Source organism: Phoca vitulina, unplaced genomic scaffold (genome assembly GCF_004348235.1).
Source record: "Phoca vitulina isolate PV1807 unplaced genomic scaffold, GSC_HSeal_1.0 scaffold6, whole genome shotgun sequence".
NCBI classification, from domain to species: domain Eukaryota; kingdom Metazoa; phylum Chordata; class Mammalia; order Carnivora; family Phocidae; genus Phoca; species Phoca vitulina.
The window spans coordinates 32588649-32731588 of record NW_022589709.1 but is presented as its reverse complement, the minus strand read 5'-3'; the positions used below and the strand labels follow the sequence as shown (position 1 = coordinate 32731588).

The window sequence follows — 142940 nt, the reverse complement described above, 5'->3', positions numbered from 1 at the left end:
CTGAGCTGAAGGCAGACGCTTAACGACTGAGCCACCCAGGCGCCCCACAAATAATCTTTTTTTTAAAAAAAGATTTTATTTATTTATTTGACCGAGAGAGAGAACACAAGCAGGGGGAGCAGCAGGCAGAGAGAGAGAGAGAAGCAGGCTCCCCGCTGAGCAGAGAGCCCAATGTGGGGCTCAATCCCAGGACCCCAGGATCATGACCTGAGCCAAAAGCAGCTGCCCAACCGACTGAGCCACCCAGGCGCCCCATTATAGTCTTAATAAAGGTAGAGTTACAGTTGGTTAAATTTAGCAAACATATATTTTATATATCACAGCTATTTCTAATCCCAGGTGGCCGATTCCCATAAATAGTGCCTTTTAAAACAAACCTTATATATTAGTCAGGACAGGCGAGGTTATGTACAGTAACAGAAAAACACCAGCCTTTCTGTGACTCTACACAGCAAATGTCTATCTCTCATGCACAGTACATAACCCATGTGGTCAAGCTTGGTTTATGACAGTCACTCAGAGACCCAGGTAGACGAAGTTTCGGCCTTTCTGTCAGCTGCTATTTCACAAGAGCCTTCAGGTTATAGCAGGGTAGAGAAGAGAACAAAGAGAATCATGCATAAGCTCTTCTGTGAGGTGACCCTCATCACTTTACTCCTGTTTTCTTGGTTAGAGCATGTTACATTTTTGTCTAACCTTAATGGGCAAAGACGTTCAATCCTCCCATGCTTCCAGAAGGATTGAAGGACCGGCAATATTAGTGAGTAATACCCATCATATCCTATGAAACAAATCGACTTGCCCATTTGAGAGCCATGTGCCACAGAATGCCATGTGTTTGCAGCAGACATCTGAAGTGAACTGAGCTGCAACAGTTAACGATTCTTGGATCGTTTGTCACATAGCAATTTTCTGTCAACGTCAGTACCTCAGACATTGCCATTTCATAAACAACACTAAGATAAATTCTCGAATAGCTACCAAATATGGAGAACATAGTTCTCCAGCAACTTTAAAGAGGAATGACAGCTTCGTGACACTAACCAGATTTCCCCACAATAGCCAGGGAACATCTCCTCTTCTGCTAATTTACTTCGAGAGGCTTCAACAGTTTTGGGGCAAATCCAGTGTCTGATTGTATTCCAGGAGAAATTCCATGATGTCGAATTATTTGGGCTCTCTTGAATTTTGCGCTGGTAGTGTTCCCATAAACCTGGAATATCAAAAGTACTGATTATCATTTCTAAGGAGATTGTTTTTCTGAAAGTTGGCATGCAGCTTACTTAGAGTTATAAGTAATTTTAAATGCATTGTGCATATCAGGACTGATCTATTGCTACAGCTCAAAGAGGGAAAGCCAGTAAATGGACCTAAAACGAAATGCTCCAACTCAGCAACAGTAACTTAAAACTGAAGTGTAATCATGTTCATTAAGAATCACAAATTTGGGGTGCCTGGTGCCTCAGTCGGTTGAGTGTCCAACGCTTGGTTTCAGCTCAGGTCATGATCTCAGGGTCATGGGACTGATCTCTGCCTCAGGCTCCTTGCTCAGCGGTGAATCTACTTGAGGATTCTCTCTCTCTCCCTCTCCCTCTGCCCCTCCCCCCTGCTCTCCCTCTGTCTCTCTAAAATAAATAAATAAATAAATCTTAAAAAAAAAAAAAAAAAGAAAGAAAAGTTAGGCCCGTCATACATGTTGGTGCAGAATGCAAAGATGATAAAGCCACTGTGCAAAATACTGGCAGGGCTTTTTAAAACCGAATCGTTGTGGGGCACCTGGGTAGCTCATTTCACTTAAGCATCTGACCCATGATTTCGGCTCAGGCCATGATCTCAGGGTTTTGAGACTGAGCCCTGAGTTGGCTCCACGCTCAGCAGGGAGTCTGCTTGAGATTCTCTCTCCCTTTCCCTCTCTCTGCCCCTCCCCCTGCTTGCGCGGACTCTCTCTCTATCCCTCAAATAAATAAATCTTTAAGAAAAAAAAGAATTGCAAAATTTGGGGATGCAAAAGTATGTAGACCACTTTTCCAAAAGGATCCTTCCATTTTTATTGTCCTCTTCACTCAGAGCAGGTGTATTTGCTCTGTCTTTAACTTCTGTCATTTGCATCAGTTTGGGTTATATACTTGTCAGTTTCACACACCATGATGTAAACACCTTTGCTAGTGATAATCACTGTGGTCTTTCTATAATGATTATAAAATGATAAGAATGATACTTTGCACCATGTACTTTTCTTCTAATCAGCCCAAAGCTTATGACACAATCAATATGAAAGCTTTTACGTTGCTGTCGCAAGCTTTCATTGACATTCTAACACAAGCAGCGGTCATAAACCAGCCAAAGAAGAATGAGGCCATTATGTGGGTCTTATTGATTTAAACTAAGTGAAAGTGTCCCATATGTCTCTAAGTCCTTTTAGCACAACTTCAGTTATAACTTAAAACTGTTTATTGGGAAGAAAGATATGAATGTTAATTTCCCCTTTCATGTGTTTAAAACATAACGTTCCTGCTCTTATTATAGAAAAATGCAACCACTGAACCCCTCTCAGAATGATGAGTTCTCTGAGAGGGTTTTTTCCGAGGACTTGTAATGCTCTGAATTAAGTCTTCTTATGAGAGGCTAGCTACCCTGCACATAGCTATGACGGTAACTGGTCTGACTGGAGGTTCCATTGATTGTCTCAATCTCACAGCCTCACTTACTAAGTGAAAAACCCAGATTTCCTAATCTACCCATTTCCCTTCACTCAGTTTATTTAACTGGCTTGAGAATATTAATTCACCTGGGTATTGAGATGGTATGTCTTGATATGAGTTCTCTCCATGCAAAGCTTAGACAAAGACTTGGAAGCAGGCTATTTACTTAGGGGTAACCTTGAAAACAGGAGTGAGGGAGCAAGGTGATTAAAACAGGGAAGGAAGGAAAAGAAGCAACATAAAAATGTATTCAGTGCAATTTAGCCAGATGTCTGAGAAGAATGCAGAATGTGTTTCACCATGATTCCATTAGAAGGAAGGAAGGCTGAGGACACTCACTAACTCACCTGGGGTATTAATATCCAGTAAGTTCCTGGACTGAGCAGAAACTGTGGCTTTGGAGAGGGTCTCTGTAGAAAGTGGGGAGACACAGGGGAAGGCTTGGATGCAGGATGTTGTCAGCGTGAAGCTAAGATTGCATAACAGTAGGCCTTGCTGCTGTGGCTAAAAGCAGAGACAGGCTGAAGGATGGGACATGAGGCAACAGAAGTATATGCTACGCTACAAATTTGGTAATAATATTAAATATTTAGAATTAATTTCTCATATCTTCTTATGAAGCATATAGCATACTGGCATCCCAAGCTGAAAGTTTTCTGAAAAATGTACAGTTCGGGGTGCCTGGGTGGCTCAGTCGGTTAAGCGTCTGCCTTTGGCTCAGGTCATGATCCCGGGGTCCTGGGATCGAGGCCCGCATCGGGCTCCTTGCTCACTGAGGAGCCTCCTTCTCCCTCTCCCTCTGCTGTTCCCCCTTCTTGTACTTGCTTGCTCTCTCTTTCTCTCTCTCTGACAAATAAATACAATCTTAAAAAAAAGAAAAAGAAATATGTACAATCCAAAGAAACTTTGTGACATGTTAGCCAGGAATTACGATTTAGGTCTTAGACACTTTAGATACAGTATGTTATTATAATTAAGGAAACTGTGTAAACCCTTTCTTTCCATCATGCCTTCCCTTTAAAAATGGATTTTGATACCCTTCGGGCATAAGCAAGGACCAAGATCTTTGCTGGTCTCAAGGACACCTGCACCTGTGTCCAGCCCGTGAGGCGTTCAGTGAACACAGCGTGGGTGGAGAATCCTCCCCCTGGCAACGCCCGCCAGGACGCCGGAAGCGCCACAGACACACCTGGCAGAGATCAGTTAATGCACTTGATCGTGTTACTATGTATCTTCAAAACTTTACTTTTTTGCTCTGGAAAATTCATTAGAAATTATCTCGATATTTGTAGTTCACTTTTCTATTTGTACAAACATATACAATATATAGCATTACAAATATTTGCATTTATGGGCTGTTGTGTCTGGTTCATGAATATCTTTGGAGATCCCCAGGGCAGGGACTATATTTTGTTTACTTATATATATATATATATCCCAGCCCCCAGCCAGTAGAAGCTGAATAAATAAAATTGTTATCCATCAAGTGCCAAGGAGGAGAGAAAAAGACAAAAAGGATGATTGATGACTCTCTGTGCTGGGAGAGATACTAGGTACTTCATACAGATTATCTCATGTAATTCTAACAATAACCCTGAGGTAAGTACTAGTATTAACCCTGTCTCACCAATGGGAAAACTGTGATTAAGAAAAATGTAATATGTGGACCAAAGTCATAAAGCCAGTTAGTTATGGACTGGGGGGTTAAATTGAGGCTTCCAGACGGCTGGCTTCTGCAAGATATACTATTTTCGTGCTTCGGAGAAGGCTCGAGTGGAGGCGATGGTATTTAGAAATGGTGAAACCATTCTCTGAGGCCACAGAGTGTCCTTCCTGAATCCGTACACTTCTGGCCTTTCGTGCTCTCTCTTCTACCTGTACCTTCGCCACCTTCTCATAAAACTGCACCTCACACCAGTGTTTGTCGTTCCCTGAGCCACCAGCCTCTCACTTGGCCAGTAGATCGATGCAGGCCCAGGGCCAAAACACTTTGAGGCACTAACTTTATAGTTAGTTGCACTAACTTTATAGTCCATTCAAATTCTCGGTGTTCTTTTGTCCATTTTTGGATAAATTTTTTTTTTTTTTTTTTAAAGATTTTATTTATTTATTTGAGAGAGAGAGAATGAGAGACAGACAGCACAAGAGGGAAGAGGGCAGAGGGAGAAGCAGACTCCCTGCCGAGCAGGGAGCCCGATGCGGGACTCGATCCCGGGACTCCAGGATCATGACCTGAGCCGAAGGCAGTCGCTTAACCAACTGAGCCACCCAAGCGCCCGGATAAATTTCTTTCCTTTGTCAGGTTAGCACCATTATCTCTTCTTATCCTCAGAAGGGAGCACTGCTTAGAATTACCTAACAACAGCAAAAGGCTGACACAGCAGGGCAAACACGCTCTGATCGCTGTTGTGGTGACTGGGGTTTCCCTTCTGAAGCCGCTTAAATCGGTGGTTATGAGCCTGGACTCAGTCAGGCAGCCTGAATTCAATTCCTGGCTCTGTTCTGTGACCTTGGGCAAGGTAATGAAACTTTTCTGGGCCTCAATTAACTCATCTGTATAATGGGGATCATAATAGTATCTACCCGATAGGGCTCTCTGAGGGCTGAATGAGTAATGACATGCCAAACTTAGAACACAGTGCCTAGCAGATAATGTGTCCCATATAAGGATCTGATCAAGAAGTACAGTTCCGTCCAGGAATATAAATGCTGGATCTTCCATGGATCCAAGTGATAATATCATGCATAGATTTTTCAACGAAGAGAAACTAGAACATTCGGCAATAGGTAAAAAATGCTAGTTATTAAAAAAAAAAAATTCCCAAGTCCCCTACTCAGAAAGTGGCTCCTGAAAGATAAATTGTCTTCAGCATTGCTCTGAAATGTCTCTCCTGACTCTATTTCCTCCCTCTCTCCCTCCCTCCCTCCTTCCTCCCCTCTCTTTGTAGCTGTAGACTTACTTCAAACCTTTACTACTACTTCACTTGCATAAACATCATGTCCAGAATTAATTCTTTGACAGGGTTTCCTGGGAAGTGTCCTAAGACAAAGTCCACATTAACGTCTAGGGGACAAGGCCGGAGCAGTCCATTTTAGGCAGTGTCTTGCTCCCTTGGAAACACCTTGCCGGGCAGCCCTTGTCCTCTATTCTTATCTTTTTTCCTTTAACATTGACTGCCCTTGCTGCTTGCAAAAAGAACACCTTGAAAAGATTAATTATTAATTTCAAAAAAAGTTACTTCAAACACTTCAAAAGTCAGCATGGGAGAGGAAGAGCCCCGATCACTGGTCGTATAGCCACACTGGACATTGGCTTCATCATTTTGTTTATTCTTTTTCTCTGTCTTGAAAAACAAAAGGTCAATTCTGTTTTATGGCATCTGAGACATAAATGCATGTGGGGTGAGGGTGTGCTGGTGTTAAAATATTTATTGGTTAAGTCTGACACTTATATTTATAGTCTTTATCTCCAAAGACCTGGGAAGTGTATATTATTAAATGGAATCTATATTGAGAATTTTTGCTCTCAGAATATATAATATGCCTGTTTAGTTTCTTTGCACATAGCTGTTTTAAGCTGAAGAATTTCAATGGCTTTTGGATATTCAGCTATTTTTTTAAAATGTCTGTGGAATTGAGTATGCAATAAATCACTCTGATTGACAGTGTTGGCATCTCATAGAGGTGATTCTCTAATACTAACTATGGGACTGAAGAGTTTCACCACAAGGTACCAAACCTGTCAGAAATTATGTTTTCCATTTTTTCAAACAAAATATCAGGTTACTTTGGCCCACATGCTCCTTCAAGTAGCTGTAAAAATGACTTGAAGATTTTCAGTTATCAAATATTTATAGTTTGGGTATTTGGGATCTTTTCAAGCTCCAAAGAATTTAGTACATTTGACAAATATTTTCAGTGCCTAAAATGTGCAAGATCCTGACCTAGTCTCTGTGAAGATAAAGCAAGTGACTGACAGTAGCTAACATTTACTGGGTGCTCACCTTCACCAGTACACTGTTCTAAGTGCATTCTGGGCATTAATTCATTTAATTTTCCCCACAACCCTATGAGAAGGTGGCATTGTATCTCCCAGAGGGAAATAATTTGCTAAAGGTCACACATCTAGTAAGAGGTAAAACCAGGATTTGAGCTTTATTCATATTTTACTTTGGCCCTTGAGGACTTGTCAGTAAAATGGAAGAAAGGGAGGGAATAGAATAAAATATATAAATAATCATAGAACAAGCTATAAGATATGGAAGTAAAAGTGTTATGGAGTTGAAAAAAAGAGGAATTACACCCATTTTCATCAAAACTGAAAAGTCTTATTCAAGAAAGTGGCATATTGATTGACATATGAGGGATAATTTGTACTAAAATAAGTGGAGCTAGTTCAAGGCATTCTCAGTAGAAAGAAAAGATAGGCACAAGTGGAAGGATATGAGACACATTGTGGGACGAGCAAGTAGCTCAGTTTGGTAAGGTATGGGATAAAGAAAAAGTAGTAGTGGTAGGTGACACCAGAGAGGTCAATGAGGTTTAAAAATGTTGAAGGATGACCAGGTGATGTATGGAAGTGTCGAATCACTATATTGTACACCCGAAACTAATATAACACTGTATGTTACCTCATTGGAGTTAAAACAAATGTTGAAGAATATTAAATGCTAGGTCAAAGAGTTTTAGAACTCAGCAATGTAGAAGTTTTAGAATTTTTGAATGTGTAAAATGATTAAAGCACTGGGAAATATTACCCAGCACTGGAATTTTATATTTTCCAGTGATTCCACTTCTAGCTTCAAACTATGTAAGATGAAATATCTATATTAAGAAGAGGAAATAAGGAAAGGAAAAGTGGAGGTGAGATGTACTTTTGGTAAGACCCAGGAGGAGCCAGTCACTTTAAGCGAGATCTAAGTGAGTGGTTCTTAAATATATAATCTAAGTGAGTGGTTCTCAGGATGGACTGGACAGAGTCCATTGGTCACTGGTTCCACTCCCTGCCACACTTGAGAATCAGCCGGGGCACTTCCCATATCCCACCACGTAGGGCACATCCCTGACAAACTACATCAGGGTCTCTGAGATTCCAATTCACATGTCAGTATTTTTAACCCTCCCAGAGGGATTTTATTGTGCCACCAAGACTGAAAAGTACTGCTCTAGTAAGTCAAGGAAGGAGGATTTGACCTTCAGGGCTGACAGTGAAAATGGAAAAGAAGAAAGGAATCTGAAAAATAGTTTGAAAGGAAAACCAATATTTCTTTTGAAAACACTGGGAAAATTGTTCTCCTAGTGCCATTTGTTAAATTAAAACAAACAAACAGACAAACAAATGAACCTTCCACATGTGATAAACACATTGGAAAATTTGACAAGCTTAATCAAAACATAGAGCCCCACTGGTACCAAGGCAAAAAGTTGTCCAGGGTGGGTTACTTACTAATAACCTTAGCGTGATTAGCACTTCCCCTCTCTCCTTAATGGGGAATTTCGGAGCACCAAATGCAGTAATACAGAACAGAGAACTCAAATGAAAAGCCAGCACTATATTCATGTAAGCCATTACTTTAAGCAGAATCAAACACCTTAAACTTATCATTCCCACTCCCCTGGGATAATAAACTAATTTTGTGATTCCATGGTGTAATCCTTAAGAAACACCTCTGGAAGTTGTTTCTGGAACTTCAATAAGTTGAGCCCCAAATTCTAAGTCCATTCGCTTTCTTTTCTTTTTTTTAATTTAATTTATTTTTTTTTTTCATTTGAGTATAGTTGACCCACGATGTTACCTTAGTTTCAGGCGTACAGCATAGTGATTCAACATCTCTACTTATAAAAGCTATGCTCACCACAAGTGTTGCTACCTTTTTCTACCTTGCTTTAAATAAGAGCAGCCACGAAAGCTTCATATTTTGATAATCGCTTATGGAATCAACTATCGGTTACCTTTGATTGAATGAGTAACTGGATGCCAGCAGCCAAAGGGTTTGTCTCTACTGTCTTTGTGAACCTTTCCTGTCTTTTACAGGGTAACATTCAAATTGATTACAGCAACAAGGCAAGTACAGTTACTCTACCCTTTGACTACTGACCGTTATTACTCTTAGAAGTTATTTTCAAATAAATTCCAATATGCTACCAAACTTTAATTAATCAAGTTTCTGTTATATTTTTACCAGCATATAAGGAAAAGAGATTAAAAAAGGAACAAAATGAGCTTGAGCCACTCCCTTTGAAAATGCAATGCAAAGGCAACTTGCCTCACACCGTTACCCTTTGAAATCCTCCCCAGTCTCAAAATTATGAATATCAATTATTTTATCCAGTATTTGATGCCCCCAAAATGGTTTACAACCACATTTAGTTAATCCTCATAAAATCTCATTGAGGCATGCTAGAGTTAATATTCTTATTTCACAGCTAGAGAAATCACGGTTCAGAAACACTAAAGAACTTCTAAGTGATTGACAAACCAGTTGCAAAGTGAGATTGAAGGAATACGTAGCCACTTTCCCTTCTGCAGCTCACTGCCCTCCCTAAAAAATGTTCATGTTAAAGTATTCCACAGGACAAGTTTTCTTTCCTATAAATCCAGGGCGTTATTGGGCCAAAAATCTTTATATTTGGTAATAGGTCCACTAAGTAATTAAAGACAGAATTTTTGAAAGATTACTTAAGTTCTCTGCAATTCAAGCATCTTTGTAAAAAAATACTGATCCAGAAAACTGAGAAACTAGGTCTAAGATAATTCCTGAATCACACACTGCTTCACATTGTTGAAGTGGTGAGAAGCAGAACACCAGATGACAGGTCCAGGCCAAGGAAAAATTTATAGATGTGTGTAATGAAGTCAGTTTTCCCTGTTTTGCCCTATTTTCCTGCTTCTTTCCTCCCAGCTCTATCAGTGTTTCACCAGCACAATTTATTTATTCAACATACTGTTACTGGGAGCCTATTATGGGTCAGGCACTTCATAAAATACCGGAAATATACAAGGATGAATAATAAATACACGATTCCCGCCCTGCTGTTCACAGCTTAGTAGGGGAGATAGATACATAAACAAATAGCTCAGGCTACAATGTGTTACACTGCATCAGAGTTGAAAGTAAAGCGGGGTGAGAACACAAAAGAAGCACCAATTAACTGCCTAGAAGAAGGAGGCACAGCCTGCAGGAGAAGCTCCCTCTCAGCGAGGTCTTCGGTGAGTGTGTAGGAGTTTGCCAAGGAGAGGAAACAACACATTAAGGGGGGGGGGGGGGGGGGAGGGAGAGTCTTTCTAAGGATGCTTAATTACATTCTAACAAGGTTCTAAATCACAACTAGAAAGAGGAAGTAGTGTTTTCCTGAGCTGAGGTCTTCTCTGCCACCTGCTCCAAATCAAAATCCATCTTCAGCAGCTCGTTATACATTCGCAAATTTGCACAGCTAAGTCCAAGTGTCAAGGGACTACGGAGACATCATATGATGAAAAGATGGATGGTTTCGAAGTGAGAAACCTCAAATTCAAGGTCACGAGTTGGGGGAATAAAAAGGGAGAGAAGAGAAGAGAGAAATCGAGAGAGGGCATAGAAGGAAGAAAAGAGAGACAAGGAGGAATTGGCATTCGTATTTACAAAATTGTTCTCTTGAAAACGATCACATTTGGACTGGGCCTTATGAGGTTATTGTATCGAATGGATTAATGACGGTGAAAATGCTTTGTAAAATGAAGAAGCTATACAGATAAGTGCCATTATCCCTGGGAGTGAGCTTCAGCCTGTAATGGAGATGGGGCGCATTCTCGGGTCCAAATGCAACTGTGCTCCAAGAGCTGCCATCTCTGAAGAGAAGACAGAGATGAGAAGAGTTCTGGGAAGATCTGAAAGAGCATCTGCACGCATGGGTTGGGGGGGGGAGGGGGTAAACTCCCTGGGTTCTGTTGCACTGCAAAGGGAATTTCCTGCGCCAGCTCAGCCCTAGCCTGCCTTGCCTACACGATATCAAGCTCCAAGTTTACAGTTCCTATCAGCGAGTCTCTTTGTTTGAACAAAGCCTCATTTGTTAGGAAGTGTCACAGATCAGCGTGTATCAGATGCAAGATTGAATGTCCCTCAAGCACAAAGACGTGCAAAGCTATGCCAGGATACCAGCAATGGGGCTTTTCACCATGAGAAAACAGATGGTCAGAGTGAAAAAGGCAAGCCTTTATGGAAAAGAAATTCTTCCAACCCCCCCCCCCCCCCCCGTTCCCCACTTCCCCTCCCCCCCTTCTTTCACTCCATTGCCCTGACAGGGAAACATTCGATATGCTGCAACATCATCTGATGTTTGTGTCCTTTTAATTAAACCAAGAGATCTGGAATAGGGACGCCCTTGTCTTTGCAGAGAAATGATTTCAAAAAGAAGATAATAGAACCTCTTTTTCTTTAGGCTTGCAAGAGCCTTGTGTGTAATTTGTCCTTTGCAAGAGCAATCAAAGATAACTGGTGCTCAATTGATTACGGGCTTTGTGTCCTTTTAATTACTTGTTTCTACACACTGGTTTAGTTACATGCTGAAAGCAGATCTGTCTGAGTTCTCTCTAAGCTGCAGTGCTTTCTTTTGCTTACATGGTTGAATAATAAAGCTATTAGTAAACCACTGCCACATAGAACAATCCTATCAGACTGAGATAGATCTTGAATCTTGCCTTTCTTTATTCTTCCAATAGGCTATTAGATGGTTTTATGGAAAACAAGGTTAAAGAACACTACATCATTGCGTAGCTACACAAAAATAGTTTACGATTTCAGGAGAGAAAAGTCTCCTTATTCCCAAAGTAGAGTTTATAAGGACAGAAGGGTTAGAATTTACATAGCAAGTTTTTAGTTTGGGGTTTTTTTTTTTTAATTGACAAAGATAGAAATACATTTTTTCCCCTCTCTTTTTACTGAACACTAATCTATTGACTGGTATTATAACTGAATTACTTTGAAAAACCGTAGGAAAAAATCTAACAAGTTAGCACAATACATAGATCAGAGCTTTTATTCTTGTATCCCATGTACTGAAAATGCTGTCAAATCGGTAAATGCTAGATGACAATATAGGAATAATTTTGTTCTTATTTTAAGCTCTACTTAAAAGCAGAGACAGTAAGAGAGGAGCTTGCTAATGATAGAACACTAACTAAATCTCTATGCCGCTATTTACTTACCTGCTACTGACTTATGCCCTAGAGAGAAAGAGCAGCTAATGGTTGTAACCACGTAAAAGAAACCGATCTAATTTCAATATGTAGACTCTGAGACTACAGCTGCTGACATAGGAAATGAATGGAAGGCTTAGCCAAGTGTGCGATCCCCAGTAAGCACACTAGATCTAGGGGCCCAGCCTCCTGCTTTATCAAATCTTCCATTGAGGTGAGCTCCTGCAAATGGTGAAACTACCCCGAAGTCTGGGAAAACCTCTGAGTCTAGATCCCCACCCACCGGCCATGCTCAGGTCCTTTATGCATCACTTCTGCCATGACATTAGATTCCTCCTCCTTCCCAGAAATGCTCGCTACCCTGCAAGCATGTCTCTGCCTAAGAATTGTCTGGCCTGTCCCTGGCAACATGGGAAATATAGACATTCACTTTCTTTGAATTATGGTTCCTTCTGACAAAGAGCATGTAGTCTAGGCAAGGAAATGAGCCTTGAACAAGTGAAATAGTCAATGAAAAATGAACATTTTGGGTTCTAATTTAGAGAAGAAGGGAATCAATATACAAAGAGCAGACAGATGAGACCTCATGGAGCATGTGGGATGTAAGCTGTGCTGAACCCCATAAGTGTGTATCAAGCAGACTGGGGAAGGCAAAGAAAAGAAGAGAAGGCATTCTAGCATGGCTTCAGGAGGCAGTGATGAGTATGGCAGGAGGATGAAGAGAGAGAAGTGGAAAAATAAGAACTGTGGATAAGATCAGACTGATTACAAAGAATCTTATGTCTCAGACAGACTTATTATTTTTTTTTTTACAAATATTTATCCGTCTCTGTGTGATGAATGCTTAACTAAGCACTGGAGTTTGTCAAAGGAATAAGATACAGTCTCTCCTCCCATGAAACCCATCATCAGATGGAAGAGAAAAACAGAGCATATCAACCATCAAAATTTACCATGTATCTATATGCCGTTCTAGCAGATCTGCATAGTTACCTTAACAAAAGAGTCCTGTTCATTAGATGTGTTTATCTTATACCGAATATAATGTGTTATCTCGCTGATAGCTATAACATCTGTTCCTATGTAATGTTCCTCCCTGTTTTTAGTTGATGATTATTTCATGAATCCTATTCTGTTTCTGTCTTCTTACCTTTCTGTTTTCTTTCTTCAGCATTTTGTCTTCGTTATCAGAGAATTTCACTGAGCTCTTATTGGATCTCTCCTCTGATGTTTCACATTATCAGGGTTCTTCCACAAGGTTCAGTTATTTCTTGAAACAATTAAAGATTTCTTAAAACAATTAAAGATATATGTATGTAATTAAAAGTATATTGTGTGTGTGTGTGTGTGTGTGTGTGTGTACGTACGTATTCTTAGAATGCTGGAGTGTTGATGTGAAAACTATAGTAAACTGATCATTGGGAAAACATACCTAAGCATTATAAACACACAATTTAATCAAATATTTGTCTAAGCACTGTATTGATATGCTTCCATAATAAAGTTATGAGCAAAGTACTATGGGGGTACAGAAGGAGGGGCAATTAGCAAGTATATGGAGGTGAATTTGATAGGGATCTACCCCTTGGAGTAGCAAAATGAGTATTCTATGTAGTGTAACCTAAAAACAGATATCAGGGATTCCCTATCTTCTCTCTCTCTCTTCCTTTGGTGAATCTTCTTCTAAATTATTTAGAAATGAAGTATTTCTGGTTTCCTTCTCTTACAAATGCCTGCCCAACAGAATGTGCATTGTCGGTGGGCTCTGATGCAAATCGCTTCTCAGCAGAAGCCACTCTGCCATTATACTCTAATTTGCAGCCAAGCTGGCTTTCAGCTGGTGCCTTGTCCTTGGGCTATCGTTCACTGTCAGGGCCTCTCCAGGGCACACCAGCTGTTAGCTTAACAACGGAGAAGAAGGAAGCAGTCATATGTCACTGATTCCCAAGAAAAGCCTGCCTTGGCTGCCATGATTCCTCCTTGGTTCCGGGACCAGTAATTGTGTAGCTAGGATCAGGGCTGCCCCTGGGCAAACTTGTGATGTACATAATATTTTTCTTAATTAATATCCATTTTTCTTTGGTCCCTACCTTCCCCAGGCCTCAGGCCAGACTCTGCCATTCCAGAACTTCTTCATGATGCTGTCTCTGGATAAGAATTCAATCTCCATAGCAGGGCTTTTCAGTTGACACGCTAATATTTATCTCCAAAATAAACTTCACATGTGTGCATACACACACACACACACACACACACACACACACACACACAAATGCAAACTTTTGCATACAATTGCAAGTAATTGATAAAATTCTCTCTGAGGCCAGCCTAGGATAAGAACCCCTACCTCAACCTTTTCTTTCTCTTTTCTGTCTCCATCCTTTTTCCCATTCTTTCATACCTCATTCTTTGATAAGAGATAAAGTTCTAATCTAATTCATAATTAAGTGTTCAAAATTATTTTTAATACATTTTTTTTAAGATTTTATTTATTTATTTTGACAGAGAGAGAGACAGCGAGAGAGGAAACACAAGCAGGGGGAGTGGGAGAGGGAGAAGCAGGCTTCCTGCTGAGCAGGGAGCCCGATGCGGGGCTCGATCCCAGGACCCTGGGATCATGACCTGAGCCGAAGGAAGATGCTTAATGACTGAGCCACCGAGGTGCCCCCTTAATACATATTTTTTAATTTATTTACTTTTTTAGAAAAGGGTCAATAAGACAACTGATTATGGAGCTGGTTAAAACCAAACTCCAACTAAAAGGAACCATGGATGTACTTTTCCTGCACCCTCTGCGCACACAGCTACTGTTGAGACAACTGCAATAAACATGTTTGGTGGAACTTTGGGTATGACTCCTAAGGAATTCTGAAGAGAAGTTCCTTTTCTTCTGAGGGTAATTAAATATTAAGTGGGAGAAACTAATGGTTAAAATCCCCTTCCCTTTGAATTCTGAACGATGGGGATCCAGTTTTAACAGCTGCCCACTGCCTCCCAACGCCTATGTTTTCGAGAAGCACCATCTGTTTTATCACACAGCTGCACCTAGTGCTTGGGTGTCCGTGGGCGGGATTCTCAAACAGCTTACTTGGTATCGTCACTCTTCCTGGTGGCTTTCAAAATGGCGCTGGCCTTCTCCAGGAAAGGAAAAAATAATAACTAGAAAGGTTAGTGAGAGTACACCACTAGCTAGGTAAATACAGGTGCAAAAGGAGTGAGAGCTAAAGGAAGACTTTCAAAAAATGTAATTCTACTTTGCCATCTGCTTTCAGCATACCAAAAAGTAAGAGGTATCTCATCTGAGTATTTCATAAAATGAGTTAGCTCTGACATCCTGATTAATTCTACCTACTAAAATATTTTCAATGATCTTATCACTTCTATACTAAAAAAGAATTGGAAAAAAAAGGAGCAATTGCATTGAATGACACCTTAGCCAAACTTGGCTCTTGGAAAAACATCCAGCCAGAAAAACCTTTTGAGGCATTAGAGGCAAAAAGTTTCAGTCTATGAAGGGGGATCAGGCCATGCTGGTCCTGTATGCTACAACAGAAATGACGAGAACATGACGTCTGCTGCTACGTCCCCCTCGGTGCCTGTTTTAAACACTGCCAGTTGGTTATGGCATATTTTTCTACTTAGCCGAGACACGACCTCAGAATTCTTCTGAACGCAATTGTACAAGCGTTCTCTGCCAAGGGTTTAAAGTGACAGAGGAGAGAAAGCTCATTTGCCATTTCTGTGCTGGGTCAGCGATGGAGTCACTGGACCACTGCAAATGCCGTAGAGCTTCTTGTGTTCTCCTGGGCCGAGGGCGGGAGTCCAGTGTAACTGCTTTTCCACGTCATGGGACGGCGGCTGCAGCAGGGACCCTACACAGCAGCCCCCGGGACCAAAGCTGACTTGCCAACTGATTTTGTAAACAAGGGCTTACTAGAACGATAGCCACACCCAATTGTTTGTATATTGTGTATGACTGCTTTACCTACTTTGAATCATATAAACCAATAATTCAACAAGCTAGTTTCATTTTTTCACTTCCATCCAAGAATGACACGTAGTCCAGAACTGTGGATTCCGGCTTGGACTCCATGAAGAGCTTTATCTTCTACAAAGAGATGATACAAGAGATGATACAAGAACTTTCTATAATAGGAGAAAAAAACCAGAACCTGTATCATCTCATACAAGAGATGATACAAGAACTTTCTATAATAGGAGAAAAAAACCAGAACCTCTGATTGGCTTACAGATCCCAGTGGCATTTGTGTTGAAAGCCATGAAAGCACTAGAAACAGACATGAAATATGATGCAAAACCAGGGTTCTTTTCCCTTCCTGTTTCCTTTGCCTTCCCATCACCTCTTTCCCCAGCATAGGAATTCAGGTTTGGCTTTTACATAATCCATGAGGCTTTTTCTAAAACAGAGAAAACTAATCCCTGGTGAGTTCCATGGTCAGATGTCACGTAAAACCTTAGCAGTAGTCTAGCCCTGAGGGTCACTAATGCTCTGATAAAGAGGTATGCCTGTTAACAGGGCACCACACTTGCAATTATAAATTTTTATTTGTAAGCTACTATGTATATATGCATTCATGTTTATGTCAACTCTGACAAACTCTACGTAATTCTTTTCTTAGCATTCTGTTCTCAATTTACTGTTTTTAAAGGATCAAAACAAAATAATTCCCTCAGGAGTTTTAAGACCCAGAAAAGGGAAAAGGGAAGTAGGAAATTAAACCTTTCTTGAACACGTCCTCTGTGCTAAATACTGAGCTTAATGCTTTCCCATGCACAACTTCATTTATTCCTCATATCATCCTGTGACGAAGAAAGGATTCTTTTAACAGCTGTTAAAAGGATTCTATTGAAAGTTTCCTGACACGGGTGAACTCAACGTACAACTCTGATGACTGGATAATGAAAACTCACTCTCATTCTTAAAGAACGTTTTCCACCGAGATTGATTCCTGTGTTGTTGTGCAATGCCTTAGATTTTCTTTTTTCCTGTTGTTCCAAAATTCTGATATCAGAAAAGAAGGAAATGGGAGTGGGGATGGAAAAGGAAAAGGGAAACAGTCAAGAAAATGTTGGGAAAGGAGGAAACAAAAATCTGGGAAAGAAAAAAAAGACAAGGCTGGTGCTACTTCTCATCCTTGAAACTACTGTTAAAGCGTATTCCTGAAAGATATTCCTGTCCCTAGCGAAGGAACCAGACAAAACGACATGTGTGCCAGATATGAGCAGATGTGTTTGCTGCAATCTGTGCTGGGAGATAATAAAATCCTTTGACGGAACTTCAAGGAATACAGTGTCAGCCTGGCATTATTTAATCTCACCATACCCGGCAAGCACGGGACACATTTCTGAGAGGTTTTGCTGTGGCAAGAATAAAAGGATTCCAAACAGGAAATTCCTGCGGCGGCTCTGTAGCTCGGTCTATTGTAAAGACTGCAAAATCAGTTTAGGCAACGCGGCGTTGAAGAATGGCTAACTGCTCACTTAATATGCCTGATCCCTTGCCACAGGTCCAAAGCCACGACGAACTGGCCGCAGAGGGCAATACTGCTGGGAGTGGAAGAACAGCTCGAGTTGTGCGCTTGGACAGCAGTCCCCGGGAAGGGCCAAGAGGTCAGCCAGGCTCTGCCTCTTTAAGAGGCATTTTCCAAGTGACTGGCAAACGCTCAGCAGTTTCATCCCTGTTTAGCAAGGAGGGGAGATGAACTGCAACCATATTCTGCTGAGTTTTAACAGCAGACAGACTTGGTGGATATCTTTCAGGTCTATTCAGCTTTATTCAGCACATTCTTCTGCCAGATGAGTTTTAAAGCAACACTGTTTGACAAAACCAGCACAGAGCTCATGCAAATAATTTGCCCCGTTTCTGCTTCTTCCCACCCCCACATCTTCTAGCATAGGGCAGATTGGACCATATGATGGTATAATGCAGAGCTTTTCTTTTCTTTTTTTTTCTTTCTTTTCTTTTCTTTTTTTAATGCCAATCCAGATTTGGCCAGTCCTGATTAGTAATTAAACGCTTTTTCTTTGGGATGTTTCCAAGTCCTCTTTATTTAGCAGAATTCACTAACCCCTAGCAACTAGTACTTCTCCCTGCTGCATTTTCCAGCAGTTACAAGGGAGTGGTGAAGAGTGTCAAGGCTATAAAGTCTGAGGCTAGACTACTTGAACTCACGTTCTGGCTCTGCCACTGGGTAATCTTGGATGAGATAACTAACCTATATAAGCCTCAGTTTACTCATCTATAAAATAGGAGGAGTCCTGCCTTGCAGGGATTTTATGTAGTTCAGTGTGCTGATGCAGTCAAAACACTTAGCAGAATGCCTTGAATAGTATAAGAAAAGCTCTAAACTGTATCTTTATCTCTCTATGTATATGCTGCCCTTGTCATCATTTGTTCTAATTGTCAGAAAGTTTTATCATGGTCTTTTTAAGAAACCTTGTGGAAACTTCTTCCCCCCACCCCCATATTAAAACAGTAGGCAGCTTTTTCTTTAGAGCTAAACAACATACCCCCAGTTCCCTTCCCTCTACCCATGAGTTATGACTTCTGACCCATCTCTAATGGACTGTTTCTTGGCTCCCTGTGACTCCAGCAACAGACTGTTATTCTTTTCTTCTATCTTGTAATGCAACATTCTTTCCTCTAGATCTAGCAGGAAAAAGAATATAAGAGGGGAAACTACAGGGAAAGAAAGAAAAGAAAGAAAGAAAGAAAGAAAGAAAAAGAAAGAAAGAAAGAAAGAAAGGAAGGAAGGAAGGAAGGAAGGAAGGAAGGAAGAAAGAAAGAAAGAAAAGGAAGGAAGGAAGGAAGAGAAAGAAAGAAGAAAGAAAGAAAGAAAGAAAGAAAGAAAGAAAGAAAGAAAGAAAGAAAGAAAGAAGAAAGAAAAGAAAAGAAGGAAGGAAGAGAAAGAAAGAAAGAAAGAAGAAAGAAAGAAAGAAAGAGAAAGGAAGGAAGGAAGAAAGAAAGAAAGAAAGAGAGAAAGGAAGGAAGAAGAAAGAAAGAAAGAAAGAAAGAAAGAAAGAAAGAAAGAAAGAAAGAAAAAGAAAAAGAAAGAAAAGAGAGCTAGATGTATCTCACACTTGCCTAGCTGAAAGGTTATATGAACTTTTCCTGGTATCTCATTTTGGTAGATGAGATTAACCATCTATCTGATATGTAGGTCACTTGCATAGGAAAAAAAAAAGAAAAAATTTGTAATTCTTTTGTCTTCAGATCCTATTTTAGTGTAGCTATTTTTTTTTTTTACACTTTTACACTCAGTAATTGATAAACCTTAAATTGTTAGGTGGCTTTAATAGAAAACTGGATCCATTAAAAATAAATAAATAAAAAGTCTACCCCTGCCAATAGCACCACCACCTTCTTGAGTCTTTCTGAATAAAGTGACTTATACTCACACAGCAATGCCTTTCGCTAGATGAGTTATTTACTTATTGGTATTCAATATCCCTGCAATTCTTGTTCATGAAAAAAAAAATGACTGCAAATCAAGATAAGTAGGAAAGAAAAAAGAAAAGAACAAAAAAGAAAGGAAAATGACTGATGTGCTGAAGACGTCAGTGTGCAATCCTCATCTTCCTTTCAATTCACTCCAAAGCAAGCGAGTGGTACGTGACATGTGCCGAAGTTGGGTCAGTAGTACCAGCTGTACGGATGTGCCCATCTGGTGTGCAGGTGTTTGTACCGATACTCCCCAGCCAAACTTCCAGGGGGTAGCATTTTTGTGGAGTTAGCTCCACACTAGTATAGGGGAAGAAAAAAAGAGGGACTGCCCACTGATAATAAATGGTGCCACTTCTAGGTTGACCACGTACCCTCAAAGAGGGCTTCTTAAATTTCATATGCATCCAGATCACTTGAGCAGTTTTATTATTTTTTTAAAGATGTATTTATTTTAGAGAGAGAGAGAGAGACCACACCCATGTGAGTCAGGGGAGGGGCAGAGGGAGAGGGAGAGAGAATCTCAAGCCGACTCCTCGATGAGGGCGGAGGCTGACCCAGGGCTCCATCTCACGACCCTGAGATCATGACCTGAGTAAATCAAGAGTTGGACACTTAACTGACTGAGCTACCCAGGTGGCTGATGCTTAACTGACTGAGCCTCTGAGCAGCTTTATAATAAGGCAGAACCTTGTGCCCTTCCCCAAGAGATTTACATTCAGCACGTACCTATGGTATGTTCCAGAAATCTGTTTTCAACAGTCTGGGTTATTCTAATGTAAGTGTTCCTTAGTCTGCAGTTTCAGAAACATGACTCTAAACATAGAATAAAATGGGTAAAAGAACATCTAGAAATAAAAAAACACTTTTAGAAAGTGCTCATTATGTGAATATTGCCTGCAACATTCACAAACATAATAGAATATTTAACCAGAAAAACCAGGAAAAAAAGTGTTTGATAAAGCAAGCTCTGGATATTAACAAACCATTTAAAATTCTTTTGTGCCTATCTATTAGGTCCTATACCTACAAAGGGCAACTAAGCACAACTCAAGGTTGAAATGCCAATGATACAGAGGTACCAAGGATGGTAGCCTTGAACCCAGTCACGGGTTCTTGGCCAATTTTCACATGATTCTTTGGCAACTGGTAACATACCCTATGCCCTGGTGTTCAGTGTGTCTCCGCGACCACTATAAAATATGAACAGTGTCCCCTGATAATTCTTCTCAGAACCGAAAGTCCCCTAATGATTCTTCTCAGCAACCAAAAGCCACTTTCCTACTCACTTATCCCAAGATTGGAAGATAGAAAGAAAAGATAGAACTAAGGAAACATTTAAGATCCAGATCATGGAAGTAATTTTGAATCATGTTGAGTTTAGACTTTATTCAGTAGGTGACAGGGATCATTGAAGCATTTTGATTAGAGGAATGTAATGATCACAATTATTTTAGAGATTCCACATAGGTTATAAACTCTGAGGATTTTGTAATAATGTATATGAAAAGATTCTGCTGAAAATAAAAATGATATATTTACTAACATATCGATGTGATAAAATTACAAGTCATTAATATAATTATTCTCATCAATATACTCCTCCTCTAAAGTAAAGAAAAAAAAAAAAAAACAGAATCTAGGCCTTCTCATTAGCCTTAAGGATAAATTTCTAAGAATAATGTCCATTCAATAAATATTTATTTTCATGCCCATGTTATGTTAGGCACTCTTCTAGGTGTCAGGGAGCAAAACAGGGAGGGTCTCCACTCTCGAGGTGTTTATAGTCTGCTGAGACAGACATTGAACAAATAATCAAATAAGCTGGGGACTTTCCAAATGGCTCTTTGCTATTCCTGCTATTCCTAGCAATGCCATGCTTTGATTTCTTTTCACGGGTAAGTCCTTCCCTATTCCACCTTTCTTTAAGGGCTCCTAAGCAATCATCAGAGGTCTCAAACTCGCTGCCTCCAGACCTATTTTATTTGGCCCACACAATGCTGAGGTCTACTTTCTTAAAAAATTTGAATCCCTTGCCAACATAAAATAGGGGCTTCTAGTTTCTCTTGAATATTTGGTCAGATTGAACCTCGGTTTCTACAAGGCTGCAAGTGTCCAGAGTTGCCTAGCAGCTGTCATCTTCAGAAGTAATGTGTTCCATCGCCTTAGCCACGTTTCAGCCCAGTCCCAATCACCAGCTGACGCGCAGGCCAGGGATGTATTGACCTCGAGCATCTCCCTTCAGTTGCTATTTTTCCTACACCGGGCTCAGTTCACTCATCTACCTTACTTGCTAGCCTCTCTTATCAGTTGAGTTTGCAACTGCCACTCTACACAGAAAAACTCAGCAATCTTTTTACAAAATCCTCTTCAGCAAATTCTCTCCTCTGGTTGTACAGCTGGTCAAGTTTTTAGACTAAGTAAATAATCGAATACTGTTCATCAGTCAATTTATTTATTCAAATGTTTCTTCAGCTTCTCTCTCCAACTGTGCCTTTCCTTAGAGCCATTTGTCTCAAGCAAACCAGATTACTCATTGCTCAGCCCCAATTATAACTTGTTATTTTCTGTTTCATTGTCTTCAATCCTACTAGAATTTCTGTACCTAGAGATCATACCACCCCTCCAAACTCTGTCCAATTCTGTCTATCCTCAGGTCCAGTTCAAAGCCTCCACCTCTTCCACGAAGCCTCCCTGACTTCCAGCTGGATGTGGTACAGCCTCTCTATGAACCCGCATACCACCCACCTTACCAGAACCTCTGTAAAGCCCTTCAAGCTTCCTACCTCACACCATAGCTTTCTACATTTGAGCTCCCTGAAGGCAGGAATCCCATTTAATTTATCCTCCTTTTCTCACTAGCACAGTGCATAGCAGAGAACAGTGATCATTTGCACAATAAATGAAGAGAGATTTTACTTAAAACTCTCTGTGAAAGGAAGAAGTAGGTGCTGAACGTATCAGCTTCCTATAGGATACAGCTAACTGTTTTCAGTGCTCAAGCCACACAGAGGGGCGCTTGTTTGGGGGGAGTTTTGTAATTGACCTATTACTCCCTACTTTTGCCATTCCCATACATGTGTCCAGTAGAAACATGGTCATTCATTCCATGTGTTTGTCAGTTCCTTACTTAGTAATCCAGTCCAAGACATTTTCCCTTTCCTCTCATTAAAATGTTACATAAAATAACTTTAAGTCTTGGTTCTGGACTCTAGAGCCATAACGAAGTTTGGGATTTATCTTGTTTTTCCTTGACTGCAAGCCCTTGAGGGCACGAACTCTTAGCCATCATATCTTACAGGACTAAATAAACGTTTTTGTTACATGTGCCTTTCATTTATATTTAGCATCTATTTAAGACATTGAATTCTAGAGCTAGAATGTATTCTTGTGATTTTGGTATGGATGTTAGTTTCTATCCTTGGAAAGGCTATATGCTTTCCTATAAAATGAGAAAAACAAAATTATATGCCGAGAAGTTAAATTTCTTACACAATTTCACACAGTTAGTTACTGGAATCATCTGGACTATTTCAGTTGTGAGTGGAATGAGCAGAAAATGTAAGTTTTATCATTTTGAAAAATGATCTTGTCTACCCACCCACTGCTCTAAGCAAGAGTGTCCCGAGGTCACCAGTTACCAGTTCAGCTGTTCAATTAGCACCTTTTGAGAGCCGAGAGCTGTGTGCTCAAGTACCTGAGACACACACACAAAATTTCCCTGTTCACTACTTATCAGTTTCACTTCCAAGGTCGAAGGAGATTAATTTTTTTTTTCTTTTTATAAGGCAGCCTTTCAATCACAATCTTGGATTCCAACAATCTTGCTCCCACACTTCTGGTCTGTACTTTATTCTATGTCAGCAAGCCATTTTAAAATAAAAATAAATAAATAAATAAAAATAAAATAAAAACACTTCTCTTCTGGAGGGTGAAAGGTTTCAGAGCCCAATGCACCCACAGGCGGATCACTTAGAACTACCCAGCCTAGTCATAGAGTCCATCCAACTTGGCAAATTACGATGTGAGAGCCTGTTTTTTAGTTCCAACCTGTTTCATACTCAGGCTAGCCCAGCCATTTCCCTTATTTCCAATTCCTTGGGGATGCCAGATCCTTTCTGGCTGAATCCCATCCACACGCCCTGAACTCAAGGCACAGCTTCACTTCTCTGCCTCAACCTGAAGCCTGTAAGCTGATGGCTTCTCCTCTTGTTGTTTTTGTCACGAGACCCTCCTGAACGTGTCTTAGCACACAGTCCAGGTCTTTCTCCACCAATTCCTGTCCCCGTCTGCTCTTAATTCAAATCTCATTTCCTCTCTCTTTGCTGTTTCAAAGCAGACTCACTAGTTCTCTTTCTCTCCCAAACCTGGCCAGTCACACTGTGTCCTGGTCTCATTTCCTGATGTCAGTCAGCCCCAACTCGTCTTAAGCTCCTGTCGATAAATGGCAGGCTCTTTTTACGATTGTTGGCCAAACCCTTGCGTTTCTAATATAGGGAATAAAGAGGTGAAAAAAACTTAAAAGTCCTTCCATCAATGTTAGCAGAGAATGGGGAGAGAAACAAAGTCACTAAGCTTCGAATACTTGTTATTCAGTACATAGAAATAAAAAGCAGATAATAAGGTAATGTTTCTCAAAGTGTGGTTCAACAGACTACCTGTCTCGGAATGATTTGTGGGAAGAGGAGGGGGGCAGGTTGTTGCTTGATAAAATCCTGGGCTCTACCCCAGATAGACAGAACCAAAATCTCTGAGGACTTACTAAGAATCTGAGTTTTTGACAAACTCCCAGTTCTTCTAACCCACATTCAAACTTAAGAACAACACACAAGTGTCTCTACTGTCCTTTAAAAGCAGTTATTCTTTATGCCGTGTTTGTTCCATGCCAGTCTTTAGGTTTCTTCTGTCCTCAATATGGTATTTAATATATGCTTTTATAGAGACAGGAGATATACTAGAGAATGATCGAACTAGTTCCTTCCTCATGAATCTTACATTCTGGTCAGAAAAACAGAGATCCATGGTCATGATAGCAAGAAAATAAAATGAAAATTGATGAAGGAGTCTCAGCCACTTCTTGAGGAACAAAGATTATGTACAAATACACACAAATGCATTTGTATATATATATGTCTTTTATATGTAAATATATGTGTATTTTATATGTATTTCTATAGTCACATAAAATAAGAAAACATAAAATGACAAATTTGCAATAGCTAGAACATTCGGGCCTTGTTCTTTTAATTCCAAGGAATTGCTTTAGATTCTTCTAGAATGTTTTCATAGTATTACTTTAGAGACTTTTGTATAGGCTATAAAAAATGTATCCATTCTTACTGAGATTAAAAATTTTAGGGGGTGCCTGGCTGGCTCAGTCAGTAGAGCATGTGACTCTTGATTTGCGGGTCTTGAGTTTGAGCCCCACATTGGGCATAGAGATTACTTTAAAAAAATTAAATACCAAGCAGTAGGAGAGAAATTCTTAGTGAAGAACATAGATCTCAATGTACGCATCAGAAATGCAGCACCAACAGAAAACGTGATTTGGCAAACAGGCACCAGAGGATGTATCCAGAGCTGGATGTGTGCACATGCCTACTCCCCAGCCTTTGAGACAAACAATTACTACAAACCCACACACAGACTCAGGTGAAATTGCTGGGTCCACCAGAGAGAGAGAGAGAGTCATGATGTAGAAATGAAGGGAGGGAAAGGATGAAAAGCATAAAAGCATCTCTGAGCCAAGGTACCAGCTTACCTCAAACTCTTTGCTCTTGCACAAAGATATATTTCATTTGGCAGTGTGAATATATGTGTGACCAACACGAATGCTGAGGATTTAAAAATCAGCCAGCCATCCTTGGGCCATTTCAGCTGTGTTTCTACTTCACAGGGCCTCTTGGGGACTGCTGGGAGCAGGTGTGAAGTTCCAGTTTATTAACAAGTTGAAGTCAATGCGGCTGTGCATTTTGAGAGGCCTAATAGACTGGCCAATCTCAATGAATATAGAGTAGCACTGCACTGGAAAGACACAAAAAAATTAAAATACTGTCGCTGTTACTATTACAAAATGTACCTGTTAGATGTGTACTATATTTCAGGCATTGTGCTAAGCGATTTAGAAGCATTGTCAAGTTTATTAAATTGTTTAGATAAATTAGTAAAGATTTTTTTTCTGGATAAAGAACATTGAAATTATAGTTGACTGTGAGGATCCAGGCTGTATCAAAGAGAATCTCTAGTTTGTCTTCTCTACATATTGGTCTACTTAATTTCTTGCTTTGCTTTGCCAACGGAGCTTAAAATTTGGGCCATGCCTATCTGCTGAGTGCAGTGTAACCTATGAGGCTGGATTATCCGTGAAAAGGTTTCAGAAGGCTATAATCTCCACCATGGCAGATAGAACGTTAACATTTATTTTACTGTATTTGAGAGGGCACCAGAAGGGAGAAAGTAGAACATAAAGTATTAGCATTAGACACAACTTTAAGAACTACTTAATCCAGCCCCCTAATTTTTAATTAAAAAAGAATGAGGACCAAAGACACAGTCTGATTTTGTACGGTCTTCCATATTCCCTTATGTGTTCAGGCTTTTGCTCCAACTGTCTGGCTTTCAACACAGTTCTCAGCCAAATAGAAGTCATCTGCTGTTTTCGTCCTTTCTAGAAACTTTTGCCTATGTAGCCAGCTCACAGGACTAAGAGGCTAGAAAAGCCACCAGTTTCTTCATAACTGACAGCTATTCTAGCATACTCAGAACCATAAGTAATTATAATTGTGGCTGGCTGGAATGGATTTTATAACTTGGAAGTGTTAAAGTTTAGTTGGGCTAAAACTGATGCATTATGGCACTAGCCACATTAAAAATAATCATAAAAAGTAACAGGTGGAATTAATTTTAACAATATATTTTAGTTAACCCAATATATAAAAAAAATTATCATTTGAGCATATAATCAATATAAAAACTATCGATGAGGTATTTTACATTCTTTTTTCATACTAAGTTTTCAATATCTGCGTGTATGTATTTTACACAGACAGATTTTATACTTACAACACTTAACCTCAGTTAAGACCAGCCACATTTCAGGTGCTCAATAGACACATGCGGCTAGTGGCTACTGTATTGGACAGTGCAATTCTAGAAGCTTCCAGCTTTATTAACTTGATGCCTCTGATGTATGGGCTCTGAATATAGTGGGGATAGAATTACGGATAAAAGAAGATACATGTAAATAATGACTCCCATTATCCTGACTTATATTTGTGTCGAGTGCATCCATAATAAAACCTCTCTATTCACAATTGTTATTGGAGGGTGGAGGATGGGAAACGTGGTCTGCTACCACGTGGATTTCTGATCATTTAGCTCACTATTGAAAGCTGTGTAAAGTTTCTTCTAATGCTTTCCCATTCCTTTTATAAACCAGGAGAGTAGTTCAAGCCTACGTGTATCAAGGAGAGTCATAGAAACCAGCCAGCCCCCACGAAGAGGGAATTCATTCTGAGAAGCCTCGGAGGAAACATGTGAGTTATCTCCAACTATCTGAAGGCCCGTCATGCAGGGAAACCAAGACTTGTTCTTTTGTTCCTAGGGGACAGCAATGCTGCGAGTGCCAGTTATTCTTGAGTTCCCGCCAGTACCAAGCACTGTGTGCGGGCTTTTAATACATTATCTCTAGTTCTTGTCTCTACCTCAAAGTAGATAAGGTTATCCCGTTTTATAAGTGAAAACAAGGGGGAGGGCACAGCGTGGTTAAGCTGTGCTCCCAAAGTCACAATCTGAGTAACTGACAGACAGGGACTCTAATCCAGGTCTCTCGCCACATAAATAAGCCACAATTTCACCCTTCCAGTTGCTCAGGCCAAAAAACTCGAAGCTACCTTTGACTCCTCTTTTTCTCTCACACCCTGTATCTAAACCTTCAGCAGACTGCATCTGCTCTACTTTCAAAATATATTCGGGGTTTGAGTAGTTCTCGCCACCCCTGCTATTGTCAGCCTGCTCTAAACCCCCAGCACATCCCATCCATATTATTAGTCTCCTCCTAACTGTCCTCCCAGCTTCTGCTCATGGCCCCTGCTGGTCTCCATGTGACACAATTACTAGAGTCATCCTAGAAAAGAAAAGTTCAAGTGTATCACTCCTCTGTTCAAAGGTATGACATCCTGGCTCAATGTGGGTAAAAGCCAAGGTCTTACTGCAGTTGACTATAGAAGACCCTACCCAACGCCACTGCTGCTACGTCCCACCTCCTCGTCCGTCCTCAGTGACCCTGCTTGGGGCCTTCGAACTTGCTGCTCATCTACCTGAAATGCTCTTCTCGGAAATATCTGATGAGATGTCCTCACCTCTACCTCCTTCAGGTTATTATTCAAAGTCACCATCTCAGTGAGGCTTTCCTGACCACTCAATTTTAAATTGCAACCTGCCTACTGATCTTTATTTTTTTTCTCAGTGCCTAACAGACCATACTTTTTAAGTTCTTCCTTTCATCTGTCTTCTCTTCTCCTAGAACAATATGAGTTCCGTGAGAGCAGAGATTTTTTTTTTTTCTTTCTGTTACTTCTGTCTGTCTAGCACCTAAAACAGTGTCTGGCATCTACTAGGCGTTCCATAAATGTCTGTTGAATAAATTACTATGTCCCACAACCATGGGGTCCCACTGAACAAATCTTGCTTGAAGAGAGGTATCATTAAGCTAAGGCCCACAGCATTATGGGAACACGGACTATCAAAGCTGAAAGAATTATCTGATTTTCCAAGTAGGACCCATAGGGAGACACTAAAGGGAAATGCAGAGATTTTGTGAGCCGTGGCTTTAAAAACGTAGTGGAGCTAAATGAAGTCAAAATTGACTGCACAACCACACGTGGGAAATTGATGTAGAGGAGGGGAGGGATAAATTCTTAAACTTAAAAGACCTTCCAAAGCCTGGAATTCTGTGATTCTCAGGTTTGTTTCACTAGGATGGGCTCATGTTCTGAGGCCATAATGTCTTCTCCAGCTGGATGCCTGGGCTGTATACTCCAGCAGATATAGGGTACAGTGCCATCTGTTTATAAGGGACACTGAACATCTTCCCCTAGCATCAGACTAAAGGCTAGAGAATGAAGGAATAAATATCCTCTCCCGCTGTGCCTCAGGTCCTAGGGAATGGGGAAAGTCAGGAGCCAGAGTGAGTCTTTAGGGAGCGTCATAAGCAAGGTGTCCAGGACAGTGAGATTGCTTTTTGTGGTACATATCACGGCATTTCATTATTTGTGCAGTAGAGTGTGCAGGCCTTCCCGAGAGACACCTAAAGAGCCTATGGAATCTCTGGAAGTACCTGGAAGATTTCCTGACTGATAATTCCTCTCCATATCTAGTACCTTGCAAGTGATCTCAAATTTTCTGAACAGATATAATAAAATAAGGCAAAATTATGCTTTCACTTATAATACAGTAGACACTTGAACAACATAGGGGTTAGGAGCATCAACTACCCACACAGTTGAAAATCTGTGTATAATTCATGACTCCCCAAAAACTTAACTACCAATAGCATACTGTTGATGGGAAGCCTTACCAGTAAACAGTTGATTAACATATATGTTGTCCTTAAATGTTATATATACTGTATTCTTACAATAAAGTAAACTAGAGAAAAAAAAATGTTAAGAAAATCACTAGGAAGAGAAAATACATTTACAGTTCTGTACTGTATTTATTAAAAAAAAAAAAACAACTGTGTATAAGTGGGCCCACACAGTTCAAACCCTTCTTGTTCAACTGTATATTGTTTTTTACCCAAGGTTTAGAAAATGTTGAAGCTTTCCCCCTTTTTAATTCAGGAAGATCATAACTTTTGTGCAAGAAACCCTATACAATTCCAACTCTCATTTAAACTTTCTTATTTTTAAGTCATGGCTATCTAAATCCAAAGATTTTGCTAATGCAGAGAATATTAAGTATGATTGCCTCTGGTTCTGAACTGAAACAGAATTAAAATTCTCAAAATGATATTTTATCCCACATCACAGAAGTTTCCTTTTGAAGTCAATATAACTCACACATCAAAACCTCCAACGAACATGTTCATTGGCTGTAAGATACAACTAATTGATTTCAAAATCCTTACCAGGGATGGCAGTTTTATTTCTTATTTTTATAGACCTGGGAAAAATTGTTCTTAAAACAACTACAGGGTCCTTGGAGTTATCAATTTAATTACAATGTTTATTGTATTCAAAGAATTCTTTGCACAAAGGTACAAAGTGTCTCCTATTTACTTTTTCTCTTGTCTTTTTAAACCAAAGGTAATAGTCTCAAAGGCAAATTTGAACCTTGCATGAAAGATAAAGTATACACAAGGAAGTGAAGTTAGCAAGGAGCTACATGAAACACTGGATTGTTGTTATCAAATTATGTGATATCATGAGCTCTTTGCTATAAATAAAGAAGATAAGAATGTGAATGATACAAACATTCAAAAGGCCCATATAACTGGCAATAAGCTGAGACTTGGAATTATTTTAGATCTTACTCTTTAAATGTGATAAAAGTTAAATGGAAGACCCTACCTACAAGACCAAAAACATTTTTCTATCTTAATAGACTTAATTGCCTTGAATAGTCATGATCTGTGACTAAGACAGTTGGTAGAGAACAGGTGACATATTCAACTGTTTCAGAGCTATTCCTTCATGCTACATAGTAAGTCTTGATTCTGGAATAAGAAATAATGTTATCTTTACTATTCTTCTGCAAGATACCATCTTCTGTCCATTCTCCACACTGACAAATCTTGTGTGTTCAGAAAGTTCAACCTGGAAAATTCTCAGGATATTACTTTTGCCCATATTTCTGGAAAACTGGTAACTCATTCTAAAACTAGAGAACAGACATGAGAGTATTAGAAGAAATGAAAGGTATCAGCATGGCTTGGGTTTAAGGTCAATATTAGCAGAAGGAGTTCAAGGCCAAAGGTCTAAGAATGCATAGGGTCCAAGCTAATGGTGTTTGCTATTGAAAGCTCATCCAGACCAGAGTTCTGCGTTACTTTCTGGGGAATGCCTGGCTCTCCAGCAAAGGGGGGAAGGGAGAGGGAGGACCCTATTTACATCAAATCCCATGGTCACTTTCTTCAGACAATCAGGGCACAAAAATCAAAAAGATGTAAGACTTGTCCAAAAGGAAGCAGTGACAACATCCAAGAGAGATGATTCTAAAACATCTGCTAGATGTTCAACTCCTTGGACCTACATTGTTAAAACCTGTGACTATGACTATCACCTGCCGCCTTACCAAAATAACTTGGCACTTCTTTTTGCCTTAACATGAGGTAACAGGAGATGGTTTCTAATTCTGCAATCCTGGGTTTTTGGGGTTTTGGATTTTTTTGTTTTGTTTTGTTTTTTGTTTTTTAAAGAAATTCTAGGAGATAGAAAAAAAGCTGAAGACCTCCATATAAATCATTCTCCTTGTGTTTACATTTGAGTGCCTTGCTATATTCATCTAATGACTTTAGTCTGTTTTCCTTTTGCAAACTCAGCGTGGTTATAAATACAATAAAGAACAGTATTTCTTCCACCATCCCCATGCCCAAAATAGGCTCAAGCAGTGCAAAGATTACATCCTCTTTAAAGCTTTGTTATTACCCCGACATTTTTTTCCTACTATTTCCTCTAGTAAGAATTGGTGGCCACTCTTCCCTAATCTGGATTGGCTTTATTAAGCCATGTAGAAATGAATGCCTCTCAAAGCAAATGGTATGTATTTTCTCGCTTGTCAGTACTTTACTGGTTGGGTGCATCTTCTTTGAATGGTTTACCCAGAAATGGCTAACAAGAAAATCTGAGGCCTTGAGTTTTCTTGGCAGAGTAGTCACTTGTTTCCTGTCATAATAAATTGTCCTTTTGGTCTTCAGCTCACTGCTTCTTGACAGCTTACTCCTGTCATAGGAATACATTTTCAGAATAATGGTAGACAACTGAGCCACAGTTCATCTATGAAAATCAACGTGTTTTTAATGATGCTTTCTAGAGAAGGCTTGACTATCTGACTTCTCAACATTTAAGACATGCAATTAAACCAGTGACTTACTTTGAAAATTGATGAATTATGGGCAAGATTAAGCTTTCTAGTGGAGAATACATCTTAAGTGATCAAATAGCCTTGGTTGTAAGCAAAAGCTCTAATCTGAAAAGAATACCAGCTAATATATGTAGTAGGAGTGATAGAATTAATAAATTACCACTTTGTAAACTTTAATGAAATTATTGATTTTGGCAAGAATTATCACGTGGTATTAAAACTGTAAAGAAAAATGTAGAGGGATCAGATGTCCGTATAGTACTAAAGTAACAGCATACAGATTACTTTCTGGCAATGAGGAGAAAATACAATATTATAGTGGATGATTAGGAAGTCATTAACATACGCAGTCAAAGCAATGCAAATGGTGGGAAACCCAAATCTGTGTTCCCTGATGTAATGCAGTATGGAGTACATGACTTAAGCTTGTATCTACTCCTACCAAAATATTTACTGTGATTTAATTAAGCCTTTCCACACAGATGCAAGACAAATCCAGAAAAATGAGATGTTCTATAGGATAAATGATCCTCTCTTCTTGACAAGTCAGTGTCATGAAACAAAGAACTCTTCTAAACTAAAACAACTGTATTTTATTTATTTATCTATATTTGATGATTTTTTTTTTCCTTTTAGAGAGGGATAGAGGGAGAGAGAGGGCAGGGGAGGGGCAGAGGAAGATGGAGAGAGAGATTCTTAAGCAGTCTTCACGCCCAGCATGGAGCCCAACACAGGGCTCCATCTCACAGCCCTGAGATCATGACCTGAGCCAAAATCAAGAGTTGGATGCTTAACCAACTGAGCCACCCAGGTGCTCCCATTTTTTTTTAACCAAAAAAATTTTAAATGACACAACCCCCAAATAAAATGTTTATCTTGGATTAGATACTAGTATGAACAAATCAGCTGAAAAGCACATTTTAGGGATAATATTAAAAAATTTGAATATGAAATAAGTATTAGATGATACTAAGTAATTGTCAATTTTCTCAAGTGTAATAATTTTGGTTATATAGGCAATTGTTGTTATACTCTTATACATACACAATGTACTTTAGTATTTAGGAGGTAGAATGTGATAATGTCTATCATTTTCCTTAAAATACATCAGTATAGGAAAAATAAGTGGAAAAGAAGGAAAAAAGTGAAACATTTTCTTCTGCATAAGTAAATACAAGCACTAGAGGATATCTTCAAATGAAATAGTTCTAGACTTTGACTTCCCATCAAAACTTCTAAGTCTCCTCTGCATTGTTAATATTGCTTTAAAAGAAGGAACTTTTTATAAATGGTACATTTGGTCCTTCCTCTTTATTCCGTTTTTTTTTTTTCTTTTTTTTTTCAGAAAGAAGGCAGGAAAACATTCCAACATGAAAAGCATTTTTCCCTCATTTAAGCCCTTCCTGTGTTTAAAGGCAGTAGTTCTACTCTAAGGGTAGTCCCCAGAAAAGCAACACCACCTTCTCTGGGGAAGTTGGTAGAATTGGAGACTGTGGGCTTTGACCCTGGGCCGTGGGAGCAGAAACTCTAGTGATGGAGCATAGAGAGCTATGTGTGTGAAGCTGTCGAAGTGGCACTGATGCCCACCGAGGTGTGACCGCCCTTCTTCTAGAGCTCCCATTTCTCCCCATGCAATTCACTTTGTCACTGCCAAGTTAGCCTACACACTGGGGATAAAATAAAGGAAGACCCGGAGTTATAGAAATGATGTGTAGTTTCTATTCTTCTATTCTTCTCTACTGAAGCCTCTAGCCTCAAGTGAGAAAACAATACTTGATTTTGTTTATTTTATTTTATTTTATTTTATTTTATTTTATTTTATTTTATTTATTTGAGAGAGAGAGAGAGAGAGTGAAAGGGAGAGAGATCATGAGCAGGGGGGAAGGGCAGAGGGAGAAGCAAGCTCCCCACCGAGCAGGGAGCCCAATGCGGGACTCAATCCCAAGAGCTCTGGGATCATGACATTAGCCAAAGGCAGACGTTTCACCGACTGAGCTACCCAGGTGCCCGAGAAAACAATACTTGTGATATTGGCTGTTCCATTATGTTTACAACACAACATTTTGGAGCATTACTGAAAACAACAAACATGTTCTATGTCATCATTGTATACTTTCCAGACTCCAGGAGAGCCCTCTACTACAAGGTAAAAGAGGCTCCATTTTATGGAATAAATTTTGTGACAACGGTGTAAATCATCCCTGCCCTCAAGCATTTCACAAGATTAAAATGAACAGGAACTTCTCACATACCTATTTACAGTGTTCTGACTCTCCAGTGGTCTGCTTGTCTCCCCACTACACAGTATATTTGGAAGACTAGTGACCATGTCTAAATGCTGTGAAACCTATTGCATCCCATATATGACTTCTGGGTACCCAGCAAATGTGGGATGCCATGATGCTGATGCTTTTCTATTGTTAGTGGGAAGTCAAAACCCTAAGCAATTCCACAACACCATCATTTGAACACTGAGCTGGAAACCTAAACCAATGTGCCTGATTTCCCATCTTTGGCCCCTGGACATACCTCCAACTGAAGAGAATGTATAATATAGAATTATAGTCCCATCCTCATGTCAGCAGTTAGGGACACATTTAGCTATTTGATGTTCATATAAGAGGCGTCCGAGACTAATGAAAATCAGGCACTACTCATAGTACCAAATGGTGTTAGACAAGGTTTGTGTTAAAGCATGACCATCCTAGTTCCCTATTCTATTCTTTCAGGAATGAGGGTCTCTTAGTGCTCAGTGCCTGGGAATTTTGTGATATTCTGCACAGACCCTCCTACGAGACCACCTATAAAACAGTGTTCACTTCCCTGCACATATCCTTCTGTTTTATCACCATCCACTGATGGATAGACACAGCAGTTAATGAGGACACTCAACACTGAAGGCAGATGCCAAGAGGGAAAAAAGAAGAACTCAGGTATGAATCAGTGAAAAAGAATATAATACACTCAACAGGAAAGAAGCAGCTGAAACTGTGAGAGAAAGCCTCAGGGAAAGGATAGCAAAGAGAGTGATGAACTGCTACACATGACAGAATCCACTGTGAAGGTGTCCTCCCTTTACTTTGTAATCCTCCAGCCCCCAAACACACTTAGGTGACAAGTTGCACTATGACCATCTATCCAATCCCCTCGCAGAAAGCTGTCCTCACCTCCTAAATATCTTCTCCCTATCTGAAATTACAAACTGCCTATGGGGGCAATTGCTATGTGTATTTGTATATACATAAATATGTATACATATATTACACACACAAACACACAGGCATTCACACACACACACACTGGCCATAAAGGTTAAAGCTCAACGATAGCTTAGGTAGAGATGAGTTTGAATCCCAGCTCTGCAATTTACACACTGTTTGATAGATAATAGGCAGTTAATCCATATAAACCTCAGATCCTCCCTCTATAAATGGGATAACAATACCTCTATCAGTATTGATCTAAGGGTTAAATTAGATAATGTATGTTTAAAACTTTTCCCAATTTCCAGCAGAAAGTCAGTACTCAATAAATGGTAGCTATTCTAGTTAATATTAATATTAATATTTTATAACCTTCTTTGTCCATCAAAATTTCTCCACTTGCTTTTCTTGTTTCCCACTTCAAATATTAAATCTTTACTAGTGCCAAACTTTTGTTTACCATAAGAGTATAGAAACCAAATTCTTGATTTATGGCACATCTTTTTTTTCAAACCATCACTAAATATTAAACTATAAAAAATGCATCATTATAAATCCCATGTTTGACCTTCTTGTCATATCTCTGTTATATGTGGTAATTTGACAGTATTCTTCAGACAATAACATTCCTACAAATGAAAGATTAGAACTGGTTGAGAGATCATTTGCCTGTGAGCAACTTTGCAAAATAAGTTGGGTACATTAGCTTCAAATGTAAACCAGAAGAGAACTGGGTTTACATATGTGTCCGTGTGTCTCTGTGTCTCTGTATATAAAGCTGTGTGTCTGTGTGTCTGTGTGTCTGTGAGAGAAAGTGGAAGGAGAGAGAGACAGAGAAATAAACGAGAGGGAAGGGGAGACAGACAGAGAAAGAGAGACTAAGAAAAAGGATCAGTGTCATAAAAAGCTTATACTTGGGTAGATTAGTAGGGTGGGTAAATATAAATTGCACTTACCTCATTTCTGCAATGATGCTTGAAATAATTTTGCCTTATATGTGCCTCCAAAGTGTTTCAAGTATAACAGCACAAAAAAGGAAAAGGAAAGGAAACAAAGAATTAGTATTTGAATGTTCCTGACCTTTCTTCCCTCCCCTTCTCCAAGAAGGTCCTCATTTTGCCGGCACAGTTTCTCACCTCCTTCTGTACCCTGGGGACTGGATATAACAGAGATTCCCGAGTGTGATGCATAATCTAGAGGTTGGAGGGTTGAGAAAAGAATAGTGGCTGCAGAAAAGAGGGAGGAGGAGATTTGAAGGGCCAGGGAGAAGGTTGGCAGGGGAATTTTTATCCAGAGCAAGGAAGTCCTGTTGTTGTGAAGGAGAGAGAAGCAACGGAAACATCTAGAAGATGTTACTAGTGGAGATAAGAAGAAATGATTCTTCAAGAAGTATCACTAAGGATCAAATGTCTTCCTCACTGTATTTTGATAAACTCAAGTTTTTTTTTTTTTTAAAGATCGTTTTATTTTCCAATCTGCCTGCTTTTGCAGTGTGTTTATTTGACTGAAACATCTCTCTAAAACTAGGTTTCGATGTGTTTCAACTTGTTTGCGCAGTTTCATTTACTTCCTTTATTTTTTCATTTGACTGATAGGCAACTCCCCTAGCTATCTCTGTTCGCTGAATTCTCCCAAATGTTTTTTTTGTATTCATCATCACTTCACCATCCAACATGTGAACGTATAATTCTCTTTCACTGTTTTCTTGAAATCTGCATCATCAGATAATTTGTAAGCAGTTTCTTACTAAGTTGAACAATAAGTTTAACACATACATGCGTATGCACATTTACATTCATGCATGTGAATGTGAACCCATGGATGAAAAGGTAAATTGGCATATAGCCAAAAGAAGCCCCAGTCAAATGTCAAAAACCATTAGGGATTGTTCATAATCAAGAGAAGTCTTAGCACTTGCCAAGTAACACAGTTGCAAATGTGATTACTTGATAAAGACAACAAGCAAAAGCAAAAGCCTGGGAAAAAGGTGGGTTGCAGGATCTTAGGATTTCCTAAATCTTGCCTTGACGAAAGGAGGAAAAAGGCAGCAGAATTTGTGAACACTATAACCTATTAAGTGGAATTCATTATGTAGATTTAGTTAGGTCACAAGTGGAACATGCCCAGCAAAAAGCCCCTCACATCCTGGGAGAAAATGTGTGTGTGTGTATGTGTGTGTGCGCATGTGCGTGTGATCAACATGCTCCAGGATAACATGCTGATTAAAAGCTTGAGTCCTGTCTCTATTAGCTACGCAAATTACATAACATTATCAATATATTAATAAAATTAACTTCAGATGATTGTTCTGAGGATTAAATTTGGTAATATGTATAAAAACCTTGACATATTAACTGCACATAGACAGCAAACAAAGAAATATCAACAACAAACACTTACATAGCATCAACTGTGTATTGCACACAGGTCTATGAGCATGCGTATACATTCCCATGTTAAATCCTGTGAGATAGTTACCTATGAAGTGGGTACCATTTTTACCTTCATTTAACAGGTGGGAACAGAGCCATAGAGAGGTTAAGCAACTCCTCCGAAGCTATGCGGTTAAAATGCGTTAGAGCTGGGATTAAAACCCAGATCCTTTGGTTCCAGAATCTGTGTACTAGATTATCTTCTTAACAACAACAACAGCTGTTCCTTGATCATTTTTAATCTTTGTTGTTAATGTATGAAAGAAAAAGCACGTTAACATAGGAGCTGATTTCATAAACCAAGCAGCTGTATACATACACATATATTGAAGAAATGGATCTTGCACCAGATTGCCTATCAGCAGGCTTGTCTATTTTTCTTTATGATGGCCCCATAAACCACCAGTGTGGGGTGCCGGAAAAAATGTAGATTTGAAGCAGTAAAGTGCAAGACAAACAAAATGAAAGACCTTACCAAAGTTTTAAAGTTTCTCTTGAGACACATAAATAACTGCAGCTTTTTGTGTGTCTCAAAAGCAAACTAAATCGGTCTTATCACACACACATATGAAACCTCATTTTGAATCTGTAGTTAATAATATTTGAGCCATTGACACCCAACCTATCTTTTGTTAAAAACAGCATCACAGAGTAGGGTTGACAGATTTCACAGATAAAAATATAATCTTTGGGAATACAGATACTAAAAAATATTTATTATTTATCTGAAATTCAAATTTAACTGGATGCTCTGTATTTCATCTAACAACTCTAGAGTCAGAATACATGTAATTTAAACTTTAGAGATTGGTATATATGCTGTTTATGAATTCTACCAGTTATTAGAAGCTTGAGAAAAAAGGCTACAAGTCTGTTCTAAGAAAAAACAGAAACAAACAAAACCTTATATCATATGTATTTCAATAAACGACATTCTCTCCATATTTTTAAAATAGAAATCAGAAATTATGAACAGAATTAGTCTTATACTCCTTTAATGCTTCTTCAGAAATGAGCTCAATGTACTAGATTAAAAGATAGATTTTGAAACTCCTATCCATGAAGTTGTCTCAACTTGACTAGACCTTTCTGGACATTAAATTAAATCTTCTCAGTTCCATGAGAGTCAATTTATCATCTGGAGACAGTGAAAAAAAAAAACTTTGCATATATAAAAATATCTCTGTAAAACAGTCCTGGAGACCATGGAGCAATATAAATCACTGAGAAATTTTGTTTAAATTTATCCTTGGGAGGAAAAAGGGAGGAGAAAGAGGATAGCAGGATGGAAAATCTCAGTTTGGTCAATAAAAACAGAACGGCCTTGAGTGTCCTGTTTTCCACGGAAACAAATAAAAACTAAACAGAATGTCAACCTCTGCTTCTCAAACACAGTTTTCGGAGTTTGTGAGACAGAACAGGTTGTGTATGTTCGCTTTTCACCAGTGAAGATCTGTCGCTCGGCCAGAGCAACTACAAGCCAAAACTCCCATTATTGTGCGCCTGTCCATTCAGTGCAGACATCATCTTTTTCAAAACACAAGGGAGGCACACAGTTTGGGCTGCTTGTCAGGCAGCTGGTCTGGGAAGAGAGGCTCTCCCGCTGATCGACAACACAAAGCCTTTGCTGTGCCTTTGCAGGTGCTTATGTGCCGGCAAGAAGAACTTTCTTATCTTTAATGTGTGCAGTAATGGGCTTCATGTTAATCCCGTGCCGCACCACAAAGTTTCACATGTTGACCATAAAAGGAAAGAACTGTGTCTTCACAACTCAGTTTGTTTTGCATTCTTACCACTATTAATGACATTCATAATATATAGTCTATTCTGAAATTGTTTCCAGGCTTCTTCCTTCTTAGAATCTTAGTGGAACATGTCTGGCAGCATAACTCATCATAAATTATGATAACCATTTTGAGCAATGATTGGCTTTGCATTATCAGTAGTCAGATATATAGAGTGCTGTATTGGAAAAACTGATTTATTCAAGTTTGTCCAAATAATTGACAAATGAAGTTTTCTTCCACATAGGCAAATGTAATGAAAGAAGCATTTGAAATTCAGGTTTTTACTTATTTTCGCATGGTTAATGACACCAAAAGCAAAGGCAACAAAAGCAAAAATAAACAAGTGGGATTCATCAAACCAAGAAGTTCCTGCATAGCAAAGGAAACTATCAATAAATAAAAAGGCAAACTACAGAATGGGAGAAAACATTTGCAAATCATGTATCTGGTAAGAGGTTAATATCCAATGTATATAAAGAACCCAATACAACTCAATAGCAACAAAAAATGGGCAGAGGAACTCAATAAACATTTTTCCAAAGAAGACATACAGGTGTCCATAGATACACGAAAGGGTGTTCAACGTCACTACTCATCAGTGAAATGCAAATTGAAACCAAATCACCTCACAGCTGTTAGAATGGCTAACATCTAAGAGTCAAGAGATAATACACACTGACAAGGATGTGGAAAAAGGGAACCCTTGTGCGCTGTTGGTGGGAATGCAAATTGATGTGGCCACTATGGAAATCAGTATAGAATTTCTTCAAAAAATTAAGAATAGAACTACCATATGTCCAGTGATCCCACTTCTGATTATATATCCAAAAGAAATGAAAACAGGGTCTCAGAGAGTTATCTGTACCGCCACACTCATTGCAGCATTCACGAGAGCCTAGCTAGCTATGGAAACAACCTGGGTCCATCAGTGGATGAACCAGTAAAGAAGATACGGCATATATATTATTCAAACACGAGAAAGAAGGACCTCCTACCATTTGCATCAACATGGGTGAACCCTGAGGGCTTTACACTAAGGGAAATTAGCCAAACTGAAAAAGACAGATACTGTGTGATATCACTTGTAAGTGGAATCTAAAAAGCCAAACTCACAGCAATAGAGAGTAGAGTGGTGGTTATCAGGGGCTGGTGGGGGGGGGGGGGGGGGAGAGGGGGGGGGGGTGGGGGGGGGGGGTGGGGAACAGGTGGGAGAAATGTGGAAGATGTTGGCCAAAGGGCACAAACTTCCAGGTATAAGATACCTTCTGGGGATCTATTGTACAACATGGTGATTACAGCTAAAATACTGTATTATATACTTGCAAGTTGCCAAGTGAGTAAATGTTAAATGTTTTCACCACAAAAAGGAAATGGCAATTATGTGACATGATAGAAGTGTTAGGTAAGGCTATGGTGGTAATTCATTTTGCAATATTTAAGTCTCTCAAGTCAACACATTGTACACCTTAAACTTACATGATGTGACATGTCAATTGTACCTAGATAAAGCTGAAAATTCTATAATAGGCAATATTACAGCATTGCAATGTTACAACAAATCATATTACACTCTTGTAAAACCATAGTATATATTCTTTATGGGATGTATAGACATAGAGCAAAATCATAAAAATTTGCAATAGAACAATCCATACAAAACACATGCTGGTGGTTGACTCTGGGGAGGGAGAGAGAAGAATGGGTTTGGAAAGGAATATACTGGAGCTTCAAATGTATCTGCAATTTTGAACCCTATAAATAAAGATATAAAATATAATAGTAATAACTAAATAAGAAAAAAACAATAAACAGCTTAATAATTTAAAATGGTTGCCCAAGGACAGCAGGAATGATGGAAGGGGACAGGAGAAAGTAGGTAGGGGAATTTTTCTTATAAAAAGCTGTACAGAACTATTCACCTTGAAACTGTGCTTATATAAAACTACGATAAAATAAAAATACAGTTTTTAAAAAGCAATTAACCACTTAAAAGCTGCTTACTAGCCAATGGCCCATGTCCACTATTTACTAGGAGTCTCTCCAGAAATCCTATCACTCTTTTCATAGTAAAGGACTTCATAATTTTGATTATGAACTCACAAATTATATTTGACAGCAGAGAGCCCAATACTTCTCACCTACAAGAGAGGACACAGTGCTGAGGGTTTGAGTATAACATCTGTTCCATAAACAAAATTTCCTATTCTCAATGTATATTATAAATATCTTGTGTCTCTGTCAGGCTGGATTATAACTTTTTATGAGAATTAGTGCTGTGTCTTTCCTATTCTTTATTATATCTCCAGCACCAAACACGGCAAGGCACATAATAGGTGTCAGAATGGATGAATGAATAAATGAATGAATGAACTTGTATTTGTTTAACACAGTATAGAGAATAACAAGTAAAATAGCCATCTTTAGTAGAGAAAGAATGATAACTTGATCCCATCTATATTAGTGACCCAGGTCACTACTTGGTATCTCCAAATCATGTGGGCATGATTATTCAGCCTAAGCAGCCCTGCTTAAAAACATAGTGTTAGTCTCAAGTAAGAGTTGATTCTTAAATTTTGGTAGAAGTATAACTACATAATCTACTTTATGGTCAGTTTTACGTAATCAGTAATTCTTATTTTAGATATGATAACACTTTCTCCCATCAATTGTTTAGACCTCCCCCTCGTGTAAGGGGAAACATTTTTAAATATTTGTATAAGGAAAAAGAGTTCTCAACCTTCGTGTCTCAGTTAAAATCGTGGTAGTCCAATATGTATACTTGCATCTGTTCTCACATTTGACAATGCAGGACTATTTTAGAGATTATCTGTAAAAAATATAGGTAGTTACTAAGGCAAAATAACTGTTTTCAGGGGGAGACTTACAGTTATATGTCTCTATTTAGGCAAAGAATTGAAAAATTACCTTTTACATTCAAGGCCTCAGCTTCTGCTGGCTGTGGCATTTTTTAAAAAAGCTCCTTTACTTCACACTTAACCCAAAGCATTGATGACTCTTAAATAAAAGGATGACCTCAATGAGACTACATTCACCTTGAAGTTGAATGTGCTTTAAAAAAAAAAAAAAAGCAAAAAACAAAAAAAGCTTTTAATTGAAGTAAAATATGCATTTTAAAAGTACACAAATTCTAAATGTATAACTTGAATTTTCACAAAGTGAATACATCCAGTGCCTAAATCAAAAAATAGAACATGGCCAGCCTTCTAGCAGCCTCCCTAGTAATGACTCCAATACCTTACTCCCCTACCCCAGGAGAGAGTCATTCTGAATTCTAACATCAGTGATGAGTTTAGCCTGTTTATGAACTTTTATCTTTATGTAAATGAAATCACGCAGTGTTCTTTTGTGTGTCTGGCTTCTTTTGCTCAACATAATGCTTGTGAGAATCATTCGTGTTCTTTCATGAAATTATCATTTGTTATGAAATGTTGCATCTTCATTATCATTTACTTTGAAATATTTCCTATTTTTCATCATTACTTTTTTGACTTGTGCTTTATTTATAAGTATATGGCTTAAATTTCAAGCACTTAGTGATTTTCTAGTTTATTTTTTGTTACTGATATCTAGGTTAATTCCACTGAGGTAAAAATACATACTCCTAATTATTTCAGTCTTTAAAAATTTGCTTTATGACTCATCACATGGTCAAATTTGTAAATACTATATTTTCACTAAAGGTATTTTTATTCTGGTCTTATTAGGTATAGTCTTCCATGTATGTCAAAAAGATCCACTGTGTTCATTGGCTTTTCAGATCTAAATCTTTATGGATTTTATTTTGGTGTATTTTATTACATATTTAGAGAGTTTCTTCAGTCCCCAAGGCTGATTGTGGATTTTTCTATTTCTCTCTTTAGATCTATAAATGTGTGTTTTATGTATGTTGAAGCTATAATACTGAGTATGTAAAGATTTAAGGCCTTATACCTTTCTGTATTTTTTACCCTTGTGCCATTTATAAATGTCCCACTTTATCTCTACAAATGCATTTTTATTAATGCTTACTTTGTCTTATGTTAGTATAGGTACACTGTTTTTTTGTTACTGATTACAAAGTACATCTCTTTCCTTTGTTCTATTTTTAAACAATTCTGTCTTATACTTATGGTTTATTATAAAAAGCATATAGTTAAATTCCATTGTTTCTTTAACTAGTCTGATAATATTCTACTTGGAGCATTGAGTCCATTTACATGTAATGACATTACCACATGGTGATGTTTAGATCTACCATCTTATTCTTTGTCCTTTTAATCCAACTCTTTTACATACCTCCTTCCTCTCTTTTCTTGCCCCTTTTCGGATTAATCAAATATTTAAATTTTTACATTTTCTCTATATTAAGTCAATTATGCTCTATTAAATTCTTTGGGTGATTACAGGCCAAAGTATGTCATGCTTCATTGACTGATTTGAAGTTATTACAAATTTTTTTCTTCACTTTCCTGATAATCCTAGTATCTTAACCGCTTTATTTACTCCTCCCGTCTTTTGTGTTATAACTCTCATGCATTTTAATTGTACATATTTTTCAAATACCAAAGACATATTATGACCATTTTGAGCAATCAATATTCAATTCTATTTATCCATCTATTCATTCTTTCCTGTGCTCCTTCCATTTCCATGTTTCTGTCCAAAATCATTTTCTTTCTGCATAAAGAACGTCTGTTAATATTTCTTTTAAGACACACCTGCTAATGACTAATTTTCTCAAGCTTATATTCTAAAAAAGTATTTTTAAAGATATTTTCTCTGGGATAGAATTCTAGGTTGGAGATTTTGTTTGTTTGGTGGTGTTTTTCTCTAAGCATTTTAAAGCTATTGCTCCTGCAGCTCCTGTTTGTCCTGTTATTGTTGCTCTTTTGAAGATCTGATGTCTTTTTCTTAGGCTGCTTTTTTTTCTTCTCCTTGGTTTTCAGCACTTTTATCACTGTGTGTCTAGTTTCTTTTCACTCTTTTATTTGTTTTATTTTTTTTATCCTGTTTGGGCTTCACGAACCTTGAATCTATGGATTTTTCTTTTCATCAACTTTGGAAAATTATTTGCCATCATTTCTTTTAATATTGCTGCTATCTCTTTCCTCCTTCTCCTTGTGGTACTCCAGATATATGTCTTCTAGAACTTTCCTCTGTGGTCCAGGTGGATCTATTGCTCATTTTTAATGTACTTTAGTCCTTTTATCTGTTAGATGTGGTTTATCTATTTTCTAATAACCTGTTTTCTATTTCCCTAATCTTGTCTTCTACTCTTCAAATCTGCTAACAAATCCATCTATTAAGTTCCTTTTTTTTAATTTTAATTCCACTATAGTTAATATACAGTGTTATATTAGTTTCAGATGTACAATAGAGTGATTCCGCAATTCAATACATTACTTGGTGCTCATCATGGTAAGTGTACTCTTAATCCCCTTGACCTATTTCACCCATCCCCCCACTCACCTCCCCTCTGGTAACCACTGCTTGTTCTCTGTAGCTAACAGCCTGTTTTTTTTGTTTGTCTCTTTTTTTCTTTGTTCATCTGTTTTGTTTCTTAAATTCTACATATGAGTGAAACCATATGGTATTTGTCTTTCTCTGACTGACTTATTACACTTAGCATTATACTCTCTAGATCCATCCATGTTGTTGCAAATGGCAAAATTTCATTCTGTCTTTTTTGTTTTTTAACGGCCAAGTAATATTCCATTGTATATATATATATACCACTCTTCTTATCCATTCATCTATTGATAGGCACTTGGGCTGCTTCCATAATTTGGCTATTATAAATAATATTGCTATAAACATAGGAGTGCATGTATCTCTTTAAATTAGTGCTTTCATATTCTTTGGGTGAATAGTAGTGTGATTCCTGGATCATAGAGTAGTTCTATTTTTAATTTTTGAGAAACCTCCATACTGTTTTCCAGAGTGACTGCACCAGTTTGCATTCCCACCAACAGTGCATGAGAGTTCCATTTTCTCCACATTGTTGCCAACACCTATTGTTTCTTGTGTTTTTGATTTTAGCCATTCTGACAGGTGTGAGGTAATATTTCATTGTAGTTTTAATTTGCATTTCCCTATTGATGAGTGATGTTGAGCATCTTTTCATGTGTCCATTGGCTATCTGGATGTCTTCTTTGGAGAAATGTCTGTTGATGTCTTCTGCCTCTTTTTTAATTGGATTATTTGTTTTGTGGGTGTTGAGTTTTATAAGTTCCTTATGTATTTTGGGTATTAACCCTTTATCAGATATGTCATTTGCAAATATCTTCTCCCATTCCATAGGTTGACTGTTAGTTTTATGATTATTTATTTTAAATTAGCTTTTTATTTTGATGTAGTCCCAATAGTTTGCTTTGTTTCCCTTACCTCAAGAAACATATCTAGAAAAAAGTTGCTACAGCCAATGTCAAAGAAGTTACTTCCTATATTCTCTTCTATGATTTTTATGGTTTCAGGTCTCACATTTAGATCCTTCATCCATTTTGAGCTCATTTTTGTGTATGGTGTAAGAAAGTGGTCAAGTTTCTTTCTTTTGCATATTGCTGTTCAGTTTTCCCAACACCATTTGTTGAAGAGACTGTCTTTTTCCCATTAGATATTCTTGGTTTGTTGAAGATTAATTAACCATACAAACATGGGTTTATTTCTGGGCTCTGTATCTATTCCATTGATCTATGTGTCTATTTTTGTGCCAGTGCCATACTGTTTTGATCACTACAGCTTTGTAGTATAGCTTGAAATTTGGGATTGTGATACCTTCAGTTATGTTCTTCTTTTTCAGGATTGCTTTGGCTATTTGGGGTCTTTTGTGGTTCCATACAAATTATAGGATTATTTGCTCTAATTCTGTGAAAAATGCTGTTGGTGTTTTGATAGGGATTGCATTAACTCTGTAGACAGCTTTAGGTAGTATGGGCATTTTAATAATATTTGTTCTTCCAATCCATGAGCATGGAATTTCTTTCCATTTGTTTGTGATCTTCCTTTTCTTTCATCAGTGTTTTATAGTTTTCAGAGTAGAGGTCTTTCACCTCCTTGGTTAAAGTTATTCCTAGGTATTTTTTTTTTTTTTTTTTTTTGGTGTAATTGTAACCAGGATTATTTTCTTAATTTCTCTTTCTGCTACTTTATTATTAGTGTATAGAAATGCAACAGATTTCTGTATATTGATTTTGTATCTGTGACCTTACTGAATCCATTTATCAGTGCTAGTGGTTTTTTGGAGGAATCTTTAGGGTTTTCTGTATGTCATATCATAACATCTGCAAATAGTGAAAGTTTTATTTCTTCCCCACCAATTTGGATGCTTTTTATTTATTTTTTTAAGGTTTATTTATTTATTTTAAAGGTGGGAGCACAGCGGGGAGAGGCAAAGGGAGAGGGATAGAGAGAATCTCAAGCAGACTCCCCTCTGAGCGTAGAGCTCAATTCAAGTCTTGATCTCACCACCCTGGGATCATGACCTGAGCTGAAATCAAGAGTGGGACACTTAACCAACTGAGCCACCCAGGCATCCTGGGTGCCTTTTATTTGTTTTTCTTTTCTGCTTGCTGCGGCGAGGACTTCCAGTACTATGTGGAATAAAAGTGATGACAGTGGACACCCTTGTCTTGTTCCTAATCTTAGAAAAAAATCTCTTAGTTTTTCCCTATTGAGTATGATATTTGCTGTGGGTTTTTCATTTAAGGCCTTTATTATATTGAGGTATAGTCCTGCTAAACCTACTTTGTTGAGGGTTTTTATCATGAATGGATGTTGTACTTCGTCAAATATTTTTTCTGCACTATTGAAATGATCATATGGTTTTTACCCTTTCTCTTATTGATGTGATGTGTTACATTGGTTTATTTGCAAATATGGAACCACACTTGCATCCTGGGAATAAGTCCAGGATTTATTTCCTAATATTATTGAGGATTTTTGCATCTATGTTCATCAGAGGTGTTGCCCTGTAGTTCCCTTTTTGTGGCATCTTTATCTGGTTTTGGTAACAGGGTAGTGCTGGCCCCATAAAATGAATTTGGAAGTTTTCCTTCCTCTTCTATTTTTTGGAATAGTTTGAGAGGAATAAGTATTAACTCTTCTCTAAATGTTTGGTAGAATTTATCCATGAAGCTATCTGGTCCTGGACTTTTGTTTTTTGGGAGCTTTTTGATTACTGATTCAATTTCACTGCTGGTAATTGGTCTATTCAAATTTTCTATTTCTTCCTGATTCAGTTTTGAGAAGTTATGCATTTCTTGGAATTTATCCATTTCTTCTAGGTTGTCCAATTTGTTGGGCATATATTTTTTTCATAATATTTTCTTATAATCCTTTGTATTTCTGTGGTGTCAGTTGTTATTTCTGTGCTTTCATTTCTGATTTTGTTTACTCTCTCTCTCTCTCTCTCTCTTTATGAGTCTGGCTAGAGGTTTATCAATTTTTTTTTTTTTTATCTTTTCAAAGAACCAGCTCCTGGTTTCACTGATCTGTTCTACTGTTTTTTGTTTTTGTTTTTGTTTTTTTTAAGTTTCTGTTTCATTTATTTCTGTTCTAGTATTATTATTTCCTTCTTTCTACTGGTTTTGGGTTTTGTTTGTTCTTCTTTTTCTTGCTCCTTTAGGTATAAGGTTAGATCGTTTATTTGAGATTTTTCTTGCTTCTTGACATAGGCCTGTATTGCTATAAACTCCCTCTTAGAACCACTTTTGCTGCATCCCAAAGATTTTGGACCCTTGTGTTTTCATTTTCATTTGTCTCCATGTGTTTTTTGATTTCTTCTTTGATTTCTTGGTTGACCCATTCATTTATTTAGTAGCATGTTATTTAACCTCTGTGTATTTATGCTCTCTCCAGACTTTTTCTTGTGGTTCTTTCTAATTTTATAGCATGTGGTCAGAAAAGATGCATGGTATGACTTCGATCTTTTTGAATTTGTTGAGACTTGTTTTGCGGCCTAGTATGTGATCTATTCTGGAAAATGTTCCATATGCATTTGAAAAAAAAGTGTATTCTGCTGTTTTAGGATAGAATGCTCTTATCTGTTAGATCCATCTGGTCCAATGTGCCATTCAAAGCCACTATTTTCTTGTTGATTTTCTGTTTGGATGATCTATCCATTGATGTAAATGGGGTATCAAAGTCCCCTACTACTATTGTATCACTAACAATTACTTCCTTTATGTTTGTTATTCGCTGCTTTATGTATTGGGGTGCTCCCATGTTGAGTTCATAAATATTTATAATTGTTATATCTATATCAAAAGTTGGATTGTACCCTTTATGATTATGAAATGTCCTTCTTCTCTCTTATTATAGTCTTTGTTTTAAAATGTATTTTGTCCAATCTAAGTATTACTACCCCAGCTTTCTTTTCACTTCCATTTGCATGATAAATGATTTCCATCTCTCACTTTTCAATCTGTATGTGTCTTTATGTCTGAAGGAGTCTCTTGTAGGCAACATATAGATGGCTCTTGCTTTTTTTATCCATTCTGTCATCCTACATCTTTAGATTGGAGCATTTAGTCCATTTATATTGGAAGTAATTATTGATAGGTATGTACTTATTGCCACTTTGTTACTTGTTTTATGGTTGTTTTTGTGGTTCTCTGTTCCTTTCTTCTCTTGCTCTCTTCTCTCATGGTTTGCCAGGTTTCTTTAGTGATATACTTAGATTCCTTTCTCTTTATTTTTTGTCTATCTATTACTGGTTTTTGATTTGTGGTTATCGTTAGGTTTGTATATAACATCTAATGCATAGAGCAGTCTATATTAAAGTTGATGTTTGCTTACTTTTGAACCTTCCTTACTCCTCTCCCTACTCCCCCATGTTTTACGTATATGGTGTCATACTTTATAGTCTTTTATTCTGCGAATCCCTTGACTGATTTTAATAGATATACTTAAATGTACTGCTTTTGCACTTCCTACTTTTCTTACTCCTGTTTATGGTCTTTCCTTTCCTGTCAAAGAGTCCCATTTAAATTTCTGTAGGGCTGGTTTACTGTATGACCACTAAATTCATGAGAATTCCTTTAACTTTTGTTTTTCTGGGAAACTCTTCATCTCTCTTCTATTCTGAATGATAGTCTTGCTGGATAGAGTATTCTTGGCTGCAGGTTTTTCTTTCAGCACTTTGAATACATCATGCCACTCCCTTTAGGCCTGCAAAGTCAGCTGATAGCTTTATGGAGTTTTCCTTGTGTGTAACTGTTTTCTTTTCTTTTGCTACTTTTAATATTCTCTCTTTATCACTACTCTTTGCCATTTTAATTACTATGTGTCTTGGTGTAGACCTCCTTGGGTTGATTTTGTTGGGGGCTCTGTGTGCCTCTTGTGTCTGGATTTCTGTTTCCTTCCCCATATTCAGGAAGTTTTCAGCTATTATTTCTTTAAGTCAATTTTCTGCCCCCTTTTCTCTCTCTTCTGTTTCTGGGATCTCTATAATGTGAATTTATATAATGTGAATGTTAGTATGCTTGATGGTGTCACTAAGTTCCCTAAGTCTGTTTTCACTTTGTATTTTTCTTTTTCTCTCTGCTGCTCAGCTTGATTGCTTTCTATTACTCTGTCCTCCAGGTCAATCATCTGTTCTTCTGCTTCCTCTAGTCTACTATTTATTTCATCTAGTATTATTTTTTTTTAAGATTGTATTTATTTATTTGACAGAGAGAGACACAGTGAGAGAGGGAACACAAGCAGGGGGAGTGGGAGAGGGAGAAGGGAGAAGAGGGAGAGGGAGAAGCAGGCTTCCTGTGGAGCAGGGAGCCTGACGCGGGGCTCGATCCCAGGACCCTGGGACCACGACCGGAGCCAAAGGCAGATGCTCAACGACTGAGCCACCCAGGCGCCCCTCTAGTATTATTTTTAATTTCAGTTATTGAGTTCTTCATCTCTGATTGGTCGTGTTTCGCTTTCTGTCTCTTTCTTGAGGGTTTCACTGAGGTCCTCCACTCTTTTCTCAAGTTCAGTGAGTATCTTTATGAGCATTACTTTCAATTCTCTCAGACATTACTTATCTCCACTTCATTTAGTTCTCTTGCTTTGATTTTGTCCTGTTCTGTCATTTGGGACTAATTCCTTTTCCTCCTCATTTTGTCTAACTCTCTGTCTGTTTCTATGCATTAGGAAAGTCACCTACATCTCCTGCTCTTAAAAGTAGTGACCTTATGAAGAAAAGGTCCTGCTGTGCCCTGTAGCACATTGTCCCCTGTTCACCAGAAACTGATGCTTCAGGGGTGTCTCCTACTGTTGTGGCTGAGTCACTTTTGCCTTCAGTCCAGTTGTCTGCAGAGGCTCTCTCTGCCTGCTGTGGGCAGGGTTTGCTGCCTCTGTTGTTAGTGGGCCTGTCTGGAGCCTCCTTGGACTTAATTCAAATTGAGTCAGACCAGGTGTTTGCCAGAAATGCAGTAGCATGGAACTGAAGGGCAGTTTCCCTGGATTGTCCCCTGAGAAGTTTTATTGATGGGTGGGGCCCGCAGTCAGACCAGATGTCTGCCCCAGCCCACTGCTGGGGCTATAGTGGGACTGTGTGTGTGGTTATCTTCCCCTCTCCCCAGAAGGACTCACTTTGGAGTGGTGCTGCTGCCTGTTTGGGCTGCTTTGCCCCATGCCAGGCTTGTGGCACTGCTTTGGATGGGCTCTGGCCAAAGGCATATTGGAGGGAACAGGTCCACAAGAGAACATGGGGGTGAGGCATGCTGTTATCAAGTTAGGTGGAGAGTGTTGGCACAGTGCTGGTTCTCACAGGTGTCTGCGTGTCTAGGTTGGGGGGAGGGGAATGCAATGGTGCCTGCCAGCTCTCTTATTCTTGGAGAAGTTTCCCAATGATCCCTGCCCCTCCAGCACACACTCTGAAATTAGTATACAAATCTTTCTCCTATATACCCCAGGCATTTTTCAAACTGCTCTTTCTATGCTAGATCTCTGTGGAGCTGCTGTTTCTTTAAGGGCAGAGACTTAGTTTCCTCTTGCTCCCAGGGCTCTCTCAGAGCCAAGCCTGCTGATTTTTAAGCCCTGTGGATTGTAAGAACTTGTGAAATTCAGCTCCTCTGGTTTTCAAAGCCAAATGTTGTGGGGATTTGTCTTCCTTGGGTGGGTTCCCCCACACCTGGGGTGCCTGGTGTGAGGGTCTGGTCCTCTCCCCTCATCACACTCACAGCATCCCTTCTTCTTGGGGACAGTCCCCTGGGTCCATTTAGCTCCCAGCCATGTCTGGCCCTTCTACCCTCTTAAATGTGGTCTCTTCTCTACATTTAGCTGTGGAGAGTCTGTTCTTCCAGTCTTCCGGTCATTTTCTGGGCTATTTATACTGTTGTGGATGTTACCTAGTTGTATCCATGGGACAAGGTGAGCTTAGGGTCCTCCTTCTCCACCATCTTTCTCAGAAGTCCAGTCCATCTACTGAGTTCTTGTTTGCCCATATGTGCTTCTCAGTTTGACAATTACCAGTTGATTCTTTTTGTAGATTTTCATTCTCTAATGAAGTTTTTTTTTTAACCTTTCCTTCTATTTTATCTTCTATTTCTTAAGCCTATGAATCATAGTTACTATAAAGTTCTTGTCTACTACTTACAATATCTGGGTCATTTTAAGTCTGTTTCTATTTTCCATTTTTTCTCTTGATTTTAGTTCATAACATTCAAGTTTTCACTGACTGAACAGAGAGAGTTGAGGCTGGGTTTCAGCTTTGGAAAGGCTTAGTATAACCCTGTTCTTAGGACACAGTCCTGCAGGGCTTTCACCTGAGAGCATGGTGCATTTGCTGTGACCTTTGTCCCTGGAAAGTCTAAAATTCTAATCATTGTCTCCTTGACAGTAGAGACCAACATAAATTTTGTTCTACTTTTCAGAGTTCTTTCCTTGCGTTTTTAGCCTCTATCACTGTATAGTTTCGGAGTTTTTTAAATAACTTGAGATTGAAGCAGCTCTGTGTTCGAAGCACCTTTAATCTCTAATTTTATCACTCTATATTTCAGTCTAACAGAAGCTCTGCTTCTGCTTTTTCTGACATCAGTTTTCTGTTTGGTACATAACCAGTGTATTCATCTTCTTGCCAGTACTAAGAATTATCGTATGCACCCAGCCACAGAATACAGAATATCAGACTATCTCTTTGTGTTCCCCCCCCCCCGCTTTTTTTTTTTTTTTTTTTTTTTGGAGTATTAACTCTCCCAGTTCTTGTTCCTTCAATAGTTCTCGATGCTTTTCATAGATTAATTTTATATTTGATTTGTTCATTCTAGTTTTTATTTTATATTTTGTCCATTCACCCTGGCTTTGGTTGGCCATAGCCATTCCATTCTACCTACTAGCTTTTAATTTTATGTTTGGTTATTTAAACAGTTATTGGTCTCCACTTTCAGTGAGAGAAAATTGCCTAACATTCTTGGGGAAAAAAGTATATCTTCTGTTTATTTGTAGGCACAAGCGGATCAAAACAATGTTTCTATTTAAAATGTTTTCCTTCTCATTGACATATTTTCTTAACAGGTTCCATTTTTAATTGTGAACACATCAAAAGAATTATAAATATTTGAGAATATTGACTTTACTGTCAAAATCTTACTTGTTTTACATAGGAACCTTTTCTTTTAATGTAGCTAAAGATTGACTTGGGAGATACATTTTTTGAGAGTATTATATTTAAAAGTCTAGTGAATGAGACCATAACAAGATATAATTAATTCATAATGAAGCATGCAGATCAAAAAAATTCAGGAAAAACATTAATAAATTTATTGTCACTCAAGATAGAATTGAGACCAAATGGCAAACTGCTAATAATTCTTATTTCTGAATCAGCAGTATGAGCTATTCCTCTCAGAACAAGCAAAAGAAGTAGAATGATTCTAGACCACCTCCAAATTTTCTAGGTTAATGGATCACTGCTGCATGCATGTTTCTTCTGTCAAGAGAAAGTTAAAATCTTAGGTTACCCTTGGGCCTCATGGCTTATCGGAAATAATCATGCCTCATTCCAAAAAAGATTCAGGACAACTTACATTAATAGAACCTAGAAGTTCATTTTAAAAGAGTAGAAGCTATCAAGGCAAAGAAAAAAAGAATATAATTAGATTAAGCTAGGGGGAGGTGATGCATGCAGTTAAGGATCGTGCTTCATTCAGACAAAAAGCACACAGATTTTCTTCATTCTTCTCTTCATCCTTTAAGGTGTTACTGGGTTAATCAATGGAAGCAGATCTAATGCTTATGGCTCATTTCTTACAGTTTGAAAAAAGAAATTCTTAAATAGATTGGCAGGTGGTCTTTATGATTACTTCCAACATTACGATTCTGTGAGGCAGGCCAACTCTGAAGGCAAGTGCAATTAACACCTATCTATGTAATGTGCTGTGAAGAAGGACTTTCTGGTCCAAATAGCTTTCCTCTACTCCAAAATTTCCTTCTCCCCGACTTGGCCTACATTGTGGAAGCCATCTAATATTTAGTAATTCACAAAGCCTAAATTGAGAAGTAGGAGATTAAGAGAATTCTCTGCTAAATGCATACCTTTGATTTAGAAAGATAATGCTCATTACCAATTTAGCACTGTTCTTTATTAACTTTAACTCAAGTCACACACCATCAGAGTGCTCAGTGAGATGCTTCCTGACTCTGCCCTACCAATTTCAGTTGCTCCAGTGAGCTACTGACAAGCTCGGTGCAATGGGTCATAGAAGTATCCACTCATCACTTCCAACCAGTTGAGACATATTAATAGTGTGATTAAATATTTTGATATGAACCAATATTTTGATGAAGCTATTAAAAATGTTTAGCATGTATCCCTGTATGAATCTCCACTGAAGTTAGTTATAGACTCAATATGTTCTAATTCTTCAGATCCATGTAGTATATTATATTTGATTTGATGTGTTAAATTTTAAGGAGATCGGGGCGCCTGGGTGGCTCAGTCAGTTAAGCGGCTGCCTTTGGCTCAGGTCATGATCCTGGGGTCCTGGATCAAGCCCCACTCTGGCTCCCTGCTCAGCGGAGAGCCTGCTTCTCCCTCTCCCTCTGCCTACTTGTGCTCTCTATCTCTCTGTCAAATAAATAAATAAAATCTTTAAAAAAAAAGATTTTAAGGAGATCATAACAAACTAAAGTATAAACTGAGGAAAGTGGTGAGGAGAATAAATAAAAATGTGTCTAAAAATATTGAAAAAATTGGGGATGGCAAAAATGAAACATTTGTGAATATAATCACTATTAGCAATCGTTAAAGATAATGTTTTGGGAGAGGAAACTTATTTCTTCTCTGCTCTTCTACAGACAAATGAAAGAATAAAGATGAGTAAGTGAAAATGAAAGAAATATCCATTTTGTATCAATTTTAAAGCATTTTTTCACCGTATAGAACCTCCTAACAATGGAAAGGGTTGCTTTATGAAGCTATGACCTTCTTGTCATTGAAAGTGTTCAAGCAGAGTCTGAATTATCATCCATTCCATGATTCATTCACTTAATAAATATTTATGGAGGGCTTATTATGTTCAAGGCACTGTGCTGAGACTACGGGAAAGGCAAAGATGAATCAGACTGAATTCTTCCCCAGTAGTAGAGCTACGACTTGAACTGAATAATTAGAATACAAGGTAAGAAAGGAAAAGTGCCCTAGGAGACATTCAGATAATTTTGTATAGGAGTGCAAAAGAAGGAGGCATGATTTTCAGTTCATGGATAATGGAGGAGTGTTCTCTTCTCTACAATCCATTCTCTACAGAGCAGCAGGAAATCAGTTCATATTACACTCCTGATCAAAATACCTTTACAGTTTTTCATTGCACATATTATAAACCCAGAGCCATCACATTGACTTCTAAGGTCAGATGTGGTCTGGTTTCTGCCTATGTTCCCACCCTCATGTGCACCAGCCACAGCAGTGTTTCCGTTTCTGGAACACACCAAGCTCATTCATCCTCAAGGTTTTTTTTTTTTGTCAGTTCATCTGCTGAATGTGCCGCTCCCAGACTTTGGTTTGGTTGAGTGTCTTATTTTCCAGTTTCAGCTACCATGTCATTTCCTCCATGAGGCCATCCTTGGGCACTCCATCTAAATTAGCTGAAGGGGGTTTCTTTATCCTCCATCTCTCCATACCCATCATCATTTTATTTTCTTCCTAGTACTATCAAAATCTGAAACTGTCCTTTCTCTTGCCCATTTATTTATAAATTGCCTATTACCTGTCTTTCTCAACTAGAATGTAGCAAGAGTGAGGATTTGTCCATCTTATTTGCTGTTGTATCTCCAGCATGCAGATTAGAACAATACCTAACACGCCATAGGCATACAATAAATACTTCTTGAAGGCTTACTGAATAAAGAGTTTTTTGCACAGAGTGAGAGTTTAGACAAGAATCTTTAACTCCTTCCAACTCTGATATCTTATAATATCAATGTTCTATGCTAATTCCTCTCGGCTTCATTAGCAATTTCATCACACCTAGGATTTGGGTCATTGTTTTTCTTTTGCTCTACAGACACTCTTTCCAACTTTCCAACTCAAATGAATGCACGTGTTTTGGTGATTCTTTTCTAACTCTTTTGAATCATGATTAAATTTTTAAAAATAAATTCCTAAAATCTCTACTAACCAGTCATACTTTTTACATGTTATTTCCATATTATTTTGTAATTGCTTGTTTCATAGATGTTGGATTGCCTATGCCAATTGAAATAAAATGCACACTACATATGTCACTTCTCAGTAGCCCCATTAAAAAACGGTAAAAAGATGGGGCACCTGGGTGGCTCAGTCGTTAAGCATCTGCCTTTGGCTCAGGTCATGATCCCAGGGTCCTGGGATCGAGCCCCGCATCGGGCTCCCTGCTCTGCCGGGAGCCTGCTTCTCCCTCTCCCACTCCCCCTGCTTGTGTTCCCTCTCTCTCTGTGTCTCTCTCTGTCAAATAAATAAATAAAATCTTTAAAAATAAAAATAAAAAAATAAAAAAAAACGGTAAAAAGAAATAAGTGAATTTAATTTTAATAATATAATTTAATCTAATATATCTAAAATATTCTTTCAACATGTAGCAATATAAAAATTATTCATGAGGGGTACCTGGGTGGCTCAGTCAGTTAAATGTCTGGCTCTTGGGACGCCTGGGTGGCTCAGTCGTTAAGCGTCTGCCTTCGGCTCAGGTCATGATCCCAGGGTCCTGGGATCGAGCCCCACATCGGGCTCCCTGCTCTGCGGGAAGCCTGCTTCTCTCTCTCCCACTCCCCCTGCTTGTGTTCCCTCTCTCGCTGTGTCTCTCTCTGTCAAATAAATAAATAAAATCTTTAAAAAAATAAATAAATAAATAAATGTCTGGCTCTTGATTTTGGCTCAGGTTGTGATCTCAGGGTCATGAGATCGAGCCCCACCTTAGCCTCTGCACTCAGCATGGAGTCTGGTTGTTCCTCTCCCTCTGCCCCTCCTCCCTGCTCTCTCTATCTCTCTCTCTAAAATAATAAATATATAAAATCTTTAAAAAAATTCTTCATGAGATATTGTACATACAATAAAGTTGTGTTTAATGGCAAATTATTTTATACTGCTTAAGTATTAAAATTTAAAGTTATTAAAATTAAATAAAGTTCAAAATTCAGTTCCTCTGTCACAGTAGCCACATTTCAAAGGATCAATTAACCACATATTTCTAGTGGCTACATATAGGTCAGCGTACAACTACACAGCTAAATAGTAAATGCCCTGGTACCGGAACTGTCTCTTCAACAATGTACTTCATTTGTTGGATGCGTAAATTAATGAATAAGAGATTATGTAGTTTTTAATAAACACATGAGAAAACATACATGAAAACCATAAATGAATCATTTGTAATGTTTCTCCAAATAAGTCTTTAATTACTGGTTTTGCCAGGAAATGGCATTAATAATAGCAAAAACAGCACTGGAAAATAAAAATACTAGTGCAATTAATGAATGTCATGAGACTGTGCAGTTGTGGTCAAAATAAGTGTTCTCTATGCCTTAAGCAAATTTGATCATAGGGAGAGTTAACTCAGGGCTATCCTGAGCTTCTCAAGACTTTGCTTCCTCACACATGCTAAGAGCTCTGTTAAACATAGTCAGAGGAGCACTTGGAGAAAAGCCTGCCTCTAACCCTTTATAATAAGAGCAAGCTATTACCACTCATGCAGCCTTGCATTTCATGTGAGCCTCTATTATAAAAACCAAATCATAAAATAAATCAGTAAATTCATATATACATACATGTATACATCAGTAGAAGAGGAAATGAAGAAAAAGGAAATGAAAGTAGAATAATAAATGGAAAATGAAATTTAAAGGAAATTAATGAAATATTTTAAAACCAAATTAAATAACCATAATAATTTAAACACAAAAAAAGCTTCAATACGGTTGATTTTTTTTAAGTCACGAAGAACTTGAATCATCAATATAAAAACGTTAAAATTTTCTAAAAACCTGAGAGTAATATAGAATAAAACCTAAGATTATGGAAAAAGCTAAAAAAACTAACAATGAAAATAGAATTATTTCTATCATCATACCAGTAGTTACTATTTATCAAGCACAGACCATGTGACTGACACTTTGCTGGATGTATTAGGCTTTTAGCTTCTCCTTTCACAGCAAACTCTGGATAATGTCCTCATTTTTTTAAAAGATTTTATTTATTTATTTCAGAGACAGAGAGAGAGCAAGAGTTGGGGGGGGGCGGGTTGTGTGCAGAGGGAGAGGCAGACTCCCCGCTTAGCAGGGAGCCCAAGACATGGGGCAAGTCCAGGACCATGAGATTATGACCTGAGCCAAAGGCAGACACATAACTGACTGAGCCACCCAGGCACCCCAAATAATGTCCTCATTTTAGAGATTTAGAAATTACTGCAATTCACACTGCTAATAAGTGGAAGAGCTAAAATTGGAAGGTGAGAATATTCAGAGTGATTTCTATTTTAAATGTTTTGTTAAAGGGTGGCTAGACACTGAAAGAAGTAGAAATAAGAACTTCTTTGATAAGAAAAGAAATCCCACCTCATAGCCCCTTCCACATGCAGGAACTCTGCTGAGCTCATAGCATCCATGGTGAAGAGGTAAGCCCTGGTCAGAAAGAGATTCTTACTCTCCTCTGAGGCTCCCCTGGAACATAAAGATGTGTGAGTGCAGAATTCATGTGAGATTATTCATGGAGGAAAGAGGAGGTGGAGAGTGATCTGCTGAATGCCACCACACTCAGGAACCCCAATCCGATTGAGTGGCAATACCATGTTCCTGCCAATGTCATTGGGACAGAATTTACTCAGTACCAATATGCAACCAAACTGAACTCTTTTTGATGGATTTTTTTTTTTTTTGCTATTTCAAATTAAAATTTTTTTAAAAATGAAGAGGAAGGCAGATTAATCAAGATATATAACCTTGGGATTTCTCACACTTGCCTGATCATAACAATTACATTGGCTTCTTTGGGGCTTCTGCTTTGGTGGCTCTTGGCTGAGACATAGAGTTCTGTATTTTTGAAAAACACTCCTGAAAAATACTTAGGATCAGGCTAGTTTGAGCAACCCTGCCTTACAGTACAAGAACCAGTAACTTTCTAATGTTCATTTGGTTCCTGAGACTCTTTATATTACTAAAAAGAATAGACTGAGCTGTCACGAGGATTCTGATCTGTTTAAAAAATCATATTTCTTGGGACGCCTGGGTGGCTCAGTGGTTAAGCATCTGCCTTCAGCTCAGGTCATGATCCCAGGGTCCTGGGATCAAGCCCCACATCGGGCTCCCTGGTCGGCGGGCGGGAAACCTGCTTCTCCCTCTCCCTCTGCCTGCCCTCTCCCTCTACTTGGGCTCACTCTCTCTGTCAAATAAATGAATAAAATCTTAAAAAAAAAAAAAAAAAAAGAAAATCATATTTATCAATGGAAAAAAAATCTTGGTAAATCCTTTTTAGCTTTGTATAAATGAGCACCACCATCCACCCACTTACCCCTGACCCCCACAGCTCATTTCCCCCTTTGTAAAATGAGAAAGCTGGTTCCCTCAGACTACACTGCATCACACTAGAAGTGATTCGGCCAAGATAATCACTTTGAAGGCTTACCTGAAATCATCTACTGACTTCTACCTCTGATTTTAAACAGCTCAAAATTTTGATATAAAAAGTAAACAGCAATTTATGAGTACTTGGATATAAATACATCTTCTATGTGCATAGTCTCCATGGACAAGAGGAGAAAAAAGGGGGCAGGTGGTATGGGAGGTCTCCCTGGGGTTCCTTCTCATCCCGCTGCCCCATCTTCAAACACAGCAAGACAGTTTTACCCTCTTCAGCACCATCCCTTACCCTGCCATGTAGTTTTCTACTAAAGAGTCTGTGGTTATTCTTCAACTTCCTATTCTCTCTAAGCTTCCTCCACCTACTTACAAGGCCCTTTTCCAGGGCCATGTGACCTCCAAACATATTGTCCTTCAACAATGTTGTTCTGTTCCTCCCTGACACAGGCCCTTACTCTAGGTCCTGCCATATAAAGTGACTTCTAAGCAGTAGATAAGCGCTAAATATTATCAGAGGGAGTATTATCATACTTTGTGTTTGAAATCGTAAAATCCTATCTTTGTTTTCTCACAAGAGTACCACTATCTCCATTTTCACAAGGGGAAACAGACCCAGAAAGATCGAGTGACTGCCTCCTTCAAGTCAGTAGCCAGCTTGGGACTGGTGCTTCCACGCTTCGACTTCATTATGGTCTCCAGTTAAGGCCATGTGCTGGTCATTAAAATATCCGTTCATTCAAGAATTATTTACTCTTTCTTCCAGATCGTTAATAAAGACATTAAACAAAACCAGACCTTCCGCTGACCCTATAGTCAACACGTTGCCCTGAGTCATTAGGACTTGTCTTCTAGCCAGTTCTCAGTTCATGTGACAGAGCACACAGCAAAGCTAATGCTAATGAGGTTGGCAAATAAGATTTATTGAGAAACTCTATCAATGCATTACAAAAATATAAATATATGTGTGTTAAGGTACATTCATTGTGCTCACGGTTTTTAATTCTATTGAGAATGCCATCGGGATTGTCTGGCACTATTTGGGTAAAATCTATTCTTTTATAGCAGAGCTCTTTTAGCTCTTTTGATTCCATTATCCTCTCCGTGTTTCAAGCTTAACAGTGGTGCTGTTATTTTTTTTTTAAAGGATTGATTTCACAATGGGAATGCCAGTACAGATTCTTTATTCCAAGATGATTATTAGGAAAATTCGTAATAATTAATCCCAGGGAAGAACACTGGGCCAAAGAGAACTGTGGACATCTTAGTAAGTGCCTCTGGCCCCGGAGGAGGATTTCTGATTTCCAGAAAGCATTAAAACAATGTAGTTTCAGGGCCAGAATGGTGACACCTGAGAAAGAACTCAAAAGAACTGTGCTTGTAAGCGTGTCCTCCAAGTGGAGCACCTCCCATTCACACGTCTGATTTTTACACTGGATTTTCTATGGCTCAACTCCATTACGTTCCTTTTCTTGTCCTACAATTCCTTGTACTTAACTGCTGCATATGGACCTTGGCTGATATACTATAAAACTTTCCCTACATATTTTCTACCTGTTTAAGCAACTTGTTTCATAGAATTCTTCTGTCTTAGTGAAAATTGAAATGTCATGAAAGGCAAGGAAATTCCACTGAAACCAAAGTAGTCTCCCAACGACTACCCCAAAGCATATTTTATAGGAATAGAAATTGGGTCAGCTAGGAATTAAATTAACAACCACCATATTTCCCCAACCACAATGGCATAACCTTATGTCCGGGATGTTCACAGCTGAGGACTTTGCCAGTGACTCGCCAGAAAACAGTATGCACACACAGTTTTTGGCCTGCCTTAAAAAAGGACCCTTCTGGGCCAGCTTTCTGTTTCCACTATTGGCTTGAGCCATTTCACTGGGACCATACACCGTACATATGTTCCAAGTAACACGAGTTTTAAAATTACAATATCCATGTACTAAAAGGTTATATTGGAAAATAATAGCTAATTTAAAAATGTAGATATCACATATAAAGCTCTCTGCTAATTGATGGCACTACTCATTGGAGTGAGAGTAAGGATGTTTCTAGTATTTTAATTATTTTATTACAAGTGTATGATATTTAAAAGGGTTTGAGATTTGCATGGGAGGGAAATGAATTACACTTTAGCACACTGGGTAAAGAGATTTCCCAACTTTTACTATATTTTTGGAAATATATACAGAAGGGCCATTTTATATGTAAAATACTATGAATTCATTTCTGTATGATAATTGCAAGAATTGCTACAATTATAAGTGCTGTTTAGTAATATCAATTAATGTGAAATGATATTTACACACAAGAAAAATGCATGATTCAGATTGGAAGAGTTGCTTGTGGGGTCCTGTTCCATCTGTTGAGCTTGCTTTTATGCCTGAGGGACATTCTGCACAGACAAGTTTACAGTTGTCCTGGACTGAAAGACCAGGGTGGTTTATTATTAGCAACAAACGTATGCGTGTTTTCTTTTACAGATATCAGCTGCTACAAGAACAAACTTGCAAAGCTTTTTCTGAGTTTACTCCTATGTGGCAGTGCAATAGCTTTCTCCAAACGGATTCTTTTGAGTGATATTATGTCATCATTTTTATCAACTGTTGAAATACAGAAAATGAATATTCATATAACTATTCTAAATTCAAACATGAAAGTAATTTCATAGCAATTGATAATATCAAGACCCGATTCAGGATGTAATTTACATTCTTAAGTAACATGGTTTCACTACTGATTAATATTTGTTTACAAGTTTCATAAGAATATGATTTGGAAAGAAAAGTGGCTCACATTTCACGTGTTGTGAGTAGAACTATCTTATGAAAGAATAAATGCTAATATTTTTTAGCATTTCCTAGGTTTTGCTCTGTGCTAAGTACATTACGTACATGCCTTGTACCTTTTCATCGCCAACAAAAAAATCTCTGAGGCACAGTCTATATTATCTCCATTTCATAGATGAGGGGTATGAGGCACAGAGGGTATAAGTCATTTCTCCAGAGTACACAGCCAGAAAGCAAAATCTGAACACCAGCAGTGCTACGCAGAGTTCCTGCTTTTGAACTCCTGCCACCAGAAAGTAAGGTAGGTTAGTGGTTCTCAGACTTGGGTAGAAGTCAGAGTCATGTGGAGGGCTCATTAAAACACAGATTGTTGGGCCTCACCACCAGAGTTTCTGGGAGAGTAGGTCTGGTCTGAAGCCCGAGAATTTGCATTTCTATCAAGCTCCTAGGTAATGGGATGCTGCTGGCTTGACCACACTTTGCAAACCACAAAGTGGTTGACTCAAAGTCAGAACAGCTGAGATGTGCTGTGGAGATTTCAGTAGCTAGAGATGCTCCCAGGTGACCAGAGAGAGAAAAGGGAGCAATCGGACCCTAAGGTAGAGAGCAAAGCAGGATGTTCAGGAAGATGGAGCCTGAGGAAGAGGAGGGCAGGAGCTAGGGGGCTGTGTCCGTGTGCGAGTCTGTGGGCAGGAAGAGAGGGCAGGTGGAAAATCCCGCCGTGAAAATAGATGTCAAATCCAAGGAGGGAACTTTAAAAAGAAACACTGAAAGTGCCACAGTAATTTTTACTTCAAAAATTCAACCTTGGGAAAATATTTGACTTTTCTAAAGCAGAAGGATATAGCAAATAGCAGACAGTAGTGACAAAAGCATCAACCTGGGAGACAGAAAATGACACTCAGCCTTAAACTTCTGGTGATCCTGTGGCAGCCACTTTGCCTCTCTGGGCCTCAGTCCCCTAGATCTTCATCTTACTTATTCCGGTCCATCTCTGGGGTCCTTTCTTGTTTTAATGGCCTGAGTTTCAATTGGTGGGGATATCAGGTTATGACTTTCCAGTATATTTGCTTTACAAATCTGCTTCTTTCCTTCATCTACGTTGCTTATAAATTGATCATGCTCTTACCCAGCCTGAGTTAGAATGGAGAAGTATGAACTTATTAATGACTGTTTATTAAAAGGGGTGACATTTACATTTGTCTCTGGCTTTGGTTTGAGGCTTTAGATAGCACTGCAGTTAAACTGATTTATTTTTAGCAGCCTGAAAAGAGAGGATTGCCTAATGTTTGTTGCCTTTTGGGCCTGCCTTCTATGTAGAAGTCTGGGAAAGCCATCGATAAGAGTCAGCGAGAGAAGTGAGGTGCTCCAAGTGTGTTTTCTTGGTTATAATTAATGGAGGCCACTCAGGGACATGTAACATTTACTCTCAAGTTAAGATGACATGCAATGTCTCCTGCCCACCCAATTCTTTCTATTAAAGAGTCAAGGCACTTTTTAAAAGCAGTAGGCAAGGTATATGGGTTTATTTCCATGTCCAGGTCTCAGAAGGATTTAAGAGGGAGATGTTCCAGGCCAGGAGAAGAGTCAAGAACACCAGCGTGCTTGTGTTCCTCTTACCATCGCCCTGTAGATGTCCTCTTCTCACCCAGCGTGAGAAGGGCCGGTAATCTTTCAGTCTCTATTCCTCTACTATTTTAACCAGAACCCAAAAAGTGTGTGACAAGGTGGCTTGAGCCTGCCTTTGCACTTCTCAGCCAGAGCCTCTTTTTTCCAGCTGTATAGTCACCTTCTAATGTGTAGTAGGGCTCATTCAAGAGAATCAGGATGGCAATGTGGGGGCACTTTTTGGGGCACAGGGAATTTACAGTACTTTTCATATGCTCATTTTTCAAGTATAAAACTGTGATCCACAAGACAGAAAGTGGCTTCTCTGGATCACCCAGTGGGGGGTAACAGAAGCTGAACTAGAGTCTGGGTCAGTTTGCACGAAGAGATCCTGTGGCATAACACGTGTCTCAGACACATGTTAATTTCCCACTTGAACACACACACACACACACTCACACACGCTTTCTCACTTTCACATACTCATAGTCATTCACTAACGTCTTTGCTCTCACACTCAAACACACTCATAGTCAACACATACACTCCCGCCTGCATACTCCCTCACTGTCACACCCCCATACCCTGAGACTCCTGTAACTTCAAGAGCACCTGAACGCCCGCGTCCCCATGCGGCCTGCTGTTGGACGCCCAACTCGTTCTCATAGATTCTTTTTGTTGGATCAAAGTAATCCATGCAGGGTTTGAGACCTCCTGTGAACACCCAGCCAGAGGCTCAAGCCAGGACTTGGCTTGCATGGGAGATCCCCATGGAGGCTCGGACTCCTGTTTTTTTGGTTTTGGGGGGTTTTTTTTTAGTGCCAGATTAGGTGGTAGTCAGTGAGAAATGGAACTTTGGAAAGAAAGCAGGCAAAAGAGGATCAAGTGACAGGATTCTAAGATGACATGGTCAGAAGGGAATTGATACCAGGGGATCAATGACTTCAAGAGTGAATTTTCAAGATGAGAATCCAGTGATTGAACAGGACCAGATTCCAGAAACAAAATCCAGGACCTAAAAGTGAGGTGACTAAGAGGAACTAGATGGTATTGAGGGTTCTGTGGCATCAGAGGATAACTGGGGTGAGGGGTGGCTGTCCCAAAGCTCTGCACTAACCATGAGGAAAGGTGGTTTGCTTGCAGCTGGGTTTTACTGGCCTCTATCTGGTGAGCCTCTTGGCTCTCTCCTGTAGCAACTTCTGACACTTAGGGCCTTCCCTTCTTCCTTGGACCAAGGAGGCAAAGGGGACTATAACTAAGTCACACAGTGGCCAAGTTTAAGGAAGACTTCAATTTTATAATTTTGGGTCAGTAACTGTAGGTTTATCCCCCTCTCTTCTGCCCTGGTTGGCAGTCTGACAAGTGTCACCCAGGTGAGACAGGCCTTCCCAAAGGTGCTTTGAATTCTGCTGGGCCAACAATAAATTTTCTCAGGAAAGCACCTGACATCTGGTGTGAGAACAATCTAGAACATGTTCTCACAACCTCCCAGAAGCTGAATATCAAGTTTATCCAGACTTGAATCTCAATGATCCTTGTACACAGCTTTTAATTAATCAAAAATTAGTCAACAATATGCAGATAAGATAATTACTTGGTACATCCATTATCACCCTCTGTCCTTCTGTGGCCTGTTTTATGTCTAGGCAAAGTGGGTGGCCACAGGCCCGGTGGGATTTGAGCAGTACAAGGTATGAAAGGTACTGCCTGAACTAGGAATTTTGTCTCTTATTGGGGCGTAGGCATAATCTGCTTGATTCAAGGGTCTAACTATTTCTTTACCAATAATGAAGCCAGAAGTTTTTCACTCTACAAAAAACGTATTTTCAATTTATCTTCTCATATGCTTTCCTAAAAAAATGTTCTTACTAAGAGACCACATAAAGACAACAACAGAACTACCAAGTTTCCATTCAGTTCCATATGCCACAGCTAGTTTGCAAGTATGGAGACCTCACATTTTGACAAGAGAAGGTAGAGATGACCTCTTAGAAGTAAAAAAAAAGGGGGTGCCTGGGTGGCTCAGTTGTTAAGCGTCTGCCTTCGGCTCAAGTCATGATCCCAGGGTCCTGGGATCGAGTCCTGCATCAGGCTCCCTGCTGGGCAGAGAACCTGCTTCTCCCTCTCCCACTCCCTGTGCTTGTGTTCCCTTTCTCGCTGCCTCTCTCTCTATCAAATAAATAAATAAAATCTTAACAAAAAAAGAAGAAGAAGTAAAAAATCAAGTATCGTTTCCTAATGGAATTTGGCTTTTATTCTACGATGGCATCTGGACTAATCGGAGAATGAAGGCTTTATATTATAAACCTTGAAAGGGAGAAATAACCTAAATAAATTTTATTTTAGGATTGACCTGCTCTCCTAATTTTTATCGCCACACAAACCTTCACTTAAGGTTAAATTATGATATGGCTCTTTGATCTTTCTACATCAGTTGAATCGTGAGTCAGTTCTGTGTTTACTTTATGGAATCATGATCATGAAAATATTGTAGCAGTTTTGTTTTACTATTTGGACTTTCTCAAAGAAGTGATCCTAATGTCAAATGAGTAATCGGAAACACCAAAGTGTTTTATCAGTTGTTAACATACCAATCACAAGAAAATCTGTCTGTAGGAAAATCACCTCTTTACAAGTGAATAAAACAACAATCAACTGTGGAATGATTTTTTTTCTTTTTTTTAGTTAGCGTGTTAAATCTGCATAACAAAAATGTAAATATCATGTTTTTATAGAATAGTCACTGGATATAATTCTTTCCTATAGTCCCTGATAAGTTATTGTTACAACTCATGTTCATTGTTTTTATTTTTTTTATTGCCAAAACATATGCTACTGACCATATAAGGCAAAATTGCCCTGTGTATAGAAAACCACATGGTGAATGCTTGCATTTCAATTAAAACCAGATCTCTTGACATCTTGATGCATCTGAGCCCTAGCCATATGAGGCTAGCTCTGTCAGCCTCCCCCACTCTTGATCAACGTAAGCACATCTATTCTTAGACTATGAAAGATGTGCCTTAGGTGCCGAGGGAAGGATTGCTGGCTTGTCATAGCTGCAGCCTGGTGGGGAGTACTTTGTGTGGTCTGTGAGCACAACTTTTCTGCCTTCCTTCCCGGCTGTGCACCTCTGAGTGGGAGAAGATGCACTCCAGGCACATCTTCCTCCTTGTGTTCTCACGCCAAATTGGGAGGTTTAGGAAGAGCATAGAAAAGAGGCCACACACTTGTTTGTCATAGGTTGCCTGCAAGAAGACAGAGGCTGCTAAATGAATGAATCATTCTTTGGGAGTGGCTGTACCAAGCTGATCGCTCTATTTGAGTCAAAACTAAATAACTTTAGGGGGGAAAGAATCTGAAAAATGTTCGATAGAAGATAGCAGGGGAAAAAACAAAATAGCATTTTATTTTTATCGACTGGTGATTAACTTAGAATAGAGTCATTTGATGACCTCCAGGGTTGTTTAAGTGGTGAAGAGACATTGTTCCAATATTTCCAAACTAACCAAAGATAGGGTTTTATATTTCTACACCAGATTGTGGTTTCTTATAAATAGTTTTAGCTAAAAAACAAAAACAAAAGCACCCTTTTTTTTTTTTTTTTTTTAATTAAAGTCCCTTGTTTCCAGAATCAGTCAGAGCTAATAAAAGAGTAGATGTGAAATGAGGAATGAGAATTTTCACTCGGGTTAAAAATAGAAGAATAAGCCGAACTCTTAGTGGTGGAAACCACTACTAACATGTTCCGTACCATCTGAAGCCTAGAACTTACACTGCCACCTACCCTAACTTGGGCTTCTAGTACCTGTTAAAGATAATCATGAAAAGTCCCAGAATCTCCTGTTTCTTGTTCCTTCCAGGGTATGACCATTATTCATTTTGTTCATTAAATAGTCTAAAATTAAAGAGTCTAACATACAAAAAAAATCAAAATCTGAAAAATAAAACAAGGTAAAAATGTCTTCCAATTTTTCTTAACCCTTTCCTATAGTTTATGCTTGGGTAACATTTCAAAAAACTGCACAACCCAGTTTACCACCACCAGTACAGAGGAATCAAACTATAACACAGATTACTCTAATAATAATAAAAGTGTCCTTAGACTTAAATAGCAATCTTTGAGGAAAAATTATTCTAACTCAATTAGTTGATTAAGTTTGCCTTGGTAGCTGAAAGGTAAGTTTATTTTTTGTTGGAATACATATAACTTTTAGAAATAGGAAGTTTTATTTGCTTTTATCATTAGATGAAATAACATCCTTTAGCTTCAAGCTGTTCATTTAAAGACCACTTTTGTCTTCCTTTCAGAGTAAAGTTTTTTCCAGCTACCCTGCACCTGTTTTCACAACCATGACATAGTCGGAAAATTTCCTTCTGCTTAATGTTAGTTGCTAAGCAGACTACATTTCAGTATGCCAGCCATCGAATTGTCAGTCAAGCAAACATTGCAAGTGTTTTGTAATCTGATAACACTTAACAGCCATCCTCGGACATCTAGCAATCAATGCGAGGTGATGTAGCTTGAGCAGTCATGCTTTTTATTGTGTGAAATCAGAAATGTGATGGAAAAAGTCTGAAATTTCAGCATTTCCCAGTGTTTCATTGGGGTTCTTGTTTGCCTCACATAAGAAGGTTCCTCTCCGGTATCAATAGGATAGAAATTGTTTTGTAATTCACTTCATTGTACAAAAGACTTACATTTGTTTCATAACTTTGGTCATTTAGTCTTGCCAAATCTGAGGTAATATGCAGAAGAGGCATGCCATTTGTAAACCCTGGTTTTGAGGGCTGCTTAGTAAGGTGTGGGGAGTAAAGATTTGTCAGAGATTATTCATCACCATAGCCAGGATGGCGTTTGATAGAAAGCTTTTGTGTGAGTGTTCCTATGAGTATTTAATTTGAATGTGCGTTAAGCAATCGCTATGCAATAAAACAGAAAGTGGACCATAGGAAGCTGTTCCCTTTACCTTGAATCCAGAGATACCAATGTAGGGATTATACCCCGGAGCAGGACTTGTTAGAATGGAGCTTGGTGCTGTGTTTGTTATTGCCTCTCTGTTTTCCAATAGATTGCATGTGACTGTGATAAAGAAACAGTCTATGATAGCTAAACAAAGAGGTAGTCATTTACTTTTATGTTTGAACTTCCACTCTTCTGTACAAATCAAACAAAGTGGTATCCAGCTGCTTACTTACTCCAACTATAAAGCCCTGTTTTATCATATACCTCTATGCGTATCTATAAATATATTATATAAACCATTGTAATAGGAGAAAGTTGAGGTTTCACTTGCATCAGAATCAGGAAATACAGGGGTAGGATTGCCAAAGCAATTAAACTTGGACCCCCCCTCCTCACTATCAGCAATATAATAGTGCCTTTCATTTCATGAACTAATAGTTTGTTAACGTTTATATTATGGTATGAGCATCTGGTTATGGGTGGCCGACAAGACAAGATGGAAAACCCGGGGAGAACCGTTCCTCCCTAGGACCGTAGCATGTTCTAGTTTGTCATTTTACACTGACCATCCGCAGGTAGTGCAAGCTTGCGATAGCCTCAAGGGTCTTTCCATGGGATGCACCTATCCCAGTACCCATAGGATAGCACGTTTAACACAACCTCTGAGTTTAAACAAATCACTGGACTCAGAGAAAACCTCTGAATATTAATGAGTCTTTTTTAGTAACAATTATGGTATGGTATCTAATCACATAAGAAAGCACTCAGAGAAAAACTTAGAAAATATTTTTTAAAATATGGAAAGAAAAATAATGTTTTACATTTTGCTGAATGACCTTCCTACCCTTCTGGATGCTTCTACATTTCTATTTTCCACAATAGACATACTATTCAAACAGCTTATAGGCCACATCTTTCCTTTTTTTTTTTTTTAAAGATTTTTATTTATTTATTTGAGAGAGAGAGAGAGCACAAGAGGGGGGAGTGGGAGAGGGAGAAGCAGACTCCCTGCTGAGCAGGTAGCCCGATGCAGGACTCGATCCCGGGACTCCAGGATCATGACCTGAGCCAAAGGCAGTCGCTCAACCAACTGAGCCACCCAGGTGCCCTCACATCTTTCAATTGTTAATATTTTATGACCATATTTCCCCCAGAATAAATATTTTTTTACAACATGGTTGTTTAAAGCTACATATTTCATTGTATGGATGTAAAAATATTCGTTTAACTACTCCCCTATTTTTGGACTTTTTTAAAAAATGTGCTATTATAAATACATCTACATTGTACCAACTTTCATTTTTTTTTTATTTTATTTTTTTTAAAGATTTTATTTATGGGGCGCCTGGGTGGCTCAGTTGGCTAAGCGACTGCCTTCGGCTCAGGTCATGATCCTGGAGTCCCGGGATCGAGTCCCGCATCAGGCTCCCTGCTTGGCAGGGAGTCTGCTTCTCCCTCTGACCCTCCTCCCTCTCATGCTCTCTGTCTCTCATGCTCTCTCAAATAAATAAATAAAATCTTTAAAAAAAAAAATAAATAAATAAAGATTTTATTTATTTATTTGAGAGAGAGAGAGCTCATGAGAGGGGGGAGGGTCAGAGGGAGAAGCAGACTCCCTGTTGAGCAGGGAGCCCGATGTGGGACTCGATCCCGGGACTCCAGGATCATGACCTGAGCCGAAGGCAGTCGCTTAGCCAACTGAGCCACCCAGGCGCCCCCAACTTTCATTTTTTTTAGAATAATTTTTTAGAAACAGATTTTTGGTTCTGTGGCAAGCTATTTTTATATTGAAGTAGAGTTGACATATAATGTTATATTAGTTTCAGGTGTACAACATAGGGATTCAACAATTCTATACATCACACAGTGCTCACCACAATGAGTGTAGTCACCATCTGTCACAACACAAAAGTTTTTACAATATTATTGACTATATTCCCTATGCTGTACTTTTCATCCCTGTGACTTATTTATTTTATAACTAGAAGTTTGTACCTCTTAATCCCCTTCACCTCTCTTGCCCATCCCCCCAATTTCCCTCCCCTCTGGCAACCACCTGTTTGTTCTCTGTAAATAGGAATCTGTTTTTGTTTTTTGTTTTCATTTTTTAGATTTCACATATAAATGAAATCATACAGTATTTGTTTTTCTCTAACTTATTTCACTTTGCATAAAACCCTCTAGGTCCATCCATGTTGTCACAAATGGCAAGATTTCATTCTTTTTTATGGCTGAGTAATATTCTATGTGTGTGTGTGTGTGTGTGTGTGTGTGTACAAAACATTGTGTGTGTGTGTGTGTGTGTGTGTATTATATATATATGTGTGTGTGTGTATATATACCACGTCTTCCCTATCCATTTATCTATCAGTGGACACTTAGATTGCTTCCCTACCCTGGCTACTATGAATAATGCTGCAATAAACATGGCGGGGGGGTGCATATACCTTTTCATTTAGGGTTTTCCTTTTCTTTGGGTAAATACCCAGAAGTGAAATTGCTAGATCATATGATAATTCTATTTTTAATTTTTTGAGGAACCTCCATGCTATTTTCCACAGTGGCTGTCCCAGTTTCCATTCCCACCAACAGTGCACAACAATTCCTTTTCCTCACTCCTCATCAACACTTGTTATTTCTTGTGTTTTGAATACTAGCCATCTGACTGATTTGAGGTGGTATCTCACTGTGGCTTTGATTTGCATTTCCCTAAAGATGAGTGATGTTGAGCATATTTTCATGTGTCTCTTGGCCATCCATATGTCTTTTTTGGAAAAATGTCTATCCAGGTCTTCTGCTCATTTTTAATCAAATTACTTGGGATTTTTCTGGTGTTGAGTTGTAGGAGCTCTTTATATATTTTCGATATTAACCTCTTATCAAATATATCATTGGCTAATATCTTCTCCCATTCAATAGGTTACCTTTATCTTTTGTTGATGGCTTCCTTCACTGTGCAAAAGCTTCTTGGTTTGATGTAGTTCCGATAGTTTATTTTTGCCTTTGTTTCTCTTGCCTGAGGAGATAGATCCAGAAAAATGTTGGTAAGGCTAATGTCCAAGTGATTGCTTTGGAGCAAGACAATTTTAAAGGTGAAAGCTATTGTCATATTGTCTTTCAGATAACCTATCCTATACCAATTTATATATCTAGCTCAGTATTTCTCTAAGCATAACTGTTTATGAAACCTTCTATGCTTGTATTTTACTAAGAAATTCTTTCAATAAATTGAACAGGTATGTCTAGTCCTACATTATAAACAAAAATGATGAAAACAACATCTAGACCTAGGCTCTTAGTCTTCTACTGAATGAGGGCAAACTGGAAGTTACGGTTTAAGAAGGTACCTGTTTCAGCCACGCTGGCGTGATTTTGCTCTCTGCCTTAATATCCTGACTTCTACACACTCACAGAAGTCCCCTTGAATTTGTGAAGGTTTCACTGCTGCTGTGTCACTTCTCACTTCCTACACTGAAGGCTGCAGATGACGGAGATTCTCTCTTCTTTAAGTTACCGAAACTAGTAGAATTGCGCCTTAAGTATACAGTTGGACAAGACTACCAGTGCTCAGTCGGCATTGGTTGTACACACGCAGGAAGCAGACAGGTGCGTTCTGGCTTTGGTCATGGGCTGTGCCTTCTCCGCCCTGCAGGATGCACAGGAGTCCATCAGTGGTGGGAGGGGGCTCGGATCTTAATGACGGCCTCCTCCCTCCCTGCTTCCCTCCCCCACTCCCTCTCCCCCGCCCTCCTTCCCTCCTTCTCTCTCTCCCTTTCTTTCTTCTTCTGTCTCTTTTATGATGAAAGAGTCAAAAGAAGGAATGCAATCAATGAGAAAACACTCCAGTGAAGGTAGATGACAAGCAGCTGTTGCCCAGTGCTCAAAAATGAACAGATCAGGCCCAGCCTTGTTTTGCATGTGAGTTTGGATGGATCACAGCCTTTGGCATAATCATTTGAGGATAATGTTTCTTTTCTTAAACTTTTGAATCTCTCAGTAAGCGAACAGTAGAAGGGAAACTTTCCTTGATGCAGAAAGACTGAGTGTGTAAGGTCACCAACACATGCATGCCTTGATGCATATTTGTGGGGTTATCTGAAACTTATCCAACATGCAGTTAACTGATAGGTAGCTAAATGGTCAAAAATATAGAATATAGAAAATATAGTGCAATATTTGAGGTATTTTATGACCATGATCTTATTATCCCTTTGGCAGAGGGTAACTGAGACACACAGATTTATAAAAACTAAATCTTCTGATTTTTAAGTGAATGATCCATATTTCTAGTTGAGTGCCTCCATCGGCATCCCTATACATTTCTTTTTGAAAAATAGTATTTTATTTCCCCTTGTCTTACATTTCAGCCACGTTTCCACATCCTTTCCTTTTTATTAACTGTGGATTGATTCCAACCCATTCACCATGGTAAAGGAGGCAGATTTTTCAAGCTTGTAGCAACTGTTTATCTAATTGCCTTTTAATGGGCTGCACATTGTTGTTGGGTACTTTTGCTGCAACACCATTTTAACCCTTACAGTGAGTGAGTATTGAATTGGTGTGCCATTGTCCTTTATAAACTCCAAAGGTCTGTACACACGCACGCACACATACACACACACACACATGCACACATACACACACACACGCACGCACGCATTCTACATACAAAACTACAGGAAAGTTAAGGAGAGCTCCTATTGAAAGGAAAGGCTATGTTTGGGCAGGGAATATCCTGACTCACGAAAGCCAAAATATTCAAAAGCCAGCAGTTTTCTCGGGCTCCATCTCTCTTCATGAAAATTCAGTCTCAGGAAAGCACGCACGCACACACGCACACACACACACACACACTCATACCTGCACCTGGGAATCCTAGGCACTCCATAGCCTGAAGCATCATTCCCCAGTATAGGAAATGAAAGGGGCTCCCCTGAGAACCCTACATACTCACACCGTGTTTCAGTTTCGTTATTTTGGTGGTGGTGATTGGTTTCTGTTGGACCCCAGGTGCAGTCGATTTAATCACCAGTGGTCTGGGCGAGGCCCCTCAATGTATTATTTATTCCCGTTTGGCCCCATTTTCTCTCCCCCACATAGATAGCCATCCTGGTGTACTTAGTATATATCTTTCATTTGGAAGGGTGCTCTGAAAGACATTTGGTAAGTGTGTGCTATTGCTCTGTTAAATTTTCAAAGAGACAAAACATCTACTGTTTTTTTCAGCTTTTAAATGTTTCAAAGTGCATCTTATGCTCTCATCTTTGTAAAAAAAAAAAAAAAAAAGAAAAGGAAAGAAAAGAAAAGCCTCTTCATCCAACACTAGCACTGTTAGAAATGAATTAATCCCCCTGGGTGATTTTTCTATCTAGTCCTGGTCTGCCTGCTACTCTCCTAGGACAAGTCCCACACATCTTTGCTCCTTTCCTCCTGTTTCTCTTCCAGCATTTTACCAAAATGCAATGAAAATTAAACACATTATTTGCAGGAATATTAATGCATGGATAGAACCAGGAAGTTTCAAACAGATTTTTCTTAATAAGCTTTATTTGTCTTGACTTTTTTGTGTTCTTCCATATCCATCCCCTACACACTGTGGTTTGTAGAAAGAACACAGACTCAGGCTTAGTGTAATCTGTGCTAAGTGCTTGGGAAAACAAAGAAAAGTGTTTTTTCTTAAATCACTTCATTCTTGTTATCATATTAAGATTTAGGAAAACACATATTAGCGTATGATCAAAGCAGTTTTTAATCAAGAACCAAATTTTCTATATCTTATTTTTTTTACTTTAGCAAAATCATTGGTGTTGATGTGGTCAAACAAATCTTCACTCTAGACCTCTTCTCTTTTTGCCACAAATCCATTATTTACAGATTTAACCCTAATACACAGAAGAGGGAATTGAGATTTCAAGGCTGCTTACCCATGGCCATACAAGTTTTCAGAAGTGAAATCTATCTTTTTAACCCTAAAGTCCATGCACTAAAATGAGTTTCCCAGTGGTCAAAATGTGGTTTGACATTATAGGTATGTCTACATTACTCTGTAGTCTTCCTTATTTGGTTATTATTGTCCCAAACTATGTGCCACGTGTTGTGCTGGGCATTGGAGATGGAGAAATTGTCTGGCATCGAGTCTTCTCTAGTGAACTCAAGGCCTAAGCAAAGCCAGCAAGGTGCTTACCTGTCTAAGCCCAGACATTCTTACTCAGGCCAAGTTCAGTAAGGTGTACACCAAGGGCTTCCTCAAAGGGGTAGAATGTAATAAGGAAGCCTAAAGAACAATGAACACAGAACTGAACCCTCTTGTGATTTCTTGCAGTACCAACTGCTTTTTCTGCAAAATGAGTCTCCCACTCCTGACTGCAGACTCACCCCCGATTGGTTTCTCATATATTGGATCAATATTGGACTCAGTATATGAGATACTAGTACACATTTATTATCCTGATTACTCAAAACGATGATTTGGATGTTAGCATCCGGTTCCTAATTTTATAGACATAAAAACAGGATATGAGAATCTGCTTCTGATTAAAAGAGGAAGACTTCCTAAGATCCATGTAATGATCTACTTGTTCTAGTCTTCGAAAAACTGTTCATTGAAGTCCATAAAGCAGCCACAGACTAAAATCAGGGAAGTGCCATTGTAAAAGTTATTTCCTAGAATTTTGTGTGGCTAACTTAGAATTGACTGCTTGTGAAGCCTTACTTTGGATTCCTTGCCCGTCTGATGCTACCAATCAGATCATCAAATGCCATAAGCAGCATCCTAGCAAAACAGACACAATATGGAAACAAATACTGGTCGAGAGGCTTGCTCAGGTCACCTCCAGGTCACTCGTCCACATGAGCAGCATTTTATGATTTGGTTCAGTGCTGCCCTGAGGTACACATTAACTTTAACTGAAGCGAATTGCTGAAAATTTCCTCAGAAATGAGTCCAAGCAATTTCCCTTCTTTCTTCATTTATAATGTGTTGACATTAATTAGTACCTAATTCCTGGAGTGTGTTCAGGCTTCAGTGACAGACAGAAAGGAACGATTTCTGAGCAGATTAGGCACACAGCCTCCTGGCACAGTTCCAGGGGTTGGGGGTACAGCTGGGCTGCTCTCAGGACAGGTCCTCATCAGGCTGGCCCACATTCTTCCTTAGGACCCAAAGAGCTTAAAAAGACTACAGGAAGTGGTTCTACTTAATAGTAATAATCCACTTTTCCTTAAGAAACTCAAGATATTCTGAGTTATTGGCTAAGATCTACAAAGAGAAAAAAGGTAGAGTCACTTAATGACCATGCATGGTGACTGAGCAAGCCAATGTTATAAGCAGGTCTGATTCCAGCACCTTCTGGCTTTATGTTATTTTAAATTTATGTATTTCTTCATGCATCTCTGATCCCACATCTGCACAGGGAGCTTGTATGTTTCAATGAAAATGAGCGCTCTAAAGGATAGCTTTATAATGTCAATCGGCTATATTTAGATTAAAGCATGGGGAGACTGGAAGAGTGATAGAGGGTATTTCATGTATATTATGTCTTCATTGAATAAGGGAAGCCCTCTCTTTGGTCAGAGAGATGTGATGTTCCTGTGCCATTATAGAACTTCACTGGAAAATGTTAGTAAAGCCTGCTGTTTGCCCTCCTTCTGGTATGTTAAGATCTTCATTTACAAACCATATTTGATTATTAGAAAGATGGAGGTAGAGAATGAACACATCAATAAATAGTGAACATCAGGGAAGACTAGTGAACACCTGGGAAGATGACCCAAATTGTGCTTTTGAAAAGCGAGTGTGGGTACTACAGAGATCCTAATAAATGATACAACAGTGGACAGGCTGGAGGAGTAGAAAAACAGCCAGCAACATAAATAGAACCTGAGTGAAACAGAGAAAAACTGATTGAGATTTATAACCTAGGCCCACTTATGAAAACTAAAAAAACAAGGTCACAAAACCACACACATTTGACCAGAGCACATACAAAGATGCATAACAAACATGTTAGGTTATTTTTTAGAGGAAAGAAGGAAGTAGGCATGGAAAATGGGATAAGATAAGGAAATGGAGGGGTTTCCCCGAAATAGTAATTATAATGAGCTATGAAATATGGGATGTGATTAGCTCGACTCTACACCTGAATTTTATTTTTTTATTTTTTTTATTTTTTAAAGATTTTATTTATTTATTCATGAGAGACACAGAGAGAGAGAGAGGCAGAGGGAGAACCAGGCTCCCAAGGAGCAGGGAGCCCAATGTGGGACTCGATCCCAGGACCCTGGGATCATGACCTGAGCCGAAGGCAGACGCTTAACCATCTGAGCCACCCAGGCGCCCCTACACCTGAATTTTAGAAATACATATGTGTGTGTGTCTCACTAATGTCCTAAGCAATATAGACATTATAATTTTTAGCTCCCAGTTTTAATCCTGTGCTGTGCTTTATGAAGATAGGAGGCCTGTGAACCAACACATCACAATCTCCTTGCCATGTATGTTCATGACTATCATTGTTCATGACATATTTTAAATACACAAAGCCGTTAAATTGCGACACTACAGAGACATTTGTAGGAGAGAAGACTATGCCCCTTCTGTGCATGCTGCCTTCTCAGATGTGATCCAGGAAAAGCACAACTTTCATGCAGTAACAGAAAGAAGCAAGTTTCTGAATACATGTGATTTTCTTGCATTTTTTTGAGCTCTTTTAGTTTGTTACCATCTATTAGAGAAGTACCAACAGGGGCGCCTGGGTGGCTCAGTCGGTTAAGCATCTGTCTTCGGCTCGGGTCATGATCCCAAGGTCCTGGGATCAAGCCCCACATGGGGCTCCCTGCTCAGTGGGGAGCCTGCTTCTCCCTCTCCATCTGCCTGCCACTCCCCCTGTTTGTGCTCTCTCTGTCTCTGTTTCTCTGTCAAATAAATAAATAAAATCTTAAAAAAAAAAAAAAAAAAGTATCAGCAAAACTTGATCAACATTCAGGCAAAAGTAAATTACCTAATACGATCCATTCGTTTCCCAGCCAAGAAACTTAGATTCACTAGTCAGAACCTATATATCTAACACATTGTCATTTGCAGTAACTGAACAAATATTCTCTTCTTATCTTACATTTAGCCCACACTCCAAGGTGTGAGTGCCCATATTCATCCACAGCCTTTAAGAATAGCCTAACATTGTGAATAACTTGTCCAGAAAAGGAGGAAGTAGTGACATTATTAAAGTTATATTAATAACTAAAAAGTTACAGCAATTGTAAAAATAGAATCCTCCTGCAAATTAATTTTTAAAACAATTAATGGATATTTTAAGTACCAGCTTTTTTTTTTTTTTTAAAGATTTTATTTATTTATTTGACAGCGAGAGACACAGTGAGAGAGGGAACACAGCAGGGGGGAGTGGGAGAGGGAGAAGCAGGCCTCCTGCCGAGCAGGGAGCCCGATGCGGGGCTCGATCCCAGGACCCCGGGATCATGACCTGAGCCGAAGGCAGACGCTTGACGACTGAGCCACCCAGGCGCCCCAAGTACCAGCTTTTTGTTGTCTCTTTTTTCTTCCATGATTTACATGAAAGTTTTAATACTTTAGAAGCTTTCAGATTTTATGTACCAAAACATAATGCACATGAATACACACCCATGAAGACCTCCAGCCTGAAACTTCATTTCAGAGAAAAGTCTGAGTATTGAAAATGCAGCAGATCTGGTTTTTAAATAGTTGAGCTTTTCAAGGGGATGGGTAATCTATCATAATAGAACATTTAGCTTCACTTAAAAAGTATACATTTATGGTTCTCTGTTTATGACATCATTATGATCTTTACTCCTAGTATTGTTATTCTGTGATCAGAATGTGAAAATAACACAGAAATAAGTGACAAGAGAGTTCAGTCTCAGTTAGTTAAGGTCATAAAGTTATTGGCCATTAGATTTTTAATACAACATAAAAAGGAGGTTATTATCTATCATTGTCAAAGAAATGTAGGCTGTACTTCACGTAATTAAAGTAACTTCTAATTACATGAGATTGGATTTGCTTTTTCCATAGTTCATTTCAAATGGAATGAGTCAAAGAATTCATCCACTCCTTTTTATTTTTTAGTATCATTAGACTTGTGCCTTTTTCCTGAACAAGATATATGACATAGCTGGGATGCTGTGTGGATCAACCTAATGACATGCCCATTGTGAAAGAAAGTCCCGGTATTACCTCCTCCTGAAGTCGGAAGTTATTTAAGGGTGGATGAATAGAATTCTGGGCCTTTCTCTTTCTCCTAATGTAACTTGGTATTCACAGATTCTTTTCATTTAAATCACTGATTCATTCCTTTAAGTCTTTATTTATAAAGGAACCCTAAGTGTATAGTCAAAAAAATATTTATTAAGCACTTACAATAGACCAACCATTGTTCTAGCCTCTAGACGTGTGTTTCTCCAAGTGTGGTCTCCACATCACCTGCAGCTTAGTTACTGGAAGTAACTAAGTGATGACCACTCCCCATCCCACACCAACTAAATCAGATCTTAAAAGGTGGGACCCAGGAATCTAAATTGTTAAAAGTACTTCAAATTATCTTGAAAATCCCAATAAGAAAATTTAGTCCCTGTCAACAATGCCTGATAAAAAGATGAGAATTCAGATAGGAAACAGCAGATCCAGACTTACAGTCAATAAAATCTGAGCAATGATTTGTGTCACTTCTGGGATAAACCACTTAACTGACAACGCTCTACTATCTCATCTTCTTCTGATACGGCAGACCTGGAAACCTTACGTTGAGTTGGTGGTATCATAAAATGTTAGCATCTCAGCAAAGAGTAGAAACTTGTTGCCAACCACAATGGCCATGTAGCATGAGCAAAAACTACACCTTTGTTGTTTTAAGCCGCTTAGATCTGGAGGACCATTTGCTACTGACGCACAACCAATTTATCCTGACTGATGCAGATGATTCACCTTCCATCATTTTTCCTATAGGGAGTGTTGTGATCACATATCCTTTACTTCAAACACCATGTTAAAAGTTTTCTGTTTACTGCCTCGCCCCCCGCTTGTGAGCTCTCGATCTCTCTCTCTAATAAATAAATAAAATCTTAAAAAAAAAAAAAAAGTTTTCCGTGTGAAAATCTACAGATAGAACTTGCCAAACAGGGATAACTGCAAGAGCAAAGATCCTAAGATCACAATGAACTTCCCTGTTTGTGGAATAGAAAAAAAGGCTAATGTAACAAAAGAATATGAGAGCATAGGGGAAAGGGAGGAGAGAGATAAGAAGTAGGATCAGAGAATTTGTTAAGGATCAGATTACAGAGGCTTTGTGAGCCATGATAAACACTTCAGATTTTATTCTTTGTGCAAGGGATGCCATTGGAAAGTTTTAAGCAAGAGACTATGTAATATGAATTACATTTCTAAAAGATCACTCTGACTGCCTGGGGGACAGTGCAAAGGAGCAGAAACCATCAAACAGAGAGAAAAAATGAATTTCCCATTGAATACCCTTGTGCTTAACTTCCATCATTGGTCCATTCTATTATTTGTGTGCCCTGTGCAGTTAGTCAAATTTATTCTACGTTTTATTAAAATATTATTTCTCCAAAATTGACATTAAAAAAATGCTTGTCTTTGTGGTGGAATCCCAACAATAATTCCTACTTCATTTAACAAACATCTGTAAGGTCTTTTTACATGACAGACACTGTAGTGCAAAGATAATTGGGACGACATATCAAGACCCTGTGGGGAATCTCTGCAGGGTCCCCAACCCTAACTTCGTAAGACCATTTCATCTTCTTTCCAGTGAATCCTCTGTTTGTCTTCAGCTACCATCAATCTTCTTTGTTTACAGACTTGGCTGTAAATTCCTCAACTTTCTTGGTTCCTTGTCCCTCCACTGCCCCCACCCTCATGTTTAACACCATTGACCTGACCTTGACTTCAAAGATGTATCCTATTGGAACTATCACAGAGACTTGGCCCTATAACTCAAGGCTTTTTTTGTCACTATCCATGAGGTGTGTGGGGGCACTGTCGGGGAATAAGAATCATAGGAAACAATCAGCTCCCCATGTTGGGCTGAAATCTCACTGAGCTCTGCTGTGCTGTTACATGAGAGGAGGAAGAATTACAGTTTCTACATTCTGCTCATTGCAGCAAGTCACCTCATCAGCATTATTCTCCCCTTTACGTGGGATGCTATAGTTCAAAACCTAAGTGCAACATATCCTTCAGTCTCCATAAAACCAACGTTGCCCCCCAGATAGCTTGAGACAGGGAGAATGGAGTACTGCCATTCACAGCCTATCAAAACCAGTTTGGAAAGCCATCCCCCTCAATCATTATTTATAAATATATACAGGCAGTCCTCGCTTTGCACAGTCCCAATATGCACCATTCAGTTACCACGGTTTAGTTAAATTGCACTGATCCCTGACAACCTGGTCCACATTTCTATTTCCACAGTACATTAACTGTGAATAATTGTATAAAGTACAAATTTTGCTGCTAATTTTTTCGTCCATAAATCACGACATGAATAGCGGAGGCTTATCCTGATCAGTGGCCAATCATGTCATTTCTTTCAAAGTTCGTCAGTGATTGGTCACTGCCTGTGTTACTCAATCAGGTACAGGCAGCAAAACAGGTAGTTTTGCTTCTTTGTCTCTCGGTGATAAATCCCATGAAGTTTTAGAAAGATGGATAATTGAGAGAGGGAAATGGCCAACGAAGATGAAAGTACAGCAAAGAAATGAAAAGTGATAATGCTGGAAATGAAATTGGAGTCTAACATTCGTGGAGTTACAGGAGAAATGGCTGAAGGTGGTAATCTTGATACTACCACCGTGGGAGATACCCTGGACGTGCAGTTAGAGGAGTCTAGGGAAGGCCAACTTATGGACGTAAATGAGAGAAATGGTTGCGACAAAGAGGAGGCAGGTGTCCCAGAGGAAATGCCTGATGTTGGCAGAAGACTTCACGTCAAAGGCACTCTCAGAGATACTCCATGACGTTGAAAGAGCCAAGGATTAAATGTCAGAAGCTGATCAGAATTTGCCAAGGCATAGAAGAGATGCATTGAATACATCGTAATTTATTTACAAGAATATGGCAATCGCTGTTCAACTTTTGATAAGTTTTTTTTACAAAGAAATAAAACATTGAATTCTCAATATTTGTACTATTTTACATTACAATGTAAATAAGCATTAGTTTTGCTATTCTTTTTTGTTTCACTGTACCATACTTTTATAACCAATAGAGAATTTTCAATATTTGATAGAAATTTTTAAAGGTCATGGAACAATCTTACATTTTCTCACTGTATTACTTTGCATGGTTTCAGTCTGCATGGTTGTTTTCACAGCCCTGCACTCCTGTGCAAAGTGAGAATTGCCTGTACAGAGACACTCAGCATGCATCCGTATTATCTACTCTCTCTTTCCGTGGAGCTTGTAGCTCCTGTTTTTTATGCATTTTGTCTTAGAAACCTGTTTTTATTCCCCTGTGTTCTTCTCTAATGCTAGTAAGTGATTTCAAATACAATAATTTTATGGGATAACCTTGCTAGAATAGAAAGCTTTCTATGCTACTCACTCAATGCCTTCCAAAATTTTCTCTTTTGGCTAAAAATGGTTTAATAGTCATTGTTTAACAATAGCAGTAAGATTGAAAACTAACTCTCAAAACTTAGGAGATTAAGGAAGTAACATTTCATTTCTGTGGTGGATTATTTACATCTATTTAAAAGAATCATGAAGAAGAACATTCAAACGATGTGAAAGAATTTTAGGACTATCTCACGAAGTGGGAAAAGCAGGTGACAAAATACTTTCCAGTTTGATTCCATTTTTTGCAAATACGCAGGTATATTGTACATAAATAATCATAATGAAGGATGTAATCAAAATGTCAAGGGTAGTTATCTTTGAGTGGAAGGATTATGAGAAATTTTTTTCCTAGTCTCTGTGTTTTCTGATTTGTCCACACTGGGACTATAACACTTCTGTAGGTAGACTCTGTCAAAAAAATTCTGCTCTTATCTCTACATTTTCTCTCTTTTTTTTAAAGATTTTATTTATTATCCACCAGAGAGAGAGAGAGAGAGCACACAAGAGGAGTGGGGGCAGAGGCAGAGGGAGAAGCAGGCCTGAGCTGAAGGCAGAGGCTTAACCCGCTGAGCCACCCAGGCGCCCCACCTCTACATTTTCTTAATATTATAGTAATAAAAACGAGCAGTGAAGCAGACATTAAATTGTGTTTTTTAACTCTCTCAACCTTTCTCACTTGCTTCCTTCCTATCACAGACTCAGAACATTCCCTAATGAGTCAGGCAGCCATGATGATGCTGACTCTGTTAAAATATATATATTCAGAAAGATCAACTTTTCCAATATCAGAGGTGAAGCATACAGGAGCTTAAAAACATCCCAGGAGTCTCAAGATTTGAAAGCTCAAATTCCCTTGCCTCTAACTTTTAATGTGCCGGGTCTCAGCATTGCCACACCCACCCAGGCATCGCTGACGGACTGACGAAACCATCTATGTGGCGTCCATGGCATTGCCTGTGTCTGATTAATCGAAAATAGTTGACAAAATCCACATGGTTAAATAAATCAGGAGAATGGCAACCAAGGCACAGATGTTTACAATCTTCCTGCACAGTCATATGAACATAATCTGCCAGGAAAACAAAGCCTGCTGGACTGTTTCGCACATTCGCACACTCAATTTTTTTCAACTATTTATTGAGCATTTACTACGCCCCCAGTCCTATGCTTAACATTTATGTTCATTTTCTCATTTAATCCTCACAGGAACTCTGTGAACAGAATACTATTATTTTCACTTTACAGATTTTTTAAAAGATTTTATTTATTTGAGAGAGAGAGAATGAGAGAGAGAGAGCATGAGACGGGGGAGGGTCAGAGGGAGAAGCAGACTCCCTGCTGAGCAGGGAGCCCGATGCGGGACTCGATCCTCGGACTCCAGGATCATGACCCGAGCCGAAGGCAGTCGCTTAACCAACTGAGCCACCCAGGTGTCCTCACTTTACAGATTTTATAGGAAATTACAGCTCAGAATGTTGGGTAACCCATCCAGGGTCAGACACCAAACACGTAATAATAACCACGAACTCTGAAAATACAGGGTTTTACTTCAGGCTCTTATCTATTTATTTAGAACTATATTTGTTTTTTGTTTTTTTGTTTTTTTTAAAGATTTTATTTATTTATTTGACAGAGAGAGACACAGCGAAAGAGGGAACACAAGCAGGGGGCGTGGAAGAAGGAGAAGCAGGCTTCCCGCTGAGCAGGGAGCCCGATGTGGGACTCCATCCCAGGACCCTGGGATCATGACCTGAGCTGAAGGCAGATGCTTAACGACTGAGCCACCCAGGCACCCCTGTTTTGTTTTTTTTAAAACCTTTCATCTGCAAACAACCAACAAAACATGACATGAAACTAGTTGTAAAACAAACAAGCGGCTATGTGTAAAAATGTATTCTAGAAAACCTCCCATACGTATAAGCATTTCGTTAACTTCTTATATAATTGCCAATCGCTCATAAGAAGGAAACAGATTTTATTTAAAGCATAAAAATTATAGCACTGTTTTTAAAAGTGGCTCTGGATAAAATTTAACAAAAACATAATGAAAAACACTAAGGGGAAATTAAAATAACTTTTTAGTATTACTAAATAAGGAAAATTGTTTTGATGAGCCAAAAGTACTATTTTAATTAGAAATCCTATGACAACAACAAAATTAACAAAAATGTTCCTTTTAGACACTTCAGTGTATCTCCCACCTCCTCAGACAAAATTCTATCCTGTTGATGATTCTCACAGAAGACATTGCTCCTACATTTCCGTAACTGCCATTCTTGCTCCAGTTGGTGGTTCTCACTGCAGAAGCTCAAAGCCCTTTTTACTCCACCTTGGCCTTCCATCTCTGACCTTTCAAGTCTTCCTGAAATCAAATTGCCAAATCCTGTTTTCTCCTGGCAGAGCATCTCCTAATCCTCCTAATGTAATTTAGACTGACAGGACTGAGCTACAATGTTCAATAATATATCTGCAGATGAAAAGAAGGGTGGCCTGAGGGATACTCAAAGCAAGCTTCCGATTGGACAAACCAGACTAGAGAAGGCCTGTGCCTGTGCCCATCCCTGGGTGTGGGGGCCACATTTGCTACGCATTTGTAACTATGACTTGTTCCTGGCCTCCAGGGCTGGGAGCTCAGGCCTCTGACTATATGGAGACAGATTATTTTTATTAATAATAATATCCTGATTTATAGAGTGCTTATTATGTGCCAGCCTGATTATAGAGTGCTTATTATTACCTTGCCAAGTGATGTTATATGTCTTTATAGGACTTACCTAATTAAATTATATATCTTTCTGCTTTCTGCATTCAGGGAGATTAGCAGGCTTATTCAGTGGCCAAAATCGTGAGTAAGACCAAAAACAGTACTTTGTTTTCATCTCTCCCTCATTCTTTTACTGGTAAACTTTTATTGAACACCTAATATGTGCTTGGAATTGCATTGAGTGTAGGTCTCACCTTTATGGAATAAAAATTTCTTGGGAGCAGAAACATACAAATAAATACTACAATGTAAATATGTTAAAATATATATATAGTTCAAATTCTACTAAACTCACCTTTTAAAAATGTACAACTCCGTGATTTTTAAGTTTATTTACAATGTGTAACCATCTAATTCTAGAACATTTACATCATCCCCCAAAAGAAACCCTTTACCTATTAGCAGTCACTCTCCATCCCTCTGCCCTTGGAAGCCACTAATCTACTTTCTGTCTCTATGGATTTGCCTATTATGGACATTTCAAATAAATGGAATTATATCAAAAGAGAGAGAGAAAGAAAGAAAGAAATACATAGAAAGCAATCATATTTAAGAAATGGAGGTTGCCTAAGTAAATTAGTTAAAAGGGTCTTCTACCTTCTCTAGATGGCTTCATTAGCAGAGTTCTGTTAAGGCGGTGGCTTACAAAAGAATTTTTATCACCTTGAATCAGTCTCCTTGCTACAGAGCCATCTAGAAAGATCTGAATCACAAGTAGGTGCTAATGACTCTCACATTCAGAACAGTATTTAACACCCTGCTCCTAGACTCTTTTTTTGTCCAAGGTTAGCTGCTACTCACACAGATAAATTATGTTTTTGAAGAGTATTTATGAAGATGCATAAATGATCACATACATAGGAAACAACAAGGAGAAAATTGTATATGAGTTATGATCCCACATTGAAACGAACAAGAAAACTCATTAGATAAACACATATGCAAAGAAATATGAGAAAATGTGATACAGTATTAGAATAATTGGAAATTTTGTTTTTCTCCATATATCATTCCATATTGTGCACATCTATAAATATAACCACTCAGGAGTTTTATAATCAGAAAAAGTAAATATTTTATACAAATTAAAATCAAAAGAAGAATGAGTAAAAGTATATTTGGTATACTATATCTCTAATTATTGTTTTACTGAGTTTACCAATGACCCGTTTATGACTCTAAGTAGTATGTTATATTATTTTCAAATATTTTTTTTAATCCCAAAGAAAACAAACAAACAGGTTTTCTTTAGGTAGAAGTTCCTAATTCTAAACAGATCCTATTCACTATCTCGTCACCAGACTTGAGTTCATACAAAATGGCCTCTCACTAACTACCTATTAGAGAGAAAAAGAGAAGAAAAGTGACTGGCTGCTCAGATTAATAGTTTCACACACTGCTTTTTTGGAGACAATCATTTCCTTCAATATTCTTCTTCAACTTCCTTGAAGGAGAAATTTGGCATCCAGACACATGCGTGCACAAGCACACACACACACACACACACACACAGCCCCCCTAAGAATTTATATTTTTTTAAAAATTCCTTGAAAATATAAAAAGTGCAGAGATGGTGATGAAAACAGGAGGTAACTAGAAATGGGCACATGGAATCTGTTCGGAGTGCTGAAAATGTTTTAGAACTTGATTGTTGTGATGGTTGCTGGCATAACTCTGTAAATGAGTAACAATTGTTGTACTGTACACTTAAAATAAGTGAATTTTATATCCATGAAGCTTACAAAATAAAAAATATAATTGCATTGGATACAGGAAAAAATTACTATAGCAGAAGAAAATGTTTGAGGAATCCTAAAAGCAATTAAGAAATCAAGGTTGTAGTGAAAGCCATTAGACAGGCCCAGCTACATGTTTGGGGAGTCCCAGTGCAAAATGAAAATCCAGCACTATTGTTTAAAAATCATTAAGAATTTCAAGATGGTAACATTAAACCAAGCGCAGGGCCCTTCTGAGTGCCAGGCCCTGTGGGACTGCACAGGTAACATGCCCTGAGACCAGCCATGAAGATTGGAAAAAGCATAGGCTGAAAAACGGAAAGGAGAAGAATTCTATGAAATTTGAAGGGTGCTCCAAATGAAGAATAAGTGGATCCAAAGAATCGATAGGGCTTGGTGGTGATCACGAGGAGAACTGGGGAAGACACATGTAGCAACATGGTAGGTCAGCACCTTCTTCCATTTTGGCTTATGCTGAATAATAGTTGAGAAGTAAGAGTAACATACACTTCTGGACTAAAGCATTGAATGCAGGAAATGGGGTTGCAGAGGTATTTACCAAGAGCAGGATGAACTCACAAACTGAAAAGACACAAGGCCTTCACTTCCCACCCCAGGGGCACAAGCTAACCCTCTTTCACAGTAACGGGAGGGAAGTTGCTCTAATGAGAAACTTCATTCACAAATGGAAAATCAGGAAGTTTAAATGCCAGTGTGAAATGAACAAGCAATAATCATAACGTTTGCAAAACCCAAACACAGTGAAAGGAAGAAACTCTGCAAACAGAAAAATGAAAATCCATGAAAAAATAGAAACCATTTAAAAATTAACATAATTAACATTTGCAAATAAATGTAAGGGATGATCCTATCTAAAAATATAAACAGAAGAGGTGTTTATGGAAAAAAAACATTCGCAGATCTTGATTTTTTAAAACCTAGACAATGGCTTACCTGTTCAGTCTATTAAAAGGATGTTTTGATAGATGATTCTAGTTTCAATATATTTTAATTTATCAATCTTACCCTTTATGGCTAGTGATTTTTGCAACTGTGTTTAAGAAATCTTTCATCATCCTAAGGTCAAAAAGATACTCCTATATGTTATCTAGCAAATGCCATCTTTCTTAGCCTTCTACATGTATAATTACAATTCACCTGGAATTGCTTTGTGTGCTGTGTAGGCTGAGAGGAGGCGAGCTTGTCAAGTTCCTGCCCCCACCCCACTGTGCACAGATATTGAATATACCCAGCACCGTTCATTGAAAGAACTGTTCTTTCCCCACTGCTCTGCAGGGCTGGCTCTGTCACATACCATCCATATGTGAGTCTTTGTCTGGGTTTTCAACTTATTTAAATTGAGTTTTCATTTATACTTTGTACAATGTCAATGTCTTAATTGTCCTAATTTCATATTAAGCCTTGATTTTCAGTAGTTTGTATCTCTCAACTTAAGATCATCGGGTGATCTTAACTGGGGACGTGGTTCGGAGGGACGTCCGCTTCTGGTTGCTGGATTGAGAAAAGAGTCTTTGGCGGGCCCAGAGCTAGGAGAGCTGACTTGAGGCCCAGCTCTTCGGGTCCCCGTGGATATGCTGCCTGCTCATCTCTATCATGGCCTCCACCCCCGCAGAGTTCGGCTGAAGCCCCGGCTGGTGGCCCAGGTGGATAGTGGCCTGTACCCCGGGCTCATCTGGCTACACAGGGACTCCAAACGCTTCCAGATTCCCTGGAAACATGCTACCCGGCATAGCCCCCAACAAGAGGAGGAAAATACCATTTTCAAGGTCTGGGCTGTGGAGACAGGGAAGTACCAGGAAGGGGTAGATGACCCTGACCCAGCTAAATGGAAGGCCCAGCTCTGCGGTGCTCTCTACAAGAGCAGGGAATTCAACCTGATGTACGATGGCACCAAGGAAGTACCCATGAGCCCAGTGAAGATATATCAAGTGTGTGACATCCCGCAGCCTCAGGGATCAATCATTAATCCAGGATCTACTGGATCTGCTCCTTGGGATGAGAAGGATAATGATGTAGATGAAGAAGATGAGGAAGATGAGCTTGATCAGTCACAGCACCATGTTCCCATCCAGGACACCTTCTCCTTCCTGAACATCAGTGGTTCTCCCAGGGCACCAGCCAGTGTGGGCAACTGCAGCCCTGAAGCAGTGTGGCCCAAAACTGAAGCTCTGGAAATAGATGTACCCCAGGCACCTATACAGCCCTTCTATAGCTCTCCAGAGCTGTGGATCAGCTCTCTCCCATGACTGACCTGGACATCAAGTTTCAGTACCGTGGGAAGGAATAGGGGCAGACCATGACCGTGAGCAACCCCCAGGGCTGCCGGCTCTTCTATGCGGACCTGGGTCCCATGCCTGAACAAGAGGAGCTCTTTGGTCCTGTCAGCCTGGAACAGGTCAAGTTCCCAGGTCCAGAGCATATCACCAATGAGAAACAGAAGCTGTTCACCAGTAAGCTGCTAGACATCATGGACAGAGGACTGATCCTGGGGGTCAGCGGTCATGCCATTTATGCCATCAGGCTGTGCCAGTGCAAGGTGTACTGGTCTGGGCCATGTGCCCCATCACTTGTTGCCCCCAACCTGATTGAGAGACAAAAGAAGGTCAAACTGTTTTGCCTGGAAACGTTCCTTAGTGATCTCATTGCCCACCAGAAAGGACAGATAGAGAAGCAGCCACCATTTGAGATCTACTTATGCTTCGGGGAAGAATGGCCAGATGGGAAACCCCTGGAAAGGAAACTCATCTTGGTTCAGGTCATTCCAGTGGTAGCTCGGATGATCTACGAGATGTTTTCTGGTGATTTTACACAGTCCTTTGACAGTGGCAGGGTCTGCCTGCAGATCTCAACTCCAGACATCAAAGATAACATCGTTGCTCAACTGAAGCAGCTGTACCGCATCCTCCAAACCCAGGAGAGCTGGCAGCCCATGCAGCCCACCCCCAGCATGCAACTAGCCCCTGCCGTGCCAGCCCAGTAATCATGAATGCCATCTTTTTTACAGTATTGTACATATCGGTACTTTTTATTACTCAGATTTCACCAGCTTTTAAACTTCTTCTTTCTAACAATGTTAGTGGCCTCCAATTCTCCACATATGCCTGGCTTTTAAAGTTGATTTAATTTATGGAAAAATCACCCTTCTTATTCCCCCTTTCTTTTTTAAAGCTCGCAATGTTAGTGTAATGTAGTAGAGGGAGATTTGGCCTGGGACTTTGGACAACAGCGTTCTAGCTGCAGCTTTGCTTCAGTGGTATGACCTTGAACCACCAAGTCATTTAACCTCTAGGCTTCAGATTTATTACTGTAAAACGAAGGGGTTGGAATAATGCCTGAAATAATGCCAGTTAAAACTCTGACCTGAAGACTTCATTCTACTTGTACAAGGCAGAACTGCCTGGAACAGAACCCTTCTGCATTGTTCTTGCACCACATTTTTTCTTGCTTTCATTAAATTTCCCTCAAGCAAAAAAAAAAAAAAAAAAAAAAAAATCAGATCTTTTGGGCCCTCTGATTCACTATATAAATTCTAGAATCAGCTTTTTAATTTCCACCAAAAAAAAAACTGCTGAGATTTTTGAGTGGGAATGAAATGAGTCTATAGATCCATTTAGGGGAGTTGATATCTTTAAAATGTTGACTCTTTTCATCAGTGAACATCCCTTCATTTATTTAAGTCTGTGATTGTCCAATAATGTTTTCTAGTTTTCTTTTTTGAGGATTTGCCTAAGTACTTGATACTTTTGATGCTATTTATAAAGGGCATTTAAATTGTTTTTTATTTTTTAAAATATTATAGTCTTTGTTGGTTAGAAATAAAACTGATTGTTTTTACATGACCATATCTGTAGACTCTTGGGATTTTTTACATAAAGAAATGTATCATCCACTAATAATGACAATTTTATTTATTATTTTTCAATCATACTTCCTTTTTTAAACCTTATTGCTCTGGCTAGAACTATAATATAAAGTTGAATGGAAGTGGTGAGTGCAAGAATTCTTGTCTCATTTCTAATCCCAAAAGTTTTATAAGATATGACTAAGTCAACTTCAATAAATTATACTATATGACTTTCCAAAATCGTTTTATGATTTTGTACTTCCAATGACAGGGCAATAGTTCTAGTGGGAATACTAAGCATCTATGTGAATCTAGACTTCTGATAGTCTGTTTTTATATTTCTCCATTCTCCCTTCCATTTCAAAATTCAACCACTGAAAGAAAAAACAAAACCATTACAGAGATTTGCTTCTGAGCATGAAGTGAAAACGAAGAGGTTTGAGGACAGGGGTGGGGTTGGACAGAAAGCAGGATCCAGAAGGACGTATTTGGTTTACTCCATATTCTTCCATATTGTTACATTCCTCATATCACTAGTATATTCTAGTGTGTCATTTTTAATTCCTAGGAAAAGAATTGGGAAAAAAGAAGGGTAAAATAAAAATAGTATTTTAAATGAATGAACTTGAAAACATTAAAATTACTTAAGTGTACGTGAGCAAAGATGCATTTTTATTTTTACTTCACAGGATCTTGGCTAATGACACAGAAAAAGACCAAGTGCAGGTATGTACTCCACAAATCTGGATATAATTGCATCCTTCCACTGCCCTCATAGTCTGAGGCTTTCCTTCACACCCAAGAGAGGCTTGTGGCAAAATAATATATGAAGAAGACACATCTTCACAAACTTATACTTCATTTGAAGTTTTTTATTTTAGCTTTTCTACAAATTATTTGGATATTTAAGTATGGGTTTTATAACATTAAATAATTATCTGGATCTGAATGTTTGTTTTAAAAAAAAAACTGATTTTCTTCCCAATACAATTTCATAGTGATTTTCCACTGATGAAAAACCACAGTCATACTTCTTTTCCTACATATTTTGAAAAATGAAACTAATGATACTCTGGAAGCCAGACAGTATTTAATCTTCAAAAATGCACTTAAACATAATTATATTCAGATCTCCCCCACATTTTTACCTGCTTTGAAGCTCTCTTCCACGGCACAAAGATTTTATTGGACGATATTGGAGAACTTATCAGCTGGCATGCTGTTAATTCTATCTTGTCAGTATAGCTTTTGTTGGTGCAACAAAAAGAAAATTGCGTGATATTCTCCTTTTTAAGTCCAATTCTTATTACAAGTTTTGTGTACTTCTCTCTCTTCCTCGGCAAAAATTTTCTTTTAAAGAATGCCAAGTTAGGGGGCGCCTGGGTGGCTCACTTGGTTAAGCGACTGCCTTCGGCTCAGGTCATGATCCTGGAGACCTGGGATCGAGTCCCACATCGGGCTCCCTGCTCAGCAGGGAGTCTGCTTCTCTCTCTGACCCTCTTCCCTACTCATGCTCTCTCTTTTTCTCTCTCTCTCAATAAATAAATAAAAATCTTAAAAATAAATAAATAAATAAATAAAATAAAGAATGCCAAGTTCTTATGTGAACCTGAATGCAATGGTAATGAAAATAGTGTTTGAGTGGGTTCTTGGACTCCTCATCTGAACAGACTGGCTAGAAGACTAGCCTTTTGGTACAGGAGGACTTCTGAGCGTGTCCTTTTAGTGTGATCCTTTCTCTAAGCCATCCCTTTTTATGAAAGGATGCGCTATTGAACTATTGTTCTATTTGTAAATGGCTCCATATTGTATAAAAACAGAGCATGTCATTTCATGCACATATTGAAGAGAGAACTCAACTGTGCTGCAGAAGAGCTGGTTTTAAACTTGCTTAGTTTCTGCTCATCAACTAGATGATTCTTGAGGCCTGTTGGCTCATCTGGAAATGAGGTATTTGTATTTGATGATGCCTAAAAGCCATTCCAGTTCTAATAATCTATATAAAGCTTAGGAAGGGAACTATTCTATTAATTTCTTAATGATGCAGCTTTAAGTTGTAGTAGAGGGAGAAATAAGGTGGTTTTCAAATTTTTATTTACATTTAGAATGGAATCAAGCAGTTAGGTGAGAACACTAATATGTAGCGGTGATATATTTTGTGATACCTTTTGTTGAAAGAAACACTTTGGAAGGATGCCCCAAGTTTGTTTTTTCCCCCCTCACTCCTGGGCTTCCTACATAACCCTCCATTTCTAGAAATAAGGGGAAGAAATAAGGGCTTCCTACACAACCCTCCATTTCTAGAAATAAGGGGAAGTCTTGAGCAATTGGTTTCAAACTGGGCTTGTAAAACCCTAGAGTTCTACATAGCCTTTCAGAGAGTTTACAAACATTTGATATGAATTTCCCTTTTTAATATATATATAAAACATGTATATCTTTATTTTAAAGTATAGTATTTACTTATTTAACAAATATTCACAGAATGTATATTATATGTTGAGAACAGTCCTCAGGTCTCAGAATTCAGGAATATACAGAAACAGACAAAAATCCCTGCCCTCCATTAAATTTATATTCCAGTAGTGGAAGGAAGGAAGGAGAAAAGAAAAAGGAAGGAAGGAAGGAAGGAAGGGAGGAAGGAAGGAAGGAAGGAAGGAAGGAAGAAAAAAAAGAAAAAGAAAAAGAAAGAAAGAAAGAAAGAAAGAAAGAAAGAAAGAAAGAAAGAAAGAAAGAAAGAAAAATATATAACATGAAAATTTTATAAGAGTAACAGGAAAATTAAGCAGAGGCTACAAAATCTATCAGAAGATTAGAGTACATCTGTCTGAAAAGATGTGGTTTAATAAAGACGTGAAGGAAGTGGGGAGAGAGCCAGAGGAATAGCAGATGCAAAGGCCCTAAGACAGGGTGGACTATGCCTGGTGGGCTGAATCAAGAAGGCAATAGAAAGAGAAGAGGCTAGGGAAAGAATAGAGGTCTCTGGCTTTAACACTTTAGAAAGCTTTAACCCCTTCATCAGTGCTACGTGGTCCAGTACTTTTATGTGAAGCTCACCTGTATTCTCTTCATATACATTTGAATATGGTACTGAACAAGAATGTTTATTTCTATACTAATCTTGTTCAAAATCAGGCCTGTAGCAGTCCATTCGAACAAAAACTATATATTTTCGGGACACCTGGGTGGTCAGCAGGTTAAGTGTCTGCATTCGGCTCAGGTCATGATCTTAGGGTTCTGGGTTCGAGCCCCATGTCGGGCTCCCTGTTCAGCAAGGAGTCTGCTTCTCCCTCTTCCTCTGCCTCTCCTCCTGGCTTGTGGTCTCTCTCTCTCTCACTCACTCTCTCTTTCAAATAAATAAATAAAATCATAAAAAAAAACTATACATTTTTATGGCAACAAATGTGGTTTAAGTTAAATTACATGCCAAGCAAGACTTAGGTACATCTGCTTACTTTTCCCACAACAAGCAAATTCATAACATATTGAAAACATTAAATTGTAATTAGCTCTAACCATCATTTTAGGTTTAGATTACTTCTAATCTAACATATTTATTGATAAGGAATGCAAACTATTTTTTAAATATTGTTATTCCATGCAACTCAAAATAAAAATTGTCATTTGCATCCCTTTCAGGCTTACAAAGTGGTTAATTAATAACATCTTGAGACTTCACAATAAACTGCTATCTTTTACAAAATTAGTATTTTTTTCTTACTGGATAACCAAACAAAATTCAACTATAAGTTGGGTGTTGAAACCAACATGACCGAAAATAGCATCCAGAGACCCCAATATCAAGTTATTATGTTCATTAAAACAGTCTCATGGATCTCACAAATTAGATTAATAAAAAATAAATGCTATAAATTTGAAATTATAAAATAAATTTATATTAATGAAATTGCCCCTTTATCTGGTTAATCTATGTAATTTTTACAGACTTGGTGCCTAGTGAGAAATGGATGGAAGGTGATTCTTGAGAAGTCATAAGTGCAAGCAGGTAAGGGAGTGTATTCTCTTCTTTTCAGTCTTCATTTATTCATCCCCTCATGTAAGTAGAAAAATGAGTTTTTCATTAAAAATATATATATATTTCCATCCTTATCATTATCTGGGGGCCCATTCTGGAAGGAGCCACTGATGCTAAAATCATTCGGTGAAAGTTTGCTGGAAAACAGAATATTCATATTATTTATATGATGACAAAGAATTACCTCATAGGTTAGTTAATTTATAAAGGAGAAATGGTACCTTTGTGAAAGAGAGAACTTTCATAAACTACTTTAACCAAGTGATTAAGTTTTGTATCATGTGCCTCCAGAGATGATGAAATGGCAAGTATACAATGCCACCTGTGTCGTATTGTCAAAATTTCTAGAATCTAATCATGAGGAAATAATCAGTAAAATCTGAACTGTAAGCTATTCAAAGACAACTGGACTATACTCTTCAACATGTTTCTGTCATAAAAGACAAAAAGTACCCCAGGGGCGCCTGGGTGGCTCAGTTAGTTGAGCATCCGACTCTTGATCTAGGCTCAGGTCATGATCTCAAGATCCTGGGATCAAGCCCTGCATTAGGCTCCGCGTTCAGCGGGGGGTCTGCTTGAGATTCTCTCTCTCCCTCTCCCTCTGCACCTCCTCCCCCTGTTCTCTCTCTAAATAAATAAATAAAATCTTTTTTTTAAGTGGTTCCAAATGAAGGAAGGCTGAAAATATATCACAACTAAATGTAATACATGAACCTTGATTGGATTTTTTAAAAAGCTATAAAGGACATTTAAAAGACAATTAAAAATTTTTAATCTGTACTCTATATTAGATGTTATTGTATATTACACCACTTTTTAAATTCTTGGAAGTGAACATGGCATTGTGATAATGTGGGAAAATGTCTTTATCCTTAGGTGATAAATACTGAGATATTTAGAGGAGGAGTAACATGATGTTGTACTTTATTTTCAAATGGCTCCAAGAAAAAAAGGAAATTGGAAAAGATATATATTTAGATGGATAGATAGATGATAGATATAGATTAGATAGATAGATAGATGATAGATAGATAGATGATAACAAATAAAGAGAACACAAATGTTAGAAAGTTTAACCATTTGTGAATTTAAATGAAGGGTATGTGAGTGTTCATTGTGCTATTCTTTCAACACTTCTTCAGGGTTGGAAGTTTTCAAAACGAAGATTGGGGAACGCAAAAGAGAGAGACTGGTGTCACTGAACAACATAGTCTGAATAATTCTGACTTCAGAGTCACTGTTCACATCAGGGGGATGTTTGCCCACACTGGTCACCAAATGAGGCAGATTAGCTGTGTTAGTCAAAACAGCCTAAATCAGGCTGTAGAATGGCTGTAGGCTAATTAGTGAGCCTCATTAACCTCAGTCTAGTTAATTTTATTGCCTTAATTCACATACAAAAAAAAATTGCCCAGACAAAAATGTAAACCTCTCTACCGGAACTCAAGAAAGAGCTTTAGAGCACATGGAATTTAGCGCCAAAGGAATTATGAACTGATATTTGCTCAGATTTGTTATGTTTATTTACTCACCCTAAGAAAAATATTTGCCTTTTGTAACAAGATTCTTTGAATTCACGGGAGAGCATAGCTGATCCTGCACATTTGGTGGTGGGGCGTATAGGGGAGAAGAAACATACATTTTGGAATCCTACATCACGGCCTCCAGGAAGTAGAGGCCCTTTGCTTTCTGCCCTCAAGATGCTGGTCTCAAGGTTGGGGGAAAGGTACCAACTGTTGTACAAGTCCCAGCCGCCCAGATTTCAGCATAAAGGGAGCGTTTGTGTTGACAATGGGACTCTGGCTTTCAATGCGAATCTGCCCTGCAGTGCCAGATCTATGCGAAGTGTCCCGGGCTCACTGGCAGCATTCTAGCTAGCCCGCTAGAATTAAAGGGGTCATGAACTAGAGCCATACCAGAAACCAAATGGGAGAGGCAGTCACCTCAACTGTCATTTGTAAGGCTGGGAGAAACAATGAAACTATTGAATAGAAAAGGGCTTTTCTTTCTCTCACCAGTGAAACAAACCTTAAAATATGAAGATCAAGGACTACTAGAGATAAGAGACACCAAAGAACTGAAACCTCTTAGCAGCAGGTGGTAACAGTGGGGTCTGTCCTTTGAAAAATGTGTCAGATCCTTTTAGGACTATGTAAAACACTTCTGGTTCCTATGGTGACACTGGTAATACTTTGTCCATCATTGTGATACCAAGATCTACATTAAGCCATTTAAAAAGCACCTTGGAATGCTTGAAGGTTAAATTAGTTTCTCCTCTAAATTGCTTGGTGTCAACTGTAGTTGAGATAATTGGAGGAGATAGACTCGGTTTGTGAGAAATACTGACCAATGTGTCTTACCTCTTACAAAGCTCAGAAAGGGATGAAGCCATAAACTGTGAGTCCCTTTGCAAACAGCCCCAGACGCTAATCAAAATACACGTCTCCAGAGTGAAAGAGACGAAGTAATTCATTAGTCTTCATGCTGTGCCGACCCTCACTTAAGGAACGCCATTTACTGCAGTATTGCCCGTTCTCGAGGATAGCATTTTATTTGTCTGGTCTTTCCTTAATTAATTTGTTTCTCAGGAAAGGGCATTCTCTAACAAAATTGTGTGGAAACACTCCACAACTCCAAGGCGGGACTCCTGCCCCTGACCCATATCAAAAACTGTTTCTTGTGGTGTTAGATTAACCATCAACCACAAATCTTCCACAAGTCTGGAAAAGATGGGCTTTCTGGGTTTTTTTTTTCTCTTTTACTGGCTTTTGCACGTAATTCTATTAACAATAAATAGGATTTTGCCAAGTTGTGAAGTAAGAAACTGAATTTCCAGGAATACAGATTCCCAGAAGGTTTGTTAGCTGCATTCCTTCAAAAGTCTAGATTGGTCGCCATATAGTTTATGTACCACATTCTGAACCTCTGCAGATTTATCTTTTCCAGTGGGGCTAGACTGACTGGAGTGACCCTTCCTCCCCAGTCTGCCCATTTTTCTTTAACGCAACATCAATGTTCCAACACCTTTGACTAGAATACAGGTGTTCTCCACATGACTCAAGGTTCACAAACTTACTGTGTGACTTCAGTGTCACTTTCGAGAAGTTATTCAATGAGTTTGTGAATATCCTGCTATCAAAACAGGTAGTTATTCTTCAGAATAAGGAATATGTTAAGTTTTTAACACACTATAGGACCTATACTGAAAAAAAAAATTATTTTAGTATGCTATTTAAAATTTTCAGAAAAATAAAGGATTTCTACCACCAATACAATCCCAAAACAAAAAGATAAATTAGGTTTCATTTTTGCACTATTAAATCAGAACTGTACTAAATCTTTTATGAGTATAGCCTTTGTGATTTTAGTTTGTAAAAGATAATAAACACATTTGTTCATTTTCAGTACATGAAATTGACACAATGTTTTGTCTATTTTCATGCCATAATAATAGTAATAATAGCTAATATTAACTGAGCACTTAAAGCCTGCCCTGACTCTATTATGCATATGATCAATCTCATTAAGTAGAATCCATTACTGTTCCAATTATGCAAATGAAGAAACTAAAGTGTGGTGAGGTGACAAAACAAGGAAAATGGGTAAGGTGTTCTGACTGACTCTAGTTTCTGAGATCTTAATTGCCACACTGAAAATGTGCCATAGCCACCCTTGTCCCTAAATTTCATATTTTCTTACATTTCATGCAAGTTTACAGGTGTATTAGTCTGCCTGGGGCACCATAACAGAATATCATAGACTGAGAAGCTTAAACAACAGAAATTTATTTTTCACAGCTCTGGAGGCTGTGAAATCCAAAATCAAAGTGCCAGCAAGGTAGGTTTTCTTCTTGGCCTTTTCTCTTGGCCTATAGGTGGTTGCCATCTTGCTGTGTGCTCACATGACCTCTTCGTTCTGCATTTACACACACACACACACACACACACACACACAGAGGGAAAGAGAGAGAGTTCTAGTGTCTCTTCTTATAAAGACACTGATTTTATCTAAACCTATCAGATCAGGACCCCACTCCCCAGCCCCCCCACCCCCCGCTATGATCTCATTTAACTAAATTAGTTCCTTAGAGGTCCCCTCTCCAAACACAGTCACATTGGAGGTTAGAGCTTCAACATATGACTTTGTTGGGTGGGGGAGACACACAAACATTCAGCCCTTAGTAACAGTAACTTGGTGTCTTTCCAAAAGAAAACTATTCCAAGTTCATTAAAATGCTAACAAATAGGAACTTCTCAACTCCCAAATTTCACCCTTTAAAAAACTCTGCAATATCACGTGTATTGCAGACCTCATCTGGACAAATAGATTGAAGAAGTGAAATTCTTCACTGTTCTCATTGTCTTAGCTAACGGGATGACGAGAGGTGACCCCTGAGAGGGGACTGTATCAGAGAACTAAAGCAAAAATTCAAGCAAAACAATGACACCTTGCCTGAGTCATTGGGAAGATGGCTCAGATCAGACTCTAGATGATTTCATCAGCCAATAGTGTTAGTGGATAATTTTCTTCCTGGGCTATGCTCTGCTTTCACTTATTATGAGAGAAAAAATGTGTTAATCTAATCACATGTTATAATCCAGGCACATGTATATTTATGCACCTAGAGATTAGCATACAAATTCCAAATAACAAAGTAAGAAATGATCAGTCGTGGCATTTTCTAGAAACATAGTTTGTATTTCTTTTTTAATTAAGCCTAGTCATTGAGTGATTTATATGGAAAAACAAGACTAAGTATGTATGTTGTATACAGTTGTTGATTCAATAAAAAGGAAGATATCTAGAAACAAAGCTCTGCAGCCTCTGTAAAAGCATGCACTCTGTTAGAATTTCAATTGTCTGACATGGTTCAGATCCTACTCAACTCATTACGATGTTCATGGTTGATATTTTTCACCAGCACAATGAAGCATGCCACAGTATTTGAAACCATAGCCTATAAACGTTACTGTTACACAGCCTTCTGCTCCCACAATGGTGAATCAAGATAAATGCTATGGATTTTCTCAACTCTATTCTTTCCACTTTATACAGTAGCAGGCTGGTCAGGCAGAGACATCTCTAAGCATCTATGCAACAAATTTAGGACCTTCCAGACAGCCACAATATCTATTAGCAGGTGCCAAATTAGAGTATTCCACAAGAAACATTTTGTCCAGATGAATATAGTGGCAGCTTCCCGATCTCATAGAATTTCAGTGTGAGGGATAGCAAGTTGACTGAAAGCACAAGTCATTTACCAAGCATGTAATTAAATAGACAGATGAAAGGTAGTTGATACATGGGTGGATAGACAGACCTTCTTATTAGTCCACCAGACTTCCAATGCAATGACAACTGGAAAAGCTAGCATTGTGTGTGTGTGTCATTGGGAAAATGGGCTTAACTCTGATTTTATTTCCTTTTGGATTCACACATTTTTTTTCTTTCTCCCTACCTCTGTGTCCCACTTCAGTGTTCCTTATGAACCAGAGCAGAGTCAAGAAATATCATATTTAGAGGAGGAAAATCATTCACACACTTCTAAGCTGCTAATTCTTTCCCAATCAGACAGACAAAGCACATTTCTCTTTGGAATAAATATGTTGGGATCAAATGAATTGCCAGAAAAAGGTGTTGTGCTTTGTTCTGTTTTAATTTCATTGCACATGGCTTGACTTTTGTTTGTCTTTCTCTCAGCCTTCTACACTTACCTTGGCATTTCTCCTAATCAGCGAGCAGGACTACATAGGAATGTTTGTCTACAAGTTAATTTAGGTAAACCTGGCCACCTGCCTCCCTGTTAGGACTTTCTCACCAACCATCAGCTCACATTATCCAGTGCCAACCAGACAGAAATAACCACAGGATTCTAAACTTGCCCTTCCTTTGGAAGGGTCATTCTCCCTCTCCCCACCCCTTTCTATTGGCTCTTTGGGATCAGATGGCTGGCTTCTTGAGTATCTTGCTCCCTTGGCCGAGGAATATTTTCCATCATTAGACCACTGATACTGAATGAGACACTATGAACAATATTATTTTTCTATCTTCTAAAAACTACATTTCCTATAAAAATAAGATTCCCAGATTCTACCCAAATTCCACAGATACTTACTCTGCAGCATATTAGTGGATGTAAGACGTAGTTCCTGCCCATAGAAAAAACTGTGCATAAGTAATAACACTATAACACATAGCAAGTGGAATATGAAAGGTAAAAAAGTTCCAAATGTAATGGAGCACAGAACAAAAGGAGAGATTAATTATGAATGGGAGAATTACCACTAAGGGGAGAAAGATAGCATGTGAGCCAGTTCTCAGTAAGGATGCCTTGAGAATTGAGGGGAGTGGGCAATAATTAAGAAGCTTGTAATTTAGACAAAAGAGAATGGGCAAGGCATGGAAGAGGGAATTTTCAAAATGCAATTGTGAAACAATGAAGACCATATTTTGCCTACACAAACCAAAGCTTCCTATAGGATTGGGTTGCAAATATTATGCTCAGAATTCTTACTTTATTCTGTAGGCCAGTAATTTCTAAAAGCTGGCCATGGACCAGTGATGGTTTAAATCTAAGCTTTCACCAGACTGGGGAGAAATGAGAAAAATAAATACAATTTGTAAGGTTCTCTTTATGAAACGAAGTGCGCTCAAATCAAAGGTCTTTCCTTTAACATGGGATTGTATCTTTCCTATATCTGGAATCAAATACAATTGCTGTTTCAAAATAAAAATTGGCAACACTGTTTTGGGATCCCGAGTATATTTTTATTTTACTTGGTCCATGTGATCCAAAATTTGGGGGCTACTTCCAAAGGTAATGTGGATCCTAGGAAGGGAGATAATGGGATGGATATTGTTCTCTAGGAGACACAACTGTGAAAGTAATAACATGAAAAGAGAAAAATAAAGGAAAAAGGGAAAAAAGGAAGGAGGGACGACAATAAATTAGATAGTATAAGGATACAAGGAAGCTAGTTAGAAATCTAGGGTAAGAATCAATGAGGACCAGGGTGCCTGGGTGGCTCAGTTGGTTAAGCGTCTGCCTTTGGCTCAGGTCATGATCCCAGAGTCCTGGGATCCAGCCCTGAATTGGGGTCCTGCTCGGTGGGGAGTCTGCTTCTAACCTCCTCCTCTGCCCCTCCCCTGACTTGTGCTCTCTCTCTCTCACATAAATAAATAAAATTTAAAAAAAAAAAAAGGGCAGTAAGGACCTAATCCAGAACACTGACATAGAGAATTGAAAGAAAGCAATGGTTGCAAGGGATAGGATCTACAGGATTGACAATTGTGTAAAAGTACAAGTGAAGATTATATTATTGTCCAAGAGTCTGAGCCACTTGGCTTCCTGTACAGAAAGGTGGGTAAGAGCCAGCAGAGATTTGGAGGCGACTTGGAGATGTGACAGACTGGACCTAGGAATTTGGTAAAGCTTAGAGAGATACACCTGGGAATCATCTGCATAAAGTAAGAGCTGAGAAAGATGAGTCAAAGAAAAGATGGTGGAAGAGAGAACTCTGAGTAGAGAACACCTCTACCACTTGATTCTCCTTCATTAGTTGAGGTCATATGAGAACGACCAAGGTTGAAATTCACCTTTTCTGGACGTACCATGATCAGTGAACTTTGATATTTGCTATCATCATTTCCTTACTGGTCAACCTCTAATGCTATCATCTTGAAAAATCTCATGTCTCTCAAGATCTTCTCTATTAACACATTTCTCTGTTACCACAAACTTCAATTAAGTCACTATCACATATTGGAGTGAGCTGATAAGTTAGGAAGTAGCAATTATTGGGCTTAGGGAATTTAACTCTTTCCATCAAATATAAGGAGAAAGAAAGAATTAAATTTGAAATAGAATGACCCTTCAGCACTATAAGAAACTGTGTAATATTAGCAAAAGAAGGACACTCGAATTTTAAAGTTCTTTGGAGATATTTTTTTTTTTTTTTTTTGGTCCTGGATATTAGAGTTGTGGTACAATTTAATTTTTGCATGTAACAATAGTTAATATTTATTGAGCATTTCCTATAGGCAGGCACTTGACAAGCACAACCTCACTTAAACTTCAACAAAAAAAAAACCTATCAAGTGGGTAATTTTAGTGTGCTCTTTTTTCTAGTAATAGAAGTAATACTGACAGAAGATAAGTTACTTGTCCAAAGTGACCGAGTAGAAAGTGATGGAGCTGGGATTAGAATTCACCTGTATCACTTAGGCTTCATACTTTGGCAAATGACAGAAAACCCAAACACAACCAGTTTAAAGAAAAAGGGTCTTTATGAGTTTCCATAACTAAAATGTCCAAGAGCTGGACAGGGGCTAACTCCAGAAGGAACATAATAAATAACTTACACCATGACATCAGCATACAGTTTCCCTCTATTCATCCTTTCCCAGGTGCCTCTGCATTGGCTCCATTCTCAAACATCCCCTCCTGTTGTCAGAAGGTCTCCAGCAGATCTGGCCTCATAACCAGGCTTACCCAAGACCAGCAGGAAATCACTACTGTCTGTAGCCCAGCAGTCCTAGGAAGAATCTCATTAAATCCTTTCATTGTGATTGGGTCAAAGCCTGCCCCTGAAGGAATCGTGTGCATCTTAGCAATGTTACACATTACATGGCCAAGCCTGGAGCCAAGGGTGCAACAATCCAGGATGTCATTAACAGAACTCGAGTGCACAGATGCCGGGTGGCATGATCAGGAAGGAGCTCTGACAACTGAACTTTCTTGCTGAACAACCTGAGGTTTAACCACTGTATTTTTCCAGCTAAACAATGAAGATCCACAAAGAACAGAGATGAGACTTTGAACATGAAAAAGAAGAAGACACTACTCTTGGAGCATATTTTATATTAGGAGTTAAAAGCCTGTAGGAAGAACTAGATCTATTTCTGCTGTGGTAACAACATAAATGAACACATTCCTCCAAAGAGACTTCCTTTTGGGGGGTCAGGGAGGAAGGGAATGGACATGGTACATTTGTCCCAGATTGCTCTTGAGGTGAATGAGAAAGAGACGCAGGCCTCAATTTCTCCCTTCTAAGTCAGGTCCAACTCCAAACTCCTGTCCATCTAGATTTTCTTCCATTTTCTCTCTAATACACTGGATTTAGATTGAGGTAGGGCAGCATTAGTACCCAGTGCTCCGTTTATCCTTTTAAAGCCTGTTGAAGATCCCACAAAAGAACCAATCTCATTTTTGTAACAAGTTCCTCCCTATGAGAAAAGGACAAAAGAGAGAAAGCCCTGATCCTATTTATGATTGTCTCTTTCTATGTCTCTAGGAATATTAACTTGCTGGTTGCCTCTTCATCTCAAAACCCTTTTTTTTTTCCTTTTAATTTTAGCTGACTCTCTGACATATTATGGTAAGAAGAGAACAAAGCATGTGGGTGCTTGTTATTTCAAGGATATGTTGATGAAATGGTTTATAATGCAATTAAATCCTAAGTCTTTGTGCTTAAAAGAAAGAGGAAACACTCTATTGGGTCATCCTCTAGCAGTAAAAATTCAGCTGAAAGCCTATTACTTCCTTTTCTTTAAAACTCTAACTTCCTAGCCAGTATTGCCAGACAAATGAAATAGTTCTTTCCTGTCCTTTATGTTGTAGCGAATGTAGAAGAGTCTGTGCTTCAATGGGGTAGGTTTTAAATGAAAACTAAAAAGCCTGTGTTCTTTTAGTTTCAACACCTCATTTAACACTTTGCTTACCTTCAAAAATCCTATAGGAATAGTGAATATATACCTTTGCAGTAAAAGGCAAAAAATATATATATACCTATTAAAATTTAAACGTAAGACAAATGGTGAACAGAATCCAAAAAGAGAACTGGGTTATGGTTTCTCTTTTTTCCAGAAGGCTATCAGATACACTTGCAACAGTTTGGTAAAACATTTCTTTTGTGGGGCCCTCTTATTCTTCCAGTGTTCACTTTTCTCTTCCCAATTGCTTTCTTTCTTTTTTTTTTTTAATATTTTATTTTTAAGCCATCTCCACACCCAACATGGGGCTCGAACTCACAACCCCCAGATCAAGAGTCCTATGCTCTACCGACTGAGCCAGCCAGGGGCCCCCCGGAATATTGAAAATTGCTTTCTAATATTGCTTCTAATATTGAAAAATTAGATTTCTTTCTAATATTAAAAAATTAAATTTAAATTTCTCAAAGGAAAAGGCAAAAGAAATAGAGATAATAGACACCCCTATTCTTCACTTTCATTGTTTTACTCTCAGATAAAAGTGGTAAATAGGGAGCCTGAGTCCCCAGACTGGCTTCATGCAGCAACCATCCCAAACTTCACCCCAGCCGAACTGAGCAGCACCTCTCTAGGTCATACACTCTGACTTTCCCCTGCTCTGTTGCCTTCTGTGACTCTAATGCCTACACCATATTTATTTTTATTGAATGATAGGTAGAGCTTCCGAACACATGGGATGGCCAATCAGGAGAGGGCTAAGTAAGTCTCTAGGCAGAGTCAGCAGACGCTCAGGGCTCCCGCAACAATGGGGCACTGGACACAGAGACAGAAACAAAGAAAGCAAACATTTCTGCCCTGATGAATCTACTTACAATTCTAATTCTTGCAATCAGAGTATCTTTAAGAAGCTATTTTAATTGCAGCATGTATATAGTTTTTCATGACATCTGGAAAACTGAACTCTTTTATATTAAATATGAGAGGATATTGTAATCTTTTTGGAGCCTCTAAGTCAGGCTCTTCAATGAGCTCTCCAAAAGCCAATTGGCAGCTAAGGCCTTGACAATATATAGAAAGCTGCAGCCTACCTTTAAGCCTGGAGACAATTTCTGGAGAGGGAGAGTGTCTGAAACCAAGTCACACTTGGGAGCACAGAGTTCTCTGAAAGCCGCTTTTCTAACTTCCTGGGTCCAATTCCCAGGGACCCTATATTATATCATCAAAATGTTAGGATCCCTTTCCTTGCTTCCAAAAGTAACACCTACAGCACAGGATTTCTCAAAATGAAGTATGAGTCACTGGCCTCAGAATCACCCAGAGTGCTTATTTTTAGAAGCCTGACCCTCCGGCTACTCCATCTGACTCTGCAATTTGGGATTGGACATCGGCAATTTTACAAAGTACTACCACACCATACTAAATTTTGAAAACCACCATGTAGGGATGTATGTTCGTTCATATATATACATGTTTGGTATAATAATTTAAGTATAAGGAAAATATTAAAGACATGCGTGAAAGAAGTCTGTGACACAACCATTGAACCTTGCCAGAAGCATCTCTTATTTGGATAGAAGTTAAGGCAGAAATCATGACAACCTCAGAAAAGCTACTTAAACCTATCAACAACTCTCCTTCCACCCATTTATATGTCTCCTACTGTTTAGTTTCTATTGGCATAAATAAATAAGTCTTACATGATGTCAGCATTGATGTTTTAAGAGGCCACATTTTATTTAAATATATTAGTCACAAATTGTATGGCACTTAAAATATTGTTAGTAGAAGAACATAGAAAACAGAATGGTGGTTATATGCTGATGAAATAGAATTCTTCTATAGAGTGACTCAATTATAGAGTGACTCAATTATAACAGATAATTCATTTTAGTGATGAACTATCAAGTCCAAGTCTGGAAGCAAAAATATAAATTTTGAATATCTGGCTCTCTTTATACTGACCATAAAATTTTTAAAAAATCATTCCCTTCCAACACAGGACATTTTCTATTTTTCCTTCAGAATCCAACCAGCTAGAGTATCAAGCTATTTCAGAGAGCTTTGTTTCAGATGCAGTTCAAAGGGAAGGCAAAGTTAACAGCAGAATCCTTTATGGGAGCTAACCTTAAATGAGAGAATCTAATAAAGGATGCCATGTATTAGTAAGGGAAAAAGGTAACCTGAAACATTTTCAGTGACAATGCACAGGAAGAACAAAAAGCTATCATGGCATAAACAATCCGTTGTTTAGATTAGTTAGATTTCACTGTGGAAATACGGACATGTTGAGGATAAATGATACCTGACAATGATCACCCTGCCATCCTGTGGATTTCAGGTGCCGCAAATCTCCTGCAGGGAACATGCCTACTTCTGCCCCTCTGAACACATCTTTCTCTCACTGATAATTGCTACCATATTCTCCTAATATCGAATTCACTTCTTCCCACTAAAATAGAAAGACCTCAGGCCGATGAACAGATCTTCGGGTTTTTTTTTTAAACCACAGTCTAACAAAGGCTTCACATAGATAAACTCGCTCAGGTCAAAATATTGATGAGTTATCTGAAACTTGTCAAAATGTGACTTGTAAAGTTCTATCTACTATAAAATAATAGTAGATGCATTTGATTATGATCATCTAGGCTTTTATGTATATGAGATTCACTTTATGCCAAAAAGCTTACCAGCATGATAGTGCACAGTGCTTCAATTACGGAGCAGCAACCCAGCTCAGAGAGTCATTTGGCTCCTTGCATTCATTTACTTCTTACCTGTTGATTAATCGAGGTCTACATGACAAACACTGCCTGGTGAACAAGAAGGACTCTGGCTTCCCAACCTTATGTTCCACTGAACAAAAAACAAATAGTACACAGAAAAAATAGGGGCATCAGGGTGGCTCAGTTGGTTAAGCGTTGGACTCTTGGTTTAGGCTCATGATCTTAGGGGTTGTTGAGATCGAGGCCCTGGTCGGGCTTGGCCCTCAGCTGGGAGTCTGCTTGGAGACTCTCTCCCCCAACCCCTCCCCACGCTCTCGCACAGTCTTTCTTTCTAAAATAAATAAATACATCATTTTTAAAAAAGGAAAAATAAAATCATTACAAGTTATAAAGGTATCATGGAATAAAGCTACGGAAGCTATAATAGAAAGGAAGCTGTGGAGGGCAGGGAAGGCTCTACTTTGCTCAGCATGATTAGGACAGGCTCCCAGAGCATGTGCTATTTAACAGAAGTATAAAGATGCTAAGAAGACAGCCATGTGAAGAAAGGGTGGAAGAGGTTTTAGGTTGGAGACATGGCATGTGCAAATAGCCTGCAGCAGGAAAGAGCTTGGCATCCTTAGGGAAGTATACAGTGCCTAATGTTTCTTAAGTATAGGGAGGAAGAGACAGACACAAGAGGAAATTAAAGAAATAATAGTTGGGGGCCTGATTCAGAGTCTCAAAAGCCATGGTAAGAAAGTTGCAACATATTCAAGTGTCAGAGGGAACTATAGGACAGTTTTTGAACAGAAACTCTTTGGACATTTTTACATGTTCAAGTAGAGTCCAAACTTCTTCAAAAACTCTTGCACTCTTCCATCAAAATACAAAGAGGACAAAGCTTATCCTCACTGCCACATTCCCCCTCTCCTGTTTGTAACCTCTGCTCCCTTACAGTGAACCTGGTCCCACCTACCTGTCCAGAGGTCCTATCTATCTGTATGCCCAAGGAAACACTCCCTACACTCAATACCATTCCTTCACAGCCCATCCTTAAAAAGTTATTCTCTTTGCTTGTTTCTTCTGAGTTACAGCCACCTCTGTCTTTCCCCCTTTATTTCTGTCATTTTTCATAGCATGATCACAATGTATACTGGCAGTGTTGAGTAAATGAAAGAGTTTATGAATCTTCACTTCAGCTATGAGAATGTTAACAGCAATTTGAGTTATGTTGAAAACTTTGGCAACTGTCGCTACCCAGCTTTGATATAAGGTCAAATTTTTAATTTGCTATTGGACTACCAAACTCCAATAGAGACATAGAAATTATACATACAGTTTCCATAGTAGCCCAGTCTTTCTTTCCCTTATCTATGTTTCTGGACCCTTTGTCTTCGCTGATGTGGGGAGAGTAAACTCTACTAATCAACAGTCTCAAAATCTCCAACAATCCTGTGCTAATGCACCCATGGTTGGTATTTCAAAACCAATGATGGATAAGAATGTGAGAAAGGAATTAGAAAAAAAGAAACATAAATTTTCTTATCAAAACATGGAAGAAAGTGGGGAAGATATAACAAAATATATACCAATATGAATTCCCATTCTAGTCAAATAAAGCAACCATCTTCTTTTGGATCAATATTTTCTTCTCTTCCTCAACACTAAAACAACAAAAGAGGATAAATAAGAACCCACTGCTTCCCAAAGCCCCTAACTCCTCTGGCTTTTAGGACATAATAAGAAAAACAGATATGGTTAAAGCCCAACTATCACTTCACAATTTTTAATTAATCATTGATTATCACTGATCTTTGCCTATGAGAAGAATGAAAATTTCACAGATTTAATTATTTCACCCAATTGATTTATATTTTAATTAATGTTTTAATGAACAAGTAAAATGAACATGCATTTTTTTTTGCCTACAAACTGGATAAAATACTCCCGATAAGCATAAAAATACATATATCATCTGGTCAGACAAGACAGTTCTTGTACACAATCAGTATTCAATAAATATGATGTAATAAGTAAGGAAATGGTTTAACATCTTACAATGTAAAATTAAGGATGTAAATATTTTCAGGTAAGGCAGATATACATATATGTTGTTAATTATTCTGCAAATCAGTAGGACTTGTTCCACATGTGTATCATCACAAATTGGAGCATATAGGTATGCCTACTCCAGCAAATATTTGTGGAAATGTTTTGTTAATTTTAGTAATAACAATTTTGTACCATGGGGACCAAAATTCTGAAAACAATTCACCCACACAAATAAACTAAGTTTATCTACATGTGATGAAGCAGTGTTTTCCATAGTAGGTTCTAAAAAATGTGAGCCATTTCATACTCCGACAGATCTTGGTTCAGGAGTTTTAATGAGAAAAACTTACCAAAATGACTTCCAGCTATCATCTTTCTAGGGAACTACGGTGAGTTAAGTAAATTTGTCTTTGTAGTTTTCAGTGTTCTTCTTCCTTGGAACATTCACTCATGGAAGATTTTCAAATATCAGGGAGAAACAAACAGGTCAAGTGCGCAGATGTCCACAAGTGCTTGTTCAGGTTCAGCACCAAATAGATGACTGGCATTAATTAGCTGCAGTTCAAGATTCTGAGATATAAAAAGTGCCTTAAAAATTAGTTGAAGCTTGACACAGAAGGACTTCTTAAAATTTCACGAAGCATAGGGCCTGAGAGAAAGCTCTCCTTCATAACTTAATCAGCAAAAACCTGAAAGTAAGATATCTTTGCAAGCCTTTTTGAACTATTTTAGCTAGTTGGCAATAATTTGATTTGGACAATATTAACTGCTAATAAGGTATGAGGAAAAAAACCTCTTAATGACATTGTTTACCATGACAAAATGACATTTGAAAAGCTGAGTCAAAGCTCAAGGGTGAAAGAAAAGTCAACTTCAGAATACTGATGTATTTTCTCCTAAAATAGTTGGGCAAAGCCAGTAATGAACCTTGAACAATATTGTGATTTGAGTTACTTTTTTTAGGATATTTATCTTGAAATATTCTCAGGCTTACATAAAAGCTGCAAATAATTACTAAGAACTTTTTTTCCAGAACCATTGAAGAGTAAGATAAGATGTTGATTTGGTGCCCATTCACTCTCAGATACTTCAGTGGGTGGTGCCCACAAGGAAGGATGTTCTTCCACTAGATAATCGCAATATAATCAGCAGGCTCGGGAGATTACACTGATGTATTACTGCCATCTCATCCTCACATCCTATTCATGTTTTTCCCATTGTCTCAGTATCTATTATATTAAAAGAAACACACATCACATTTATTTATGTCATTTCAATGTCCTTCAGTCTGGGACCATTCCTTGGTCTCATGATCTTGACAGTTTTGAAGATACAAGCCAGTTATTTTACAAAAAGTCCCTTAGTTGGAAAATTTTGAAGTTTTCTCCTCATGATTAAGTTAGATTATGCATCTTTGGCAGGAATACCACAGAAATGAGGCTGTAACTTCTTTTCTCTTTGTAATTAGTAATTAATTTTGTGAGAAACTTCTTTTAAACTATGTAAGAATTTCATTTCTCATCATATTGTCAATGTATTCATTTATTTACATCAGAATAGACTCATGCATTCTAATTTTATTAAATGGCTTACACCCATTATTACTATTACCTATATAGATGTTCAGTTTATCCCAAATTTAGTTAGTGGCAACCTCTTTCGGTTGGATCCGACATCCTTCTGAGATGTCCCTGTCATCCGTTGAGCACTCCCTTAGTTTATGCACACGATGTTCCAGCATCATCTTGTATTCCCCCAATCCAAGCCCCGAAATTAGCCATTCCTTCCTTTAATGTCATTCCTTTAAATAAATTGTATTTAGAAATCAAGGTCTGGACATCAGATGTGCCACTGTCCGTTGGAGAGTTGCTGCTCCCAAATCCACTTTGTGGACAAATCTCGGGAAGACGTGTGTGTGTGTGTGTGTGTGTGTGTGTGCGTGCACACGCACACATTCATTTACAGTGATGTTTATTTCTATTATCTGTCTACGTGCTGAAACCCATGTACTAAATGGTTTTTTACATCAATTCCAATCTACTGCCTTAAGGTTCACTCTAGTTTCCTCCCTTTGCGTATTTGTAACTCTCTTCTCTAACAGCGAGAAACTTGGTTTGTGTTATCCTTAACATACCTATTTGTTTGATCAACTCCCCCATAATTAGCCAGTTGCTCATCACCACCACCTCATCCTCCCTTGGGAGGAGCATGGGAGCTCACCTCACCCTTTTGGGTTTCACGACCCGCTCTGGGTTGCCCTCCCGTACAGATGTCCTCCTACTTGTGGTCAGCCCCAAACCCCATGTGAAGCTGACGCCGAGCATACATGCATTCCTTGCCACTCTCAGGCTCTGACCCCTCTACACGTACAGAAGTCCTCAGACTCCCAAGCTTTGCTTGCTCCCAGCCACGGACACCCTCCCCCCCTTGTTTCCTCCTAGCACCTCTCCCTGCCCCCAGCCAGACCCCTACCTTGCTCTGCTCCTAAAGGGCTTTTAGACCAGTTGCTTAAGAGAAAAAAGAGGAGAACAGAAAAGGAAAGGGAAAAGGGAAGGGAAGAGCCACTGTCACTTTCTAAAATCACTTTCCAGCTTTCCTTGTAGGGATGAAGGTCAGTGGTGCAATGAGGATATTTGTGGCAGATCTGATGACAGAAAGGCTAGGTTCTACTTACAGAATGAATAGTTCTTTTACCCTAATTGAGAAAAGTGTATGTAGAAGTTATACAACATTATTTGATATATCTCACTTTTTAACAAATTACACATTAAACTAAATATTTCCTAAAAGGATGGTTTAATAATGCAAGGAGGACTCTTTTTATCTACTAACACTAGGATCATTAAAGTGGTATATTCACACAGATAAAATGCAGTAGAAGAGTGAAGAAACTATGTGGAGACTTTAAAACAAAAAAATTCAAATTAGCCAGATATGGACAGAAGAAAGGATTATTTTGCAGTAGAGTAGCCAGATAATTGTTTTAATCCTCATATTATAAAATGTCCTTTACCCACCAGAATGTCTTCCCTAATTTATTATAAGTAATTATCCCTTAATACAGACTCTGACAATTTTCAATACAAATATTTTCTACCAACCCAAAATTATGGATATACAAGATTTCTAAAAACTAGTATCAGAAAAAGATAAAGTAGTATTATACATGCATTGCCTGTAAGCATAGTCCATGCATTTAATTCCAGGATAGAGAATACAAATAATGTTAATGGTTTCTTTTAATTGGGAATGAAAAGTACAAGAATTATGGAATTTTGTTGGTCAGCCGTGTAAAGATGTTCCCATGGTTAGCTATAAGGACTTGCATCTGATTTTCAGCCAGAACAAATACATCTCTTTCCAAAGCGCACACACACACACACACACACACACACACACCAATATTTCATGGTATATGAAGTCTTTTTTCCAAGGAAATCTCATCACTCTATCAGGATAAGTATTCAGTCTCTACGAGAATCTTCATGATGAGGAGGAGATCTTTTGTGAACAATTCACCCCATTGTTTTCTGTCTATGAAACATTTATTAATACACCTCATCCAATTTGTCCCTATGGGCATTTGTTGTGAAGAAAAAATGGTGCAGGGAAAGAAAGTAAAAAGAGGCATAGAGGACGGAAACAGTAGTATACACTAGTGTTGTCATGAAATGAAATTATACTGTAAGGGTGAAAGATACATTAATTCATAACTTCCCAGGGATCCTTCAATAAAAGATCCAAAGAACAAATGATATTGTCTCAATGCTTTTTTTTTTCCTGACAAGAAGAAACAACTTTTTCTGGTTTTGGAAAAAAGCCTGGTTTTAAAAAGCATGAGAAAGAATTAGTTGTGTTTTGGTTTTGTTTTTGTTTCTTCACTAAGCAGAGTCAATTGTTCTGTATAATCTCTTTCAGTACATACTACAGTCCTGCCAGAGATGTAGTCTCCTTGTAATATTTCCTACCTTTGAGCTGACTCTGAGTCTATTTCTCTCTAGATAAGCCTCCCTGCAGCTCTCCTTAAGTAAAGAAATACAGGAGGGCTCATACAGAGCCCTTTGATTTGCTGAATTATGTTTCTGAAATGTGGTACTTTGTACCGCATATCACTGAGATTTTTTTCCCCCCATTTTATTTTTTTATTTTTTTTAAAGATTTTATTTATTTATTTGACAGAGAGAGAGAGAGAACAAGTAGGCAGAGAGGCAGGCAGAGGGAGAGGAAGAAGCAGGCTCCCCGCTGAGCAGGGAGCCCGATGTGGGGCTCGATCCCAGGACCCTGGGATCATGACCTGAGCCAAAGGCAGCGGCTTAACTGACTGAGCCACCCAGGTGCCCCTTCCCCCCATTTTAAAGTGTGAAGCTGAAGTACTCTACTTTGTAACTTGAACAATTAACTGCCTCTGCAGGTGAATTACCTTTTTTCAAATAATAGAAAATTACCTCCTATTTTTAATCTTGGAGTTATTTTCCCCAGAATCCATGTCTCCTCTGTCTCTCTCATCTTCCAAAGCTAATCTGGTACTAGGCCCAGGTCAATCCATGTTCTGGATATCTCTTGAATATGTCCCATCCTCGCTATCTTGTCTTAGAATATCTTAGTACTCTATATCTTAGTATATTCTATCCCCTCCTCATCTCTCACTTGACTAGGCTCTCTCCCTTCTTTATACTACAATCAGACTAATCCTCTAAAACTACAGGTATAGTATGACAATTCTCTAAAAACCATAGTGTCTCTATAACAAGATATCATCTATGTGTCTATGGGTATGAAATTGTAAATAATAATAATAATTTATTTTTTTTAATATTTTATTTATTTTTTTGACAGAGAGAGACAGCAAGAGAGGGAACACAAGCAGGGGGAGTGGGAGAGGGAGAAGCAGCTTCCCGCTGAGCAGGGAGCCCAACGCGGGGCTCGATCCCAGGACCCTGGGATCATGACCCGAGCCGAAGGTAGACGCCTAATGACTGAGCCACCCAGGTGCCCCAATAATAATTAATTTAATTAAATCACGGGCTGCTGTAGTTAGAAGTTATATATCCTTATGATACAGAGAGAATTACCGAGTTCATATTTTTCCAAATTAGTTTTACTTTTCAAATTGGACTATGTTTGGTAGTTTTCTGACTTTCCAGAAAGCGAAAATAGCTGTCAATCCCCTTTCCTCTGACTTGGTTCGTAAGAATGGAAATACTAGGGTGCTCTAACTGAATGGACAGACATATAGAACTATGTATAAAGGGAAGCTCTTTCCTGGGTAATAAGCACCTTGAGGCAGATATTTGTTAATTATGTTGGGGGCTAGTAAAACCTCCCTGGAAATATAGTCAATAAAAACGGTTCTTAGCAAAATCAGATTTATGCAACCTCAAGCTCTATAAAAGACACCAGTACAAATAAGCAATTGTTTCAGAGTATACCACCCTGGAACCTTCAGAATAGCCAAAAATCACAGTGTTTAAAACCAGTCATATAAAAATTAGAGCAGAAAAGAGACATTTTCCTTGATCAGACCTAGGTAAAGTTTTTGCCAATTCTCTAGCAAAATAAACTAAAAGTTAATTCCAGCTTCATATGTACTGTATATGTATATATGTACAACGTATGTATTATTTACATATATGTACTATATATAGTTGGATTATATAATAAACTTCATATAGTTCTCATTCCACAGTATTTTTAGGAACTCTTAATTAATCTTCTGTTGCATTCATACACTGCATATAATAAAATCATTTTAGTTACTGTTTTAGGGAGGCAATTAGACGAGGTAGACCTCACATGGAAGTTATGGGAAAAATTCTGAGGCCCAGAGTGAACAGACAAGATAAGCTGATTCTCTACTAAAGTAGGCACTATACATTCTTTGTGAACACAGAATCCATTCAAATATCTGCGCCTCTGTGCATACTACACCTTATGCCAGGAAAATTTTACCTGCTCATAAAGACCACACTCAAAAGTCACATCACCTCTGACTCCTTTCTGAACTACGCAGTCTAGTTTCATTTTTTCACTCCCCTCTCCTCCCATTGCCCCTTGTACATTTCTCTGTAGTATTGGTCACAATGTACTATAAATCCTGGTTTATTAGGTAAGATAGGGGGGATTTTGAGAAATATTCTGGGTATTATCAGTTTTAGTTCTTAGGATAAATCAGTTTGGCTCTATATTTCCTTCTGGTAAAGAAGACTTGCTCCTCAAAAAGAAATCTCTTCCATGTTAAGAGTGATTAGATTTTTAGAAGAGATGCAATCCACAGAATGTATGGAATTTGCCCTAAAAAAACTGATGGACAGAATGTAAAACTGACAGCAAAGCAGAGTAAAAACTTATTCTATGAGCATTTTTTTAAAAATATACCCCTGAACAGCTCTTTAGTTACAGAAGAAATTGTACCAGACACCTTGTGTGCTCCCCTAGTCTCCAGGCACCCTCTCTTACTCCAGCCATACCTGTGGTAAAGTGTGTCACACAAGCTTTGGGTATATTTATGCAGAAGCACCTGAGGGCACCATGACCTGGGGTCACAAACCACTCATTTCTCTTCTTGCCCTGGGACTTCTCAGATATTTTCGCATGGGATGCCCATAGGAGCCTGTTCTATACTTGGGTATGTTCAGTCTTGAAGTGCAAAGGACTTAAGACCCATAGAACTACCCTTGAGCTATTGTGAGCTGATGGATCAGCATATCCCCATTTTTTTTCCAGGTGGACAATTCTAAGACATATTTCAAAAGGCTCCTCAAAAGGTTCCATGAGATTGAACAACTTTGCCTGTCTTGATGATGTACCCTGGTCTTGGCATTTCTTTCTTCCCCGTTCATTCTCACTGTCCCACACACCTGATGCCTAGAGTCACATTCCCAAACTACCCACACACAAGCTTTTGTCTTAGGCACTGCTTTCAAGGAAACCCAGACTAAAACGTAAATCAAAACTGCAATTCGCATCTGTTTAGAAATGAACATAAATAAGAACACTATACCTCGAAAAATGGTGGGAGATGGCCAAAAAAGAACTTGGAAGAAAATCTACAGCCAAGTACATATGTGAGCTATCAAGAGAGAATGAAAATAAATTAACTAAGATTTTATTTCAAAAAGCTAGAGAAGGAACAACTAAGCAGACCCAAAGAAAGTGCCAAAAAAGAGATTACTAAAGATAAAATCAAAATTTAATTAAAAAAAAAAAAAGAGGGGCACCTGGCTGGCTCAGTCAATACAGCATGTGACTCTTGATCTTGGGGTTGTGAGTTCGAGTCCCACACTGGGTATAGAGATTACTTAAAAATAAAATATTTTTAAAAATTAATAAAAAAGAAAACAGAAATGTAGACACCACCAATGAAAGTCCTAAATTAGTAGCAAAAATCGAGACTCTAAATAAAGCTAGCCCTTTGAAAAGACCAATAACCTAAATAAAGTATAATTAAGTCTAATCAAGCTCATTTAATGATTAAAGCAAAGAACGAAATGGGTGTCCACTGTTTTTAATACATTCCTTCTTCTAGAAAAAGGGAAAAAAGATATGCATGCCCCCAATACCCTCCTAGACTCAGAAGATGTGCATGTTACTTATGTTTTTGTCACATCCTAAGCCTGAAAAAGTAAAAATATCTGAACATTTATTTGGATGCATATCTTTCATCTTTATGTTAAATATGTCTTTGAAAATTGCTTCCTGGAAAAAATCCACTTTTTAAGTTTAAGTGATAAATTATTTTTCTCTTTTTACTTAGTGAAGTGAAATGCTTTTCTCTATTTCAGCAAATGGCACTGAGTAAGAGTGAGGCAAAGACATGATTACTATCTCTTGACCATGTCCTTACCAGGTGAAGGACAAAATGAACAAAAACAAACAAATAAAACAAAACAAAAACAAATGGCATTCAATCAGATAGTACTTTCCCATTCTCCCTGAAACATCAGAATTCGGTAATCAATAGTAAACAGGAAAACGTCATTTTGAATTTATTGACTAAAATTTAGTGGGCACTCATTTGGCACTGTGACAAATTTTATAGATGCATATATATTAAAAGCTCTGAATTAAGACAGACCTGGAATTAAAATATGGTTCCCACTTGCTACTGTGCAACATTGGGCAAGTTTATTAATTTCCCTTGGTCTCAATTTCCTCATTATAAAATTGGAATGATATTAAAGAATTCCAGTTTCTGTACTGATAATACCTATAAACACTGGAAAAAATACAAAGGACAGCTACTTGAAGGCTTTAGAGATGTTGGAGAAAAGTGAAATTTTAAATAAATGACTAGCATATGGTAAGTTTCTGATTTTTATTGCTTTCCATAGAAAACCCAAAGGAATCTACAAAACTACTAACAGAACTAGTAAGTGAATTTGTCAAAGTCACAAGATAAAAGGTTTTTTCTTCTAAAGAAAGACGTTTTATTTTATTTTATTTTTAGATTTTATTTATTTATTTGACAGAGAGAAAGAGGGAGAGAGAGAGCACAAGCAGGGGGAGCGGCAGACAGAGGGAGAAGCAGACTCCCCGCTGAGCAGAGAGCCTGAGGCAGGGCTTGAACTCAGGACCCCGGGATCATGACCTGAGCCAAAGGCAGACGCTTAGCCAACTGAGACACCCAGGAGCCCCAAGATATAAGGTTAATATACAAAAATCAATTATATTTTTACATAGCATCAGCAACTAGGATATAAGATAAAAAATATTTCTATGTACCAACCTCAAAAAATGTAACATATTTAAGGAATAAATATTACAAAAATTTGTAAAAAAATTAACAAATTTTTTTAATAAATCTAACACAAGACCTCTACACTAAAAAATAGAAAACATCTCTAAGAGAAATTAAAACCTAAATAAATGTAAAATTATTTTAGTTCATGGATTAAAAGACTCAATATTGTTAAGGTATCAATTCTCCCTTAAAGGGATCCATAAATTCTATGCCATCCCAATCAAAAATCCCAGCAGGCTTTTTGTAGAAATTGTCAAGTTGTTTCTAAAATTTCTATGGAAATGCAAAGGATCTGAAATAGCCAGTCATTTTTTAAAAAGAATAATGTTGGAAGACTCCTTCTACCTGATTTCAATGCTTTCTATAAAACTATAATAATCAAGACACAGTGGTATCACTGAAAGAGTAGACCTATAAATCAGTGGAACAGAAGAGAATTCAGAAATAGACTCACATGATCAATTGATTTTGACGAGGGTACCAGGGCAATTCAGTGACAAAGAGAAACTCTTTTCAACAAACTGGTACTGGAACAACTGGGTATCTATCAGGGAAAAAATAGACATCACACCCTACCAAAAATTAACCAGAAATGAATCATAGACTTAAATGTCAAACCAAAAACTATAAAACTTCTAAAAGAAACTGTAACAGAAAATCTTTGTAACTTTAAAATAGGCAAAGATATGTTAAATACTACACACAAAAAATTGATAGAAAATTGATAAATTGGACCTCAGCAAAATTAAAAATGTTTGTTCTCTGAAAAATACTGTTAAAAGAATCAAAATTCAAGAGAGATTGAAAGAAAATATTTGCAATACATCTGTATGACAAAGGATTTTTATCCAGAACATATAAAGAACACGTACAACTCTATAAGAAGACAAATGGCCCAGTAAAAACTGAGCAAAAGCCAAACACTGGGGGAAAAAAAATGACCATCAGCAAGTGAATGAATAAACAAAATATGACATTTGTAACCATCAATAACTAATTGATTGATTAACTCCTGATACAGACAACTGTATGTATAAATCTCAAAATCATAATGTTGAGTGAAAGAAGCCAGACCCATACAGTATGATTCCACCTATATAAAAATTTATATAAAATTCTAGAAAATGCAAACCAGTCTATAGTAACAGTGGTTGCCTTGGGCTAGGGACAAAAGGAAGAATGAACAGTGAAGGGGACAAAGATACTTTTACAAGTGACAGAATTGTTCTCTATCTAGATTATGATTGTGGCTTCACAAGAATATATACCTCTCAAAACTCATTGAATTTATTACACTTAAGTTATACCTCACTAAAATTGATTTTTAGAAATAAATAAATAATAAAAAGTTGGGATAAATGGTATCACTTCATAGAGTTTTTGTGAGTAATATATGAGATGATGCACTTAATGCGTTTATTATGACTAGCACATAATAAATATTTAATGTTTGCTATCTTTATCATTATTGTTGATATGACTAAGATTAATCAATAGTCCTGTTGTATGTAATGAGAAGCTGAGTAGGTTCCCATCTCTCCTTGATGATGGTACTGATTTGCATATTAATTGAGCCTCCTTACAATTTTCTCTTTTTTAAAAAAGTATTTATTTATTTGAGAGAGAGAGAGAAAGAGAGAGCAGAGGGAGAGAGAGAATCTCAAGTCGACTCCACACTGAGCATGGATTGCCCCTGAGATCATGACCTGAGCAGAAACCTGCTCAACCAGGCACCCCTGAGCCTCCTTACAATTTTCTGTTTAGTTTCAAAAATGAGATCTTGAGCTAAAATGACATCAGAAAGTTGATTCTTTCGTTTTAGCTGCATTCATGGAGCATATGTCCTGGTCAGTTGCAGAAAAGTGAATGAGTAGAAGCCCCATTTTGCCCACCCCACCCCTGTGTTTTTTGTTTTTTGTTTCCTTTTTTCATTTCAGAGGCAGGTAACTTCTGGGTGCTAGTGTCTTTACCTTCAAAGAAAAGTACATGTAGATCTTTTTATGGCATATTTAGATTCTCGTTGCTTGCTGAAAAAGGCAAAATAATGCCAGGGATTCTCATACCAGATTTTTTTTTTTTTTTCTCCCACTAAGTCTTAATTAAGAACAAGAGTAAAAAGTGCTCCATATTTTACTTTGTATCATCTCTAAACCTTCTTGATAATCTGCTAATAGACCAAGAACAGAGATATTGCAGTCAGAGTGATCTTGAAACACTTCTTTGACTCCAAAGATTAAATAATCAGGAGATATGATAGAGAGGCTAACAGAACCATACAACCATACCTGGATTTTAAAACTCTTGAACATTACAACCAGGCCCTGAAAAACTAAAGATTAAACATCTTAGAAAGTAGTTAGGGGTGCCTGGGTGGCTCAGTTGGTTAAGCATCTGCCTTCAGCTCAGGTCATGATCTCAGGGTCCTGGGATCGAGCCCCACATTGGGCTCCCTGTTCAGCAGGGAGTCTGCTTCTCTCTCTCCCTCTCCCTCTGCCTTACCAACCACCCCCCTCATGCTCTCTCTCTCTCACTCTTCTCTCAGATAAATAAATAAAATCTCTTAAAAATATATATTAGGAAGTAGTTAATTAACCTAATTAAGAAGAATACATTTTGTAGGTTTTTATTCAAGATGGAAGGGTTATTTGTTGTTTGTTTCTTCTTCTTGATGTTATAAAGATTTTTTTTTAAAGATTTTATTTATTTATTTGACAGAGAGAGACAAAGTGAGAGAAGGAACACAAGCAGGGGGAGTGGGAGAGGGAGAAGCAGGCTTCCCGCTGAGCAGGGAGCCCGATGCGGGGCTCGATCCCAGCACCTGGGATCATGACCTGAGCTGAAGGCAGACGCTTAACGACTGAGCCACCCAGGCGCCCCTTGGTGTTATAAAGATTTTTTAAGTTCTGTTTATTTGCTAATCTGTTTTGATTAATTCAAATTTTATAGGTGTTAGGAGTTATGACACCTTGAGTATTCCTGGAAGAAAAATTTTTTTAATGGAGACGCAAAAGGAGCTCTAAAAATCCACAAGAATACTCAAGACACTTTCTGGACGTTTTTCTTAGCCCAGTTTGCATAGCATCAAAAATAAACTATAGGACCAGAAATGCTTTGAATATAGACAAAAGCCTTGAGCACAGGACTCATGGGAATATTTAAGAACTGAGTGCAGAAGTACAGTGTGTAGGAATGAACGTATGCTTAAAGTATACATGTGTGTAGGTGAACAAGATTATCGGTGGTTGATTGAATTGGGGAAGGAAGACTGGAGAGGGGGAAAGAGGAACATCTAGAATCTGGCGAAAACAGAAACTTTTGGACTGCCCTGCAAGCTTCACTTATTTTTCTCCTGCTTGGGCATTTCTTTCAGAATAAGATGTTGTTCGGGGATGGCCTGTTTATCCAATAAGAGTACAAGTGGGTCCTGTGCCTTGTTTTAGTGTATGATTAATCTGTGTGCTTTTTGAAGACTTTCAGTCTGGAATCCATCCAAGGTATTTACATAATTATCAAGCACTTCATCTGATGGATGAGAACCCATAAACATGAAGAAATATTGCGGTCCTGAGTTAGCATTACCAGAGCCATGAGTGTTTTCCAGAGAGATGTCTGTGCTAAAAGTCAGGAAAACATTCCTGGATGTGATAGTCATTAGGCTCTGGGCTCTCCTGAAAGGAAAGCCTAAGAAATTTTGCCGATTGACTCATTTAAAACCAGACTGCACCTGGCTCTGGGGGACACTGGCACCATCAGAAAAGGGGCTGAACACCACCAACCAAATGGGCCTTTTCTTCTCCAATTCCTGGATTCTTTCTGGACATGTGTTCTTTATATTATTAAACTGAAGGCTACGAGTAGCTACAGAAAAACCTATATGATTTGCAATCTAGAAGCCTGATTTTCTTGTTGATCTAATGAAATTCAGTAATGTTTCTCTTCTCTGGAAGTCCCTTATTTGTATAGGAACAGAAGCTTTTGGCCAAAACTGAAACATATGGACTGATATTATTTCTAACTATGAGGCCAACTGCTTGAAATCCAGGCATTATGATCACCTTAGATAGCTGCTAAATCAGGCTACCCACAACAAAGTCAAAGAAAAACAGCACAATAAATCAGGATACCACCAAGTCCATGTAAGAAAACTCTAGTACTTACAGAATATTCCTCAGGCTCCTTTCATGATCATTTCAATGATTTTAGACCTAATTCTAACAGCCTAATGGGATTTAGTGATATAAGAAATAAATATTTGGTCTTTGTCCCCTTTTCCTGGCCTAGAGCTTCTAGAACCCTTGTTAATTTCCTGAGTAATAGGGGAAACTTTTGTTAAAATGAATAGTGTATAATATAATTAATATATTATAGGCAGTTGGTCAGAAGTACTGGTGGCCCACACTTGCACCCAGTGTCTGACGTGGAGGCGGTCTTCGGTGACTGTGCTTTGCACTGACCCCTGAAAAGTTAGTGTCAGAAGTGAACTGGATCGTAGGACACAGTTAGTGTCTGGAGAGTTGGAGAATTGGTCGGTGTGGGGAAAAAAAGAAAAAAACAAACCCACGCAGTTGGTGTCAGAAGTGTTTTGTGTAAGAAACAGAGCTGAGGATCTACTTAAACTGAGCCTCAGGCCCCTCAGTAATTATTAGAAGCCCACAAAAATGGGCATAGAAAGAAAGATTCATAGAAGCAGGCAGATGGACAGAGAGAAGTGACCCATCACAGAGCGATATGGGAAGGGTATTAGAATTATCAAGAACTCCAAAAGCTTATGGTCTCTTCATTGTATTTAGGTGTCTGATATAGATAGAGAGAAAAAATCTACAGGACACAAAAATCCTGACAAGTGTCCCAGAATGCAGGATAGCATTGTGATTGAGTGTATAGACTCTGCGACATACAGCCTGGGTTTGTCCTCTGGTGCTTCAGGTCTCAGTTTTCTCAGACATAAACGAGGGATCATAGTAGGATCAACCTCAGAAGATTGTTGTAGTAGTTCTATGACTTAATACACGTAATACGCTCTGAACGGTGCCTAGCGTGTCGTACGCTGTATGGAAAGGTTAGCTGTGATAATTATGTATGTGCATTTAAACTGAAGAGTCTGGATCGTAATAACAATTATATCATAACATTGCAGAGTGCTTCAGAAGATCCCTGAGAGGTAAGCGGGACAGACATCATTATCACAAACTCCCCCTCATTTTGCAGATTAAAGAAAGCAAAGCTCATACCTTAATTAGTAGCATCTTCTCCAAGTCATGAAAACAAAGAAATGTGGTGAGATTTTAAAATGGTGAAGTTAGATGGTTCTTAATCCATTTTTTAAAAGTAATTGAACTAAGAGATTTTTTATTGCTATTGTTTAAAGGAATAAGATGGGGGAGCCTGGGTGGCTCAGTCAGTTAAGCCTCTGCCTTCGGCTCAGGTCATGATCTCAGGGTCCTGGGATTGAGCCCCAAGTCCAGCTCCCTGCTCCTACGGGGTGGGGGTGGGTCGGCTAATCCTTCGCCCTCTGCTGCTCCCCCTACTTTGGCTCTCTCTCTCAAATAAATAAGTAAAATCTTAAAAAAAAATAAAATAAAGGAATAAGATGGACATATCTGGAAAAAGTCATGTATGTAGATTTTATTTCCTTTTTTTTTTTTTTAAGATTTTATTTATTTATTTGAGAGAGAGAGAATGAGACAAAGAGAGCACATGAGAGGGGGGAGGGTCAGAGGGAGAAGCAGACTCCCTGCTGAGCAGGGAGCCCGATGCGGGACTCGATCCCGGGACTCCAGGATCATGACCTGAGCCGAAGGCAGTCGCTTAACCAACTGAGCCACCCAGGCGCCCTAGATTTTATTTCCTAATGCTACCAGATAAAAGAGGTGGCTCATATAGAATCCTTATATACTATATACTTTATTCTTGATTGTATTGTTTTGTTTTCTGAAGTATAAAAACAAAATAACAACAACAAAATCTTCCTACTTTTCTATCACCTCTCTTACACAAAGATCATTCCCCCAAAAACTCAAAGAAAATTTTGAACTCAAAGATACCCCACTGTGGGAACCATTAATAGGCGATCTTTGGCTTGATTATTTAAATAAAACACTCAAAGGAAATTGAGAAACACCAAGAATCTGTACTAGAACTTACCTTCTACTCTTCATTCAACTTAGGCATTCTCAGTGATGTGATATGCATAGATTCATAACAGATTTGTTGGAACTGAAATAGAATGTCTAGTAGATGGCAATATCTCTAACATTCTAAGCAACTCTCATTAACTGACACACAGGAAGACTAAACCAAACCTAATGGTTAAATGCACATACTAGGAGCTGAGTTCAAGGCCTAAATATATCATTTCCTATCTGTGTGACTTTCGGTTAAGTCTTTAAAGTCCCTAAGCCCCAGTTGCTCCATTTTATTAATAAGGAGGCTTTGAAGCCCACACAGGCTAAGTGACATAGTCAAGGTTAAATAGCTAGAAAGTGGTGGATGTAATGAGAGGCCAACAATAATTGCTAACATTTATTGAGAGCTATCCATATTCTAGGCATTGTGCTAAGCACTTTCTCTGCATGACATCCTTATCCTTCAGAATAGCCTACGAGGTAGATCATTATTATTCTCCCCATTTTGTAAGTAAGGAACTTAAAACTTGGAGAGGTTGAATTTTCCAAGGCATCTTGTTAGCAATGGCAAACACTGTAATAATAGAGCGGTGCCTGGCAATTTAGTAAGCTTCCAAATAATGTTCACTGTCATTACAGTTGTATCATTGGGCCACCACATGCCATCCAGGTTCCTCTGGACAAGGAACATAGTATTTTCTGGGCCTTACCTATAAAACTTGAACAATAATAATGTCTGGCCTCCTATCTTCCAGGCTTACTGTCATGATTTAATCGGAAACATGTGTGGAAGCGCTTTGTAAATTCAAGAACGTGTAGTTGCCAACTTACGTTAATGGCTTTAGAAGCGATTATTAATGTTTTCAGTTCAAAAGCATTCAGTACTCAAAACGGAGGTAAAGAAAGGAAGGAAAAGATACAGATCTCTTGTCCCAAGGAAACCAACATGGAATGGGTGTAATAAAGTCACAGACCTAAAGAAGGAATTGAGCTGCTCAGATGGAAGCAGGGAATCAGGTCAGGATTTATAGAATGCCCAGGATTGATTCTCTGTTTTGATGACTTTACCAGTATGATTACATTTGCTTTCTCTCTTCCCACAGTTTTATGTCTGTCACCTTCTGGATTTTTAAGGATATTCTAGACGAGAGAGAGATTGAGAGAAATATCTTTTCTATCATCTAAATTGGAAATTTCTAGGAGTAACAGATGGGTTCAATCTATAGTTTTGTATCAAGTATTTACAATATTAATTTCCATATTTCTGTAATAAAGAGTCGATAGACATGCAATGTAACTGAAATATCAAGACTTAATTAAGTATATATGCCTCAAATTATAAAGGCAACCACCCCCAAAAAAGAAAAAAAAAAAAAAAAACATCTAACACAATTCATATGGTAGAAGGAAAAGAGAAAGTAGTGTAGTTATGCTAGATTCTTCATCTTTTTTAATAAGAAATTAAATGACCTTGTCCAAAGTGGAAAATCACGAACTAGAATGTATTGTGCACATTTGTACCAAAACAGACCCCGATAGTAGCTAGAGCTTCTAAGAAATAAAAGCTTGGGTTGAGGGGTAAGTAGTAGCATTGGAAAAAATAATTCCCTTTCTTATACTCATTCTTCTATACCATTTGAATTTTTCAAACTTCCTGAGTAAAAGAAAATTGGTTTATTTAAGCCATGAATCATTTTAGTGACTCCTTTTATCTTCAGGATAAAGTCCAAACTTCTTGGAATGCCTCTTAGTGCCTCCATAATCTGGTCTCTATTTCTCCAGGCTTCTCTGCCCGAAGTCTCTCACATTGAATTTTTCCTCCGTACCTTAGCAGTCTACATGTAGTACACTTATAAGCATATTCTCCCTTTCTTCTGTGCCTTACCTATTGACTGTGATGGACAGTAAGAAATATATTTGATAATATGATATACATATGACAAATACATCTTTAAAACAGATTTGCCCAAAACAATACTTACCTTATCCCATCCAGTTCCTTCTGGTATTGTTTGTTCCATTCTATTTTACTTTTTAAATGTCAATTTTGATTTTATTTTTATTTGACATTTATTTCATGAACATTGTCACCAGTGTTTGAAAACCACCGCCTTAGCGCATCCTGATCCCTTGCCCTACATTCTGATCACTTGCTCACTCCCTTAGGGAAATCGCTTCCAGCCTCCAAATGTCAGCTTAAGTATCACCTCCTCTTAGAAGCCTCTTGTGACCAATAGCCGGATGAAATAGCTATTTCTCCCCTCTGGTCTTCCTCTGTGTTCCCATAACATTACTACTGTGGCACTTTCTGTTCTGTGATGATGTTCTCGACTCTCTCTTCCACTAACTGTAATTTCTTCAGTGCTGCCTCTTTCAGTATCCAACATCCAATCCCTGACATATAGTATGTGCTCATTAAATGCTTTATTTTAGTATTGAATGAATGAATCTGTCAGTTTGAAAGCAAGTCAATTTACTAAAGAATCAATTTGCCAAATAACAAATTCATCAAATTCACTAATTTACCAAATATGTTTTAAGGAACATTTTTAAAATGCATTTAATGGTTATAAACATATTATTCTTCTTCTTATATTCAAATTGTCGTTATTGAATTATCATTTAGTGAATTGGCTTGTGGAAAAGTAGCTTTCAGCAAATTGGTTTTAGGAAAATAGTTTTATTAGTGAATTAATCTAGAGGCATAACTTTTCCTATTTAGTAAATAGTGACATTGATATCCCTTCTTCCCCAGAATATTGTACATGGTGAAATAACTTATGTGAAAACTGGATAGGAAGTACTTTGGAAATGTCTATATATTTCAAAGAAAATAGTATTACCTATTTTTATTTATATGGCTAATATGAACAAAACTAATTCTACCTGAATTGGCTATATGCTACTCAGAAAAATATTTTTGCTTGTCTCAATCTCGGAATCTTTCTGCTTATTGACACAAAATTATTTATATCAACTTGTAGCTACTCCATGTGAAATCCAACTAGAAAAAGAGACTATCTTAGTCTGTTCTGCTGCTTTAACAAAATACCATAGAGTGGGCAGTTTAGAACTATCAACAGAAATTTTTTTTCTCACAGTTCTGGACACTGGGAAGTCCAAGATCAAGGCCCTGGCAGATTCAGTGTTTGAGAACTCATTTCCTGGGTCATAGACAGCTGTCTTCTCTCTATAACCTCACATAGCAGGAGAGATAAGGGAACTCTCTGGGGTCTCTTTTATAAGGGTACTAATACCACTCATGAGGTCTCTGCTCTTAGGACCTAATTACCTCCCCAAGCCCTCACCTCCCAAAACCACCAGAGTAAAGGTTAGGACTTCAACATATGAATTTAGGGAGAATATAGGCATCCCATCTATAGCAGATCTTAAGTTAGGACTACATTGAATATTGGGCACTGAATATGCCATCTTACTGACCAATTGAAGCGAGCACTCTCTTTCACCATTATCTTTTAGTATTATCCACGGCTTGTTCATAGAAGGTGGCTTTAGAAATTACTTATTTTTTTATGAGGCGCCTGGGTGGCTCAGTCAGTTAAGCGTCTGCCATCAGCTCAGGTCGTGATCCCAGGGTCCTGGGATCGAGCCCTGCATTGGGCTCCCTGCTTGGTGGGAAGCCTGCTTCTCCCCCTCCCTCAGCCTGCCGCTCCCCCTGCTGTTCTCTCTTGCTCTGTCTCTCCTCTCTCTCTCTGTCAAATAAATAAAATCTTTGGGGGTGGGGAAGAAATTACTTATTTTTTTTAAAGATTTTATTTATTTATTTGGGAGAGAGAGAGCACACCCCTAAGTGGTGGGGGGGGAAGTGCAGAGGGAGAAGGAGAAGCAGACTCCCCACTGAGCAGGAAGCCTGACCTTGTGGGGGGGGGGCTCCATACCAGGACCCCAAGATCATGACCTGAGCCTAAGGCAGACGCTTAACCAACTGAGCCACCCAGGCGCCCCTAGAAATAACTACTTATTTTTAAAGTTCCAAATGAAATCTCAGGAATTTAGGACAGGGCAAATTAAAGCAAATTATTTTTATTGTTATTATTATTACTCACTTGTTACTTGTGACTTAACCTAATATTTTGAAATAATATACAATTGAAGTTTAAATCAGTCATATCTCCTGTAACATTTCACAATAAAATATGGCATGAAGAAGTGACTGCAATTCATAAATCCATAGTAGCTTAAAGAAATGTATCACCCTTCAGGGCATCTGGATTTTTTCCTCCCTGTAATCTTCAATTATATTCTTCTGATATTAATTTAACTACACTTTATCCCCTAAAGAAAAAAAAAGTGAGGAGCTGAATATCATCTTCAGTTAGCAGAATACACATTAATACCTCCACCAAGGTAATTAGAAAATTCTCTCTCAACCAACTTTCTTTACTCTCTGCTGATAACAGGTATTTATGCTAAAAGCTGTGTAGTAGTACCCCTGTCTACAATTCAGCTATACCATTTTTTCACATTTCCTGAATGAGCCACTATCTAGTAGTAAGAGGAAAAAAGGGGCTATTTCTCTTCTCCCCGGGCACTCTCCCGTGCAAACTACTGCAAAGATACTATTAGGGCTGCCAAAAGGAAACAGAACAAATTAGGAAAATGTACCACAACTCCTCTGGAGGAGAAGATGTGTGTTTTCTCTATAGTAAAAACTATTAATTTCTCCAATGTACCTCACATACACAAAATGTGAGCTAGCTATGCAGTTGTCAGTTCTGTAATGGCTACAGTTCAGATATGGATACATTCTGAATATTCAGAACCAGCTCCTATCATATTGAAACGAATTAATATTCACTCCAGCAATAACGCTGTTCAGAAGATTTTCCTTACTAACATCAAACACTCTGGTTCAACAGTAGATGTTCTTCCTGTTTCCTAGTTATATTTTTTTCACTTGCACATATTTTCACTGGGTCTTTATTATGATGATCACCTATTGTAAGTTCATTGGTGGCAGAGACCATGTCCAGTCTCCTAGATCCTCATCCACTAACACATTCATTATCTGTCGGTGCTAAGACAATGCTCACTGATTGACTAAACACGATGCAATTAACGGTATTCCTTAATACGTATTCTAATGATGTAAAATATCTTGCAGCTTTACGGAGCAATAGTACTTGCCTTGTTCTTAAGAATAGTCATGGGCTTGCCTTTCCTGACCTGAATGTGACCCGGATGTCATCTCTTGCTGTCCTCTGAATAAGAGAAATGAGAGGACCTTGGGAAGAGGATTAGAAGGGCAGAATGGCTAAGAGAGGGAAAGTCGTAGAATTTAAAGTATCTTAATATGCTTACAAGAAGGAGCCACGTTCCAAAAACCCAGGCTGAGCAGTGAAAAAATAATAGATATTTTCCAACCATGAGCACACCCAGTGAAAGGCTATATCTGAAACCTCCGAGTGTATGGTTCCCATGAAAAGTGTGAGTCGGATGATTCAGCAGATTTTAAGTGCTTATTTCCTTAGGAGGAGGTTAAACTTAATGTCAAGTGTTGAGTGAGGTTTGACTGCTTTTCCAGGTGTCCAGCACATCTTTGTAAACACCGGGGTTAGAGATGAATATAATTCATTTATTTGTGATACTTGCATGACTGAAACCTTTTCACATGTGCCTGGAACAGAGGAGCTCTGAAAATCTGAACAAATCCCAGAGTGATTTATGGAGAGGCTTCCTGTCTCACACCAAGACCACAAACATTTAAATAGATGAAGTGGCAGGAGAAGCAGTTCCCTCTACCACGTTGAAGCGATGGGTGTGGGACATTCTAGGAAGGTCAGGAAAGCTACGTACCACTGAAAAGATAATTTGCTTAATAAAAACTAAAAAGGCTCCTGTTGGAAGAAGAAATCTTTTCTTTTCCTGCTGATGCAATTGCACACTGGAACACCTGGGTGAATAACAATAAGACATTTTATATTTGTCTTCGGATAAAAGAGAAGAAATAACTACCACAGACTTGGGAAAAGGTAATTAAGAGGAAGAGAGAAATGGGTTAGGATAAAAAATAGGCCTTTCTTCCCCCAGTGGACTATTTTTGAAACGAAAGATTTCTCTTTTAGGGAGGATTCAGACATTCTTTCCTCTTAAAATGGGCCCGCGGATGAGCCCACACTCCCCTTAGCCCATAGCAGTTCCCCAGTCTCACAAGCCCCACCAAGGAGCAAAAGTTGAATGTGTTTCCTCAGAACTTCTACTTAGGAATAGGGCAGTGGTTTGCCCGAAAGCCTTTGGAGGCAGATCCTCTTTATCATAAATTGTCAACCACTAATTCATTTTACATCATGGATGTCCAAGAAAATAACTTTTTTTATGTTTCTTTTTTTTATTGTACAATACATATATGTTTTCCATATAACATAAAATTTACCCCTTTTAGCCATTTTTAAGTGTGCGGTGCGAATGCATTAAGTGCACGGACACTGGTGTGCAGCCATCACTACCATCCATCTCCGCACTTTTTCTTTTTTATGGGGCTTTATTGAGACGTAATTGACATATAACATGGTGGCACTCTCAGTTGTCCGATGTGACACATTCAGTGCAACACTTATGTATTGCATTACCTAACACCTTCATCATGTCACCTAATTAACATTTATTTTTTGTGGTGAGAACCTTTAAGATCTACTGTCTCAACAACTTTCAGGTGTACAATACAGTATTGCTAACTGTGGTTACCGTGTTGTACGTTAGATCCTCAGAATTTACTCATCTTGTAACTGGAAGTTTGTACCCTTTGACCAACATCTCCCCGTTTCCCCCAACCCTCTGCCCCTGGCAACCGGCATTCTACTCTCTGGATTCTTTGAGTTTGGTTTTTTTAGATTCCACATATAAGTGAGATCATACAGTATTTGTCTTTCTCTGTCTGACTCACTTAACTTAGCATACTGTCCTCAAGTTTCATCCATGCTGTCACAAAAGGCAGGATTCAAAGTAAATAACGTGACTGGCATCCGTTGATGTGGAAATAACTTTAGCAATTTAATTGTGAACAATGACCATAATGTTCTGAACAATTTATTTTCACAGAGTTGTGATGAAATACATATTCAAAGTATCTCAAAATATGGAATAGTAAGTATTCTATAAAATACCAAAAATCTGGAAAGTATTATAAGTCATTCATTTAATTCCCAAAGTCTGTTGTAATGACCAAGGCAAAAATAAACACAGACTTCAAAGAAAATTTATAAATATGTTGCTCACTTTGAACGTGAAAACACTTTTTCTTAAAATGTACAAGATAAACTTAAATTTTAAGGACCATAAATTCCATGAGCATTTCTCCAAAAGTCTGCATTAAAATGGGTAGGATGAGCCACTCATCTGTACATAACAAAGACTATGTAAGTTTTCTTGGGGCAATTAATATTCCTCCCTTATTTTCCAACTCCAAAGGCCAGGACAATGGAACCAAGGTCCATCTCCCCCCACCTTGCCAGAAGGGCACGGCAGTGGGAGAAAAAAACAAGTTAATGAGGAGTGGGGGGGAAGACAATCAGGACCAGCTGAGTCCCAAACACAGAGCCGAAAAAGCTCCCGAGGAGGTTGCCAGACTGGAATAGCCACATCTCAGGTACTATAAAGCAAACCCTCATATATCAGTGGGTTCCTGATCATTTTTGCACATATTTTTTAGGGGATGAAACAGTCATTTCAGAGTCTAAGGCTACAATCCAATCGCACTACTTGGGGCTGAGGTACTTTAAAGCAAACAACAGTAGGTGAATTGTTCTTCTCTGTCAACCTGCTTTTGACAATGAGTGGAATCAAGCTGGTGAAGACTAATCAAACCTTGATGGGTATGGGACTGTCTTGAAATAAACGCCTCCCCTGGGTTTTTAAGGCATCAGCTCTGGCAGATGAGACCGGCGGTCGACCAGATGTGTGATTGCATCACGTAAACGACACCCGCTGGACTTGCCTTATTTGTTCTATGAAATTCCTGTCAGTTTTGAGACATAAATAATTCAAGCAAATGGCTTGAGACACCAGAGATTGCCAATTATTATTGTGTCACCAACTCACCACCATTTGTTTTGGTCACCAGAGTATTTCTTTGAAAAAAAAGCAAGACTTCAGACTCAGAAGAAGTTCCACCTTCAAGCAATTTCCCTTTCCTACGATTTCTTACAAGCTAGTTTTATTTGTATTTTGAAAGAAGAAACGGAAATTTTTCATTTAGCATGCTTTTTGTGTTTCTTTAATTCCTCTGCAAAAGTTCAAATATAATAGAATTGGGAATGAAATAGTACAAGCAATTACATCAGAAAAATGGAGCAAAGCACTTGCAGTATTTTTAAAAGAACCATAAAATTCCCAGAGTACAATCAACACGTTTAAGAATTCAAGAGAGAGAGTTATAATGCTTACATCAGCCTAATAACTGAAATGAATCCAGCATTTCCATTTGAAAGCCACTAATCCAAGAATAAAGGGGAGATAAAACAAACTCAGACAGCTATCAAAGAGCTCTGTTTGGGACTGAGCATTGTGGGCTTTGCCTAGAGTTTAGGGTTACCTCCGAAAGAACCAGAAGGTGCTAGGTGGGCTGCAAAGTCATGCTGCTTTCTTGGCACTGTCCCCTCCGTCAGTAGCAGGACGATGAACAATGGCATGGATGTCTACATCATTGAGTTTACCTAATACAAATGTTACTATGACACATTCTCTTCTCTTTTTTCAGCTCTGCACTGTGCATCAGAAATCACCATCAGGATGGTTGTTTTGTTTTTTTTTTTTATAGTTTAAAGTATAACACCACAAGTTCTGTATCTTTAGCTACCTGACAAAAAAACTACTGAAAATTAACAGTAGCGTGCCTTATCCTTGAGCACAAGCGATTTCTTGAATGAAAGCTACTTCATTTTAGTTCTGCTCTTCACACTTCCAAAGGAAAACAAAACAAAACAAAACAAAACAACACAAAACAGAGTTCCAGACTTTGAATTAGTCATTGACCTTCCGTAGTTTAAATTACTGGTCTGTGGTGATTAAATGAAGCTCCATGAGGTGCTCAACCAGCACCATCAATAAGTCATTCGTCCCATCAACACTCTTTTGTCATAGCTAAGACCCAGATTCAGTGATTATTCCCATTATCCAAGCCTGAGTCACTCCAAGAAGAGCATATTTGGTATTTCTGAAAGATGAAGCACACTGTTTAAATGACTCATGATCTCTTCCCACAAAGTCTGAGTTGCATTAGCCCTTTCCTCACTGCTAAGATTTGAAGAGAATGCTCCTGATGTAAGATGGCCAGATTTGGCAAATAAAAATAAAGGATGCTCAGTTAAACTTGAATTTCCATTAAACAACAAATAATTTTTTAGTATAAGTATGTCCCATGCAAAATTTGAGATATACTTAAAAATTATGTTCCCCGCAAAATTTGAAACATACTTATACTAAAAATTTACTCATTATTTATCTGAAATCCAAACGTAATTGAGCGTTATGTGTTTCAGCAGGCACATCTACCAGATGATACCACTCTAAGTGGACCAGCAAGGCAGCAGATGAGAGAATCAATGGCTGCAGCTGATACTACAAGCTAAAAGTCAGGTAGTGCACGAAGCCTTTAAAGATACTTAACTTCCTGCAAGCAAAGGGAGATTTGGCTGGCAAGGTAAATGAAGCTAGGCTCTGGAGAGAGGCCAAGCCCTGGGGAGAGCGGTGGCCAACAACAAAGGCCTCAGCGGTGCTCAGGGGCTCTCAATAAAGGGCACGCATCTGCTCCAAATGTGTTGTCACCATAAGGTGGTTTCCCTGCGAGTGTTCAAGACTAATGATGTGCAACCAAATTAATCAAGCAAGGCCAGGAAAATACCTTAAATGGAGAAATTAGCCATCCAGCTTGTTTTCATAATCACCTCCTCTTCTTTTACGAGTCTGTTCTACCCAATCATTCAAAGAAATCAAAGGTCAAAGGGCAATCATTTCTGACTTGAAGCCAACTTTGTTTTGAAGAAATTTCCTGAGTCTTTTAGCACAAATCTCAGATACATCTTGTGTTAAAAATGTATTAAAATAGTAGAAAACAAACTATGTTTATATTACACAGGTAACACATAAAATTGTGGATGAATGTAGAAAGATGGTGGAAGGAGATAGGAAATGACTAAGGCTAACTGATAGTTCAGAGATGATTTTTGCAATTTTCCTAAAAACCACAATTCTTGAGGTGTTGGGTATCTCCGTCAGTTAAGCAACTGACTCTTGATTTCAGCTCAGGTTGTGATCTCCGGGTGGTGGGATCAAACCCCGCATCGGGCTTCATGCTGGGTGAGGAGCCTGCTTAAAATTGTCTCTCTCCCTCTGCCCCTTCCACCCCTCCCCCACCCTGCCCCCCCACCACCATCATGTATGTGTGCACACGAGTTCTCTCCCTCCCTCTCTAAAAAGAAAAAAGAAAGAAAGAAAAAAAAAGGCATGGTTCTTATGTTTATCTTCATCTTGATGACTCAAAGACCTACTGTGTCCAGTGCCTGTGAAAATGCCTAAGTATGGGTTTTATGGTCTCCCAAATAATCTACTTTGTGATCCTCTTTGCACCCGTAGAAACATTGTTGGATAAAAGAAGCACAGGAGATCAAGACTATGGATTCCCCCCTGGTGTGGTTTCTCTCTCCTTCCTGTCCCATACCTTTTCTCTCCTTCAAATCTAGTCATGTAGGAGCTGGTGGACAAGTATATTTACAACTAATGAAGCAATGAGTACAATTTTCATAATAAATATTAAGATGACCTTAGTAAGTGAGTGGTTCAAGACCTATGCTGCCCAATATGGTAGCCACTAGCCAAATGCAGCTACTTAAATTTAATATAAAATTAATTAAAATTAAATAAAATTTAAAAATCTCGTTCTTCAGCCACACTAGCTACTCTTCAAGTACTCAATAGCCACACACAGTTAGTTGTTCCTATAACTGGACAGTGTAGAGATAGGATTTTTCCATCGTCACAGAGAGTTCTGTTGGACAGTGTGGTTCTATAAGTTACTATATTTTCATACAGAACCAGGAAGGATATGCTTATTTTTAGGTGCCATTCTGTCCAATAGTCATTATGGTGAAACAGAAAAGCAATAAATAAAGTTAAAAAGGCATAGTTAAGCAATGTAGTTGGAGAAAACTTGCTAGATTAGCCAACAATTTCAGGACAGCTTTGGGCAAATCAAGGCAGAAAAATAACAGGTACGTAAAATGTGTAAATACGCATTTCCAGCGTAAGGATTGCAGTTGCAACTGTAATTAAAAATAGGCCCACTGGGAGCATTCAAACAAGACTGCCAGGGTAAACCTATTTACCACGTCCTAGCTGTTTGATCCTAGCCAAGTTATTTGATCTCTCTGTGCTACTGTTTTCTCATCTATCAAGTGGGATAATGATAGTACCTACCTTTTCAGCAGGACCACCTCATCTATGTAATTGGTGCCCTCTGGAGTTGTGTAGCACACATCTTGTGCAACTGTATAAGTTGACTCTCTTCGTTGGAATTTGAGGGAATCAAAAAAGCAAATTCATTTAAAGGACTCAGACAGTACTTGATTGGCATATATTAAAGCACTCAATAAAAGTTAGCTATATTTAAACAATTTTGCAAAAGGAAATTTCCCAAAGGGAAGAATCAAATAGTAGAATTTGAAAGTCATTCATAACTAGGGTTACCAACAGATGTGGTTTGCCCTGGACTAAGCAGGTTCTCAGCGTGGAGAAATTTCAGTTTGAAAACCAGGAAAACCAGGATAAGCTAGTTACCCATAAGAAAAAGGAGGGATATATTTCACCCCAAGAAAGACCCAGAAGTGGATAAAATTTATTCACTCTATCCAGTGATTCCCAATATTAGTAACAGCATCTGGCCAAACATTACGCATTCTTCAAACTAAATATAAGGGTCAGGGGATGAACAGGATTAACATGGTTCTTCTTGGCATTAATGCAGAGATTTGCATGAAAGTCAAAATTGTCCAGCTGGAGCAGAAAATAGTACAGTCCCTGTGGCTTGTGGCTTTAAAAATAACAGCGCTGGATACCTCAGCCTAGGATCAGATGGCTGAACTAGGACTGCCTTTTTTTTTTTTTTTTTTTCTTTCCTTTTCTTTTCTGACTGAAGTGAAAAGGTTTGACGGTATCCACCTAGCCTCTGGTCCTGGAAACCTCAACTCCAAAGGAAACTGCTAACCAGAAATGTTTAAGTGCTACAGAGCAGCTTGTTGTGATGCTCTATATTTTACAGACCACAAAAGAGGAACTGCATTTTGTCCCTAGTATTTATTACATCCCCATTGTTCAAAAGTATACCTTGGAAAGGAGGCTAGAAGTGGTGGTGGTGATGGTCTTAATTAAATCAAGTATTTATGATTTCCTCTAAAGCTCTATTCACACAGCCTTGAACAAGAACACAACAGGGCAGCAGCCGTCAAATCAGTAGAAGGGCAGATGGAATTAGTGTGGGGATCCTAAAACTCAAGTTGCCATCTTACTCTGCAAGTCTCCCTTCAACTGAGCACTAAATTGGATTTTATTGGGTGAGCCCCAACCGCCCAATGCTTTTATGAGTCCCACCAACCACAGCATCATTGCTCATCCACATTGCTTTGGAAAGCTGAGAGATAATAAGGGAGGATAACAGGGCATTCCAAATGGAGATCTTCTTACTGTATAGAAGTTGAATGTGTCCCTTTTCAATGGGAATTCTTCTTGCCTAAGTGGTGTTCAGGTGGCTTCCCCCAAGGAGAGTGCTCAGTGTGAGGTCTTGGGCATAAAGAAAGGGAGTATTATCCTTTTTTTCCTTATCTGCTTCCAAGTCAACATCTTTGATCTTTGTCCTTATAAATAAATAGGTGTGCAAAATTTTATACCAGCCTATTCCTTTATCAGTTCATGCTTATCATATGAATCACTAAGGAGGGGAGGGGCGGCAGGAGTGGTACTGAATCAGTACAGTTCACTTAGAACACACTAAGGGGAAAAGAAAAACATGAAAACAGAGAAACCCAAAGTCAACCTCCAATATGGGGTGATCTTCAATGATGGAGGGAAACAGGGATAGAAATAGGTTTCTGAAAATAAAAATAGATGTCATTTTTATTTCACTTTGAATTCTTTGAAATACTTTGAGGAGGCATTAGGGAGGAATGGTAGTTTTATCTTTTGGATGATATGTCACCAGGATCAACATTAAAATGGGTTTTCGCCTCTGAAGACTAACTGATCAGCGTATCAGGTGGATTAGGAGAGTACTAGGGGACAAGAGGAGTTATTAAAATCAGATGGCAGATACCCCTCAACATAAAGTTTCATGTCAGTAGGGGGCAGATTACCATGCAAGATTAGTTGGCTTTAAAAGCCAGTAGATGGTTTCTCACGGCTAACAGTTTTAACCATCAAGTTTGTGTCTTGTAGCTTATATAATTTTAAATAATAGGTCAAGGTTTGAGTCCTCTTCATGGAGTCCACATCATTAACCAAGCTCACAGTATTAGTCTTCAACCAACATCCTTACAAATCTGGAGGCAGAACACTAATCAAGCCAGGTGTTCATTCTTTCAACTCCATATAGGAGAGCCTTTGAAGTAAATGAAGCTTCGTGCACGGAATAAATGAAGAGATCCATGCATTGGGAGGGAAATCAGACTGAACAAGAAGTTAACAAGGGAGAGATTTCCTGACTTGATAGTGAGTTAAATGACTGAGGTCTATTCTAGCTATTCTGCTAATTTATAGTGCAACCTTTCACTTTATTATATCCCCTGGCTTTTTGTCTGCAAAATTAGAAGCAGTAATCCTACATTGACATGTGGAGAATTCCAGGTATCTCACCAAGTTTTCCAAATTATCACAGACACTTGGGTCTAAAGCTTGAAAGAATTTGGGCCATACCTAAAATAAATCACATCCCAAGAAGATCAGTTGTTTCATAAAAATTAAAACTATTGTCCTCAGCAACTGTACTAGACTTCTCAAAGTGTGTGATATCCACTGGAATCAGACAGACCCTGATGCTATTAAGTGAGAGAAAGACTGTGGACAATTTTGTAGATTAATAAAATTTCTTAGCAACTAATTTTTTCTTTAATCTATGTCTGTAAAACAATATTTATCTTTTTTTTTTTTTTTAAAGATTTTATTTATTCATTTGAGACACAGAGATACAGAGAGAGAGGAGAGCATGAGCAGTGGGAGAGGCAGAGGGAGAGGGAGAAGCAGACTCCCTGCTGAGCCAGGAGCCCGATGTGGGACTCGATCCCAGGACCCTGGGATCATGACCTGAGCTGAAGGCAGACGCTTAACCATCTGAGCCACCCAGGCGCCCCAGTAAAACAATATTTAGAGATACCTCTTGGATTCAAGATAGGAAAGTCAAATCCATCTCAACATGGGAGAAAGACTTTTTCTGTAAAGGAAAGATTCTGTAAAGGAAATTCAATTAACAGATCCAAGCTTCTTATATATTTCATGTAGCTGTTGAAATAAGTAACAAGAAAACTGAAGATAAAGCAATTTGCTCGTAGAAAGGACCACGTTCATGCAAATGCAGGAGTGGCTCCACCCGTGGCTTCAAACTCACCAGTTCTGGTTTCTAGAGATTCTACCTTTGACCCTCTGTTCTTCAAAAATTGGATAAAAGTAGAAAACTTTTCCCTCAAAAGGAGATTTTAAGGGGATTTTCAAAATTGAAAATTCATTTTTTATAACCTCCCACATTTTAAAAGCAAAAGATAAAACAGTAGTTTAAAAAAAAAAAAAAAAAAGATGTTAATAGCTGAGCTGGTAACAGTTTAGCATTCTGCTCTCAGGCAGGTACAACTGGGACCTGGTTAGATACAGAAATGTTATGCTCAAATGGTTCAGAAATACAAACCATCGGGAATCTGAGTAAAGGGTATAATGGAGCTCCGTATTTTACTACAACTTTTGGTAAATTTGAAATCATTTCAAGACAAACACTTTTTAAAAATAGAAGTAGTTTTTAAAACAAAAGAAGAGTCAAATGTTTTTCTAGACCAGTAAGTCCCAAAGGGTGGTGTCTGGACCGACAACACCATGTGAAAATGTGTTAGGAATGCAAGTGTCACATTTAAGGAAGAATCTGCTATTCATTGTGCGAGAAACTTTGCCGGACTCAGAAGCCAAAGGCTAGAGACAATAAAGGGAAGGATCCATATGCAAACAGGCCTCTTGGTTAGTGGGGAGACATCTCAGGTGCAGGGGAGAGATAGGAACCCAAGCAGAATAGCATCTGAGGGAGTGGGTACACAGGCAAACTAAAGTTCTGGGCTCCCTTTGTCTGAATCTTGATGACCTGGTCTATGTGAATATAGACATCTCACTTCTCAGGGGAGCTAAAAAAAACCAAGAACCTGGCTTTGGACAAGTGGGCAGAGAGGAGGTAATGTGCTAATCCTAGATTAGTCCTGGCGAGTGCATGCTCCTTGAAAAACTAGTACATTCATACATACAGCCCCAAAACAGCACTTTTAATATTTTACCAACTATGATGACTTATAATGAGCTTTCACTTTAAATCTGAATTCTGTAGGGGCGCCTGGGTGGCTCAGTCGGTTAAGCATCCAACTCTTGATTTTGGCTCAGGTCATGATCTCAGGGTCATGAGATCGAGCCCCCAGTTGGGCTCCATGCTGGACATGGAGCCTGCTTAAGATTCTCTCTCTCTCCTTCTCTCTCTGCCCCTCCCCACCTCACTCACTTTCTCTCTCTCTCTAAAAAGAAAGAAAGGAAGGAAGAAAGGGAGGGAGGGAGGGGGGAGGGAGGAAGGAAGGAAGGAAGGAAGGAAGGAAGAAAACATGTTTTAAAAAATCTGAAGACTATACACATGCTCATTGTCTTCATATAACTCACAAATAGTGAACATACGAAAAGTACACAGCAGCGATTATTCCACAAGATAGATACAAATCTCCATAGCATTTTAGTGGAAACAGTTATCATTCAGTTGTGGCAGAGGGTCAGAAAAGGAAAAGTTGAGTAGTGTTTGAAGTGGAATCAGAAAGCACAGTCTTGAAAGACAAACTGCTATTTCTCTCTTTGCAAATTCTAATGAAGAGAAAAGCTTCTGGGAAAGGGAGGACCAGGATGGGGACTTTTAGAACAGGACTTGTATTGCAATGGTTTGAGGAATCAGGATAATGAACCAGAATTGAAAGCCAAAATGGAACCTGAGATTTTAGGAATTCATATGGGAAAAAAACATTTCAGATTTCAAGAGTCTATGGAAAATAGCGATTACAACAGAGCAGAGAGACAGAATTTCCCAGCATAGCACAGTGCAAAGAGCTCTGGACTGGGGCCAAGAACATGGGGCTCTCATCTCAGCAAAGCCATTGGATAACTCTGTAGTCTGGACAACTCATTTGCCCTTTCAAGACCTCAATTCCATTTATAAAATAGGAGGTGAGAGGGGGTCTGAATAATGATCTCTGAAGTCTTTTCCTTTGCTGAAAGCAATATGGTCGCCAGAACACAGAAGCTCAGGAAATATGGATTGATTTGAAAGACAGCTGAAAAACCTGCCTCTCCCAGGTGCCTTCGAAGATGGTCTTGCAGAATTAGAAACAGAAATGAACTTTACCAGTTCAGCCTGGACCTGCAGGCTTTGTCTACCGTGGTCAGCACATCCTCATACCTGGACTACCTTCGGAAAGTTTGCTAGAGTCTGCCATTCTGTGGAGAAGTCACTGTAAGAGGAAAATCCTGACACCATCAAAATATGGCCTCCTGAGAGGAGTTATCTCTTCAGTCCACTAAATCAAATAATTTTATTTTCAATTATAGAGTAAACATTTTCCAGCCAACCCACCTGAGTATTAAGATCCACACAAATTAATAAGCTGGTTGTAGAGAGAAATCCATGGACTAAACTCTTTTTTAAGCAGTTGTAGCCTAAGGTCCCCAATTTTGCCTGGCAGAATGAAGCTGAATGAACTCATTACTCTTCATGACCTCCAAAGAAGGAACATCAAACTGGAACACCTGGGCCCAATTAGAACCTTCGTTTTCCTTACACAGTAAGTTTTATTGTCAAAATTATTGCTCCAGCTATCCAATGTGTTTTACCTGGCTCTGGGCAACCAAAGAGACTTAAGTTGGAAATTACCTGTGAAATCTCCATACTACGGACAGATAAAAGATCCAGGTGTTTCCTGTGACAAGCAGCACTGAAGCCTGCAACATTGATCAGTTGCCTAAATTTACTAAGAAAATTTACTAGCAAATTTACTTGAAATTTATATGCCAGTGAGTGCTGGAAATTGTAAAGAGAAAATTCACACTGAAAAAAATGTCCTTTACTTTTATTTACTTTCTTCCATTAGTGATATGATCTTTGAATTTGGAAACCAAATTACTGTAGACAGACAAACTACCTATTGGCTAAAATAAGAAGAAGGATAACCTTTTGGGCATCGTTATCAAGCCAATATCTTATATCTAGTGATCTTAATGAGCAGTTTTCTTAATAGTATCCGTTATTAAATACGAGAAGGAAAATAGGTTTCACATGCAGAATGTTTATAAACACTAATTACTGTAGACGCTATTCCAATCTTAATGGCTATCTTTCTATTCTAAGAATATAAAAACAGGGGAATACAACGCTTTAATGAAAGTGCTCCTAATTAAATTTGGCTTGAAATTAACCATTCTCTCTTCCCCCGAAAAATTCTTGAACTTTATACTTTCATAACAACCCCACCGACAAATAATATCTTATAAAATTTCTATGAAACCATTATTTAATAACTTTAATCCATGTCTGTTGAATTTATTTTTATTTTTATTATCAATTAGAAAAGTTAGTTTGCTATACAATTTTCAGAATCTTGTGTGGGCTTTGATAGATTTGAGTTGATGTTTTTGTCCATCCTAACTAGTCCGCAGGGACAACTTGTTAGTGTCCTTTTAGACAGCAGGAAGAACTAAGAGCACAGTTGTTCCAATCTATGACATGAAAATACAAAGAGAGAGTGCTATTTAGGAAGAAATTTGCTTAAAGAGCTGATCTAATTAAATAGAGGATTACATGTGATGAACTATAGATACTGTCTGCTAGATGAAGAAGCTGTGCTTCTAGAAGCCTACAAAGCATCAAGTAGAGTGAAGGCTCCATTCTGCATGTTAGTCTAGGCTTCTTTATTAGCACTGGAAACACATTCACAGGGATAAAGGAAAGTCTTTCTCATTCTTTGCTTTCCATGTACAAGATGCAGATTACTTTTATAGGGCATGGATAATGAACTACTGTCTTTCATAAAATAAATATGAATTCAAAATGTCTTTTAATTTTTTTTAAGATTTTATTTATTTATTTGAGAGAGAGAATGAGATAGAGCATGAGAGTGGGGAGGGTCAGAGGGAGAAGCAGACTCCCTGCTGAACAGGGAGCCCGATGTGGGACTCGATCCCGGGACTCCAGGATCACGACCTGAGCTGAAGGCAGTCGCCCAACCAACTGAGCCACCCAGGCGCCCCTCAAAATGTCTTTTAAAGAACTGTTACTGACTCCATATTTTCAATGTTAAACAATGTTGGTAGATTTTATTCTCCTGAGATAAATATAACCAGAAATATGGAAGGCTTCTCCAGTCTGCATTGGAACAGAGAAATTAAACCATTAGTTGTAGAGATGTTAATCATAGATGACTATTTGTTTGTTTGTTTGTTTTGTTTTGCTTTGTTTTTTTCTAGATGACTATCTTAAAGGAAGACAAAGGACTACTAAGTGAAGTTATGAGAGAATGAGTATGTTAGGAGTTGAAGGATTGGCAAGATGAGAGTGGAGGGGCAGAGTTTTCAGAGATGATTCTAGATGAAGGTAGGGGTTCTGAAGAATGAAGTGCAGAAAAAAACTTGGAGCTTTGAGAGAATAGTTTAATCCAATTTTAAAGCTATTTGAAGGAAAATACAAAAAGAATTGAAGAGAACAGTCAACCTGGGACTATCATAGTAGAATCTGATGCTGCATTCCAAAAACAAAGACAAGGCAATGTGGATAATATTTTTTTAGAAACTTTGGCAGATCAGAATTTAGTAAATACCTAGAAAAGGAATTGCAAATAAAACCGGATATTGTGCCTTGAAAAAAGAAGATTCTTACTACTGAAGGATATAAAGAAATTATAAGAAAGTTCCATAGTGATCTGGAGTGCAAGATGGTTAAGAAGTTAGAGACCTAGGAAAAACTAGGTATGTCCGGAGGAAGCTAGTCAGTTTAAAGGGATGCAACATGAAGACTTGGGGCACACATGTTATCTTTGGAGAGAAATTCCTCCTCCTTCAGCACATATGTACTCATGCATGTAT

General features: G+C 38.4%; 1 protein-coding gene and 1 long non-coding RNA gene across 2 annotated transcripts; both read left to right on the top strand.

Annotated features, from left to right (window-relative positions):
* The first annotated feature begins 26814 nt into the window (after positions 1-26814).
* On the top strand, positions 26815-94225 carry LOC116631930. The gene is made up of 3 exons (XR_004299324.1): positions 26815-26874; positions 90908-90944; positions 94164-94225. It is a non-coding gene; the product is annotated as an uncharacterized LOC116631930 (long non-coding RNA).
* LOC116631929 (interferon regulatory factor 6-like) lies at positions 87878-89354 on the top strand. The gene is given in 2 exon segments (XM_032403490.1): positions 87878-88609; positions 88612-89354. Coding segments are annotated over 2 exon segments (1407 nt in total). The 5' UTR covers positions 87878-87945.
* Positions 94226-142940: the final 48715 nt, after the last annotated feature.